The sequence below is a fragment of the Medicago sativa genome, chromosome 7 (assembly GCF_051527215.1).
Source record: "Medicago sativa cultivar Bolivia chromosome 7, Bolivia_mono, whole genome shotgun sequence".
NCBI lineage: Eukaryota > Viridiplantae > Streptophyta > Magnoliopsida > Fabales > Fabaceae > Medicago > Medicago sativa.
The window spans coordinates 84,646,507-84,756,226 of NC_140755.1; the positions used below are offsets into that span (position 1 = coordinate 84,646,507).

At 32.8% G+C, this 109,720-nt stretch overlaps 12 protein-coding genes, 2 long non-coding RNA genes and 1 other non-coding gene across 28 annotated transcripts; 6 read left to right on the top strand and 9 right to left on the bottom strand.

Moving 5' to 3' along the window:
• Positions 1-15,240: 15,240 nt before the first annotated feature.
• Positions 15,241-16,029, bottom strand: LOC146909492 (uncharacterized). The gene is made up of 2 exons (XR_015020034.1): positions 15,676-16,029; positions 15,241-15,571 (listed from the first exon to the last, which is right to left on the bottom strand). It is a non-coding gene; the product is annotated as an uncharacterized LOC146909492 (long non-coding RNA).
• Positions 16,030-16,976: 947 nt separating this feature from the next.
• On the top strand, positions 16,977-22,002 carry LOC146909493 (uncharacterized). Of its 4 annotated transcripts, XM_085726501.1 has the most exons (9): positions 16,977-17,114; positions 17,228-17,291; positions 17,847-17,910; positions 18,722-18,838; positions 19,386-19,750; positions 19,833-19,983; positions 20,101-20,376; positions 20,464-20,571; positions 21,380-22,002. In XM_085726501.1, exons 5-9 carry the CDS (start codon positions 19,386-19,388, stop codon positions 21,755-21,757), a joined length of 1,278 nt encoding a protein of 425 aa, XP_085582627.1. In that variant the 5' UTR covers positions 16,977-17,114; positions 17,228-17,291; positions 17,847-17,910; positions 18,722-18,838; the 3' UTR covers positions 21,758-22,002. The 4 variants fall into 4 exon arrangements, with proteins under 4 accessions (XP_085582627.1, XP_085582629.1, XP_085582628.1 ...); XM_085726503.1 differs by lacking the exon at positions 17,847-17,910; XM_085726502.1 differs by lacking the exons at positions 16,977-17,114; positions 17,228-17,291; positions 17,847-17,910 and adding an exon at positions 17,932-17,950.
• Positions 22,003-32,767: 10,765 nt separating this feature from the next.
• On the top strand, positions 32,768-35,705 carry LOC146909494 (uncharacterized). Its single transcript, XR_015018642.1, has 3 exons — positions 32,768-33,444; positions 34,171-34,494; positions 34,965-35,705. It is a non-coding gene; the product is annotated as an uncharacterized LOC146909494 (long non-coding RNA).
• Positions 35,706-35,873: 168 nt separating this feature from the next.
• On the bottom strand, positions 35,874-39,635 carry LOC146909495 (protein FAR1-RELATED SEQUENCE 5-like). Of its 2 annotated transcripts, none has more exons than XM_085725734.1 (4): positions 39,373-39,635; positions 36,597-38,846; positions 36,432-36,498; positions 35,874-36,314 (listed from the first exon to the last, which is right to left on the bottom strand). In XM_085725734.1, exons 2-3 carry the CDS (start codon positions 38,828-38,830, stop codon positions 36,435-36,437), a joined length of 2,298 nt encoding a protein of 765 aa, XP_085581860.1. In that variant the 5' UTR covers positions 38,831-38,846; positions 39,373-39,635; the 3' UTR covers positions 35,874-36,314; positions 36,432-36,434. The 2 variants fall into 2 exon arrangements, with proteins under 2 accessions (XP_085581860.1, XP_085581859.1); XM_085725733.1 differs by having other exon boundaries at positions 36,432-36,519; positions 39,373-39,499.
• A 4,475-nt stretch (positions 39,636-44,110) lies between these two features.
• Positions 44,111-49,110, top strand: LOC146909496 (alpha-L-arabinofuranosidase 1-like). 2 transcript variants are annotated; one of them, XM_085723961.1, is made up of 17 exons: positions 44,111-44,330; positions 44,435-44,489; positions 44,848-45,053; positions 45,145-45,266; positions 45,390-45,543; positions 45,741-45,810; positions 46,391-46,536; positions 46,618-46,663; positions 46,760-46,812; positions 46,931-47,075; positions 47,219-47,337; positions 47,462-47,533; positions 47,641-47,744; positions 47,920-47,976; positions 48,095-48,290; positions 48,444-48,587; positions 48,834-49,110. In XM_085723961.1, exons 1-17 carry the CDS (start codon positions 44,160-44,162, stop codon positions 48,927-48,929), a joined length of 1,956 nt encoding a protein of 651 aa, XP_085580087.1. In that variant the 5' UTR covers positions 44,111-44,159; the 3' UTR covers positions 48,930-49,110. The 2 variants fall into 2 exon arrangements, with proteins under 2 accessions (XP_085580087.1, XP_085580088.1); XM_085723962.1 differs by lacking the exons at positions 46,618-46,663; positions 46,760-46,812 and having other exon boundaries at positions 44,155-44,330.
• A 2,716-nt stretch (positions 49,111-51,826) lies between these two features.
• Positions 51,827-57,295, bottom strand: LOC146909497 (uncharacterized). Its single transcript, XM_085723964.1, has 3 exons — positions 56,671-57,295; positions 56,062-56,586; positions 51,827-52,340 (listed from the first exon to the last, which is right to left on the bottom strand). The coding sequence occupies exons 1-3, from the start codon at positions 56,822-56,824 to the stop codon at positions 52,006-52,008; spliced, it is 1,014 nt and encodes a 337-aa protein (XP_085580090.1). The 5' UTR covers positions 56,825-57,295; the 3' UTR covers positions 51,827-52,005.
• A 4,521-nt stretch (positions 57,296-61,816) lies between these two features.
• MC9 (metacaspase 9) lies at positions 61,817-63,773 on the bottom strand. The gene is made up of 2 exons (XM_085723965.1): positions 63,337-63,773; positions 61,817-62,609 (listed from the first exon to the last, which is right to left on the bottom strand). Exons 1-2 carry the CDS (start codon positions 63,695-63,697, stop codon positions 62,023-62,025), a joined length of 948 nt encoding a protein of 315 aa, XP_085580091.1. The 5' UTR covers positions 63,698-63,773; the 3' UTR covers positions 61,817-62,022.
• A 3,831-nt stretch (positions 63,774-67,604) lies between these two features.
• Positions 67,605-70,136, bottom strand: LOC146909499 (RmlC-type cupin). The gene is made up of 2 exons (XM_085723966.1): positions 69,480-70,136; positions 67,605-68,141 (listed from the first exon to the last, which is right to left on the bottom strand). The coding sequence occupies exons 1-2, from the start codon at positions 70,005-70,007 to the stop codon at positions 67,935-67,937; spliced, it is 735 nt and encodes a 244-aa protein (XP_085580092.1). The 5' UTR covers positions 70,008-70,136; the 3' UTR covers positions 67,605-67,934.
• A 1,283-nt stretch (positions 70,137-71,419) lies between these two features.
• On the top strand, positions 71,420-75,336 carry LOC146909500 (translocase of chloroplast 34). The gene is made up of 8 exons (XM_085723967.1): positions 71,420-71,496; positions 71,738-71,845; positions 72,294-72,401; positions 72,504-72,628; positions 72,723-72,987; positions 74,394-74,462; positions 74,564-74,725; positions 74,818-75,336. The coding sequence occupies exons 2-8, from the start codon at positions 71,747-71,749 to the stop codon at positions 74,980-74,982; spliced, it is 993 nt and encodes a 330-aa protein (XP_085580093.1). The 5' UTR covers positions 71,420-71,496; positions 71,738-71,746; the 3' UTR covers positions 74,983-75,336.
• A 4,463-nt stretch (positions 75,337-79,799) lies between these two features.
• On the top strand, positions 79,800-84,935 carry LOC146909501 (myb family transcription factor RLI1-like). 6 transcript variants are annotated; one of them, XM_085723971.1, is made up of 7 exons: positions 79,800-80,004; positions 80,179-80,406; positions 82,798-82,874; positions 82,977-83,025; positions 83,136-83,193; positions 83,289-83,358; positions 84,129-84,935. In XM_085723971.1, exons 2-7 carry the CDS (start codon positions 80,301-80,303, stop codon positions 84,501-84,503), a joined length of 735 nt encoding a protein of 244 aa, XP_085580097.1. In that variant the 5' UTR covers positions 79,800-80,004; positions 80,179-80,300; the 3' UTR covers positions 84,504-84,935. The 6 variants fall into 6 exon arrangements, with proteins under 6 accessions (XP_085580097.1, XP_085580099.1, XP_085580100.1 ...); XM_085723973.1 differs by having other exon boundaries at positions 82,977-83,019; XM_085723974.1 differs by having other exon boundaries at positions 82,977-83,013.
• A 323-nt stretch (positions 84,936-85,258) lies between these two features.
• Positions 85,259-85,339, top strand: LOC146909502 (small nucleolar RNA R12). The gene has a single exon (XR_015020826.1). It is a non-coding gene; the product is annotated as a small nucleolar RNA R12 (small nucleolar RNA).
• A 2,897-nt stretch (positions 85,340-88,236) lies between these two features.
• Positions 88,237-91,841, bottom strand: LOC146909503 (ABSCISIC ACID-INSENSITIVE 5-like protein 2). Its single transcript, XM_085723975.1, has 3 exons — positions 90,384-91,841; positions 90,214-90,285; positions 88,237-88,587 (listed from the first exon to the last, which is right to left on the bottom strand). The coding sequence occupies exons 1-3, from the start codon at positions 91,191-91,193 to the stop codon at positions 88,507-88,509; spliced, it is 963 nt and encodes a 320-aa protein (XP_085580101.1). The 5' UTR covers positions 91,194-91,841; the 3' UTR covers positions 88,237-88,506.
• Positions 91,842-93,103: 1,262 nt separating this feature from the next.
• LOC146909504 (disease resistance protein RPS2-like) lies at positions 93,104-101,526 on the bottom strand. Of its 2 annotated transcripts, none has more exons than XM_085723977.1 (6): positions 101,365-101,526; positions 97,493-99,739; positions 96,315-97,115; positions 95,105-96,179; positions 94,106-94,990; positions 93,104-94,005 (listed from the first exon to the last, which is right to left on the bottom strand). In XM_085723977.1, the coding sequence occupies exons 2-4, from the start codon at positions 98,843-98,845 to the stop codon at positions 95,784-95,786; spliced, it is 2,550 nt and encodes an 849-aa protein (XP_085580103.1). In that variant the 5' UTR covers positions 98,846-99,739; positions 101,365-101,526; the 3' UTR covers positions 93,104-94,005; positions 94,106-94,990; positions 95,105-95,783. The 2 variants fall into 2 exon arrangements, with proteins under 2 accessions (XP_085580103.1, XP_085580102.1); XM_085723976.1 differs by having other exon boundaries at positions 95,088-96,179.
• On the bottom strand, positions 93,583-95,483 carry LOC146909505 (uncharacterized). Its single transcript, XM_085729355.1, has 4 exons — positions 95,105-95,483; positions 94,790-94,990; positions 94,106-94,434; positions 93,583-94,005 (listed from the first exon to the last, which is right to left on the bottom strand). The coding sequence occupies exons 1-4, from the start codon at positions 95,481-95,483 to the stop codon at positions 93,583-93,585; spliced, it is 1,332 nt and encodes a 443-aa protein (XP_085585481.1).
• Positions 101,527-101,858: 332 nt separating the features above from the next.
• On the bottom strand, positions 101,859-109,505 carry UBA2A (UBP1-associated protein 2A). 3 transcript variants are annotated; one of them, XM_085723980.1, is made up of 2 exons: positions 107,962-109,505; positions 101,859-102,441 (listed from the first exon to the last, which is right to left on the bottom strand). In XM_085723980.1, exon 1 carries the CDS (start codon positions 109,432-109,434, stop codon positions 107,962-107,964), a length of 1,473 nt encoding a protein of 490 aa, XP_085580106.1. In that variant the 5' UTR covers positions 109,435-109,505; the 3' UTR covers positions 101,859-102,441. The 3 variants fall into 3 exon arrangements, with proteins under 3 accessions (XP_085580106.1, XP_085580105.1, XP_085580104.1); XM_085723979.1 differs by lacking the exon at positions 101,859-102,441 and adding an exon at positions 105,126-105,442; XM_085723978.1 differs by lacking the exon at positions 101,859-102,441 and adding an exon at positions 105,126-105,442 and having other exon boundaries at positions 107,951-109,505.
• Positions 109,506-109,720: the final 215 nt, after the last annotated feature.

Below are 109,720 nucleotides of genomic sequence, written 5' to 3' on the forward strand. Positions count from 1 at the left end.
ATGAAAGGCCAACGATGGAAACACATCATTGTAGAGGAGAATAGGAAAAAGAAGAAGGTGTGGAAATGTTTGAGGAAATGAACCATATTTATAGGGGAAGAGGGATAAAAAAAGGTCGGAAAGCCATCAATGCCGGTCAAAAAAAAACATGTAGAAACACGTTTTTCCACTTGACCATCGTCCAAACCGTTTGAAAACGTTATCTTTGTGGTGCAGACCACCGGCCAAAAGCTTCTGGTGCACTCCGGAATATATAATCCGAAATACACATTCCGGAAAGATACGATCATGGCGTGAACCAAAGGGAAACTTGGGACTTTGTGTATGGTGATGCATGGTTTGGATTTTAAAATCCGGATTACTTCAGCATTGGATTTTTTTTTGTGTCCTACATTCCACCAACAATTTTTGTGGTCCACAACGCCCAGATACCTCTATAAATAGGGGTCCCTGTTTTCATTACAAGTAAACTACAACGCCCAGATATCTCTGCAACATGGAATTCCCTGGCTTTGATCCGAACACCAAGCTAGCGGCAGTCTACTACAACGATTCTACCCCATCTGTTTAGGATTGCGTGTTAGTTATGTGTTGTTGAGTTAAGTTGTTGCATTATGTTTTGAATAATATATATATATATATATATATATATATATATATATATTATTTAAACTTTTATTATGTTTTAATTTACGTCAAAGATATTCATTTAATCGATAAAATAACCAAATATATGCTTTTCGGATTATGAAATCCGGATTCACCTAGGGCGTAAGTGTGTTCCGGAAAACGAAATCCGGAATACCTCAGCATATGATTCTTTTGTGTGATCCACATTGCACCAAGAGTTTATGTGGTCCACAACATCCAATGACCTCTATAAATACACCCTCTCTGGTTTTGATCTTCAATACCAGCAAAACACACAAACACACCATAGAAAACCATGCAAATTTTTGTCATCAAGCTGATGATCTTTCTCACGTGGTAGCAAATAGATAGTTCTCTATTTGACTGCGTGATGAAGATCTTCAACATGCTGTCAAAAATACAAACAAACACACCAAAGAGACCAAATTTTTGTCATTGTGCTGAGGATCTTTCTCATGTTGTTTTAAATATATAGATCTCTATATAACGGCATGATGAAGATCCTCAACACGCTGTCAAAAATATATAGATAGTCCTTGATGCCTCCTTGATAGAATGATAACTCAAAAATATCAAGAGGTTTCTATGAGTTAGATTTTGCTGCCTGCCAGATAAATATGTCATTTGGCAAGGCAACATGATCTAACTCAAAGAAATCCTCTTGAAAACACCTTGCCTTTCTTCATTGTGTTGCAGATCTAACTCCAATGAAGAGGTTCTTATGAACTCGATCATATCGGCCTGCCGATCGTAACATGTCAGTTGGCAGGCCGGCAGGATCGAGTTCAAAAGCTCCTCTTCAAACACATTCCCAAAAGATTCATCATTTATGTTATTATGGTTTTTTTAACTTTTTATTTGTCTTATGTTGCTTCTTTTTATGTTATGTACCTTTGTTCTATTTTTTTCCAAGCCATTCGCCAAGAAATGCTCGAAATAAAAGGGTCATTGTTATGTACCTTTATGGTGTCATGGTCATGGTGTCATGGTCTTCCTCCGAGGCGTCGGGGTGCTAGAGGACGCCGTGCCGATGTTGAGCCTGATGTCGAGCATCAGCCGGAGCAGCAAGAGTATATGGACTTGGAGAAAGAGCAGTCTGATGTGGAATTGCAGCATATGGAGGAGCATGAGCTTGAGAAGGAGTTGCGGGCTATGGACGAGGAAATGGAAGATGTCGAGCCACAGTGAAGACGAAAGAATAAGGATAAGGTGGTGGACCCTGAGCCACTAGATGACTATCCTGGTGGCCCACACAAGACTGACCTGCTGTGGAAGTACATTGTGCACGTGGCCAAGAAGGCTGCTGATGGCGAGGTATTTATTAATGTTAAACTCACTTTATGTACTGTTAAATCTGTCTGTTTATGTACTGTTAAATCTGTTTGTGAAGCCATGAGTTTAAACTCACTTTATTAATTTTAATTATTTGCAATGACATGGAAAATTAAAATGCATCAGCAACGGAAAGAAGATAGAAGTGATGCATGATAAAGAAACCAGACCTATCATGGATGCACGGCGGTGGAAAAAAAATTTGCTTGACACCGACCTTGGTTGGCTTCTGGATACCAGTTACAACCTGATTGACCATGGTCTGATTTGTGCCTTTATGGAGAGGTGGCACGAGGAGACTTCCAGCTTCCACCTTCCTATTGGGGAGATGACAGTCACACTTGATGATGTGGCTTGTTTGCTGCATCTCCCCATTGACGGCATGCTCCTGTCCCACGGGTCCATATCACGGGACGAGGCGGTGGAAATGATGGAGACGTACTTGGGGTCTGATACAGGTGATGGTCTTATTGAGGTCGAAAAGACCAAAGGTGCACATTGCCGATTTAGCTACTTGGAGAGGATATTCAAGGAGCGTTTGAAGGAGCAGAGGGATTTGGAAACCGAGTATGGTGTGACTTAGTAGGTGGAGAGGTTGCGGGACCAGGTTGTCCACATATATTTGTTATACTTGGTTGGGATCACGATATTCACTGACAAGAGCCAGTGGGTTGTGGATGTTGTCTACCTAAGGTACTTTAGAGACCTTGATCTTGTTGCTGGTTTTTCATGGGGAGCTGCGACACTAGCTCAATTGTATAAGGAGCTCAACAATGCTGCACGTTGGAACACCAGTCAGGTGGCAGATACCTGACTTTTTTACAGGTATAAATTAAAAACTATGTTTTATTTTTTTTTAAATGTAAGTGTACATGGTTTGTATATTTATATATGGTTATCTTTGGTGAAGGCTTGGGTGTTTCATCACTTCCAAGGTAAGGGAAGCAAGGATGTCTGGGCAGGATATAGAGAGAATCATTATCCACGCGCGATGTTTTTTTTTACCACTGTCTGGTTTAGGCACATCAGACAACTACAACAACCATCTGGATGCGCTGGATTTGACGAGGGTTGTCATGGCCCCATATGGAGAGCACCGTCAGGCACGTCCGTTTCAGCGGGTCATCCTTTACTCTGGATGGCTGAGATGCGGAGACCGCATGGTGAGATATCTGCCGGAGAGGGTGCTTCGTCAGTTTAGGTGGGTTCATACCATACCGAGACATCCCGTTGAGAGTGCACCTCCTGATGTTAATTTGGCGGAGATCACAAGCCGCTTTTCGGCGTGCACTTGATTATGCGCTGAGACCTCAAGAGTTGGGAGAGACTACAGTTCATTATGTGGAGGGAGTAGATGGATACATCGATTGGTTTTATCGCCATTCCCATCCACGCATGAGGTCATTATGCGTGAGGTCCTTGATGCGCGAGCTGCTCAGGAGGATGGAGACCTTGGGTACTTACAGCTTAGCGGAAGGATGAGCCGCATCAGAGACCACATCTATGATGTGATGAGAAGTGTTCTGGTGCCGAAAGGGACTGAGGAATGACAACATTTGGAGGATGCATTGAAAGAGGTGCATGATGGGAAAGTTTACCGTCGTCGGGGAGCTATTGAGGGTGGCAGGGGTGCCAGAGGTGGCAGGGGTGGTGACAGAGGTGGCCGTGGTACCGGTGTAGTTATTAGGAGTTGATTGTATTTTATGTAATTTTAATGTTTGAATATTTTCGATAATTATGTTATGTACCATTTGGATAATTATGTTTTATTAATGTTTGAAAATTATATTGTGTTGTTAATTTTGATGTTATAACTTGATTTTTTGGTTTGCATATGGCCAAAGGCCAACAAAATTGACTAAATCTGCTCTAAAACAAAGGCTCAGTCAAACCAGATGGATTCTGCTTCTGTACTGATGCAGTCCAGATTATAAAATCCGAACAGGATTATCACTTTTCGGATTATATAATCCGGAACCATCGTTCACCACCCCCTTTTGTTGACTTTCAACGGGGCGATTTACACTTTTCTGATTATATAACCCGGAAGTTATCTACAATTTTCGGATTATATAACCCCGAATCCATCTATTCATAACTGACATCAACATCCATCAGGGTGGATGAAGTGTCAAAATCCACGAATAAATCCGGAATTAATATTCCAGAACGTGTTCGAATTTTATAATCCTAATGACGGGTATTTTGGGAAAAAAATAGGGCGCGCGAGGAAAACCATAGGGTGGGAAAAGTAATATTCATATTACTTTTTCTATTCGATAAGTCTCTTACGTGCTCTATTTTTTTTCTTCAAAAATACCTTTCGAATTTTATAATCCGAAAACAATCGGTTTACAATAAAACTGGACAGAAGTGCATGTCTTTGTGGATGTATTATTTTATTTCAAAATATAAATTATGTAAAAGACAAATAAGGTTGAAAATATATCAAAAAATCATTATATTTATATATCATTATACCAAAAAATTGAATTTATATCATTACACATTTTACCTAATGATATATATTTCAACTAATGATATACATTTAATCTAATCCACCCTAAGATCTATACTAACATTATCAAGATTAAAGCTTTCATCCTTTTCCATCTTCGCATCATCTTTGACTTTCTTCTCAACAACTACCTTCTCTTCAGGATCAAGATTTTCAATAATGTACAAATCTTCTTCATCTCCTATCACCTCATAACTACCACTGACATCAACGGTAGTTAACTAATGTTTGGTTAGATACGCTTCCGTCGGAGTTGCATCTAGATTTCTTTCGTGATATAGTTGGTTTGCCTAACTACCGGTTTCCTTAGTTCACAGACTCACGGTAGTCTGCTTCAGTTTATTTTTGTTTATTTTCTTCTGAGGGTTTTGGCATAGTCCCCCTTCTTCTTGTATATATTTTTCCCAATTTTTGATAAGATTTTAGAGTTTGGCGGCATGGGATGGAGGTTTTCCGGCGTGCCAACCTAGTTGAAATGTCGGTGTTTCCCCTTGATGCATGTCCTCTCTCTTTGCCTAGCAAAAAAAAAACATTATGATATATATATATATATATATATATATATATATGGGTTTTGTTACAAGCCACCCTTTGGTGGTGTCTTTTATCAAGTCACACCTTAAGGTGTGATTTTCACTTTTTAGTTATAACTTTGCTAAAAGACATCTTCATAAAAGTAAGTTGGTGTCTTTTCGCAAATGCTCATAGAGTAACTTGATAAAAGACACCTTCACAAAAGGTGTCTTCTATCATAACCCTATATATATATATATATATATATATATATATATATATATATATATATATATATATATATAGGGTAATGCTAATACGCACACACCTTAATTTTAGAAGGTGTGCATTAGCATCCTACACTTATTTACTTTTGACATAAAATGCCCTTTCTCTTTTTTTAATTTCACTCTTTCTCTTGGGGATAAAAATGGAATTTCGCTTTTTTTTTTTCTCTCATCGTCTCACCTCTCCATCTTCCTCAGCAGAACACTGAGCTTGTGAAGAATGAAAAAAATGCCTTTGGTCATGAAACATCTCAGGTGTATTACCTCACGACAAAAACAATATGAAAGAAACCCCAATTCATATTATGAATTAAAAAAGAGAAATTAAATTAAAAAATTTGTTTTGTTTTTAATAGAACTAATTAAAAAAATCTGAATCTTCTTTTGATAACAGAAATCTCAGTCGGTGTGTTTTATGACTTCTCTATTGACTTCAGCTATTCCTGAAACAACATCGGTGTAGATGACGCCGAATCGGAAATCGGTGTGGCGGAGTGTGTGCATCACGATGAGGTAGAGACACTTGAAGATCTGGCAGCGAGGATTGCTCCGGGGAAGAGGATCAAAGGGAGTTCGGTTGTCTCAATTGGTGTGGCACTTCTCCAGAAAATACGAATTGCACATCGGATGCTCAGTTTACATCCATGACATATTCACGTTCTGGTTCTAACAGGTCAACCACATGAAGATTTTTTGAGAGAAAGAGTGAGAAATTACTTTAAAGGGCATATACTTATTGGCAATTAAAAAAAGAGAAAGGGCATTTTATGTCAAAAGTAAATAAGTGTAGGATGCTAATGCACACCTTCTAAAATTAAGGTGTGTGCGTATTAGCATTACCTATATATATATATATGGTTACAAAAATTAATATGAAAGAGAATTTAAAGCAAAATGCATGAGGATATTGGGTTAGTTAAGAATGCCACATGTCACATGAATAGGGTGAGAAAAACATCTCCATATATATCTTTGAGAAAAACCCTCAAATTTATATAACTAGTTTTTTTTTTTGGTTACTTTTATATAACTAGTTTGAAGCTTGCGCCCTGCACGGGAATTTTTTGTTTATATTTTTTAATACGTGTTGATAATATTTAAAATACATGTCAAAATGCATGCATATCATATCTTCGTTTATAAAGGGTATACACATATCTTTAAGGCAGGGGCGGAGACACCCCCCAACTAGCCTAGACACTAGTCCGGGTGTGACACTAGGTCATGCATTACTTTTAGCTCAGTTTTTATGTAATTCTAGTTGAGTTTGGCACAAGTTAGAAGCTACAAAGAACATATTTGATACCTGAAGGAAGCAAGAAATCATGCTCCGATTTGCTAGCATTGTAGCCCGATTTATGGACCAAATTGGAAGCATTAGCAACGTAATATATCGTAGCCTGATGGAATCTCATCGTGCTCCGATTTGATGAGCGTTTGACCAAGATTTATGCAGTTAATGAAAAATCGTACTCCGATTTTATACATCGGGCTACGATTTTGGCGAACCCAGATTTTTTATTATAAAAGCCAAGTTGTTTTCTGAGGCGAGGGTTTGAAATTTTGGAGAGAAAAACGTACTTTTGCAGTTGGATCACGGAGCCAAAGGTGGGAGACCATCAAAACTCATAGCCGGTTATCAATTTCATGTAATGGACTATCCTTTGTTGTAACACCCCGTTTTCCCAACATAAAAATTTCTTAAATAAAATCAGAGTTTAACATCTTTAACGGAATGTCACATTTCATAAAACTCTCAAACTGAATAAATAATAATTTATCCTTCAAAAAATCATTCAACATAAGTATTTCTAAATTCTGCAGCGGAATTAGTTCAACATCATAAAAATAGTCTTTGACACCAAGGCCTCATCATAAAAGTCTCATAAATAGTCTAAACATCATAATTTGTTCAATCCGACAACTTCTTTATAATTCTCATAAGAACAATACGTAAGGAATAGAAAGTAAAGACATAATCCCCATCCCGTTACATATCAGAGCACCTAAGACACACACACTTGTGAGGAGTCCACTCACGGCCGCAACTAATCTTGGTTACCTGCACGTTACCAACGTAAGGGCAACATTCAAACAGGAGGGGTGAGATTTCTCAAACAATAGTATTAAGCATATAAATCATATAAAGTACATTCAACAACTTAAACATCTTATAATTCAGTAATCATATCTAGCAACTTAAACTTCCTTAACTAGTATCATTATTCTTCCTACATTAGTCATATATTTCATATTATATCATCATATAAATATCATCACATATCTACAAATATTGGTCATAAGCATTATCATATAATCTTTTAATCATAGTATCATACATCATCTTAATCATAGACAACATCATCGTCAAACATCATCATCATAATCAAACATCATCATCAAACATAAACAACATCATCGTCAAACATCATCATCATAATCAAACATCATCATCAAACATCATAGACATCAACAACAATAATCATTTAGCATCTTATAATCATCACAACAGCATCCTAATCAAACTCATAATCGACTTCTTAATTATAATCCTAGACAACTCCATAACCGACTCGACTCTTGACTTGACAATGCGACTCAACTCGACTATGCAACTTCATCATAACAATGCAACTCTTAACAACTTTAAATCATCGTAAACTTCTTGATATGCAAATGCATGTGGTACCATTCAGGGCATCAAGCCCCCAACATATATGAGCGTAAATAGGCTCTTCAACAAGTGAGCATAAAGCTGTCGGGCCTCAAGCCCCCAACGTAGTTTGAGCATTAAGCTGCCGGGCCTCAAGCCCCCATCTTTAATGAGTATGCAGTGGACTCAATCTTCCTACAACTTGACAACTTAAACAACATCATGAACATCTATGACATCCTAACATCTTGACATCTTGACAACATAACATCTTAACAACTTGATGACTTCATAACGACTCGACGACTTAACAACTCTTATCATCATAACGTCTTAACATCTTAACATCTTAGCATCTTGACAACATATGGATCGCATAAATAATTCATGTCATATCATAATATAACAATATCAAATGATAATAAACAACATATTAAAACATCATATTCATCAATCATAAATAACTTCATATAACATCGTATTTAAACGTCGACAATAATTCACTATGTATCTTTGTAAAAACATAATAAATTATCCACAACATATTTTCATGTCAAACCAAAGCTACTGGAAAGATATCACAAATATCAACAACTTTCATGTTACAACAAAGATCAATTCAAAACAGAAACATATGAACAAAACGCAAAAACATGAAACAGAGAATGCTGACACCGTACAATTTTGCTAGGACCTCCCTGTAGTATTTTTATCATAGCTCAAATACCAAACATCATTTTCACGTCAAACCAAAGTCACTACAAAGCTAACAAAATTATCTAAAACTTTCATGTTTACGCCTAAGACCAATTCTGTACCGATCAATACCAGTTTTCATTTTAAATTCGGAAAAGTTGTGTTGAAAGTCCATAAAAATTCACTGTGACATACGTGCAGTAATTTGACCATAACTCAAGTTCTATAAATCCTTTTGACGTGAGACCAACGACATTAGAAAGCTAACATCTATACCTAAAACTTTCGCGTTTACACCTAAGACCAACTCAAAACATAAATGTGTGAAAAAGACGCAAGAACACAGAATAGAGAATGGTTTTTCGAAGACCTACTTGGAGTGTTTTTATCATAACTTAAGATTCACACAACATTTTCAAGTCACTCCAAAGCCATTAGAAAGCTAACTCAATTCTCTACAACTTTTATGTTTACACCGAAAGCTAGTTCAAAGTAGAAACGTATGAAAAAGACGCAAGAACGTGAAACAGAAAAATACTATCATTGGGCAATTTCGCTGATAGCGAAATTTTAGCTAATAGCGAAAATGTTCCAGAGAGTTTCGCTGATAGTGAATTTCTAGCGAGTTTTTCATCTACTGTTACGATTTTAACACCATTTTCACCCCAAAAACCCAATTTCTGATCCCCCAACACCCATAAACAATAGGGAACTCAATCTATGTCTATTTTACCACCTAAACATCAATTAAACACAACAATTCATGAGAATTCATACACTTTCTATAATCTTTATTGAATTAAACCTAACTTCAACTTCTCTAAAACCTACAACAATTGATTAACCTAATTCTCAAATTCTCACAAACTCTCCCCAACTTGTTAGATGTAATCTAATGATTTAACAACTTAATATTAATGCAAGATAATCTCACTCTCACCTTAGATTAATTCCTGAATCAGCAGCAGCGTTCTTCTTTTCTAAGGTCTTCTCCTCTTCTCTTGAATTTTCTCTTCTCTTCTCTTCCTTCCAAAAAGCGGTTTCCGGTAAACTCTTTCTAACCTAAACTTCTCTATTTATAATACTAAAATATTCTTCCCAAATCTATTTAGGCCCAACAACTTATTCTTCTTTCTATTTTAACCCCCTATTCCACTCACACTAATAATCCTCATATTCTAATGAATAACATTTATCTACTAAATATATATCTCTCCCACTTGATAATATTAATACACCAAATAACATATATATTTCCACATAAAATAACAAATATATTTCTGCACCAAATAACATATATATTTCCACATAAAATAACAAGTATATTTCTACACCAAATAACAAATATATTTCTACACCAAATAACATATATATTATGCTAGTAAATACCAACACATAACAAAATATCACTCAACAAAATATATTAACTAAATTATAAAAGACATTTAATCTCAATAAATCATATAAATATATAAATATATTCTAAAACTAAGTAAAATAATTAAATAAAAAGGAAGGCTTTACATTTGTCATTAGTTATTTATGCTTTAGCCATGAGTAGCTAGATCCGTTGTGACTAGGTCAAGAGATGATTTTGTATTAGCTCAAACTTATGTAACCTGAAACTCTTATCGTTTTATGAATGTTAATCTAGTTTAAAAAAAATTAACAAAATTAATCAACTTATATCCACTCTTAAAATAAATCATATACTCTTACTTGTAAATCTACTTAAAAACTAAAATTAAAAAAAAACTAAAATAACCATAAAATTCAAAACTATATCATAAACATCATGCAAACATTTTAACAAAATTAATCAACTTACATCTACTCTAAAAATGAATTATAACATGTAAATCTACTCAAAAACGAAAATAAAATAAATCTACTCAAAAACTCAAACTAAAAAAGAAAAACATTTATAACAACTAAAATGTAAGTTAATAGTACTATGATTACTTGCTTATGATTTTGTTGAATAAATTTGGTTGAGAGTAATAATGGATGAGAGAGCTTCTGTCTGGATTTGTATCAGGATCGTATCGACACTTAACTGTCGATGAAATCCTCGGCAGTTAGCTGCCGCCGGTTCTTTCATTAATCAGCAGTTAACTGCCACGGGGGTGTTCCCATCATTTACATGTGTTTTTCAGCCAATGATGATGTGTCAACAGCAAATTTCATTTAAGGATGTTTGAGATGCGGTTTTGATCAATTTTAAGACAAAAAAAATCGTTCAATCCAAAGACATTATGGTATGCACGCGATTCGGTTTTGATGACTCATTTATAAAAATTTAAATTGATCTTACTCAACTTAATGTGATTTAATTTGGATTGATTTTTTGGATTTCTACACTAGGGATTGCTAATATGGGTAAGTCTAATGGTGAACCATGTTATGCTTACTGAATTTTAATAAAACACTATTTTTCTACATTTTTTATTATAATTTTTTTTTACTAATGATGATAAAAGGTCACATTTTAACATTTTTTAGAGGTTCATATTAGACACATCTTTTAAATTACAATTATAAAAAAATCTATTAAAAAATATTATAAAGACACGATATAGCATACGTGTTGCATAAATAGTGTATTACTAGGTTCGTATCTAAAAGAAAGGGAAAATATGTGTTGTTGCATAAATAGTGTTGCAAAAATTTTAGAAACTTCACACCTATAACATGATAATAAAGAAATGGAAAATATGTGTTGTCTCTTTCAAACGCCCTTTATCTTGGATGAATAGTGTATTACTTAGTTCATCTCAAAATACAAGGTCTTTTCGAGCAAAGGGTTAATTAAGTAAATGGTCCCTATAAATATTCAGAATTTTGTTTTTAGTCCCTACAAAATAAAATCATACTTTTTAGTCCCTATAAAATTTTCTATCAACATTTTTAGTCCTTATAAAATTTTCAATCAGTATTTTTAGTCCCTATAAAATTTTTCCATCAGCATTTTTAGTCCCTAAAATGCTTAAGGAAAGTGTCACAGGGACTAAAAAGTTTGATTTTATTTTGTAGGGACTAAAAACAAAACTGTGAATATTTATAGGGACTAAAAACTTAATTAACCCTCGAGCAAATCACGGGAATTAAAAAAGTTTGTGGTAGTATTAAATCTGATTGTAATTATTGTTGTTTTTACAATTTTATTTTAGAGAGAGAAAGTTTATGTTTTCATTATATTGTATATTGTTAAGGGAAATATTAATCGGTGCCCCTGGGACACTGGTTAAGGATATGAAAAAGGAAATTATATAGTAGTTAATGTATTGAAATTGTGTAATTAATTTATAATAAAGTCAAAAACAGTTTCCTTTTATAGTAATAATTCCCTTTTATGGTATGCTTAACCAGTGCCCCGGGGGCACCGGTTAGCAGGAACCTATTGTTAATTGAAGAAAAAATGTAAAATAAATAAATAAGGGTTATTGGTAAAGAAATAATTATGTAGTTAGAAATACCAAAATGATGTTATAACAACGGACAATTTTGTTCTCTCAAAATGGTTTTATAATTAAGAATGGAAGTAGTGTAAGTTAATATCCTGTTTTTTTAATGCAAATATTAATTTTCCTAAATGTCATCATTCCCTTCCCAATATCCTGCACTAAAATATGTAAATATAAAGAAACAATTTTATTTATCCTTAAATGCAGCTAAATGAATTTGGGCATTAACTAAAAAGTATAAATAAAGAAACTATTTTTACCTCAAGAAAAATTGTTGACTAAACATGAATTTGAGCCCAATGATTTTGCCCATTTGCTCCTATAAATAAATCAAGCTTTACATTTAGACTCTCACAACACCAACACCACTTTCTCTCCCTCTCTTTCAAGGTTACTTTCTCTTACAGAGAAAAATGGCCAAAACCCTAACATTGTTTTTACTCTTTCTTCAACTAACTTATTTTACTGCATTTGCCGAAGAGGAATTTGATATTGGTGGTGGCGGCGGCGGATTTCGTATGCCTTTTATTAAGCCTCCTAGTGGTCTTAGGCCTCTTCTTCGTCATAAACCTCCTGTCAAAGATAATCCTCCTCCTATTAACCCAGCTCATGTTAACCCTCCTGCCCCTTTTAAGCCTAGCCCTGACCCTGAACTTGTTCACTATTCTAGGCCTGGACCTATTAACGCTCTTGCCCATGTTAACCCGCGCAATGTTTAACTTTGGATTCTCACTTTCGTGTTAAAATATGGTGTTCAGATCTTGAACTATCAATTTCGAACACAAAAAATGAGCTTGAGTTATCAATAGTAAAGAGTGATATTATATGTAATTGATGGTTCTTGTAAAAATTTAATATTAAATAAATAATATTTATGGTCTTTGTTTAAATAAATGTTTAATTTGACTAACTCAGTATTCTTTATTGTGTGAGTAATATGTTTGTTAATAATTATTTTAATTTTTAATTGAAATATTTAAATTGTGGTTGGAGCAAAATTGGATACTACCGAGTACTGATTCATACTTTTGTGTCCAAGGTCTATTCATAACATGGACAAAACATATTTTAAATAAGGACAAAACTTGGGTACAATTTTTTTAGCTGCTTTTCGTATGATTTTTGACTAAAAATACATTTTTTTGGATATAACAAACTCTAAGAAAATTATGCATTTGAGAAAATCATGGTAAATTTAAGTAAGAAACATACGAAAAAGCACCCAAAGAATGTTTTTTCCTTTCATTAATTCATTTAAACTTTCAATTTTTAAACTATCTCTATAGAACAAGGGAATGATTAAAGGACATTGATTTTATGACAAAACCTCACTTGTTTCTAAAAATGGATTTTTTTTTTAGCAAGTTTCTTGAAATGTATTACCTTTTTTAAGATTCCAAAATTGAACATTTATCCCCTAAAAAAAGGGCATCACATTTATATAAAACACTAGTATGAAACAAGACAAATAATAAAAAAAATAGGGTCAATCTAATATTGAGCTCTTTCAAAAATTGTTCAAAGTCCGGTCCATAACATTTTTCGTAAAAAAAGAAGTTTATTACTTTCTCTTATAGATTATGTGTTAACGACTATGTTTGTATCTCAATTTAAGAATGGAAAAGAAGTAACAACAGAGATGAATTTATAATACAGCTAACCATAACAGCACCACTACACTTACATAAACAGATATAAAGATGGCCAATTTTCAACTTATATATTTTTTTTAATATGGGAGAGGGAATAGACATCACATGGTAGACTAAACCACGTAACCGTACATGGATTGTCCAGATTAAAACTAATTTGATTGTCAATTTAATGGCATTTACTCGTCTAGCTACATGATTAATTCAATTTGCAAAAACTGATCAATTAAATAGTGTGCAGCCCTTCTATCAAAAATAAAATAAAAATAGTGTGCAGCTCCAGGCTTATAAATCATGGCCTTCTTCTATCTATAATAGACCACTTATACTATCTAAATTTTTGAAACCACCAGAATAGATGGCATCATACACTTCTTAAATCAATCACTAAGATGGCGTTTGCGTTTGTTTCAAGTTTACGAAATATAATCCATTTTCCTGGGAATACAAGGATGGAAAGGAATTTTATATGTGTTTGGTTAATATTCAAAGTAATTAGGGTGTGTTTGTTTTCAAGTTTACCAAATTCATTTCTAGGAATAATATTCCTTGGAACATAAAGATGAAAATTTTATTCCAACGTATTTAGAAAAAAGATGTTTGTTTAACACCATAATATTCCTGGAAACCATAAAAATAGGAATTATAATAGGAAATTACTCATGAATTTATTCCCATCTCCATGGGAACTTTATTCCCACCCTTTTCTTTGGGAATAAAATTTAGTAAACTTGTAACAAACATAGGCATATGTATTCCTATCGTTTTATTCCCACGAATTTACAAATATAACTTGAAAGAAACGCACCCTAATGATTTTATTCCGGCAAAATTACATAATTAGTCCCTTAACTTAATTTCATTTCATGTAACACTTTCGTCCTTTATTTTTTTTGTCACAATTTAGTCCTTTATGTTATAAAATGACAATATTTTATCATTTTTTTTATGAGAATTTTCAATGAAATTTGATTTTCTAGGCATGTATGATGAAGATTTGCGTTTCTCTACGAGTTTGATGAATTTTTTTTTTGGAGTTTTTGATTATTTTTTTTCATAAAAAAGGATAACTATGTTGTTATTTTATAACATATATGACTAAATTGTGACAAAAAATAATAATAATAATAAAGGACGAAATTGTTACCTAAAATTAAGTTAAAGAATTAATTGTGTAATTTTGCATTTTATTCCCACTATCGTATTCCAGGAATCTCCAAGTATGACGAAGCAAAGACCCTTTAAGAAAATCATATAAAACCTTGCCAACTGTTTTATTTTCCATTCCTTCAAAAAAAAAAAACTGTTTTATTTTCCATAACACACCAAATTTATTAACATCTGAAATAAATTTTCCAAAGCACACCAAATTTATTAACATCTGAAATAAAATTAAGCCTCAAGGATTGATCATAAAAGGTATTGATCATAAAAGTGATGTTTTTGTTTGGCACTAAAGAATAAGAGAGAAAGATAATTGAACAACACTAGAGGGTTTCATTAGAATGACAAAAGTTTTACGATGGAGCATAAATACTAATACTAGAAGAGTCTAAAGCAATATTACAGAAATTACAATTCGATTACATATTGTCTAACAGTAGATCATCTTGACAGAAGTCATGTGCAAGTTTGAATTCTAGCACCTCCGTCATGTTCACATTCATCCATGGCTGCACCCATATTTTGGCTTCATATATCTTCCTCTTTCCGGCATCAACTACTTCCAGGGTAATATAATATATTCTAGCTGCTGCAACCTGTTCTTTGGCTTTCAATACCTTTATCAATTCAAGAACGCCATGCTGCATAAAAGAAATAAATATATAAATTAAAAAAACTTGTAAACCCTAGCTTGAATAATTAAATATAATACGAAAGACTTATCAGAGACAAAATTGATTCATACCTGTTCGATGTTGTATTGTTCAACGGCAGAGATAGCGAATCGTTGGATTTCAGGAACATCAGTTCGAATTTCTTCAGCCGCTCTCATCATCTTGCGTCCAAAAGTCTGAATCATCTCATGTTTGCACATACCTAACTCAAAGAGACCAAAAAACAAAAGCAAAACGGTGACAAAGATTGCATGGAACTTCATCATCTTCCTTCACTGTTCTCACTCTAAAAACAAATCGCGTGCGTGTTATTGTAGGGTTTGAGATTTTAAGGTTAGCGTTGTTTTGTGCTTTAAGAGCCCGTTTGGTGCGCAGGATAAGGAGACATGATATGATTAGAATATCCCTGACTCAATCCGTTGTTTGGTGCACCAAAAGAAAAGGATAAATTTAACCTGTTTCTAATCCTATCCTACTGAACCTATGTAATTCTTATCCTTAGTTTTTGGTGGGTTAACAACCTTATAGGATATAAAACTACATACACGTGTTTTCTATTTCTTCCAAAACCCTTCTTCGACTCCCACCTGCAACATCTGTTATACTACCCCGCATGCGCAGGATAAGGAGACATGATATGATTAGAATATCCTATCCTAACTCAATCCGTTGTTTGGTGCACCAAAAGGAAAGGATAAATTTAACCTGTTTCTAATCCTATCCTCACTACTAGAAAAAAGCGATTTAGAGACGGATTTTAGGGAGGGAACACAATCCCTCACTAATAGTGACGGATTTAGGGACGGATTTTTGTATTTTTCATAAAAGTTGAGTTGCCAAACATTAGTAACGGAATTGTCTAAATATCCCTCACAAAAATTCCGTCACAAAAATTCCGTCAATAAATCCCTCACTAAATTCATTAGTTGAATGTTTGTTACGAAATTTGTCATGAACTTTATCCCTATCTAATGTATCCCTCACTAAAACCCTCACTAATATCAATTACATATCACTATCTAAGGTATCCCTCACTAAAAGTCTCACTAAATTCATTAGCCAAAACAAAATTATTTCCCCCTCATTTCTTTTCACGTTTTGGTTTCCCTCCTCTCATACTGAAATATTCCCCCTCTTTTTTTGGCTCACAAACCCCAAAATAATTATCCCACAAATTTTATACCCACAAACTCAAGATGAACTCAATACTCACAAACCCAAACACTCATCTTCAAAACTTCTCAGTCCCAAAAACTCAAGATGAATCCAAACCCTAAAATAAAATTAACCCAAAATTTTCCCCAAACGTTCATTCACTCTTCTCTCAGATGAACAAATTTTCCCAATCTACTCTCTCAAAACTGAATCACTATCTTAGAACAAATATCAAGCTCTTTCCAAATATCATATAACTGAATCGACTCAGAGAACAAATTTTCCCAATTGCAAGCTCTTTCCATTCTCAGTTCTGAATCGCAAGCTCTCTCCTTCTCAGTCCAAAATATCATCGGTCAGTTTCAGCGATTTCTTCTCTTTGTTAGGGTTTCAATTTGAAATTTCTCCCCATTCTCATCACTTCTGATTTTGAAGCTAATTTTTCTAATATATATGTTCAATTTGTAGATTCTTCTAAATTTGAAGCTGAATTTGTAGATCTTCACTAAATCTGACTCCCAAAATCATCACGGTAACCTCTCTCTCAATCTTAGAATTTATTTATTATTTTACTATTTTTTTAATATTTTTTTTTATAGTTTTTCTCTTCAGTGAAGTTAATGTTTGTGATAATTATTTTTCTGATGTTGTTTTAATTTATATATTCACTGTTATCTTTATCATGGCCATATTTGAAGTAAAGCTTGTTGAAATGAAGGGAAGGGGACCTTACATTTGGATTTTGGGTTCAAATTTTTCTGTTATATGATATGTTGTTGAAAACATTTAGAGTTATAGGGTTTGTAAATTTTAGATTATGTTATATAAATTCAGAACATTTGAGGTCAATAGGATATTCTTACAACCTTTCTTGGATGATGTTGTATGATTTTTTTACTTGTGATATTTGTTTTTATTGTTTTACATGGCTAACATTTGGAGTTATGTACTTTGCTTTTACTGTCTAAGTCATATGAAGACGATGCTCTTGAAATCTATCCTCACATCACATATTAGCATGACTGTCTTTTAGGTGCTGCTAACCGTTTTGTAGTGTTGATAGAAGTCTTGTGCTTTGTTTTTGCAGGTACTGGCTTTGTGTGCTGCTACTTCGGTTGGGGATTTTGTGCTTTTGTTTCCTCACAGTTTCTGTTAGTGTTTTCTGTCAGTTGCGTGGCCTTTTTTATTCAGGTTCTGTTTTTCTGTGGGTGTTGCGGTGCCGCCTATATACGGCACCTTGTATCGCAGTTTTGGTCTCCTTCGTTTATCTTGTGCAGGGAGCCTTAATAATATTTCTGTTTAAAAAAAAAAAAAGATGAATGATAACAAAGTTCTTAAAAAATGGACAATAGAAAAGGAGTATGTATGACTATGTGATATTTTCTGTGATATTTTGTGCAGGGAGCCTTAAAGAGTGATTAATCTTATGTGATATTTTCTATCAATTCAACAGTAAAAATGATATCTGATCTCCTCTGCCCTCTCGTAATTAAAAACCAACGTCGATGGTTTTTCTGTTCATTTCATTTGTTATTGGTATTAATATATCTAATTGTAACATAGGGAGAGTTAGTTTTCTTGGTGTTTTTGTGGGGGTAAGGGTGGGGCTGCTGCCTTCAGCCTGTGCGCATTGGCTAGGCCTGTTTTTTTCGCCTTCTGTTATTGGTATTTTGCTTCTTCTGTTAGCAGCAGTTGACAGTAGTTGTAGGAGTTGCTGTTTGCGTTTTTTCCCTGCAGTGTTTTCATGTTCAGGGCCTGTGTTATGGTTCAGTTTCGCATGATCTTTCTCTGCTTGAGAGGATTTTTGGCTGTTAATATGATTGCTGTTCAAAATAAAATATCTAATTGTAACATTATCTGTTTTAGAAAGCTATCAAAATGGTTAATTTTGACCCCTTTTCCGTATGTCTTCCGCTTTGATGCTATGAGGTACTAGACTAATGCATTAATTTTGTGATGAAGGCTATTGGAGGTGGAGCATACAAGTATACCAACCTTTTCAAAGAAATACTTGGTGTTAGTCTTGACAACGAAGATTAAAGGAATTTTCTTGTGGCAGGAGCAAATTTCTTTCTTAAGGTAAAGAGCATTAGTCATATTATTGTGTTTTTCTCTCTGACTTTGCTTCTTTTTTAGTCATATCATATTATTTTTACTTTTTCCCTTGTTTTAAAGGTAAAGAGCATTAGTTTGGCTAAACTTGACTACCTTATGTTTACAATTTGGTTCAAGCAATATGCTTAAAATTTTAATATGTAGGATATTTTCTATAGCTATAGCTGAATATTGCTGATTACTTTATTTTCCTTCTTCACCTTTCATGTTTGGTGCTACTAGCCAAGATCTAATTGAAAACTACCTTGGTCCTTTACTATTATCATAAAACAGCTGTCATTTCGTTTGAAAGTTGTGATCAAAGTTTGAAATTTAGATTTATTTATTATTTCTATTGTAAATGATGCATCAAGTAAATGTTGATTTCTGGATCAAAATACTCATACCGTCATGATAAGAAGCTTTTCTTACAAATAACAATTGAACTTTCTGACATCCGCGTTGTATGTTTTTTAGATGTGTCCAGATTTTGATGTGTTAATCAAATATGTTTTTTTATATGTATATATAGATGGCAGGAAATGATACTCTGGCGGGTGGAGGAAGAGGTACTGGTAGAGGTATCAGTAGAGGTAGGGGAGTTAGGGGTACCACACTTTCATCTGGGAGAGGTATGGCTGCCACTACTCCATCACACTCTATTGTTGGGCAAGCAACAAATCCTTCCACATCTCATACAACAACAAATACACAAGTTCCCCACTCTACTCCTAGCCCTCCCATTTCTCAATCAACAAGCTTGCCACAAATCCCATCATCTAATGCATCTGCTGCTGATCCACATGTATCATCAAATGATGTGGATTCATCTCCAAACAGTGGGAGTGAGGACCCTCTTGATGATCGTATTTGGATTCGTCCAGGACCAGAGAGCACGTATGCTTTTATTACTTTTTGTCCTTTAACTTTAAATATATCATACTCGTATCTTACAATTTCTTCAATATTGTTTTAATAGGTTTGACCCTCCTATTGCGCCTACACGTGTGATAACAAAAATTATGAAGCAAAAGTTTGATGGATGTTGGACAACGTATGGAGAACTAAAGGCTGAAGAAAAAAAAAACGGGAAACATAGTGTGATTGCAATGTGGTTTAGAGAGTTTAATGTATGAAAGTATTCATGAATATTTACGTATCTTACTAGTTATATTTATTTTTTTCATGTAGATTATTCTCAATATATTGCTTTATTCTGTTATTAACCTATATTTTTTATATTGTAGAGGAAGTTTAAGTGGCTACCTGAACTTAATGGAGAGATTAAGAAGTCATTTGACCATAAAGCCTCTCAGTTATACTCAAGTGCAATGTATAGGGTCAGAACAGGGGAAGATGATGGTGATTGGATTCCAGTTGAAATGCGTAAGAAATTGGATGAAAAATGGAGTGAGGATGAATGGAAAAGCAAGGCACAAACTAACAGCAAAAACAGAAAATCTTCTGATGCTCCACTCCACACTGGAGGGTCGATTCCAACATTTGAGATTTCTAAGAGAATAGTAAGTAATTGAATTTGAGTTTAATTGTATTTGTTAGGTTAAGCATTTTAATTTCAATTAAAATTGATTGATCCGTTTTGTTTTTAGAAAACATCTCCAGAAGTGACTCCAACATCTTGGGAAATATTTGAATACACACACAAATTGAAAGGTGATCCAAGCAAGTGGGTTTCCTCAAAATCAAAGGATATTGCTGTAAGTTATTACTTCATGACCTTATTGAACGATGAATATTTAGTCTATTTTGTTGGGATATTGCTGAAATAATTGTTCACTGATGCTAGTTGTTGGGAACTAGTTATACACTGATGCTATTTTTATGGAGGTTCTGCACTGATGCTAATTGTTAAGCAGATATGTAGCAGTCTGTAAGTGTATGTTTTAGAAGCAGATTGAGAAAAATAATTAATTGTCTTGACAAAAAGATATATCATAATGTTAGTTTGTTTGATGCTTCTGCGAAACTGATATAGGCAAGCAGTGAACACAGTATAAGTTTTTAGGATAGCATACCGGGTAAAAATCAGTAGTCTGGGCCGCTGTTAGCTGCTGTTTTCTTGCTGGTATAGCGGTCTGTGCTGGCTATTTGTGAGGCCTTCAGCTGAGTCCCTCCCCTTTTTTCCCTGCTGCCTTCGGTTCTGCCTCTTAGGGAGTTTTTGCTGAGCTAGTTTCTGTGCTGAAATGGCAGCTTCTGTTGTTACAGCACTTTGTTGTTTAGCTGGTGTGGTTCTTGGTGGCCGGTTCGGGTGTGAGGCAGGAGTATGCTGGTAGTTTATGGCTTGTATACGTCGGCCTCACAACATGTTTCTGTGGTTTTTCTTGGGGTTTTATTCTTTGTTTTGATGTCCCGTTTAAGACCAGGGGAGAATAGTTATCAAAATATTTCATATACTTACTTGGAATTATTCATGTATTCAATATTTTTTTAAAAAAAAAAGTTGTTTATGTTGACTGAATGAAGTATGAAATTATTACTTGTTAGTAAAATATTATTAATTTGCAGGATGAGTTTGAAAAAAGAATTATTGAGAGGGATTCACATGAGGAGGCACTAGGGGATGATGTTTCTAGACATGAAAGTGACAACATTATCTTCTTAGATGTTGTTGGAGGAGTAAATAAGAAGGGTCGTATATATGGTTTGGGCCCGATAGCAGGGAAATATAAGCCGTCTAGATCTTCCAGATCTGACGGCATCTTACAATCTGAATTTGAACAAATGAGGGCTGAAAACGCATCACTTAAAGAGAAATTGAAGGCTCATGAGGAGTTGATTCGTGCATCGCAGGAAGATTCACGTTTTCTTAGGGAGCAAATGACTAAATTGATGGAAATGGTTTCTCAAGGTCATCTACATCCACCTCCACCTCCATCTACTTGATATATAGATATATAATATGTATAATATATGGTTATTTTGATAGCTTGGTTGCAAAATTAGCTAATGTGCTACTTCTAGTACCATTAAAAATGTTTTAAGCATTTATTATGAACCTTATTTTGAGAGTTTCCTTATGACTCTTTATGTATTTTGAGAGTTGAACAATGGTTGTAAACTTATTGACATTTTCCTTGTGACTTTTATGGTGATGAATGTCTGTGATGGGTATGAAGACAATTTATCAAGTGTTTTTTATTGCATATTTATAATTTCCAACATGTTCTATATGGTTTAATATAGTAAATGCAGTTAAAATATTAATATAATTAATTAATGAAATCTGGTAGGAAATTGAACATAAATTTCTGTTTCAATTAGTGAGGGAATTCAGTTTCATCACAATTAGTGATGAAATATGCCTTCACAATCTGAGAGGGAAAACCAATCCGTCATTAATTAGTGACGGAAATAATGCTAAATAATGATGGAATAGTCCCTCACTATTAGAGAGGGAACAAGAATCCCTCACTAATTACTGACGGATTTGTCCAAATTTCAGCTCATTTCTGGTTCACATTTAGTGACGGATTTATATAATTAGTGAGGGATTGTATCCGTATCAATTAGGGACGGAAACCAAAATCCCTCACTGATATTTAGCAAGGCCAATATTCTTAAGGGATTACCGGTCGTCACTAAATCCGTCACTAAATTAGTTTGCGAGGGAATTCTGGTAGTTTAGTGAGGGATTTCTACCCTCTCTAAAATTGATTTTTCTAGTAGTGCCTATTGAACCTATGTAATTCTTATCCTTAGTTTTTGGTGGGTTAACAACATGATAGGATATAAAACTACATACACGTGTTTTCCATTTCTTCCAAAACCCTTCTTCGACTCCCACCTGCAACATCTGTTATACTACGCCACAATATTATTTTCCTCTGCGTTTCTTCATCAAGTTTTTTAACGATTCACTTTCTGTGAAAACCGATCTCTTCCTTTGTTTCAATATTTTCTTCCTACTCTATTTCCTGCTTTTTGTGTTTGGATTTTGTTAAGACCCAATCTTTTTCCCAATCGATTCACAGTACTATTTTCCTCTACTTTTCCCAATTTTTTTTTCTTCTTAATCTCTTGTAACAATTGTTACCATGGTGATCCACTTTTCCGGAGAAAAAAAATTAATGATTTGAAGAAGGCAAATCACAACTCTACGATCTCTTTTTTTGACCAACTCTACAGTCTCTTATGCCTTCTCCTGATTTCATTTCTTATATAATTAATCAAGAAATATTAAAAATTATTCTGTCACTTGTTTAAAAAAATAATAAAATAATAATTATTCTGTCACTATCATATCCTATCATTTATTAACCAAACATATGATATGATAGTGTTTATCCTGTCACTATCATATCATATCATATCCTTATCCAGCTCTTTATCATATCCTATCTCTATCTTATCATGCGTACCAAACAGGCCCTAACAGTGGCGGAGCTAGGATTTTTCTAGAGCCTGGGCGAAATTTTTATCCCGAATTCATATATGACATAATATATATATAGAGTCATAAATAGAAATAAAAGAGGTTCATTATTTTTTCAACAAAAGTACAATTTGAAATAAGAGAGAAGAAATATAACCTGACAATGGCGTGCTAAATAAAATTAGGAGGTAAATGCCCTTTCCGCGACCTCTTCTAGTCTTGAACGACCCCGAACCGGTATTTCTTCATCCATATTTGGCACCGGAATACCTTTAGCAACACAAAAATCTTGTACTTCAACAAAACGGTCTTCGCGGTGTGAATTAATCAAAACGTTTCACAAAACGTATTAAAACTATTTATATTATCATATAATGTATAATAACTTAGATTAATATTTTTTCCATAATTATAACATGTTTAAAGTAAATATAATAATAAAAATAGACTACATTTAGTAAAGATAGAATGTTTGACAGATTGAAAAGAAATTAACTAATAAATAACTACTCATAGCATATCTTTAAACAAAGTTCATGATCAATTAACTACATTTAGTTCACATCATAAATTTTTATGAATAAAAAAGAAGCATTAAAGTGCCAAAAATGGTATAAAAAATAATAAAAATGGTGAAGAAATAAATAAAAACAAAATTGGCTCAGCTGGATTAAATCTGGACCACTTGATGCATCAAGGGGTCCAAACTTAATCACTAAAGGGCTCATCACAGCCACAAGATCTAAATCAAAGAGTTAAAAAAAACAAGGGTGCAGAATTAAAACAGAGGGGGTGTAATAACAAGCTGCATATGGAACAAAAGAAGGTGAGGGGCCCGCAGTCAACAAGGAAGGAAGGAGGTCAACTCCTTCTTCTTCCTCTAGTTCACGTAAAACACCAACAACAACATCATTATCCCTTCAAAAATTAAAATCTCAATTCTTCACCAAATCTGACAACCTAAAATACCATTTTGCTTGGATTTTCACGCTGATCATGAATCTAAGCTTATATTTCACATTGAATGTTTGTATAGAGAGAAAAGCAGAGCCTAGGCAAAAGCAAGTAAAGCAGAAGCAGAAGCATGGAGTCGCGACTAATGGGTTGGGCTTGTTGCAAGTAAAGCAGAAGCAGAGCCTGGGCACTAGCCCAGCCTAGCTGGGGGGTGAAACCGCCCCTGGGCCCTAAGAATGTTTGTTTATAGGAGGATTTGTTAGATGACCTGTTTGTTAAGAAAGGCATGACCCACAAATAAAATCAGCCCAATTACTCGTTCGGTATGTTGCGAGATTCATTAAAATCTTTGAAATCTGCTCTTTATCCAAACAGTTTTGCTCACTTCCAAAGTAAAAGTCGAAAATGCCCCTACGCAACTTAACTTGCACCAGTGAATTCTGTACGTATGTTAAGTCACGTTACGTGACTTAACATGCGTCAGTGTATCACGAACGTGACTTAATTAGTCACGCCCAACTACAACACTAGCGCAAGTTAACTTGAGTACGTTGGGTAGAAATTGATTTTATTCTATACCAATTCATTATTATTCGAAATCATAAAATAAATGCAAAAATAAATAAATTCGAAATTAATAAAATAAATGCAAAAATATATACAAATAGTAAATAGAACTCTCATTTTATTAATATTATTCAAATATTACAATAAGCAATACAAATATTTTATTCCAATTAACTAACATACTTAATATTTATTTTGACCCTCTTTGGTATATGCCAATAGCTTTTGGTGGAAAATAGTGATTCATCCTGTTGGGGAAAACGGCATCAAGACCCCTTGGGGTAAATTTATATTCGGTTCCTTTTATACCCCCATGATGATTCTTTTTACCCACGGTAAAAAGATTTTGGGAGTAAAAGGAAGCAAATCGAAATTTACCTCAAGGGATGATGCCCTTTTCCCCAACCTAATGGACCACTACTTCCCCCAAAAGCCACCGGTATTTACTTAAGGGGGCTTAGAGACTAAAGAAGCCTAGAGACTAAAGAAGAAAATAAAAAGAAGATAAATAGGGGGGAGAGATAATGTGAGGAAAAGAGGATGGTTGGGAGGGTATTTATAGGTGGTTTAAGGTCCAAAAACATGCGAAAGACTAAAAAAACGTGTAAAAAACAATCAAAACCATTGACCACCGTCCAAGAAACGTTTGTGCTTCAGTTTTTAGCACAGGCCAACTTGCGCAAGTTAACTTGCGCACAGCTTATAAGGTGCGTGACTTAACATGCGCACAGATTATAAGGTGTGTGACTTAACTTGTGCATACCTTATAAGGTGCGTGACTTAAGTCACGCTAGTTAAGTGCGCATACCTTAGAAGAAAATTCGAATAAATATTGTGAGAGCGTGAATTCGAATAAATATTGCGACAGCGTGAATTCAAATATTGCGACAGCGTGAATTCAAATAAATATTGCGATAGCGTGAATTCGAATAAATATTGCGATATCGTGAATTCGAATAAATATTGCGATAGAGGTTTCGTTACATTACATAAACGACATGTATGTCAACAATTACATTACATTCCAGAATGTACCTTCCAACTGCAATAATTATCTTACCACTGAATGGGGCAAATTCAAACTTGCTAAGCAGCAGGACTCCAACATTCGATGAGCATCTTGAACGATGGTATTCAAGTGCCAACTAAATGAGGTCCATTCCTTAACACTTGAATATCATCGTTCAAGATGCTCATCGAATTTTGGAGTCCTGCCAATTAACAAGCTTGAATTGCCCCATCCAGTGTAAGACAATTGTTGCAGTTGGAATGGGCATTCCAACTTCAACAATTATCTTACCTCTAAAATGGGGTAAATTCAAACTTGCCAAACAACAGAACTCAAGCATTTCGCTCGACATTCATGCTTTCCTTTGAAAAGAATAAATTTTTGTTAGGCTTGATTTATATTAAGGTATTCAAGTGCCACCGAAATGAGGTCCATTCCTTGACACCTAATACCTTCATCTAAACCAGCCTAACAAGAATTTAATCTTTTCAAAGGAAAAACATGAATGCCGAGCGAAATACTTGAGTCCTCGTCGTTTGGCAAATTTGAATTACCCCATTTCAGAGGTAAGACAAATGTTGTAGTTGGAATGCACCTTGCCCTAACTAATGACGATCTTCTGGCGGAATCAAGTTGTTGATGATATCTTCAGTTGATCTCAGCAACGTCACCCGCATATCGATCCACTGGAACTTGGTGTGCTCCCAAAACATGCTCGTCATGTTTTCGTCGTTCTTTAACTCCACCCAAGTGAATGATACTCTCCCCTCGTCGAGCTTTGGACGTTTATACAGAATATTTTGCACCCTCCTAGTGTCTCTGGGGTTGACTCCATGGTAGAATTCATTCAGTTGATCCTTGCGACCTATTAACGTTACATCAAGGCACCGAACCTTCAACCTCTGAGTTTCTCCGCCGTTGAATTTTGCATGAACGTCGATCCACCCGGCCATTGCTTCAAATCTACACAATTACAAATTAAACACAATCAATGAAAAACTCATTCAAACATTTCATCAAACACTTGGAGTGCAAATTATACATAAATCCTAAAAATGATAACTACAACATAAACATGCAAAGATCAAAATAATTAAGCAATATTACTCATTTGCATGTAACATTGTATCATATATTGCAAAAAACAAAATAACCAAAAATTAAACAAACCCTAAATCTAAAAAAATCTAATCTAAGTGTAAAAAATCTAACATAATCATGCAAACATCTAAACATCATAAGAATTAAGCACTATAAGTCATTTGCATGTAGCATTCTATCATTTCTTGCAAAAAAAAAAAAAAATTTAACAAAACAATAAACCTAAAAAATCCTAGATTAAGTGAATTTTTTTATCATACCAACATAGTTTAAGTGAAAGCTTACTTGTTGTTGTTGTTGTTGTAGTGTTATTTGATTTGAAGTTGAAGGAATTTTGGAGTTTGGTAATTTGAAAGAAAATTGAGATTTGTGTGTGTTGTTTGATGAAAATGAGGCAGAATGTGGTTCTGTCTGGCTAATAACAGCACGCTAGTCACGCTGCGCAACTTAAGTCACGTTAACATTACAACTAGCGTAAGTTAACTTACGTAACACATGTTAACATGCGTAGGGGTATATTTGTATTTTACTTTGGGAGTGAGCAAAACTGTTTGGGTAAAGAGCAGAATTCAAAATCTTTTTTCATTTTACAACCAATATCATTATGCAAAGTTCTTTATAAAATTATATCCTAAGTGTTTGTTAATAAACGGAAGAGGTTGTTACTGAAATGTATATCACAATGCAATCTACTTTAGTTTTGTGGAAAATATATCTTTTCTCGACAATGATGTCTTGGTTGCATCCGAAATCCTACATATATGAAGTGTTATATGCAAAGGAAGAAGGGGAAGTGGCTTTTAAGATTGATATCAACAAAGCATATGATATGATGAATTTGTATTTTGTTCGAAACATGATGAGGCAAAAATAGATCCCTAATAAAATAAAAATATTTTTCTTTTTAAAAGAGCAATCATGTATTTAAATTGAAAAGAAGATCCGTAAACATAAAAAATACAACTTCAAGTGAACATATTTACCAACGTTCTAGTTTGTTATATTCCTTAGTTATTACAAAGGCAAAAAAAAGTTTATCATGTTTTTTTAGTGAATAATTATAATGCTTGTTGTTAGAGCTATGCTATTTTATACGGCAAGTATGAGCCAAAAATTACAATAAGTGTTCTAATAAAAATAAGAAGAAGAAAAATGTTATATTGTGTTTTTATTTGTAAATATTTAGTCCAATATGTTGAGGGAAGTTGGTCTGAATTGGAGGAAGAAGAGAGGGTATTGAGGACGGATCGACTTAAATAAGGACCATCGGCATGCAAACACGAGCTTGTACCACTTATTCATATCTACAGACTTAAAATTAAAAGTATGTCATTTCTATATATTCACTTTTAACATGCAGTGTGTGTATGTATTGGGTCCCAAATTTTGGAGAGCTGCTAAATATCCCGAATTGGTTCTTCTTGAAATTTCACGAGCGTATATGCCTTTGTTTTTTATTTTTTGGTAGTGTTATATGACTTTGATTTGAGAACGTGGAGTCATGTTATTATCATTTTAAATAATTAATAAAAAGAAAATAAGCAAACTGCTTTGTCAATATAACTCCTGAATTTGTGGAAATCGGCCGGTAGTGGTGCTAACAAGTTAATTACACTGGTTCGGGATAATTCGGGATGATTTCCATTCGCGATTAATAGCATTTTTCCAATTTTTTTTTAGAGTAGTGCTATTCCCAGCGACAAAAAATGTCTCGAGAATTTCACGACGTGTGTGCACCATTGGATCTTGTTTTTTTATTGAAATACATGGGTGGGTGGATTGGTATAATTATAATAGGAAGAGCGTGTTTAATTTAATAAGTAATGTTTCCTCATGGTTTGGTGGAGAGAACGTGGGCCAGGGATAGTAAAAAGCCTATTAACACTGTTCGTGATCTAGTCGGGATAAATTGTCTCGCGATATAAATCATTTCCCATTTTGTTAATCCCAACTCTGTAAAGTTGTTTGCATCCCTCGTGGACGGTCGAGAAAGATGGGGTTCAAGGAGAAATGGGTGAATTTGATGGTATCTGATTACAAAATCCTAGTAGTGCCTACGATAGGGGACCCTCTAAATTATAACATATATTTCTAATAGGATTGAATGTGAATATCATACCTTTTAGTATTATAGACAAACCGACTCGGGGCAAGAATAACAAAACCCATAGCGCAGAGAATTTTAAAGGTCCAATTTCGTGGATCTAATTTTTAGTAGTTGTTAATAAAATAAAGTAAATTTTTCCCTCAAAAAAGAAAGAATAAAGTAAATTTTACCTTATACCCAACAATTATACCCCTACCCCAGCAAACCATAAAAAATACCAATTTTAACCCTTTCCAAACCACTTTCATTCACCTCATCAAATTTTCTTTACAATTGCTGTCTCCACTCAACTTTTCTAATCCATGATGCACAAGCCCGCTAACAGTTTGGATATAATCCATGACGGCGAGAGGCAGGCAGAGTTCTCATTAGGGTTACTACAAAGCTTCCTTCCAACTTGCACTTGGCCGTAGTTTTTTTTTTTAATTAGGTTACATTTCTTGTTTAGTAAAATAAACTCATCAGAATTCATTGTTGTATGTTTTCCGAATTTTTTATGAGGTTCTATCAAGATGCAGATGGCCAATAGTTATGTCAAATGATTAGGTGAAATTGATGTTTCTATATGCACAAGAAGACATGTACGTGTAGCTTAATCCAGTGAATTTGATTATTATTTTTTTGAGTGGTGACAATAGCTGTATTATTTTTTTTTAAAACGAGGTATTTTTCAACAGAAGCTTATTATTTGGGGAGATTATTCATATATGCTTATTAGAATATTTTTTTGACAGATGCTTATAAAAAATTATTAGTATTGACAGATCGGTGAATTTTATGTTGCTAGTTGTGAATCACATTTCACCACACCTTTGAATTTAGTTAGAGGCATCTTTTGTCCATTTTACATATTTTTTGTGGAGATGAAATATCATCCAGATTTAATTTGCCAAGAAATGATTTAATTTGTGAGCAAATGGCAGAACCTTTGTAAGGTTAGGTGTTGAATAAGGAGGAAGTTGAGCTAAAAAAATCATTACATTATTATTAGCATTGATTGAGTCTGTAATTAATATTGTGAGAATGGTTAAGGTAGATGAGATCATATGATAATTAATAAGAATTAAACTTAATCCATTAGATTTATATAAAATGAAGGGGTGAGCATAGCTCAGTTGGTAGGGACATTGCATAATTTATGCAGGGGCCGGGGTTCGAACCCCGGACACCCCACTTCTCCACAATTAATTGTGTGAGCTCCAGCCACTAGGCTACTAGACCAAAAAAAAAAAAAAGGATGCGGAGTAACTCTTTAGAGTTACTCTTGGAGTCAATACTAGTATGGATACCCGTGCCAAGCACGGGCTAGAATTCAACCATACTTAAGTGAAAAAATGTTCTATGTATCAAGTGTAAGTTACATTTCAACATTGAATAAAAGAGTGGAGGTTGGATAACATATAAGTTGGAAGACTCATATACTTAATACCTTAAATATTCGGTGAAAATGTAATATCATTCTCACTTGGATGATTGCTCTAGCTCCAATGGATCGATCCACACCACCGTGAGTTCCCCCATAAATTCCAACGGTCGTAACAAAACTCAGTTCGACTTTGTAGCGGGAGAGCGAGTGGGAGAGTTGTTATTGTGTCAAATGTGAGTAAAAGTTCAACATTGAATTCAAGAGTAGATATTGAGCAACATAATATATCTAATGTCTTAAGATTTAGGGTGAAGATGTGGTGCCAATATCAATCACTTATGTGGTTTCTTTTAGTCTAAAGTGATGATTAAACTAAATGTATGATCCCCGGTAGTAAGAAAATTATGATTTTTTTTAAAGTTTTTAGATGTGATGTATTTCATTCAAATAATTCTTAATTCATTCTTTCAAACATTAATTTTAAATGAAACATGAATTAAATTTGTATGAATAAAAGCTCTCGCCAATTTGAGATTTTGAATGAGTCGCTTATACACATTACTCATTTATCTTTCAATAATAATACTTAATAAGAATATAATTTCTTCAACAAATGAGTTCCACAAATAACTATATTGTTATATTCCAACAACACTTATTTATTTTAAAATAATTTATTTAAATAGATCTGTATAAAAGTGAAGAGAGTCGTTTCTTAAACATTATTCTCTATTAGGCCCACCACTGTTTATTATGGTGTTAGCCCTATGGCTTTAAAGCTAAAGGCGTCCTAGTAATCTTAAGTTAAGTCGGGAGGTTAGTAAAGTTTGACCATTAACTGTTCCACCTTGAATCAAACTCATGTTCTCCATAATAATTCGTCGATGATGGAGCTGATTGACCACATGAACAAAATTTCTTGTTTTATTTATTTAATTTTTTAATTTAACATCGTGGTGATTTTGTTTGAATCTACAACAATTACTAATCAACATTTATTTATCCTCTAAAAAAATTAACATTTATTTATTCAATATTGGTATTAGCATTTTCTTTCTATTTTCATAGACTCCTAAAACATACAACACTCATGACATTCATATTTAAAAATGGTTTTTATAATATATTGTTTCCATTTTTTTTTGGAGAGAATATCAATATCCTTTCCATTTATATAAATTAGAGCAATTAGAAAAATATACTCATGAGATATTTTGTATTTTTTCTCTCAAGTACTCCAGCGGTTAAATTCACACAATGAGGGGTATAAGTTTGAACATTGACACATGTATATCAATATCAAAGGAGCTTCCAACCGAGTTGCAATTATAGGACTGTAAAATTTATTTGAGCATTAATATGAATTATGAAATTAGAATTATTTGAAATATTTTTACTAAAAAAACATTGATTGTAATGTGATTGAACTCAAGTGGTTAGTGAGTTCCAAATTAATCAGGAAACCCGAGTTTATTTTTAAGTAGAACAATCTTTCGATCAAACTCCGGTATACAAAGAGTCCTTTCCAACAAAAATATTTTTTTTCACAAAGAAAAAAATTCCTATTTTGAGAGATAAAAAATTAATTACTTCACAAATGTTTATAATTTAAATTTAATTTCAATTGAATACCGGTATTAATCATATTTATGTGGTTAAAGGTCACTGCATGAAATATATTAACAATATAAATATAAATTCCATATTAATAAAAAATGGGAATACAATCTTGGTTTAATTTCAAAGTAACTTTTTAAAAATTAGCAACAAATTTGCTTAATATTTTTTTTTGTAGCAATTCTCATGGTCCAAGACAAAAAAAATGTAAATTATAATTAGTGATGATGATGCTATGAATAAGAAACTTATATAATAAGCTGAAAAAATTTAATGTATATAGTATAATATTTAAGGCTTTAGTAAAAAAATTAAGACATTTTTTTACAAAAGTTTAAGGCATTGTTGTATACTTAGAAATATTTTATCACAAATTAATTTTAGCATATGTGGTCATATCAATGAACAAAGTTCATTTGATTAAATGTCATAATATTTTCAAATGAAATTCAAGATGATAAAAACAACAATTGGGACAAAGACTATCACAGAAATGAATAGAAAAGACTGCGTTGGCTCTTTTTTTGGATTCGATTTATGTCCCTAATTTTTTATTGCGTTAGATTTAAGTCCCCTACTTTTTTTTCTCCATAAAAATTTTTTTTATCTTAAAAAAACTTGTTAGTGTAGATCCTTAAAATGTCAATTATTTTCTATTTTTAATTTGCAAAATGTCTTTTTTTTAGGGAATTAGCAAAATGTCTTGAATACTATTTAAAATGAAAGACATAAGCTTTTATTGATTATCATAGTTTAAAGGTTATATATTTAATTAAGAAAAAAGATATCCTATAAAACAAGAGTTTAATTATGGTGCACTGACTGTGTAAAGCAAGATTACACAGTCATCCAATAGGAATGTGCCACATCATTTACTCATAAGTTGTGTTATTTAATTTATAAAAAAAATCCTAAAATTAATTTTGCTATTTTTCCTTCGTGCCTCAACATCAGCTCCCCTTCATTCTCGCCGCAACCACTCTACAACTCTCTGTTGCATCCTTATGCAGTGCCACCGTTCCACTTTCAGGTCTTGACGGGCAACGCAAATTGAATGGCCACGACACCAAATCACAGATTGGGCCTCCTCCATAGAGGTAAACTACATATTGCATTTGTTCTTCTTCAATTTTGATTTCCTTCGGTTTCAAATTTTAGATTAACATCCTCTTCGATTTTGACTCTCTTTGAACCAATTTTCTTCCCCTTAATGTGTTCTCTTTGATCTACTGTGATTTAAATTAGTTTATGAGTTTAATTTTAGGAAGTATTTATGGAGTGGAATGTTGAAGTTCATTATTTGACACTAGCATTCTCTTTAAAGTATATATTACTAAACTATCTTCTTTGTTTTGTTTATTGGGTGATTATTTAATATTGGAAATGAGATGGATGGAGTGCAACCAAAACGATACCATGTGTTAACTTATGAATTTGAAGAAGAGGATTTGGTTATGGTTAGAGATAATCCATGGCAGTAAGTTCAAACTTTGAACCCTGTCTCTAAAGAACAACAACACATTATGTACTATAATCTGCTTTGTTCACAAATATTCTTTGCTTTTATTGGATGCGTATGATTGTTCTTATCCACTGTTAGATGCTCTCTAGAGCGAGACTCAAAAGTGTGGTTTTTAATTAGCTGGTCATGAGTTAGAAATCTTACTCTAGTTAATTAATTAGTGAATGGTGTTATTGTACAAGTTCTACTGATCATGCCACGTAATAGCATGCAACTGATAAACTAGAATCAAATGCAACCATTAGCTTGAATCATCTTGGGCATGTGTTTTTGGTTTGTTTTGTGTAACCTTTCTTGTTCCAAAAGGACCTTTCCAACTTTATGATTAATATTAAATTATATAGCAATGTTATAATTCTATCCATTTTTCATAATGTATAGAATATAGATGACTCTCAAACTATTTAAAACCATTATCAATAAACTACTCACAAACATTTTAGAGGAACCCTGATCTAAGCTTTTCTCTAGATAGACACCTAAAAACTTATAAATGCTTTTCAAGTAAAAGAAACAAATAATTGTCTCAATTGAAACTACTAAACAGAAGCCCCATAGATTGAAATGTAATAGAGTATTGTACTTATAAATGAAAGAATCCAACTAAACAACCTAAAATTAGTAGACAAAACAATACTCTTTCATTCTTTCTGTTGTTAAGTAACTCAAGTAATATTACAGAATCTATAACTACATTTGAATATGGTGGACCAAATCAAGGTGATGTCTTGGTATTGGAGTTTGTGTAGAATGAAAAATGCTTCTTGCCTTCACTATGAATGGTGTTGGAACTCAAGGGAGTGTCTTTTGATGTAATTTTGGGCTTATCATGGTGGAGGGTTGTAGCTGTTGTTTTGCTGATTGGTGTGTCAATTCATTGCAAGCCGTTGTGATTTATTGTCGTGGCTGTTTTGGTTCTATCACAGGGCCATCAGTTGACTTGTTTTTGTGGGATTTTGCTAGTTTGTAGGAGTTGAATGTTAGTGGGGGTTCTTTGGTTTCGAGGTATGTCCGCTTATATACGGAACCTTTCTCTATCTATGCAGCTTGTGCATCTTGTACGAGCTTGCTTTCAATAATATTTGCTATTTTTTTGAAAAAAAAAACTGCATTTCAAAAATTCTTGGCATTTTACTTATATTATTTTTCCTTGGTAACATAAGTCCACAAATTGAACAACAGATTTTGTCAAATAGCATACTTTTGATTCTCCTGTGTGGTTGAGATGAAAGTCTTGCTACCATTCATTGAACAAGTGGAAAAGCCATATGTTTTCTATAAACTAATTATGGCCTTTTGATAGAAAAAAGAAGGCACCGTATGTTTTCTTTAGTGTGTGACTGTGAATTAAATGACCGTTGGAAATGCATAAACTGATCAATTTGGTGTGACAAGTTTTGCTTTGAATCGTGTCTAGTTTATGTTCTTTTCAATTTCTGTCAATCTTATTTATCTCTATTTTCCTTTATGTCCAGCATGAGGAGTCAAGTTCATGTTCATCTAGACTATCGGGGAAAGGAAAATGACATTTTAGTAATGAGGTTAGTGCTGCAGCTAGACATTCTCCTCAGGGAAGAAGGGTGTGAAAAATGACGGTTAAGTGGTGTTGGACCCTATAACATTGGCTACAGACGACCAACTTTGCGAAATGGATAGGCTACGGACTGATGCTGCAGTTACCTCTACCATTTTTAGTTGTGTCAGTATTGACAATATTCATGCAAACAATAAAGGACTTGATGCTGGAAGTTCAGACGATATTGAGTAAGGCAGAAAGTTTTGCATACTAAAGAAAAAAGATATACAATCATGCAATTGAGATTATTATACATTCTTGAAAGTTTGCTGAAGAAGAGAAGAAAACACATGTGTAGACAGAGCAAAGGATTATCATTGGTAGCTATGGACATTGGACATATTTACTCAACCTTTTATAGTGTACTTCGACCCCAAATTTGAATATGAAATTGAAGATAATGAAGATCTAGAGAAGTTTGAGACTTCAACTGATGCACCTCCCATCTAGACAATTGTTGACCACCATTTTTTTTATCAACTTGTCATTGTATCATATAAAATGTTATGTGTTTGAAAATGAAACCATGTACTTTATTGTTTTCCCAACTGTTTAGAATGACTTTCATATTGTAAATATAAAATTGGTGTACTTTTGAATTGTTTCCAGATTGTGAAAATAAAGGTGATATATTTTTGAATTGTGTTCTTCATTCTAATGCATTTACCATATTGCTTTTAAATTATGCCTAAGTAATCAATAATACTTCCTCATATACTTCTAAATTTATCAAAACTAATTCTCAATAGCCAATGAACTTGCCAAGATACACATCATAGAGCAATTGCTTATACAACTTTACTATAAATGGTCACAAATAGTATCAGAATTGATGATATATCAGTGTTATTTCTTCTTGTAGCAGCAATAACATTCAACAAACAACAACTCCTTATATTAAAGTAAAATGTTAAAAGAGGAAGCAAAAGATAGCCTAAAAAGAAAAACAATAAAAGCAACTGCGAACTAGCTGAAACTAAAATAGTATCTCCTACAAATCAAATATCAAAACCGAACAGATCCCCTCCTAGTAAACACAATCTGAAAAGTTGCAAAATCAGACCCGCACAGCCGCACCAAAGGTACAAAAGCTGGGAAATTCCCACCAGAAAAATAGATGGAAATTCACACCAGGACTGCATCCAAAACCTGAAATCACGCCAGAAGTGCATCCAAAGCCTAGAATCACATCAGAGAAATCCACCACCTTTGACTTCGGCAAAATTATCCCTTATTGGCAAAAACAGGTCTGCAACAAACCAATACTAGGAATTAACACTAGAAGAACATGATCTTGTAACAATAATATATTTAGGATCAAAATAATAATTGTATAGCATTGCCAGTAAAACAATAACAACAATACCTCTTAATCAACCAAACTAGAAGCTTTAACATTGGAATTTGAAAGTTGACCATTGATGATATCACACCTAAAAGACATTGGTTTGTAACTGAATAAACTTGGCATGGTAAAATGAAAAATTCAAATTAACTGCACATTTACTTGTAACATTTAATTTTAAGATACCTTCCATGTTTTAAACTTGGACATCTACGTTTGTTGTGGCCTTTTCCATTGCAATAACTACAACTGGTTGAATTTTTCTTGTGCAATTCCAAACTGCCTTTCATTCGTAAAGTGCGTGGACGACCTTTAGGGACCGCACGTGGAGGATCACACAAGTTTATGGTCTGGTCATCGGAGACTTTAGGCATAACTTCAAATGTCGATTTATCAAACTCTTCATTTGGTTCTTCAAGATCCAATTGATCAAGTTTTGTGATTGCCTTCCGTAAAGCTTGAATTGCAATATCATGATGCTTTTCTGATCGTGAACCTCTTTCAGATAGTTCAAGAGACTCAACCATAATACTATTAAATAATGAAGTACTTGAAGCTCTGTTTCTGCCTTCCTCGAGGTCTTCAATTGCAATTCCTTTACTTTTTTCTTTCTTAGCATTTATGGTCCATCGGCTTAGAACATATTGAGAAGGGAGAGAATAGACATTTTCCTTTATGAATACGTTTAATACATGTCTACAGAGAATTCCCACAAACTCAAACATGCGACAACTACATTTTGCTTCTTTTGAAATGATCTGAAAAGTCACATGATAGTTAGGTTTTTCTTTGTAAATTTCATGAATTTTGTATGTGGAAACTTCATCAAAAAACTTAACTTTCTCTGCAATAAATATTTGGGACCCAACCAACTCATCCTGAAATATCATGAACACTTTTCTTGTATAAATTTTTGAAGCCTCTTCTTCCATGGGATATAAAGTACGCAGAAGTGGTTTTGAATTCCTTGTCTTGACATTCTTCTCTCTTTCCTTGTTATAACGTGCGTCAAGAGCCTTCTCATACTGTATCACAAACTTGCTCAATGGAGTACTTGAATTCAAAAATCCCTTAAAAAATTTATTCATACTTTCACTCCTTTGGGTGGTGGACATTCCAGCACAAAAACTCTGACGTACATAAGAAGGAACCCATTTTCCTCGAATGGTGTAGATCTTCTTTAGCCATTTGTTATCTTGCAACTCGTACTTATCTATCATTGCTCCCCAATCAGAATCAAAGTCATCAGAAGTGATAGTTTGGTGAATGCACTTGTGAAATTGATTTTTAAACTCGCTATGTTCATGATAGATTTGGTTCAAGTACTCTGGAACTTTCTTCTCAATATGCCACATACAATAATGATGATTCACCTCTGGAAAAACCTTTGCAACTGCATTAGAAATAGAAGTGTCTTGATCAGTGATAATAGTTTTAGGACTAACTCCATCCATTGCTTCTAACCAAGTACGTAGCAACCAAACAAAACTCTCTTCAGTTTCATCCCATAACAGAGCACAACCAAAAAGTATAGATTGTTGGTGATGATTAACTCCAGTGAATGGAACAAAGGGCATTAGGTATTTATTTGTTAAGTATGTTGGATCAAAAGTCACCACATCACCAAAATATTTGTAAGCCATTCTAGACCTTGAATCAACCCAAAAGCAATTTGCTAATTTACCTTCTGCGTCCATTTGAAATGCATAAAAAAACCCAGGATTCTTCAACTGACAATTCTTAAAGTACGATAACATCAAGTGAGCATCTCCATTTTCTAATTGTTTTTGTCTCTTTACACTTAAATAATTAATAACATCTTGTTGGCTAAATCCAACATTATCAACACCACCACTCTCAGTACATAACACTGATGCTATTTTACTAGGGCCTATACCAGAATCATGAAGCACATCAATAAGTTTTTTTTGCACTGGGGTTTTCTTTCTATGTACTCGAAGATGCTGTGAACTTCTTGGGGAAAATAGTACATGATTATGGTCTCTTACAAATCGAGAAACAATCCACCCATCTTCATTTTTCTTGATGTACAACATTGACTTGCATCCTACCCTTGTTTGATCGTGTACTTTAAGACTACCATTTTCTTTTTTCAAATTTTTTTTGGATCTAAAACCCTCCTTTGAACAAAGAATCTCTTGACCAATCACAACACCATTCGTTCTTGATTTAGTAACACGACCCATGCGAAAACTAAAACCTTTTTTCTTGGCGTACCTTACGTAGTAATCCTTTACATCTTCAATTGATGCAAACTCCATTCCTTCAAAGGGCTCTAAGGGGAGCTCTGATGGCGGTCTATCATTGAGAGAATCTGCATCAATAGCATTTGCAAGTACATCATCTGAGCCATTCATGGTGGTATGTTCATGCATATCTGTCATTTCTTGATCAGTCATTGTAGCACCCACAATCCTGTTATGTAGATGTATGATGAAATCAATATATCAGCATATATATAAGTAAAAAAGTGGTTTCACTTGAAAATATATAAGTAAAAAAGTGGTTTCACTTGAAAAGCAAGAAAATAAAAATCTACAATAATATGCTATTATAAAGGCTTGTTATACTTGCACAGAAGAAACATGACTAGTAATGCTACCCACGACAACCAGCAAACTAAAGATTGGAGGTTATATATATCATTAAGAAAGCATTCGATCTAAATTACTATAACAATTATAAAATGAAAAAACCATAATAATAGAGGTGCATGGGATGGCTACGATTATGTACATGAAAAATTCTAAATATTATCACTTCAAATATCTAAAAGCTTATCAGGAATAGATGTACAAACAACTTAAACAAGTATAACAATGAAAAAGACCATAATAGATGAGTAACTGTGAAGAACTGAGTGATGGGAATTTGATACGTGGATATGATTAACCAAAAAACAAAGATTGTGAATAGAGTGGAGATTAGCTATATTCCATACCTTCAATAAGAAACGGAAGGATGCAACAGAGAGTTGCAGATTCGGTTGTCGAGAATCAAGTACAGAGCGGTTGTGAAAATGAAGGAGAACAGGGTAACTGATGTTGAGGCACGAAAGGAAAAATAGCAAAATTAATTTTAGGATTTTTTTTATAAATTAAATAACACAACTTATGAGTAAATGATGTGGCACATTCCTATTGGATGACTGTGTAATCTTGCTTTACACAGTCAGTGCACCATAATTAAACTCATAAAACAAATGCTTTTTTAATGTCAAATGTTAGTAATTAGTTGTTAGATTTTTTTTTCTTTCCCGAAACAAAATTAATTGTTTTCTTCTTAATCCAATTTTATACCACAAACCTATAACATCATGGAAAAACACATTCAAACAAAACCAGTAAATACATTGAATTAGACAATTGATATAACATTAAATTCTTGCATGGTTTTGCATCTTTTGTAGAAAAATAAAAGAAAAAAATGTCATGTCAACATGCTATGTTATGGTTGAAAGTTAAGTGGAAAAACATACAATTTGCTTTTTATAAGAATTATATTTGTTGGAAAAAAAATTATATTTAGCTTATTGTTAAAAAAATATGTGTACGATTAAAACCTTTCATGATTTTGTTAAATCTAATTGGTCAAAAATTAAGACAAAGGGTGGATGAATCCATTTGATTGGTTGAGAAATCAAACAATGATAATAATTTGATGGTTGTCATTGAAACATGTTTTTTTTTTTGAGGGGGCAAAGTGCCATTGAAAGATATTAATAAGAAATCAAAAATTCATTTAGTTTTGTCATTATAAGACTTTTACAACTTTCCACTTATAAATAAGGTAATTAATAAAAATATTAATGCAGTTTTAAAGCATATGTGAGTATTAATTTTAATAACAGAATGAACGATGGATACAAAAATATGACGTTGAATAAAACATAATATTTTTTCACTTAAAAAACATAATAATTTAATAATCTTTAATTAGGATATTAATTTTAAAAATAGTATAAAGTCATTTAAATATTTAATTAGGATGAAGGAAATAAAATATAAATGATTGTATGGTTTACTATTTTTTCGAAAATGCATTTAAAATTTTAGGGTAGCACCTTGCTCCCTTTTAGTTAAAGAAAAAGGAACTTTTTGACTCAAAAAACAAAAATCAAAGGTGCCATAAAATCGATTTTCTATTATGTATCGATTTTCTATTATGTATTTCTTATCTTTTTCACTCCAAAGTTATCGATTCAATCAATTTTTTGAAAATAGGATGCATTTCTTCTCGTTTATTGAATGGTTTCCATCTCAAGCATAAAGTAGCAAAAAAAAATCAAAAACCAAAATAACATATAAAAGAGCAAGATATTAAAAGTAAAATAACAACATAAGAAACATAAGAAAAATTAAACAAAAAAGAATAGATGGATAGAAAAAGTTGTGAGTATTGAGGGATTAAAATAAAACAAAAGGGGGATGAAAGTGATTATATTTGAACGTGGTAATAGAAATCCTTAGTATATATTCTAATTTATATGTGATGCATTTCTTCTTTTTTGTTGATTAGCTTCCAAGTCCAAAATAAAGATCCGAACAAAAACAAAGAACATATAAACACCAAAAAAAATTGAAAAGAGAATATGAATAAGAAACATCAACCTAAGAAATCACATAAAAAGGAACATAACAATAAGAAATGTTAAATAAACAATAAAACAATAAAAAATAAAAAAATAAAACAAAAAGATAATGAGGTTGAAAGCAATGATTTTTTATGGGAGGGAGAGGTAGATGAAAATAATAAAAAATCAAATTGTCTATATATAGGGAAAAAAATCATATCATGATCAATTTTGATTGGTTGGTGAAAAATAAGTGAGTCATGATTCAATTTTGATTGGCTAATAGAAAATGAATGGGTCAATATCCATTTTGATTGGTTGATGGAAAAACATTAAATGAAATGGGGAGTATGAAGATGACACGTGTACTTTTGCTCAAAGATGTAAGCTTTTGTATTATATAAAGATATCTCTCCTCATAAAAAAAATAGAATGATGCATTTTTCTACATGGTTAAATTTCTTGTTGTTAACTACTAATTGTGCTTTCTCAAAAAAAAAAAACACTACTAATTGTGAATTCAAGTCCCGTGCTTGTCATTTTTGTTTTATTCGTTATTTTATCTTATTATAATGGAAAATAAAACATTGCACTCTGCCACTGAACCATTGCGACCCTTGTGCTAAATTTTTGATGTAATACAAATATAATTGTTGCGAAATATGAAATTCAAAAAGGGTGCATATGGGTTTCCGTTTCTCTATACATGGAGTCATTTTTAAGGCAGAGACAACGAAATTCATATTTGTGTGAACGTATTTTTTGTCAAAAATATTTCTAAGTCATTTCTTATGAAATTATTAACTTAATTATATCATTTGAGCATAAGTTTTTAGGGCCTCCAAAGGGTCTAATGACCCAAATTCTTGCATATACCAATTTTTAAGAGTCCAAATTCTCGCACATAACAATTCCAACGTGAGGGTCTAAAATTAAAACATGACCTCCAAAATATTAAAGATGACCCTAATTACGGAGACACTTGGTAAGAGAGCATGATGAGAGGTTTGATTACCTTCATTACCGTCTAGCCAATTATGTTTTCATTCTATGATTAACCGTCTCATGGGAATATCTTCCATTTGACCTAACAAAACGATTCAACTCATCACATTCCATTCAAAAACAGGATCCAATCAAATAATTCATCAATAATTAGTTGTTAAGAATAGTTGATCATAATTATGGAAATAATAATTTTTACGTAATTGATTGTTTGAAGAGATGATTAGATGACTTTGTAAAAAAAAAATTAAAAATATTAGTGCATCTATTTTGTCATGCAAAAGTTTATTGATCATATTATTTTTTGAGATAATTTAGAAACTAATACAGCAAAATGCTACAATGAAAATATACTATTAAAGAATCATGATTTAAATTTATAAGGTTACTGGATATCCATTCATCCCTTCAAAAATTATAGGTTGATTGTGCAATGACATGATAGAATTGTACAATTATCCATGCATCTCACACTTGCTATATAATAATCTCCCCTTTAAGTGTGAGTAATCAATACATTCATCTCGGTAAATGTTCCCTCTTAAATGGAAGTTTTTTCATTCATGTATACTTACACGACAATAGTCATTGCATCAACGGGATACATGTTTGGCCACATTGTCAAAAAGACTTTTGATATAAGGAGTCGATCGAACCTTTCGTTAAACTATCGGCTCTGATACCACTGTTGGTTTATAGGGAGATCCTGAGGGTATAATCCACATGAGATCAATTAGAATAATCACACAAGTGAGTTAGACACCTCATCTTTACCCAAATCCTTAAGATATTGGGTTTCCGGAATCTCTCACTTATAAGAGATGATTAAATGACTTTGTAAAAAAAAAAATATTAGTGCATCGTGTTTGATGCACTAAAGAGATAGGATAAAATAAACTATTTTTCTATCCAATTATGACTTGCCTTTGTAATTTTTATCCAGAGTATTATTAGCTGAGTTTAAAACTACCCTAACATGATTAAAAATTCATTCCTTACTTATTACCATGATATTCTTCCGTTTTTAAAATATTGTCATTCCTTACTTATTTATAATTAATTACATGCCATATTTAAATTATTTAATTAATTACAAGAGTAATTTTCTCATTTAATTATAATAAAATAATGATATCCTTTTTAATTTTATCTTTTGTATGAAGTATTTAATTTACAACTTAATCATTCTTTATTTAATTAAATAAGCAAATTTTCGAATATCTATACCTTTATGTAAAAAATACTAAATTTTGGTGTAACATTTTTCTTTATTTTGTTAACCATTTTCTTCCTCCTTTCTATTTTATTCTTCAAACTTCTATTATTTTTATCGATAAAAACGGAAAAGTGTAGTTGATCACCTCAAGTTGGGATTATCCAAAAAAAAATTGCTGTAGTTTTTTTATACAAAGAAAAACAATTGCTGTAGTTGATAAACTTCAAGTTGGAATTATCCAATTTTTCATAAACAAAGAATGTAGGTAGTAAGAGTTTTAAACTAGAACTAGAAAATAAATTAAATTAATGAATGGTTTTAAATTTTAATAATTTGATTTGTAAAAAGTGTAGTTGATCACCTCAAGTTGGGATTATCCAAAAAAAAATTGCTGTAGTTTTTTTATACAAAGAAAAAAAAATTGCTGTAGTTGATATACTTCAAGTTGGGATTATCCATTTTTTCATAAACAAAGAATGTAGGTAGTAAGAGTTTTAAACTAGAACTAGAAAATAAATTAAATTAATGAATGTTTTTAAATTTTAATAATTTGATTTGTAAAAAGTGTAGTTGATCACCTCAGGTTGGGCTGTAGTTTTTTATACAAAGAAAAACAGTTGCTGTAGTTGATATACTTCAAGTTGGGATTATCCAATTTTTCATAAACAAAGAATGTAGGTAGTAAGAGTTTTAAACTAGAACTAGAATATAAATTAAATTAAGGAATGTTTTTAATAATTTGATTTGTAAATAGTAAATAGGGTACTACAGCTAAAGTATAGGTTATGTTGTTAACAACTGATCATTATCCTTATCTCACTAAAAAAAAAAAAAAAAAACTCATCATCCTTATCATCATCTTCAATTGTCTCTTTGTTCCTCTATAAATATAAGTCATAAGTGAAATGATTGCTCAAAATATTAGCTTAGCACAATGTCTTTCTCACATTGGTTTACTGCTTTTCTTTTCTCTTTGATTGTGTGTTTGGTCATTTCTGAATGCCACGCTGATGTTAATGCTAATGCTAGCCATATATCAAAATTAGTGATTGATGCAGGTACTAGAAGGCCTATTCCAGACACATTCTTTGGAGCATTTTTTGAGGTAAATTATAATATGTTTTGATTACTGTAAAGATTACTTAATTAGTTATTTGGTTAGTGAGATGACAACTTATTATTTATTGATTCAATACATATTTTTTCCAGGAGATTAATCATGCCGGAGCTGGGGGATTGTGGGCAGAACTTGTGGATAATAGAGGTATATATTGATTGTCACTTATTAAAAAAATCATCATTAATTAACTCACCCAACACTAATTTTGATGAATTAGAGATATGTTTCATACATTTCCTTTGTAAATTAGTTTATCTCACTAATTTTGTGCCACTTTTTATGCATGAGATATTACCTGCTCTGAGTCTTTTTCTCCTTGCTTAAAAACTCTCTTTGGTGGATTGAGGTCTAACTAAGGACAAATTCGTGATGGTTACATAAATCTCATAACATTGCACTATTTATTTATTTTTTTATGTCGTTTTACGATCTCAATAAGATTAACTCTAAAAAATTTCGGTAGTGATTTAATTATTTTTATTATTCTAAATTATTGTTTCAGGTTTTGAAGCAGGAGGTTCCAGTGTTTCATCAAATATCAATCCATGGACAATCATTGGAGATAATCCATCATCGATTATCGTATCAACTGATCGTTCCTCTTGTTTTGAGCGTAATAAGGTTGCTTTACGTTTAGATGTTCTTTGTCAAGGACAATCATGTCCACTTGGTGGTGTTGGTATCTCCAATCCTGGATTTTGGGGCATGGTGAGTATTAATATTCTAACATTTTGTTTTGTATATATGACAAAAAAATTAATGTCATTTATAACTAATGTTTCTAATATTTTACTAACAGAACATTGAGCAAGGGAAAAAGTATAAAGTAGTGTTCTATGTTAGATCACTTGGTCCTATTAATTTACAAGTTTCATTTATCGGGTCTGATGATGGTGTAAAATTGGCTTCAACAAACATAAGGTGATAATTTCATTTTTAATTAATTTTTTAAGCTACATTGTATATTTTTAATTTTTGTCATCAAACAAATTGAGTTATTGTAACTAAAATTAACTAATTGAGTTATCAATTAATCGATGTCAGGGCTTTTGGAGTTAATGTTACAAAGTGGAATAGGATGGAGACAATTCTTGAAGCTAATGGTACAAATCATAATTCAAGTCTACAAATAACAACAAGCAATAAAGGGGTAGTATGGTTAGATCAAGTGTCAGCTATGCCCTTGGATACATATAAGGTATGGTATTTTTATTTTTATTTTGTGGTTAAGATATTTTATAAATAAGGATTGTTTTTCCCTTCAAAAAAATAAAAATAAGGATTGTATTTATTTTTTTTATTTTAACAAATTGGCAATGTAATTATTTTAATTTATATTTTTGGGAAAATTCTTTTAAATGGACTTGCTTCATTAATCAATATATTTTGGCACAGGGTCATGGTTTTCGAAGCGACCTTTATCAAAAGGTGGCAGATCTGAAGCCAAAATTTTTAAGATTCCCAGGTAGGGTACAATAATAAGTTAAAATTGTTAATTAACGTTGATTTGGATGATATCTCCTATTCTAGCAATATCTTTTTTAACATTTATTCATTTATGGAGTAAAAGTTATATGAGACTCGCCATTTTATATGGGGTCTTTTTTCAGTATGGTAGGATCTACATAATATTTTTTTGAAGAAGGATCTACATAATTTTTAGTCAATAAAAAGATATTTTTAAGAAATGTATGTTAGGCAATATTGCCGAAAAAAAACTACATGCCTTTTTTTGACAAAAAAAAAAAAACTGCATGCCTTGTTTCTTAGGCAATACTATTAAATTTAAAATAATTATATTCTTACTATTCAATTTCAATACTTAGTTCACATTTGTTTTTCAAAAAAAAAAATGCAGAGTTCATATTGTTAAATTATGAGTCGGAAAACATAACACACAAAAATCACGCATAAGTTTTGTTAATTTCTTTTACAATCTCATGCAAAAATTCATGCATTTTTATTATAGGTGGGGAAGTTTGATATCCATCTATATTATAAAAAAAATTATGTAAACCTAACAGAATTTTTTTTTTTTGTTATAGGTGGTTGTTATGTAGAAGGAGCTTATCTGAGAAATGCTTTTAGGTGGAAAGATACAGTTGGACCATGGGAAGAGAGACCTGGCCACTTTAATGACATATGGAATTATTGGACTGATGATGGATTTGGTTATTTTGAGGGGCTTCAAGTAATTTTATTTCCTTTCTAAAATATTAAATATTATCCTTATGAAAATGAAAAATCTAAGTCTTTTTGTTTATTGAAACAGCTATCAGAGGATCTTGGTGCATTCCCAGTGTGGGTGTTTAACAATGGTATTGTTCTCCCTTAAAAATCCATTATAAAGTCTAGTCCCAAGTTATTTATTTTTCTTTCTTTTTAATTGCTAATTTATCTATTGTCTCTTATAGGTATTAGCCATCATGATGAAGTTAATACGTCTGATATATCACCATTTGTGCAAGTATACTTTTCTTCACAGTATTTTTCATTTTTTCTATAGAAATTATTTTTTATTCTTCAACAGTATTTATAATTTTATTTATTAATTATTATTTACACTTTCGATCATTAATTAATAGGAAGCCCTAGATGGTATTGAGTTTGCTAGAGGTTCTTCCACATCACGATGGGGTTCTCTAAGAGCTTCCATGGGACATCCTGAGCCATTTGATTTGAGATTTGTTGCCATTGGAAATGAAGACTGTGATAAATATAACTATCTAGGTATAATTTTATTTTTTTTTAAGTTAATTAGGAAGACAAATTATTTTTTTTTATATGTATATTCTATTAAAAAAAAATTGATAAGTGTGTTGATTGAGCAATAAACTCTAGTTTGATAATTTGTATTTTTTTTTATTGACTAGGAAACTACCTGAAGTTCTATGAAGCTATAAAATACGCTTATCCTGATATTCAAATTATCTCAAATTGTGACGGTTCCAAACATCAACTAGATCACCCGGCAAATCTTTATGATTTTCATGTAATACTCATATTTTTTAATTATTTTTGTTTCCAATTTTAAAAGTTATTAGTTTTGTATTTCAGTTTAAGCCACTTACATGTTATATATCCTTGTCAATAATACTTTTTATTTTTATTATTAGATTTATACAGATTCTAAGGACATGTTTTCCAAATATACCAAATTCGATAACGCACCAAGGTCCGGTCCAAAGGTTTGATTAAAAATTATTATTACTTTTAAATTTATTTATTTATAGAAATAAAATTTTCTTGATAGATGAATTTGCTCAAGGTTTATTAATTGCTACTATATATACAGGCATTTGTTAGTGAGTATGCTGTTTGGAAGGAAGATGCTGGTGCTGGAAGCCTTTATGCAGCTGTTGCTGAAGCTGCTTTCCTTATTGGGCTTGAAAAGAATAGGTTTGGAATAGCAATAACTATAGTTATATATAATTTATAAAATTATAACTATAGTTATAGTTATAGCTATAGCTTTTCATAAAATTTAATTTATAAGGTTTAATTTTATGAATTAGTGTGTGTTATTTTGAGCTAAGTTTTAATCATCTTTCAATTTTTATATTTTTTTCTACAGTGATATCGTTAGCATGGTCGCATATGCACCACTCTTTTTGAACACAAACGACAGAAAGTAATTTTCCAATGCTTTACCATTTATTCTTATTTATCATTTATATATGTATTTTTATTTTATTTTATGTGAAATGAAAGATATAGATGATTATTTAATCTATTTTCTATAAATATAGGTGGATACCAGATGCAATTGTTTTTAACTCTTATCAGAATTATGGAACTCCAAGTTATTGGCTACAACAACTCTTTATTGAATCTAGTGGAGCAACCTTGCTTAATTCAACTCTTCAAAATTCTTCTAGCTCAATTGTTGCATCCGCAGTTGAGTATAAAAATTCTCAAGATGGGAAGAATTATCTAAGAGTAAAGGTAATAACTCGATTTTTTTTTTTTTTTATCAAAAGTGAATGTTGATTTAAATCTTGAAAAATGTTTATTCTTTTCTTGCTGTAAATTTAGGCAAATGCTAAGAATGAAGATAATAACTCAATTAGTTAACTTTGAAATTATTGACTTTTACAGGTAGTCAACTTTGGAAATGCCACTGAGAACTTCATGATTTCAATAAATGGCTTAAATTCAACTGTGCAATCGTCTAATTCATCAATGGTGGTGCTTACGTCCTCCAATAAAATGGATGAGAATTCCTTCTCGGAGCCAAATAAGGTTACAAATTTTTTTCATCACAGAATATTATCAAAGTTTTGCTTTTAAATTTGATTCCTCCTTCGAACATGATGATTTTCATCCTTTTTGAAATATGTAGTTTGTCATATGTACCCATTGAAATATGTTAGTATTTGTGACGAGGACTAAAAATTATTTTTTAAGGATAGAGACGAAAAGCTTATTTAACCATGTAAACTTTGATTGTGTTAAAACTAAATATATGATTATTTGATGTATATACAGATTGTGCCCCAAAGAACTGCACTTGGAAATGTAAGCAATGACATGGGTGTTGGACTTCCTCCTTATTCAGTTACATCATTTGATCTATCAATCTAAAATACGATGGTTGGATGTTGTTTTGTTTTTTGAAAGAATTGCGTAATGTTGTTTTTATTGTTGTTGAAAGAAGGGTGTAATGTTGCTTAGAGTCGAAATAGGGAGAAGTGTATACATTTCTCGGTTCAAGAAATGTATATATTTTTATTGCATAAATAAATTATTTCTCCTTTTTTTATAATATTTATATTTTTAGATTCTACATTTTTATTTGGAATCAAATTCATGATCTCCGAATTGTGTGTGGGTTTTATCTGTTTATCACTTTGACTAAAAAATATTCAACATAAAATTATGGTACTTTTAAAGGAAAATATGTTTACCTATTCCATGCCCTCCTCTCTCTGTATTTTGTTTATAAGCAATAAAGGATTTTATTGATGACGGAAGAATTAAGAACTCAAGTACAAAATGGAGTCAAGCCAAAAAGAGCCATGTTCTAAGTAAACCCAACTTTGGTTATAGCTAAAAAAAAAAAAATTCTCAATCTCGTCAAAAATAAAATTATCCACCTAAGCCTTGGTCTTATGAACTTGAAACCAATATCCTTTTTATTCAATTTCTTTTCTAGCCATAGCCAAAGATGGCATTGATTTAAGGCATTCCTTCAAGCTATCTCTCGGTTTAACCTGGAAGGTCTAACTTTCTACTGATAGCCAAAGATGGCTTTGGCGGAGAAAAATAGAAATACCAAATATTTCTACCTTTTCTACCTTATTGCATGAGTTAAAACAAGAAATAAAGCCTGTTTTGTTTTCAAGATAAGAGAGATATGATAAGGCAAATTATTGTATTTTATCCCAAATTCAATATTTTATCAGTCAAGCAAAATATGATATTTTTTCATCTTATCCTATGATCTCTAGTATTTCTTATTATTGGGTGGAGCTAAGTTAGAAACTATCATGATAACAAGAAATTGTAAATAAGTAAATAAATAAATAAATAAACTACCATGATTAAGTAAGAAAATGATTTCATCATTTGCTAATGAAATCATAAGTTAAAAATATGAGGAGGGATATTCCGACTTCAAGAATAGTTTAATAGAGTTACTCTTCCATTCTAATTTAATCTAACGATTTTAAGCTTGATTTTAATTGTTAGTCATGTGACCCTATGATACCATTCCTCCTAATACATAAATATGTTACTGAACTTCTCTCATTGTCAGGAAACTTGAATGTAAGGTAGAAATAAAGTTTTAAGAGTAAGTGTTGTGCTCAATATAATAAGAGAGTTGTTAGATATAATGTATGTGCATTCACGGGTTTATGTATATCTATATTAAAAACTATATTAGATTATTATAGATTAACTGTATTTAAAAAAAGGATTTAATCTTATAATATTATCATACATACATACATACATACATACATACATATACACATATACACATATACACACACACATATATAAAACTTAGTTTGAAATATAGAAGGATTAATTCTTATTTTGAATCTTATAATATTGAGTGAATCTTATTTTGGTCGCTATAAACTAAAAAAGTTTTGATTGCATCGATGTAATATTAGATTTTCCTATTTGTGGTTCCTTAATTTTTGTTCTTGTGAATGTTTTGAATGTGGCATGTTGATGGAATGGCGCCTCAGGAAATTTTATTCATCTCACCGCTTTCATGTTTCTTCAGGAGTGTCTTCAGTTTTCACTTCTTTAATTAATGCTTGTAATGTAGTTTCCGGCGTCACGACTCTTACATGGCAGTTTGTATTGCAATGAGTGCTTCACTCTCTAGAGATGGAGATTGAACTCGGATCGTCGCCTCAACGGTGTTATGGTGTGGCATGGGAAACATCTTTATGCGGCCCCACGGTGGGGTCAAATATTCTTGCTAAGAATTGTATGATGCAGCTTGTAGGCTATGTGTCGTTACCAAGATTTGAGGTTTAGCATTTATAGGGTAGAAAGTGCATATCCTAGGGTTTGTTCCGAGCTAACCATATATATAATGGTGGAGGTTAGATTGACGCTTCTATCATGTTTGGTAAACCCAAAAAAAGAGCTTTTAGCTTATAAGCTCATTTGACAAAAAAAAACTCTGTTTGGTAACACAAAAGCTCTGTTTGGTACAACGAGCTTATAGCTTATTTAAGGAGCTTATAAGCTATTTTTCAGAAGCTACTTCAAGTAGCTTTTGAGCTTATAGCTTTTAGCTTCTCATTTTTTCTTCCATATTTACCCTTATTATTCAAAGCAAAAGCTATCAGCTAATTTTACCAAACACTTCAACTAGCTTATCAGCTAAAAGCTATCAGCTAGCTTATCAGCTATCAGCTCATTTTACCAAACAGAGCCGTTATATCCTGAGCCCTCTTACTCGGAGAGTAGTTGACACATTCCATACTTGTGTCTATCTTGTTCTGCTCCCAACATTCGAGTATGGCGCGCATGTACCTGTTACCTTCTCACTTGGTATTTTTATGTCTTGGTTATATGACTCCCTAATGGGTTTTTGGGCCTATTGGGTGAAAGGCAAAGCAAATGTCAATCCATATATGTGTGTATATATATAGGGTTATGATAGAATACACCTTTTATGAAGGTGTCTTTTATCAAGTTACTCTATGAGCATTTGCGAAAAGACACCAACTTACTTTTATGAAGGTGTCTTTTAGCAAAGTTATAACTAAAAAGTGAAAATCACACCTTAAGGTGTGACTTGTTAAAAGACACCACCAAAGGGTGGCTTTTAACAAAACCCATATATATATATATATATATATATATATATATATATATATATATATATATATATATATATATATATATATATATATATATATATATATATATATATATATATATATATAAGTTTATTATTTTCTAATTATTAAACTCAACAATATGTTAAATTTTAACTAAATTATTATTTCCTCTCAAAAAGTAGATTAGTATTTGTGAATAAATAAATTGATTGTACATTATGTTGAACGAATAACCAGCTAAATCCAATGTAATTTGTTAGACAAATACACAAGTATAAGGGAGAGATAACATAAAAAACAACAACAATCAAGCAAAAAAGAACAAAATAACGTTGACCATGTATAGTTCAGAAGCAGAGTCTTCTCTTACAGGACTCAAATGGCAAAGTATTCAAGCATCCTAATTCTCTAACAATCTCTTCAATTAAATCCCTGCATATACAATCCTGCAAAGCTAATCCTATTCTTCCAAGCTCTCTATTTTCTCCCCAAGCAACATCCCTACACACTTCATCTACACTTCTCTTCATGCCCTTGCTACTCCACATAACTGAACGATCTTCATCGTTGACTTTCTTACTAACCAACTCGTTTGTCATTCTCTCGTGCATATATAATGTGCTGTTGATTTCTTCCTCTCCTGGCTTCTTCAGTAACTGCTGCTTCTGTTGTTGCATTCGTGCTGTGCATATAACAAAGCCATTAGACATCAGTTTTATTTTTTGAAATAGAGAAACAAAGTTTTATAAGCTAGAAGTGGAAGGAATACTTCAACTCATATTAAAAGTATGTTTAGTTTTCTTAAGAAAATGCCATGTTATATACTCCCTCCGTTTCTTTTTATAAAGCAATTTCTTTTTAGATTCATTCAATTAATGATGTATGTAGTTCATAATATGGACCACATACATCATTAATTGAATGAATCTAAAAAGTAAAATTTGCTTATAAAAAAACGGAGGAGTAGACATTTGTTTGAAATTTTATCAACACTATTTTTTTAGTTTTATCATTCAAATTTCTAGGAAAATGGACAACCCTAACAATTAAGAGCTCAATTGAACATAAGTCAGCAAAATTTGACCAACTTCAGTCAAGATTTGAACTTAGGCTCGCCCAATTGATTCTCTTTTAATTAAAGTTCATTAACCACTTGAGTTCAATCACTTAGTTATCAACACATCTTTAATGGTCTGTTTGTTTGAGAAGAAATAGAGACGAGAGAGATGCGAAGAGAGAAGCAATTTCTTTCGTTTGGCGAGAAGAGAGATAGAGTAGAAAGACTAAAATGTTGTGGGGCCCGCGCTTTTTCTTTTCTTCTCATGCATGCGAAGAAAGACGAGAGAGATATGTGAAAGTTGGATATTTCCTAAGCTGCCCTTCTCTCTCTCTCTTTCATGTTAACAAGGTCATTGGCAAAATAACATCATTGTACTTATACAAATTAAATATAGTATCTTATATAAGTTATATTTTGAAAAAATAATAATTAAACTAATACATGTTCACACCAAAAATAATTAATTGAGTTGATCTAGTTTATAAATCTAATACAAATAAAATCAAGTAATCAATTAGTTAAATTAATTCTTGAAAAAAAGTTAAATTAAAATGGGATGTGCTTTTAATTCAAGGGTATTATTGTACTTTCAAAAATAAACAACACTTCTATCTCTTCAATTTCTCTCTTCTTTATCTTATACCAAACAACCCATCAAATCTACTCTATTTCTCACCTTTTTCTCTCTTCACAACTTCTCTCTTACCTATTTCTCTCTTCACAACTTCTCTTTTATACCAAACACACCCTAAATATTCTAGATAATGCAAATGAGAAAAGATACTTATTAACATAAATAATGATACAAGATAAAAGTGTAAGCGTTTAAGCATGTCGTTATATCACTTTTTTTTAAATTCCACCATCCATGCGAGAACCCTTATGGTATTCCATAGCTTTGAACCATATTTTTGGTCGGAAGGTAATCCATGTAACCTAATTTTAGCTCGAGTGAAAATGTAATTTTACATTTTTTTCTCATTAAAATTCATCCACTCCTCTAGTTGAACTAAACACAAATCGTTTCACTACCAAAAAATATATATACACTACCAAATAAAAAAAAACACAAATCGTTTTAAAATTCATCCCTTTTTCCCTTTCCCTACATTATAAATTTTTTCTCCTTTCATGAGTTCCGTTGAACCAAATAGACTTAGGTTGAATATGACACTAATTTTGTGTACACCATTGTTGGTACCAGGGACCCACCCAACAACTAATTTTGGTATTGATTTAGTTGTACTTGTACTTAGAATTCTTCATTTTACTTAAATAAAAGTAATGGACATTTATTATATGTTCTACGCTATGACTGCAGATAGCCTCAATAATGATAAACTGTTTCCTTATATAAACACAATAAGAGAAGACAACGTCTTCATCAGGCCACCACACGCATGAATTAACCTGCAGAAATGAAGTACCTGCGCGAGCAAGTAACAAGGCTCTTATTTGTTGGGAGGAGGGAGTGGTTTGGTGGGGTAAAAATTTTAACAAATCCCTGAAAAAGTGCGTTTCTGCATGACTAGGGGCAGGTAATAAAGTTCCAAAGGGTGGTGTGTATTTCTTTCTCTTCCCTCCTTTTCCTTTTGAAACATCTTTTGACTGTCTCATATCATAATTCATAGCTAGCATGAGGCATAGTCCTTTCTTATAGTACAAAATAGTGGTCCAAGATCCATCCACCAAAGTACCATGATTTATTAGTTTATATTATTATCGTTTTGGACCAGAGCAAAACGGTCATTAGTTAGCTTCTCTTTAATTCCGGTTCTATAGTATAGGGAAACTAATGATATATCATATATACACATTTTCTTTTTTCTTTTTTTGTCAAGATATATCCACTAATCATGATATGTTAATAAAATTGAATAGACGGTTAATTCAATTCAAGGTCAAAATTTATGGTTAATTCAACTATATGATTAACCAAAATTTTATAATTGTCTGTGATTTAAATCAATTATACATTCAATTGGATTAACCACAATTTTACATGTGATTAACCAGATGTTTTAGGGAAAAACGGATGTAAAAAAATATTTTTGTAGTGATAATAGTTGGGAAGAGGAAATTAATCATAGTTAAATTAGGTTCTGGATGAATGAGCTAAGGGGAAATTATCGTCAATATCTGTAAATTAATCACTGTTAAATTAGGTGCAAGATGATTGCATAACCAACAGGAATTAAGTTGTCTGCCACTATATGATGGCCATGATGTTGTGGAATAGAAGTTATGATTTAAAATTTGGCATCCTAAAAAAAATGGAAAAATGGATAGAGGCAGCATGTGCTCTTTGATAGAAAATCATTGTGTCTCCTGTAAGGAAATTCATATACATCATCTCATCAAGTTAATTGCAAACTTATATTTTACTAGCTTAGAGATTGTAAATGTTTTTTCATAGGAATGATAGTCGTCTTAGTTAACAGATTGTGTATATTTTAGATTTTGGGTTTGATATTTAAATGAAGAACAAAAATCTGCTTTAAAATCTAGACCATTCAACTTAATCTAACAACTAAAATGCATGTAATTATCGGTTATCCAAATCCCAAAAAATACAAGAGTAGTACATGTCAACTTCCACATTAATTTTTAATAGTAACTTACTAACCATTTATTCAATTATGTACTCCAAAATAAAATTAGGAAGCAAATTAATCCAAAACATAAAAAGGGAGTTTATCTGTACCCCATTTCCCCCTACTTTTAGTCATTTCGCACCTAACTCTTAAAGCAAATTCAAAAAAGAAAAATACTGGTGGAAGTTCATAATATAAGCTCCAAAAAAAAAAGAAAAAAAAAGAAGATCAAAGCAACCTAAATAGTTAATCAGTTCATCTAATGATCTATCAATAATACTAAGAGACAAAATCCTATTTCTAATGATCTATCATCAAATCAAGTTTTGATTGCTACATAAAATTTTATTCAAAAAAAAAAAATTACTACCTAAAACGTAAACTCTGTTCCTTGCTAGTAAAACATAAAACTTGCAAGTATACTATATGAACGAAGTAAACAACTTCATATTTGTGATTGTGATGTTTCCATGCAAAGAATGTTAAAATCATGCAATTTACACATTGGAAAATTCATAGCATGCATTCAATATTTTAGCAAATTTAAATCATTCAATATTTTAGGTGCATGTTTAGTGTTAAGGCACGGAGCCACCGTGATTTTGCAAAAATTAGGGTTCACCTGATCTCAATAAACTCACCGTGTCCGTGATATCAAACATAAACATTGACACTAATTGGAATAATCACGAATTGAAATCAAATTAGTAAGCAAAAAAAGAAAGTGATTATGAAGATCGAAGACTTACAATGTGAATGGCGACCGGAGTGACAATTTGGACTGAGTGGCGAACGAGTGAAGTCGTCAAGAACAGACACAGGACTCGGCAGTTGTTGGTCACCGTTAACCACCGAACACTTCACCTCACAAACCGTATGCTTAACCACCGCCGGCGACGTCGACGGAACGAGTTCAGGAGTCCTCACTGAATCTATGATTTTCTTCAGCACCTTAAGATCCTCGTCGCATCTCTGCAACGCTCCAAGCAGCTTCTGTCTCTTCTCCACAACTGACTCCGGTGAAGCCGGAAGCGATTCCAGTCCCATCAGCCTCGCTACTAACGCTGGTGTTTCACGAACATTCTCCGATGACTTCCTTGGACTCGAACGGCGAATCTCCGCCGGTAAAGTCGGACTCCTCGGAACCTCGCGTGATAATTTCGAATTTCGTACGGTTGAAACCTCATCACTACTCTTCTTCTCATTCGTTTTTTCTGGTGGCAAATTAGCGGTGGCGGTGGCGGTGGAAACTTGATTCTTGGACTGTTTCCTACCTGAAAACGAGGACAAAAAAGGAATACTCAAATTAAATTTTCTAATAAATCAAATAACTAACGAAAATGAGAAACGAAACGAACCGAAGGTGAGGAAACGGCGGTGGCGACGGGAATGGGAAGTGGAAATGAGGTGGAGAATGCCGGACATGCAGCCAATTGTCTTGACGTGAATTTTGTCCGGCGTCGTTTCTCGCCGTGAAGACGACGGCGACACCGCGCTGCTTTGTCTCTTCATTTTCTCTCTTATGAAAGTGAGTTTTGGTGGTGAGTGGTGTAATAAAGAGTATAACGGTTACCACGCTGAAGAAAGAATAAGGTAGTAGTAAAATTAAAGTAAAGTAAATTGCACGTGGTGTGTTAATTATCATGGTTCGGTTTTCTTTTCTCTTTTCATCATCTTTCTTATTCTTTTTCTGTTATTATAAAAGAAAAAGAAAAAAAATGGAAATGGTAATAATGGTAAATTTGCAATAATTAATTAGGTAATTTATTTTAATTTTGGTTGAGTTTCGTGTTTAGAAGTGGTTATTGCTAGTGATTAGTGAAGTAAGTAAGGGAGTGAGGTTTGTTGAAGTTGCACGGGATCTCAATGACTGTCCCGGCAAAGAAGGAAAAAAGTAGGAGGGGGTGTACTCGTTAAAAGGAAAATAAAATAATGACTTGATAAGATATGAGCATCCAAATATGCATGAAGCTCATTATGAATAGTGAAGTCAAGTCCAAAATGTATTGTGTATATGCTTTAAATTTTCATGTGTTTCAACCCTACCAAATCTAGGAAGTAAGAAACAAATCAATTAAATTGGTTCGGTTATTTTCTATGTTCTTGTCCAAACCAACAATCAAATCTGATTTATATTGGTTTAAGTATGATCAATTTCACATAATTCAAAAGAAAATTGGCATGGTTTAGCTTTGCTTAAATGCATGCTTGGTTTGTGTTTGTGTGAACCAATGTCGCGGTAGAGGAACATTGGACTTCTCTTCGACGTTTAGCCGGCGGAACTTTTTCCATCAGAGAATCATTTGTATACTTCTGATTCGTTGAACCTTATTTGTTGCTTCTTTACGCTATTCCTTTCTCCGGATACATAAACCAAACATTTTGGAGAACTTGACATTATTTAATACATCGGAGTTGTCGAAGTGTAGAGTAGAGTCAACTTATATTTCACCGAACACAGAGATATGCCTTGTTGAATCTTGTTGTGTAGGTGCTTCCTTAGCTTTCAGATGCACTAGTCAATTAGAGCTTATTTAACTCGACCTGCACACTTAACAAGCAACTAGCATATAAATTGTTCTCATGTTTTGTTATCATTAAAATATTGGTGGATTCTAGGGTGAGGGTTCAATTAAGTCACTTCGTGGAGCACCTAAAAAGTACCGTGTGATTTAAAGAGCGGTTCAGATTTGTCGATATTAAAAATGAGAGCATCAACAAATTTCCACACACAATCCAGCATTTTCTCTTCCCTGTCATCTCCAACCCACCAAATTCCGTCAAAGATTCTTGCTGCAAATCAAAACTTGAGACAAAATAATCTAACCCCCATGTGGGTCCTCTCAAATTTAGTGTTTAGATGAAGGAAATAGAATTATTGGTTAATTAGCATAAACAACATTAGCCACACCATGGGTGATGAAAATTAATTAAGCATATGGTTGCTTCTTTGTTATGTTTTTCATGGCATCACAGATCGATTAGAGTTTAAAATTGAATCAATTTCTTAAACCATATATTGAATCAATTTATATACTACTCTTAAACACGCAAATAAAAGTCAAAAGGGCAGAAGAACCATTTTATATGATTCTTGTGTATTGGTCCCAATCTAGAAGAGAACCTCACTAGTTCTTATTCTTTTGAAGTTAATTGTTTGCAAAATTATTTTTTCATATATTTTAGATTTTCAGCGAGCAACTTTTGCAGATTTTAGCATGTTGGAGAAGAAGCAAACGCAGAAGAGACAGAGATAGAATTGTATGTGGAGATATTGTTGTTCTCAATTATAATATCAACTAATCACAACCGCTGATGAAATCTAACAGTACTTTTTAAGTCTTTCCACCTGAGGACTTAGTTGGTCCCTCACCCTAGAATCCACCCAATAAAAGATATCATCTCAATGTATATTTGAAGGAAAATTAGAAAGGGAACTACCAAATTACAAAAGGGGGAAAATGTGAGATCCAAAATCACACGATATACTTTGAGTGACAAAATTGCAATTGAGGGGAAAAAAATGAAATATACACATGTACACATATTTATTTACTGATATTGATTTGGTTAGTGATGTAACAGGTCGATTTTGTTCTGTTTATTGGATGGGAAAATTTTGAACCAATAAAAAACAATTTTTGCAATCTCTTCTCAAGAAATCTTAAACAAACCGACAAAGAATGAATTGGTTTGGTTGTACTCAAAAGGGTTGACATGTTATAAGAGTATTTCTATCCACACTCTTTTTTAGTAAAAAAATACTCTTTTTTGATCATTTATTCTTTTGTTGATTAAAATTAAAATTAATATAAGTCTTACACTTTGAAAATAGAACCATGAGACTTACATTGATTTTATCGATAAAAGAGTGAATGTTAGAAAAAATGTTGAAAATGTAGCATTGTTCGCATTTCTCTTTTTCTTTTTCTTTTTAAAAAAATCATTCTAAAAAATCTTTAGAAAAATACACTTTTTTTTCAAATAATTGAGTTTTATACTGTTAAAACAAATACAAAATCTAAAATGAAAAAAAATTATTTGTAATTTGTAAGAACCAAATTATAGTTCCAAGAATATCTACTTTATATTAATATTTTAGGTGGATTCTGAAAGGGTGAGGACCAACTAAGTCTCACCGGTGGAGCACTTAAAAAGTACTGTTAGATTTCATCAGCGGTTGTGATTAGTTGATATTATAATTGAGAACAACAATACATCTCCACATACAATTCTATCTCTGTCTCTTCTGCGTTTGCTTCTTCTCCAACATGCTAAAATCTGCAAAAGTTGCTCGCTGAAAATCTAAAATATATGAAAAAATAATTTTGCAAACAATTAACTTCAAAAGAATAAGAACTAGTGAGGTTCTCTTCTAGATTGGGACCAATACACAAGAATCATATAAAATGGTTCTTCTGCCCTTTTGACTTTTATTTGCGTGTTTAAGAGTAGTATATAAATTGATTCAATATATGGTTTAAGAAATTGATTCAATTTTAAACTCTAATCGATCTGTGATGCCATGAAAAACATAACAAAGAAGCAACCATATGCTTAATTAATTTTCATCACCCATGGTGTGGCTAATGTTGTTTATGCTAATTAACCAATAATTCTATTTCCTTCATCTAAACACTAAATTTGAGAGGACCCACATGGGGGTTAGATTATTTTGTCTCAAGTTTTGATTTGCAGCAAGAATCTTTGACGGAATTTGGTGGGTTGGAGATGACAGGGAAGAGAAAATGCTGGATTGTGTGTGGAAATTTGTTGATGCTCTCATTTTTAATATCGACAAATCTGAACCGCTCTTTAAATCACACGGTACTTTTTTAGGTGCTTCCACCGGTGAGGACTTAATCGAACCCTCACCCTAGAATCCACCCTTTTATTGAGGTGACGCCCATCTATCATAGGCAACATGAAATATTAAAAACCCGCAAAAATTTAAACTCGTGTCTAGGAATTTAATTTGCTCTCTAGTGTACGAGTGTATTTTTTTTAATTATTTAAACTCGTGTCTAGGAATTTAATTTGCTCTCTAGTGTACGAGCGTATTTTTTTTAATTTAAAGAAAAGTTGTGTTGGCTATGAGAGTTGGACGTCGCATCAATAAATGACCAATACTTCAACATAAATTTAAGAGAAAACAAGTGTAAACAAATGGGGTAAAAATCGCTCAAACAAAACCACACAATTGTAATCAGAGGATGTCAAAAAAATTGTGATTGGAGGAGGTGTGCTAGGATCTTTGGTGCCTATAGGTAGATGTTTTATTTTTTAAGAAATCAAAATAAAATATTTTACTACCAGCTAGCTATCCTCCCAATACAAGGTGTGTCAGAGAAAAGAGGTACACCAAAGTATTAACATAACGAACCAATACTGGACCAATCTCCACACTTGCAAAAGGATTTTGGCACCAATTATAAAAAGTATAATGAAAAACAACAAATTTATGCAATCCTATAAAATTTGGCCTCAGCATGCGGGCTGAAAAAATACACATTTTTTTCAAAACAAATTATTTTATTTTAAAAAATACATTTTTCATAAGTTTTTTATATGTACTAAATGACCTCAAAATGGGGCTACGGAACTACTCACCCCAGGCCAGGCTTAGGAGTTTGAAACTATTTTGGCAGCCCTACTAATATGAGGAGATGCTTTATTTTCTTTTTTAAATTCAGGACGTTATACCATGTTTCTAAAAATAAATTTTAGTGTTTGGTCAAAAAAAAAATTAAGTGCAACTGAAATGTTATATTATCATCTATTATTCTATTTTTTTTAAATCAGAAATATGTACAAAAACCTCTTAAAAAAAGAGAAATATATACAAAAACATATACCTAATTCCCTGGAAAATCCCCTTGGAAAGATCCCTAAATCACTGCATTCATTCAAGTCATAAAGGCACATTTATATTAAAGTCCTAACTTCATAAAAGAAAGAACGTGATTAGATTGGCAAGCAAAACAACCTTAGTATTATAGACGTTGACAAGGAAAAATATGACAACTTTAGCAAATGTCACAAATAAAAGTTGCATATAATGAATGTATATGGGACAAGATAAAGACTTACTAGCAAACGATGTTATGAATGTATATGGGACAAGATAAAGACTTACTAGCAAACGATGTTTTCTTTTGGAGGGGGTATTAGCAAACGATGTTGACACATCAAAATTTCAAAAGCCAAAATAAAATAAAATTGGCAGATCATGATAATGAAAGTGACTCCATTAAGTATATAAATATTTTTTTTCCAACTCTATTTATTATGAATGTGAAACTCCTTTACTTTTTTCTCTCACAGTTAACAGGTCTTAATAATCTGTAATTTGAGATAGAAATGAGTAAATCCAGCCAATGATTATTTAATCTACGGATCAAACTCAACTATGAAGTACTATCCAAACTTTCAATCTTAATATTAACCACTTGTATCCAAATTTTCAATCTGTAATTAGTTAAGATAAATTATTTATGTGAATAATTTTTGGTTCATGAATTAAAATTTCCTTCCATTTATTTTATATAAAATTCATACAACAATACAATTTTTTTTTTTGAAGAGACCATACAACAATACAATTATGAACAACATAATGATTAATGACACACAATAGTTCAATTTGATTTCAGCTTCACTTCACACACATCAAATTCTTCACTCAGATTAACATTTCACAAATCTGAATTCTAACATTGCAACAAAAAGACATCATCGGCATTCTCATCACTACAATAAAGACAAGGATGTTGCACAAATCCTTGTCCTTTTAGAACATCCCTAGCCTTTACCACAACCTGTCTATTACTTAATTTCCCTTTATTTTCCTTCAACACAATCTGAACAGCATTGCTAAATGCACCATAAGCCTTTCCATTACTCATATTTGGACTCATATCTGCAGAAGTCTCATCAGATTGACAACCACTCAACAGAATCCCATCATCAGGTTTCAACAGAACTCCTTCTTCAAGATCGCGTGACGTAAGCCGAAACCTCAAACTTGCATCCGAGCCGAAAAACTCAAGGAGATGAGTTCCAATGTCTGTTGTGTTTATGTTTGTTAGTGATGAGACGTGTTGAAATATTGAGTCATAGGGAATAGTCTTTGGTCTATGATCACTTAGTTTCAATGTGCCATTTTTGTCATCAAACGAGGATGGTCCAATTTGTTCTTTTTCTTTGTCGATTAGGCCACCACTATGACATGAATCCGAGAGAATTGTTAGGCTTGCTCCTTTTGGAATCCGATTCACTAGTTGCCTGAAGTCCAAATCTATATGGTATATGACAATGATAGAAATAAAAGAATCAGTTTTATGCATAGTTTCTAATTCTATATGGTATTTGGGTTGTCACATAGTTCAAATATCTAAGAAAATTCTATAGTTCACACAGACTACTCTGCAATTTTAAATGTGATTTTTTCATATGAACTTGAGCTTGTAACATCATAAACAATTTTGCTTGTTCAAAAGAACATCATTAACAATTTTGTTGAATGCTGGACATATACTAATAGATTTTTTTGGTAAGATCAACATAGGTGAACATTATAGCATCACAAAAAAAAAAGTGAATCTTATTGCATAGTTAAAACTATGGGGAACTACATTAACATACTGTTTTGGGCATATTTTTTGTGATCAATCTAATTTTTAAGTCAGTCAATTTAATTGTTTCATAAATTGACAATTTTTAATTAAAAAAAGTATAGACATCTTAAATTAACCAAATGTAGGACCACACAATTTAGTCATTAAAATTAACCAAATTCCAAAATGATTAAAAAAAAATCCTCAATCACATTATTTATGAACTTAAAATGATTGATTTGAAAGGACTAACGTGATCGATGATTTTTTATTTCAATGATTATTTTGAAATTTCGTTAATTTTACCACCAAATCGTCTTGATCGGTTGATCCCTACAATTTTGTAACTAAATTGGTGATTCAATTATCAACAACATAAGCTACATCAAAAGGGAAGTTGATACAAACCAGTGATAAGATTGAAGTCGCAAGGCACAATAGCTTCTTCATGACGAAAAGGATGTCCATGTATCTTGGAAGGAATCCTAGTTCCATGTCCACTATAATGAAAATAAAGCACATCCCCTCCTTCAGCTTGATCAACCATTCTTGATAATGCTTGTTTAATGTTAGCACCAGTTGGCATAGTAGATGAAGAGCTTTTAGGTTCATCAGTGAGAAGCTGAATATTGGCATGATCAAACCCAAAACGCTTCACCAATGTGTCCTTCATGGCCAACACATCATTTATGCAACCACGCAATTCATTGGGAGTGTTTGGATAATTGCATCCTACCAAAACTGCTAGCCTCTTGTTTTTTCCTTCCATTGCAGTTTGCAATCACTTCAAATATTTTAACTCTTAAACAAGTTTATCAAAAGAATTATGAATAAGCTTCAAGTCTATTGGATCATTTATTTAGGGTCTTTTTTATATAGTTATTTGGGGTGGCAATTACATTCCTTGTGGATTTTCCTTAAGCAACCTTATGGGACATTTTATTGGCTTTCAAGCTATGGAACTTCTATTTTTGGGATATTAAATTAGGACTTGAAATTGTTGCTTGTGAGGCATAATTGTAGGTGAACTAAATTTGGTTTTTTGTATGACTCATCCGTTTAAAGTAACTTGTGAATGTTTGAATGTGATCTTATTGGGTAAATGTGATGTTAAATTGATACAGTTTTATTGCATTACTCTTATGATCTACTAATAGCAAGTCTTGGAGGTCTCATCCAAGTCCAAAGCAATATTGAAAGAGTCCTTCACGTTTGAAAAAATACATTAATTCAGCTAAAGATAAGGTGTATTTACCAATATTTTAAGTTGGCTAGGGTATCTTTGGTGTGATATAAGCTTTTTGTAAATTTATTTTCTATTTTTAAAGCTTTATATAGAAAATATGGTCACTGTTTCTTGCGCAATCAAAATCTTGTAAAAAAAGAAAACGTGTTATGATTCGAAAGGGGTTCAAGCCAAGAGGATAAATGGTTAAAAGTTCATTTATTGCTTTGTGAGTTGGCCAGGCCAGGGTGAAAAGAATTTGGTTCTTTGAAGATAATATTGTTGTGTTCGATTTCAGAATTCATAGCATTTGTCTTTTTATTTTGTATTCAATTATTCATCACAAATCCAGGGACTTGTAGTTCTGGCCCTAGAAACAGTCTTTGCGTGCAAGTAAAACACCAAGTAGTTCTTTTCTTGCAAGTGATAGGCATTGCACATGCTCCCTCGTTCAAAACTCTTTTGGCAAAGGCAAATAAGTACTCCATGTATTATGAAGTATCCCATTATTTAAGTTTGACCATTTTCCAGATTATTCCTTTAAAAAAATTCTTTTTGATTAGGACATTTATGTTGCATTATATTTCCATCGTTATCCTATTTAATTAACCAGTTCCATTAAAAATGCATTTGTGTAATTTTAATATTGAACTCATAAATATGCTAGATTCATCTCCTTAGTTTATTTTTCTCTTTACTTCTTTAATTCTAAATTCCCAAATTCAAAAAACCTAATTTTTCGAAACATTGTTTTCATTTAGGAGTAATGGTTCGATTCATTCAACCCAAAACAGTGGATCGTTTATACCTAGTTGTAGGCTTGATGAACGAACACCTAAATTTTGTTGTTGAACAAAAGTTGTGGTTCATATAGTCACAAAAATGTAATATAAAGGACAATGGTGCAATAGTAGCATAACTTATATGATAATCGTGCAAACAAAATATAACATATATGACTAATGCTGGAAAAAAAAAATCCGAGAAATGTATTAAACTTAAAGACCACAAATATAATTTTGCTATAAAGTACAAAAGTGGGCAATGGCACAAGGAAAGCCAAATCCACAAGGTGTAACACAAGACCACAATTACATTGCAAATTAAAGCAAAGCAATGTAACAACCTCAAAACCACAACAGCAGTATCCAAAAAATACCAGCTCCAGCACATATGTGATGTATCTGTACTGCCTCTGAAACTACTCGTTCAAGTTTAAAATTACACTCTAACTTGTAATCCTCCAGTCAAATTCGTAATTTTTTTTTATCAAGTCTAATTCGTGTTTGAAATCACAATAATGTGAAAATAGTTTGATTTGATTTCAAAATCTATTTAAAATTCACTATAAAAAAAGTATTTGAATTGATTTTTAAATTAATGTCAAGTTCAGAACTTGTACTAAATAAATGAAAAACAATTATCTAACAGCACATCTGCAACTTATCCGAAGCGGTTTTAAAGTCAAATCATATCGATTTTGTGACTTTCCAAAAAAGAATTTCATGAATGAATAAAATCTAAAAAATAGGGTGGAAATATGGTTCAAAACATTCTCTCTTCCTTGGAAGAGAAGAAAGAAATTCTATGACATGCAAAATATAAGATTCACTATAATAAACATTGATTCATATAAAATAAAACGCTAGAAGTTTTTTTCGGTAATAATCTAAACACGAGAAGCTGGTCTTTTAATCTTATACTTGCTGAATTATTTTTTATACATTCAAAGAAATCTATACAAATAAAAGAAGAAATCATTAAAAAAAAAAAAAAAAAGGGGACAACCTATTACTATGAAACTTTCACCACGGCGAAGTTCATGAAAAGATCAAACCCTTTGAGGTCTAATATAAAAAGGGTCCTAGCTTGCTAAGTTTATTTCAGTTTGGGCATACAACAACAGTCTAAAACGGCAAATTTTCAAGCTAATCAATCAGGCTAACGGGATATTTTCATGCATAATTGAATAAAATACAATAAGATAAGTAAATAGCTAAGATGGTATATTCTGCAGACTATTTAAACTCAGTCTCCAATGAAGAAATAAAATAGAAGATAAGAATTGTACGCTATAAATTAGTATTGATAGTCACCAACGACATTTCATTCACTGATGAGTATGAGTAATGATAACAGATATTCACATAATGGCCAACATCCAAATGCGTATGGAATTTGATCAAAATTACAACTGAGCAACAAAATATTACTCATGCTTTGGAATAGTGTATATAGCCAGCCACTCTCAATTTGGGACTGTTTGCAAAGAGATCCCAAAACTTAAATGGGTCTTTCTAACTTGTGCTCTAAGGCCATGTGATAAAGAATCTAAAAGTAAAAAATTTACATTGAAAATAACAATTTTAAACTTTTAAAGAATTGAAGGTGCGAAATTGAATACAATATTTTAACTAAAGTTTCTTAATGTGTGTCATTAGGGCACATGTTAGCATTTGTCACCTTAAAATTACTATGTTAAAGTGAATAATGGAAGTGTTACTTAACTAAATCTGACAGGAAGTCACATTTCTATGCACTCTTAGACAGTTATGTTTTTGTGTGTGAGAACTGGGAAGTTACTGAACCAATCCAAAATGCAACACAAAAAATTATATTTTCATTGTGAGGATGTTATGTTTTTATGTGTTGTGACTTGCGAGGTTATTCTATGATATTAGTAAGGTGACTACAGTTAATAGGCAACTATCTTAGTGTGCAGTTGTTGGGGGAAAACCCTGTGATACTGATAGTCAGTGTTATGTTAAAATTTGGCCTATAAACTATATTTATTAGAAAATAAATTCAGAATTCTGTGTGTTTGTTTCTACAGTCAAACAAAATATAAAAAGACCATTTATACCAAACCTTAAAAAATAAACTGATTTTTAAATATGCAAAAGAAAAAGGCATGTAAATTAATTGAAAGACCTGTGCAAGACAAGAGCCACCAAAAGAACTCCTCAGTAGTTCATGAGCAAACTTCTGGGTTTGCAGGTGTTGATGGTGGCGAGGCTGGTGACTGTTGCAGTTTTGATTGCTGGCGAATGATGCAAAATGACTGAGACTGCTGTGATGAGAACAGAGTTGTCTCTGATAATGGTGCATAAGCATCAATTGTAATTGCCTCAATTGATACGAATGAAAATGTCTTTCACCTGCTCTTTTTCTTCTTGAAAAGAGATTCAATGGGTACCATATCTTTAAAAATAGTCGGGATATGCAAATTACTGCAAAAGGCCTGTATTTACAAGCATCTGTATAGACCAGAGTGGGAAAAAACAGCATCTGCTTTTGTGTAGCAGAGGTGCTGTTGTTTCTACACCTCAACTTATAATCACTAGCCTTCCAATTTATTTATTTTTTTAATTACAATAGCTAAAGTATATTAAAAGGTAAATAAATCCTAAATTCAAATCACGTAAATAGGCAACGCAGATTAGGTCACACATTTTCAGAGTTTAACAAGGGTAACTTAAAAAAAATCACGTTGCCTCTTTACAATCAGTACAAGTTCAGGAACTATGAATAATTTTTTCCCTTCCTTCCTTTAATAGACTAAGGCATAAACTGTACCCCCTTTCATTCCGTCTTTCTTTTTGTACCCTATAAAATGCTCATACTGAGTTTGCAACTAAGCTCTGTACATTATTATATAGACATCTAAAAGGTAAAACTTTCTCATTCTGTGTGCCAACAAAATCATAATAATATTAAGACTCAGAAACATCTTAGATTTCATCAAGAGGAATGTGATGGGGAAACCTATAAAGAGAACAACTTAAAGATCTTTCCAAACATTAAAGTCCGTACTTGAGGCATTATAGTTTATGATACTATCTTGGCATCCTATAAAGTAAGCACTCCGAACCGGATCTATGTTCACTAAAGCATGTGCAGTATGAGCAGGGCTAGCAGCAACAACAACCTCATCTCTGCCAATGGTCACCTCAGCATAGCCAATATCAGTTACCTCGCTGTTTTCCACCTGCAAACAGATTACTGTGAACTCAAGATTTTGACAACTTTATTTAAATCCAACAACAAAAAGATTCTTCATTTCATTGGGATTGTAATTTTGGAGCTTTGAAACTTTTGAGTACCCAAATTTTGCCTACAGACCGCATAAGCTAATCATTTTGAGAAGTACTAATTTAGCTATTTACTCTACAGTAAAAAGTCGCGAGAAAAATATAGCTAACATTTAATCAAATTAATTTCCAAAAAACTTAAGTTGATATTTAGTATGTACATGTGTGGTTGGGTTTTCCGTTGAGAACCCCGTAGCTTATTTTAACACAGCAAGACTAACTCTTGTTCAGTTGTTTGGTTTTCGGTTGGTGACATTTTGCAAACCACATCATTGCCTTCAAACTCGGTTTAAAATGGAAACAAAGGGAAGGTTGCTATGCAAAATGAAGTTGGGTCAAATATAAGTTTGCAAACTAGGCTTTGTCTGATGTGCACAAATATATTAGTCTCGCACCATGCACAAGTTTGTTTTCTACCGTTAGGTCAATAAGTCACAACATATCACATTTGATCCAATGGCAATACTTATTGATCCAATGGTGGAAACAAACAAGTTCGTGCATGGTGCAAGACTTTGTCTCACTTGTGCACCATAAAATTGGTTTGCAAAATATAATCCAAACATTTTTAGTGTTTGCTTGATCGTAGGTTTTCTCAAAGACTAGTCCATAGAGCGTAATTTTCATCTTGCTGGCTTTACTCATAAGTGTCACATTAATAGATCCTAGTTACAGGTAGCAGTTTAGTGGAGTCTGCATCCTTCTAAGAATGATGTCATGAGTTAGCATCACTTTATATCATTGGGTCATGCGCACAAGTTAAGGAGTTAAACATCCAGCAGGACCAAACACTTTTTCAGTAATAACTATAGTATACCTGGTATAACATCAAACACAATTATCAAACAGTGAGTTAAAATAACACCACAAGTCAACAAGTTAAAATCAACAACCTAACATAATAGTTAAGGACTAACTCTTTCAAAGCAAGAAATTGAAAGAACCCTTCGTTAAGGATTTGGCTCATATAAATCAAGTAGTTAAACTGAAAAATCAATGACCGATATGTCAACATGGTTGATCGTCGGTTATGCATGTGCATATAATAGTAGTAACTATCAATTATACATCAATGGTTGATATCATGCGGTTTACACTCCAAATTGAATAAGAGGAACCAAATGTTAATTCGAACATTCATCAATAACCAATATAACTAGCATTTTATCTTTCAAAACCATGTTTGAATTGGCAATGAACCAAATTAATTTAAGAGAGAGGAAAGGAAAGCATACCCTAAACTTGATAGCAGCACCCCAAAGAACAAAAGTCTCATTACAATCATGATGTCTATGATTTCCTCTCAACTTCCCAGGCCGAATTTCACCGAGATGAAGAGAAGCACAAGTAACAGCTCCACCTGAAATGCTGGAAGAAAGTGCGAGAGCAATAGGATCAAGAATCCAACCACGATTATCCTTGGCAATAGGAGAAGGAAAGCGGGAAGAGAATCTTCGAAGATTAGCTCTAACGTCGTCGTTTGGGGAAGAGAGAGGGAGTGGATGAGAAGAGCGATATGAACGGAGAGAGATCCAAGCGAGGAAGAGGAAGATGGAGAGGACGAAAGGGAGAGAGTGAGGTCTTTGAAGGAATGAGGTGACGAGGGAGGGGCGGATCCGTTGAAACATGGCGGAAGTGGAGGAGGAGGAGGATGGTGGTATGGTGATTTGGATTGGTCTTCGCGGTGTTGCGCCGGTTGTTGATGACATTGCGTTGCTGCTACTGGTGGTGGTAGTGGTGGTTCTCTCTGGTTGCACTCTCATCTCTGATTTCCAATAGTGTATTCTTTACTCTTTCATTATCTGTTTTTTGTTTTGGTAGTAGTTTTTGTTTCTTTCTTTTTCATGATAATTTTGTTTAATAGGTGCATCTTTCTTCGTGATTTTAAAATTGGGATGTGTAAACTCGACGGACCATTTACATGTCTCGATGGTTAAGTTTGTATGTGTAAATTTTTTGTATATTGTTGTTAGATTGATCGTGACTATTATTTTCGTAAATGAAAGGTAAATACATTTTAGATTTTATAAACTAAAAATAAAAAAACATACTATGGATTTTTTTTTTTAAGAAAACACACTATGGATTTTAAAATATAAACATTCTAAACATTTTGAAAAAAATGAAGATCGCGAGAGGTGTTGGGAAGGGTAAGAATTTTACTTTCTAAAATGATGTATTTTAACATCTTTGAAAATGAATTGAGATGAATTTTTAAATTTAGAGAATTTAAACGACACTTAAAAATTATGAATTTCAAAATCATTCATTCTTGTAATTTTTTCAAATGACATCTAATATCTAAGAATTTAAAATTTGTTTCTTCTTAATTTTTTTTAAAAATTTTGCAAGTTGGTCCCCAAAATTTTCAAGGCGACACCTATAAATTTAAAAATGTAAATTGGCCCCTAATTTTTTTTAAAAAAACTACAAATTATTCCCTCAAACTTTTTGAGATTGACCCATACTTTTCAAATTTAGCCCAAATAAATTAAAATTTATAAAGCCCAAAAATATATCAATGAAGTTTTTTATTACTTTATTCAAACAAAAATATTTAGAAATGAAGACAATATAACCGAATCATTTGAATTGCTTATATTCTTAATGCTTAAAAAAATTATCCATCCAAACACACTCTTACACTTTGTTTGATAAAAATAAGTTATAAGCTCACCGATAAGCTACCTTCAAAAAACATCAAATCGGACTCTTAAGAATTATAAGTATGTTAGATCAATAAGCTAGGCCGATTTGAGGCAAAATTGAGTGAAATTTTATAACAAAACACAACAAAATAAACATATAGTTAGTCACAGTAGAAAAGAGTCACATGCTTCTTTTGACGTTAATACAAATATAAATAAATAAAATCATTTAGCAGTAATTTAAAAACGTAATGAATAAAATTTAATTAATTTTTATTTAATTTTTTTACGATAAATGTTAGTAGTATGTTAATTGTTTTTTTAGGCACTACCAAAAAAAATTGTTTTTTTTAGGAATATGTTAATTGTTTTGAAATTTGATTAATTAACCAAATACTCAAGTTAATTAATTTCACCAAATAAATAATTATTTAAAAAATATTGATTAATTTTTTCTTTGAAAAAAGTAATTTTGGGTGGGGGAGAAAGAAGGCAATAAGACTGTCTATATCGAAACAGTATACTCTGATAGGATAAGGTGGAGGGTTAAGGGCGGTTCTTCCCATCTCTCTCTATCTATCTATCTATCGTCGCTTCCCTTCCGGTAACCATTTCTTCCCAATTCATCAACCGTTGTCTTTCTTCACTTTCACTTCTTATTTTCTTCCCAATTTTATTTTATTTATATAATCATCTTCACTTCACTATTTTCCACCATTTTACTTCTCTCAACCACTATTGTTAGTAATTGTTTCTCTTAATTCTTGTTCATTATACTAATTATTAGGTTTCAATAGAATATGCACTAATTAATTTTTTTTTGTTTGTTCTGTTTGTGGAATTAGTGGAACATTATGGCATCTCAACAAGTTCGTGATTGGTCTGGAATCAATACGTTTGCTCCTGCTACACAAACCAAATTGCTTGAACTTTTGGGAAAACTCAAACAAGAGGTTATTTTTTTATTCATAGAACAAATTTTCATGTTTCTAGTTTTGTTAAAGGGTTTAAGAAACTGTCTGCAATTTTGATTATGGTCGCGAGTCACGCTTTTTGATGTCTCTGTCAGACCACAACTTCAATTATAGGCGAATTATTACGCATTTGACTGCAATTTTTCGTAATACCAACTATGGTTTTAAATTGGGGGTGATGTATTGTGGCAAAATGTTGAGACCTAAAATCCTGTATGTTGGTTGTTGTTGCAATTGGAGTTGCGGACTGCAATTTGAAATCATGATACCAACTTTCGCAATGCAACCAATCACGATTAAAAACCTTGGTTTTGTTTTACTTTTAATTTTACTGTTGTCTCAATGTTTTTAACAAGAATTTGTATTTAAAAGATGGGTTTTTTTTGTTTCCGCTTTGGGAACTTGGTGCATGTTTCGTCTGGCATAGGATGTGAACTCCTTGACCATACTTGTGATGGGGAAAGGCGGGGTTGGAAAGTCTTCAACTGTGAACTCTATCATTGGGGAAAGAGTGGTGACGATTAGTCCCTTTCAGGTATGTCATGAATTGGTACTTTCCTGTGATGGTTTGCAGGGTGGTGGTTTTTAATTTGATATGTTTGCTTGTGTTGTAAAAAACTATTTTTATCTTGAATAGTCGGAAGGGCCAAGACCTGTTATGGTGTCGCGAGCAAGGGCTGGTTTTACATTGAACATTATCGATACTCCTGGTCTTATTGAAGGGGGGTACATCAATGATATGGCACTTGATATCATAAAACGGTATGCTTTTATGTCTGGCATGTAACACGCGCGTGAATCTTTTATTTTTTTTGGGTACTGATATTGTTTTTTCTCTTTACCCTTTTTCTTGTAGCTTCCTTCTGGACAAGACCATAGATGTTCTGCTTTACGTGGACCGGTTAGATGCATATCGAGTAGACAACTTGGATAAGTTGGTTGCAAAAGCTATTACCGACAGTTTTGGCAAAGGAATATGGAACAAGGCTATAGTAGCACTCACACATGCCCAGTTCTCTCCACCAGATGCATTGGCTTATGATGAATTCTTCTCAAAAAGATCTGAGTCTCTATTACAAATTATAAAATCAGGTGCATCCTTAAAGAAGGATGATGTTCAGGTATTTGTCTATCTAACATCTATCCTATCCTTGAAAAATACATCTCAGTTTTGAAAGTTAAAACTGTCAAGGCACCGGAATCGAAGTATTTGGATTTTAAGTTCCTGGATTTTATGATCCATGAACGGGAATACATTGGTTGGCCACTTGGTTGATTATATATATATATATATATATATATATATATATATATATATATATATATATATCCCAAATGCACTCAACCTTATAGGGATATGTTTTCCTAGGACACTTGGCCAATTTATATAATACACCCCTGATGAAATGGGGCAGTTTTTGAACCCATACCGGATTATCCGGCCGGACCTGGTTAACCAATGAATTGGTCCAGTGGCCAGTCTGCTTTTGTAAAAAGTGGATTTGAAACTGTTGAACTGGTTCAATTTATTTGAGAGTTTGTTCTGATAGAGTAAATAAAGATTCATGCCTTGGCTGCTGCATTGGTAGGGTGTTGTTCACCCCTTGAAATTCAGAATTTATTAAAAAATTGGCAATTATAAGAATTGAACCAGGGCGATCATAAAATGTGATGGACTCCCATCACCAAGTCATTTATGGATCTCTGTTTCTTAGTATGGATTTGTCTTCTATTGTATGTTATCCATAGCATCTAGTTACTAACTAATTTGTATTGAGTTGTTGTATATGTCATGAATCAATTCAATGATGTCAGAAAGATCATTTAATAGTTTCCTTTCCTTCTAGTTTTACTTATATATTCATAACAATTTGTTTTCCCATACATTGCATCATTTATTGATCTGGTGTACATATATATGTATGAATAAATTCCAGTTCAACTTCGATTCACCACATTTCATCCTCAATCTTTGACCTTTCCCTCTACTTATGCGGATGTTGTTCAGTTTTAGAAAAATTGGTACCAAAACCTAGATATTCAATGAGAAAAATTCCCATTGTGCTAGTTCATAACTGTATTTCTTCCTGCTACTAGCCTTCTTTATTACTCTACTCGTTGATCTCTCCGTAAAGAGTAGCAGCCTTTTGGTTCTCTGTTGAATGTTGGGTGAATACAAACACAGCATTCTTGCATTCTCATGGGCTGTTCTTTCAGTCTAAACTAAGTTATGACACACGGTTTCATTTAGGGTATTTGTTTATGGATGTTCTGTGGGTTTGTAGAGCATCGTGCGATTGTGAAAATTACTTTATTTGTGAATGGTTAATTTATTATATGTTTATTACTTGCTTTAAAAGTAGGGTTCTGTCCAGGTTCTCTCTTTTTTTTTGAGAGGTTCTCTCTTGTTTATCTTTTGTTTCAATTTAATGTTGATGTTAATAATTATTATTTGTTGCTTGTCACAAACATTGTGTGTGTGACTCATAATTTTCATGCTGGTATTTTGCCTTTTTCTTAACCCTAGGCTTCTGCCATTCCTGTTGTCTTGATCGAGAACAGTGGGAGGTGCAACAAAAATGAAACTGATGAAAAGGTTGGAGATTTGCTTCATGGCATTCACATTTCCTTATATCCTCTTCTATCAACCCATTTATCTTGCTTAATCTGATTGAGAAAATGTGTGCATGGTGACAGGTTCTTCCAAATGGGATTGCTTGGATTCCTCACCTAGTCCAAACAATCACAGAAATTGCATTGAACAAAAGTGAGTCTATTTTTGTTGACAAGAATTTGATTGAAGGACCGAATCCAAATCAGAGAGGAAAAATATGGATTCCTGTCATATTTGCTCTACAGGTAAGCTTTTGAACTTTGAGGCATATCTTGTTTTCCCTTTATAAACGTCAGGAGATTCTTCCTTTTGTTTATTTTATTCTTCCTCTCTGCAGTTCTTGGTTTTCATGAAGCCTATAGAAGCACTGATCAAGAACGATATTGCTAATGAGAAAAAGCCCTCTTGGGAGACACGTGATGTCGGTGTTCAGAAAGAAACGCGTGAAGGTGGTCAGAAAGATACGCGTAAAGAGAAGCGTGGTGCAGGTTTTCGGAGATGAGATGATCTGTATTAGTTGTGCATGTCTGCCTTCTCGTGAAAATCTGTGAAGCTTTAGCCATCACTGCTGACACATCCTTTTTGTATCTGTTTTGTTGAATTTAGTTGGTGTTTTCATGTACTGCAATCCCTATTAGCGTGCGGCATAGGAATTTGTCTGTGATTTAGAGGATGACTTGTTTTATGTGAATTCAGTTTGATAGGATTTGATGTATTAAGCTAGCACTAGATGCAGCTACTATCATTGTTTGTTTAAATATCCTTTAACTATTAAAACCATCCCCAAGTTTGATTCTTCAAGGATTTATGGGTCTTCATTGGAATCTATCTGTGAAATGAAATTTCAGTTGCTTTATATTTTGAATGGTGATTATAGAACTCTGCTGTATTACTAAACGAGGTTAATCCATGGACCATGGCCTCTTGGATTGTTAATATGCATCAAAAGAAGCTTTAACTTCTTTTGAGGGCATGCTGAAATCACATCTTAGTGAGGATAATGTTTTGCTAACCCAACAATATGTCTAGTGTGATTTCTTTAATATTATTTTCCTCGCCACAACCATTGCAAGACCCGCCTGGCGTAGGTGGTGTTAGTCACACATAACATGTAACATAATTATTGCTTACACAGCTACATGCACATTATCTTATACCTTGACATTCTGGCCTCCCAGCTTGTAGAGACCATGCAAAATAAGGTCTTGCGCTGTCTCGTCGCTATTTACTTTCAAACCATCACAACAAGAGGCTTTGGAGCATTTAGACGTCAGTCTTTCATATCCACTGAATATAATTTTTATGATCAATGTTTCGGTGCTGTGCAAACATTGAAATGGCATGGTCGATGGTTATTTCCAAAGTATGTAGTTATTTATTTGACGTTCCATCCTCCTAGACTACGTTAGTTTAGTTCTTAAACACCATATATCTAGGAATTAAGAAATAATGTATCGTTGTCTGGTCTCATAAATCTTGGTTTAAAAGAGACTGCAAGTCTATGATGAAGAACAACCAAAATTGACATAGAGAATGCCGTCAACTTATTACACGTAACATGCAACCTCCACAGCCTGGAATTAGACACTATTTAGAATAATAGATAGAGAAATGACATATGTACAACCATTTTGGTGACAACTTTGGCTCTGTTTGGTAAAAACAAAGAATAGCTTATAAGTTAGCGATAGCTTATAGTTGATAGCCGATGACCGATAGCTTATAGCGGATAGGCGATAGGCGATGACTTATAGCCGATAAGCTAATTAAAGTGTTTGGTAAAATTAGCGGTTCAACTAGCCGATAAATATAAAATGACATAAAAGGACATTCATGATTCGTAATAAAATCTATTTAACTAATAGTATTTTAGATATTTGAAAAATTCTTGTTTTTTTAAAAAAATTGGTAATTTAAGTATTTATATATTATTAAATTAGTTTCTTTTTTTCCTAAAATTTTATTTTGAATTATTTTTCATTTCAGTTTTTATACTTTATAAAAAATTTAAGTGTAAAGTTTTATTTTAAATCAAAATACAAAATAATATACCCATAAGATTAAAAAAAAAAGTGCTGAAGGAAAAAAACAAAGATGCGTATATATATATTGAAGGGACAAGTTGTATATATATACAACGATAACATTTTTTTTTAGAAAAAGAAATTGCTATAAAAAAAATCGTATATTAATTTGAAGTACCCACTCGATGTTGTACGTTAAGGTAATAGCATCATTTTGTTTTAAATTATATAAGTAATATTATTATTATTAAGGGTAAAAGTGGATTTTAATTAAAATAATAAGGGTAAAACTGAATTAAAAGTGAGACGCTATAAGCTCAAACGCTACTTGAAGTAGCTTCGAAAAATAGCTTATAAGCTCGAAATAAGCTATAAGCTCGTTGTAAAAAAGCGTTACCAAAAAGAGCTTTTTTTGTCGACGAGCTTATAAGCTATCACTATAAGCTATAAGCTCTTTTTTGGGTGTTACCAAACGGACCCTCTATCTTTTATTCTCATTGTGTTTTTATCTTCTCCTCATCTTCTTTTTATTATTTTTGTCCCAAAAGAAGAGAGAAGAAAATGTTGTCTCAAAAGTTACTATGTGTATGTTTGATTCCACTTTTAGAGGGGTCAAACTTGATGCTAAAGACAGGATTTGTAACTTTAAATTATATGTCTTCAAAGTGACATTATAAACTCTACTAAGTTGTCGACGAGTTTTTTTCCGTACGAGCTTATAAGTTATCATCTATAAGCTATAAGCTCTTTTGGGTGTTACCAAACGTACCCTCTATCTTTTATTCTCGTTGTGTTTTTATCTTCTCTTCATCTTCTTTTTATTATTTTTGTCCCAAAAGAAGAGAGAAGAAAATGTTGTCTCAAAAGTTACTATGTGTATGTTTGATTCCACTTTTAGAGGAGTCAAACTTGATGCTAAAGACAAGATTTGTAACTTTAAATTATGAGTAATGATATTTTGACATCCATTTGATGACAACTTTGTTGACAACCTTGTTTTTCTCACTTCTTATTGGTCAAAAACAATGGAGAGAGAAAAAGGAAGAGAGAGGATAACAACATCATGTGAGTATGAGAGAGAAAGTTGTCAAAAGTTGTCAAAAAGTGGTTGTCAAAATATCATTTCTCTTAAATTATATGTCTTCAAAGTGACATTATGAACTCTACTAAGTTGTCCATTCCATTTTTTACGATGGGAAAGTAAACATTTTCTACATCATGCAGCTTGACACCAAAATGAGTTACTCTTAATAAGACTTGAAAAAACCAACCCTTACAAACGACATCTTTCCTTACAAAACCAAGACTTTACCGAACATACACAAGTAAATGACTCTTGAACCATACACAAGTTTTCTTTTAGATACACAGGTTTATTTTTTATTATTGGATTCATAAATTACATCATATTTTATGTAACGATAAAAATTATTGATCCAATTATTAAAATAACTTTATGCATGATACAAGACTTATCTTCATTTTTGCACTATAAATTTGACCCAAAACTAAATGAAGTATTTTGAAGTTTAATTTAGGGGAGAAATATGAATACATTTGTTTTATGGTTATTTAAATAAAAATAAACTATTGATTTGGTCTCTATACTATCATTCTCTCACCAATTTAATTCATAAACTATAAAAATGTACCCCATGAACTATTTTTTATTTAAATTAATCCCTCATTTTCTTTAATAATAATAGATAGAATGATAATTCAGTAGACTATCTTAATAGATTAAAAATAGTTTAGAGCCTACTTAGAGCATCTCGAATGACAAAGTTGTAAGGAACTCAAATTTGGTTCCATAACCACTCTTCATCACCTCGTTTATTTTTACGTTTGAAACAATGCAAGCACGCGTTCATTCGTATCCTACAATTTCTAACTTTTGTATTTTCATGTTAGACCAACATTAAAACGCGATAAATTGACCCCAAACGTTGTTCCAAACACATACTCAATGGCTCTCACGATGCGACATCACATATATTGCTCCAATGATAAAAAAAAATTAAGATATTTTGTGAAACTCACACTTTAAATGATTTTTTTATCTGCAACTTTTAACTTGAGAAAATAAACCAACTTAAAATTTAATGATGCAATAACTTATTTAAGTTACTTCAAGCATTTCTTTAATACACACTGCCACATTAAAGCATCTCTAAAGGACATAATCTAAGTAATCCACTTATCTCTAATTTAGTAGGCTCTGTTGTAACCAAAAAATATTTATACAATCCAAGATATTTTTACTTCAATGGTGCATATTTAAGCAATTCATAAGATGCAATAGCTTAATTAATTCTTTTGTTGGTCGATTACAAGAACAATTAATTTTACATTCGTATGGAACGGTAGCTTAGGTACTATGTATTTTTTTATGGAACCTTGATTGCCATGTGGAATTGTGGATATACTCCAACGAAAACAAAAATTATGTAATGGTTGCATAGTGTTTGAAACTCATTGACGAAACTCTTGTTAAAGATTCTCTTATGGTTCCTCCAATGATGAAAAGAAAAAATGAAAATTCATTTAGATATATTCATTAAAGATGCTCTTACGGTCTGTTTGGTATGACATAATTTTGAACTTATAACTTATGTCATATAAGCTTATTTGACATAAACTATAAGCTCAAAATTATAAATTTATAGCTTATTGAAGATGCTCTGTTTGTTAAGAATAGTGTTTTTTGATAAACTTATCAAAGTAACTTATTGCTTAAAATTTATAATTTATCATTTTTTATCTAAATTTAATCCCTGTAGTCTAAATTGAAAATAATTAAATTCATTAAATATATCACTTTTATGTCATTTCATATTTACAAGTTAATTCAACCTCTAATTATATTAAACAATATAAATTCGTTGCGAACTTAACTCAATCGGAGAGATAATGTATAATATATGCAATGCTCGGCGTTCAAACCCCGAAAAAAAATACAAATTCAATCTACAAAACAATCTTATTGTTATTCTCTATAAATTTATTTGATGTAAGCTAACTTATAACTATTTACTATTTTTTATAGGCTAAATATAAATTTATGATTTCTCTCAAAATAAATAAAAAACGAAAAAGATGCTCTAATGTAGAGAGATGAGAATCTTTCGAGCCTTGAGAATGAGGGAGAGGTAAACGGCATTCGTCGTGACATACAAACTTTTTCCAAATAAAAACCCAAAAAGTACGAACGACACGTGACAAACGCGTGGGACCCTCCACCATTGTTAACGACACCTTCCAATTAAAACGCCGCCGTCCGTTCATTTCAACGCTCATTTTCTCTCTCTAAATTTCAATCATTTCCTCAATCACAAAAAAAAAAAAAAAAACTCATTGTTTCTTTCACAAACACCACTAATCCTCAATCTCATTACACTTTCCCGAGAAAATCAAATCCCTATTTTCTCTCTCTCTCTCTTTCTCTTTCCGGCAAAATTCGAAACCAGATTCTGAATGCTTCAATTTTAAGCTTCTCGCTGGTAAATTTTAGAATTTGTGTTCATCAATTGACCTAGAAACTTTCCATTTGACTTGGATGAATTTAATTTAATTTGATGATTTTGATTTTATTTTGATTTTTTTATTGTTGAGAAATTTAGCTTAAATTGAAATTTAATTAATTGTTGTGTTTTTTTGTTGTGGATTGTTGTTAGTGTGAGTATGTATCATGCAAAGAAGTTTCCGGAGGAGACGATGATGCTACATAAATCTCAAGGCGGTGGTGGTGGTGAACAGTTTGCAAATGGTGGGGGTTTGAATGGATCTGCTGTGAAAAATGTTCAACCTGCTGGAGGTGGTGGGAAGCAGCGTTTGCGTTGGACGTCCGATCTTCATGACCGTTTTGTCGATGCTATTACGCAGCTTGGTGGACCAGATAGTGGGTATTTCTTTTCATAATTGAGATTAAGATGTGTTGTTTTTGGAGTGAAAATGTTTCTTTTTGATTGTGTTTAGGTTTTAGAAGTTAGGAGGAGTGTGGAGGGAAAGGGCTTTTTGGATGGAAGAGTTAGTGTATATTTATATTATGGTGGGCATGTCAGAATCACGATGTCACACATGATTTTGCAGAAGCTACAAAGTTTAACTGTTGGAAAATCACAGTGGGTCACTGTGATTCTAACATACCTACAATGATACTAAACATAGGCTAAACCTTCTAAATTGGGAGAACCTAGAAAAAAGCACAGCACAGGAGGAGGATGACTTTGGAGGGTTTTAAAAATTCTCTTGAAATCTAAACCCTTTCTGGTATCCTAAACCCTCCCTTCCCCCTCGCCTTCCAAACAAGTCTAAACCCTTTTTAGCATGTTCTAGCAATTTGCAACAACATGAAAAATGAAATGCTTTACGGGAATTGCTAGTCATATTATTAAATAAGTAATGCATGCGTAAGGGTCATTAGTTTAAAATGATAAAGGTGCTTATTTTGTTTTGTTGAAAGCTGTGATCAATTTATTCCTGCAAGACTGTAACTACATGGGTATTTGCACATTTTGTTACTTGCATTCCAAGGTTTGAGTTGTGCACCAATTGACAATACAATGTTGGAGTGTATGGGTTGAGTTCAATTTAGTGTCGCCATTAAATATGAGAGTTAATGTTGGATTGAGTTCAATTTTGTGTGGCCATTAAATATGAGAGTTAATGCTACTTTTTGAATCATACCTTATATGATTCGGTAAATAGTGCTTTTTTGTACTTGTAATATGGGGTCAATCGAGTTTTAGTCCTTGCAATTTCTTTTTGATTCCACTACTAATGTTTTAATTTCTTCCAGTTTTAGTCCTTGTTAGAATCTGACCTTCCAAAAATGCTGATTTGGCATGCTGATGTGGCTTTATTAATGAAATGTGGTATTTTGTAATTACTAAGTCAGCAAAATGAATTTAACTATAACGAAAAACTGAATTTATCTAAAAAACCAAATGAAAGTACATATTCTGTGGACCCTAAATTGTATTCACAGCAGCTGTTATCAAAATTGCACGATTTGTGAAATAGCCTAGATTGAATCTCGTGATGGGTCAGGTGAAGATTCTCAAGAGAAGCAAGAATTTGAGTCCCGATACGTGACGAAGAGGGAGGAATGTTACCATTTGGTCTTGGGATCCACCGATCGGCTTGGTCCGGTCCCTCAAACGGTAAAGAAGCAGTTTAGGGTACAAGAATTGACGAGGGAGTTCCACACAAGACCAATTTCTGTTGCGTCCTCACTGTCGAGTTATGTACCTATTCCAGAATTTCTCGGGAGGAGAACAGTTGCCGTCAGTGGTGATTCGTAGCGGTTTCTTTGTTTGATTAGTTGATTAATTCTGTTTTGTGGAATATCTATGTTTATGATGATGTTTGATTGCGTGATACACGAAGAAGGTTTTGTTTGCTCGCATGGTCCCGATGATGATGGGCTTCTTTGCTCTTATTTAGAGATGGTCATTGAGTGCAGGGTAACTAAGAATGTTATGGAAGAAACTTGTAGGCAAAAGAAGAGTGCTAAGCTTGTTGGGTTGTTCAAGATTTAGCTTTCAGTTTATGAAAGGGAGAAAGGGCTTTGTTTTAGTTGGTTTTTAGGTTTCCTATATAAACTCTTTTTTTTTTTTGTTATTTTCAAAATTCACTTTGCTGAATAAGTAATTGACAAAATACCACTTTTCATTAAAATACCACATTTCATTAATAATGCAACATCAACATTTCTATAAGGTCCGATTTCAACAAGGACAAGGGCTAAAAGTGGAAGAAGCTTAAATGTTAGGGCTGGCTGGAATCAAAAAGAAAATATAGAGGCTTGAAACACTATTAACCCTATATGAAATGACTTTGAAGTTTTAGTTTGCATGAAATTCAGTTTACCATTTAAAACCTTCATAATGACTCTGAAGATTTATTGAGATATGATATCTGCACAACCATTTTGGGACAACCTTTTTTCCCTCATCTTTTGAGATAAAAACAATAAAGAGAAAGATGGAGAGAGAGAGAGAGAGAGAGAGAGAGAGAGAGAGAGAGATTTGTCCCATAAGTTGTCCAAAATGGTTGTACAAATATCATTTCTCTTTCAATAAAGACTTCCATTTTTTATTCCTTAACTACTTTTCTCTGGGCACCAGTTAGCAGAACCTTTTTTTAATATTTTAGTGGATGGTTTTACTTGATGTATAATCATTGATGGAAGGGGCCACACTTTTTCTTACCTTTTCTGTTTTTGCTTTTACCAGATGACAATAGTTTAGCTAATTTCCTAGACCTTTTTAATTTTAAATTATTCATGACAGGAGCAACACCGAAAGGTGTTTTGAGAGTGATGGGTGTGCCTGGACTGACCATTTATCATGTTAAAAGCCATTTACAGGTATCAATATGTGGTCTAATTATTCTTTTGTGTATGTGCTACAATATTTTACTAATTTTACATGGATTCTAATTTTTTCCTATTATATATCACTACATGTAGAAGTATCGCCTGGCGAAGTACTTGCCTGAATCACCAGGTGATGGTAAAGGTGCCTTGTTTTTTCTTGCGCTTCGTAGTTCCTAAAAAGTTATGAGAAATGTCATGCTGTTTTGATTTCACATTTTCAGTTGACTCAAGAGTTCTTTTTTGGACTTTCAGATTCTAAAGATGAGAAAAGGAATTCTGGAGACAGCATTTCTGGCGCTGATTCTTCCCCGTGGGTGTCTTAGTTGTTTTCCGAAGATAATTTGTAACTCCTTCACTTTGACGCCTCTACCTCTAACATTTTAATAAAACAATCGTGCCCTGCAGGGGATTGCAAATCAATGACGCACTACGAATGCAGATGGAGGTTCAAAAACGTCTGCATGAACAGCTTGAGGTTTGTTACCTAGCTATGCTATCAGTATAAATAAGGAGGATTAGTGTTTACTCTTTGTGTATCAAATAAATCATAATCATCAATCATATCTATTAGTTAACAATCCAAAGTCTTCATTTTTCTCTTTATGTAAAACCCATAACTTCAACAATGATTAAACTTGGATGCTATGCCCAACCATCTTTTATTTATCATCTGTGAGTGTTAACTAATAGTTAAAACATGAGTCATTTTTCATTTTGTTTATTGATATAAATTACAACTTGTTTGTTGCATGTATCTTGAAGAAAATAACTGATTAAGCATCCATATGGCTGATTTGAGTGATTGATTTAAGTTTTAACTTACCGCAAAACTTCAAATGTTTCTATTGTAATTTGAAGAGCGATCATTACATTAATGGTTCAACTATTAATTTCAAGTTAAATTTCTTCACGGACCATTATTTTAGATGAAACTACATTGCAATTGAACAGAAGTGCTTAACAATTTTTTTGCCTGCAATTTTTATATAATTCTTTTAAATACGTAGATTGTGTCTGTTTGATCTGAGAGTCATGCATCTTGTGTCCTGGGTAATCCATCACTTATCTATTAAATAAGCCTTCTGACAATGAAGAATTATAATTAGCTTCTAATTTGCCTCGGACTCAGGATTTAAGTGTGATAATAAGATGATTACTGTTTGTTAAATTTTATAGTATTGTGCTTCTATGAGTGAGCATTTCTGGTAATGGTAAAGCCGTGCATTTACTTCCTTGATATTCCAGGTTCAAAAGCAATTACAAATGAGAATTGAAGCCCAGGGTAAATACTTGCAGAAGATCATAGAGGAACAGCAGAAACTAGGTAGTACCTTGGCAGCATCGGAAACACTTCCGCTGTCCCATGATAAGCAAAACCAGCCCCTATCAGAGCCTTCTGGGTCTAGTGATGCCCTTGCAGGCACTTTTTCTCCCCATAAAAAACAGAGAATTGATGAAGGTTCAAAGGATGGCTTCACTGCATCCCAAGTTACAAGAAAGACTGCTCAGAAGAATGATTGTGATGTTGGTCCTTTGGATCCAAACTTGTATGAAGACGATGCTGGCTATGGATTTGATTTGGAAACAGAAAATGACGACGGCAATGAGAGTGAGCAGTAAGAATTAGTTTCTGTTTGTAGGTCAACATGTGTCTTATTGTAATATCTAGTAGAAAATACAATCCTGTTTTTGTAAATTATATATTCCATGCAATCCATTTGTATATATTAATGTAGAAGTAGATGCATTCTTCTCTCCTGTCGTGAGAGTGGTAAACACCCGCACTCTCGGTCAACAGAAATGCATTGACATGCATTGTACATGTGGTGATGAATGCTGGGAGTTAGTTGCACACTTGTCATCATTTATTATGTTCGGTTTGTTTTTGTCTTCCATGTCAATATCAAGCTTGTCAATTAGTGACGGCATTGTTTGATCTTTGTAGTCAACTTGTGGTATATAACTTGGTGATTGTTGTAGTCCAAGATATTAACAAGTTTCACTTTACATCAATTTCGTGATACTATAAAGTTAGACATTGTGTTACTGTTATGTTAGATGTTGTTTGGCTTATACTCAGAGTCGTGTTAATATGGGCTGCCTTCCTTTATATGACATAATCATATTTTAAGCCTCCCGATCCAAATAAGAGATACCATTTAACACATTTTATGTTTGATACTTTTTCTATATTCTTACTATGTCTACTTGAAAAGAAAAGGAGCAAGGGTTGTAAAATAATTTAATTTACTAATACTCTTTAAAAGGAAAGGTTTGTGTTAGACAGGTGAAAGCTAGTTGAATCTCTGTCATGGACTATTTATAACCATTTCAATACCAGGACACGTTTCTCCTCCCTCATTTATGATATATGATGCTGAATTCGATAAAAAATTCAATTGGATTCCCATTGATATTTTTATCTGTGAGATTATAACCAGCTACATCTTACAACATCAATTAGGTGACAGACTTATTTGGAAGCTGGAAAAGTGGTTGTTATTCCGTTCGTAGTGTTGAGAACAGTGGGTAACTCTAATCGAAGACGGCAGGGGTATTGGAGCGGCATATGAAAGCTAAAAACGCCTCCAAAAGTCAAGATTTTGGTATGGAGAATTTGTAGAGGATAATTTCCTACCCGAGTTAAACTGAACAGCAAGAGGTGTCACATGTACTTGTGTGTTGCGTAATGAGGCAAATGAGGACAGCTACCGTCTTTTTTTTTTCCAATGTTCGACAGCGGTCAACATGTGGCAATCAAGTGGACTTTGGAGAAGCCTTAATCCTTTGGTACAACAATAACACATTTCTGGAAGATCTAATATTTGCATTTTTGCAGCACGGTAGCAGCAATCAAGTGGAGAACTTAGCCACTATTCTTTGAAGTTTGTGAAAGAGCAGAAATCTCCGGATTTGGCAAGAAACTACAGAAACGAACATCAGTATTTTGGAGAGAGCAAAGCACTTATTAGAGGATTGGCGTTACACGAACAGAACTCAAACTACACACGCTTCTGGTACACTTTATAGCAGGAGCAACAATATCATGTCAATGGTACAACAGAACAGCCGAACAGCAGAGCAAAAATAGCGAAAACCTGCAAGTGGGAGGCTAAAATGTTATGTGGATGATTCCTTCTCAACATCCCGCAACAGAGTTGGGATAGGTATGTGTATTCGAGATGAAGAAGAATGGTATGTGCTGTCCAAAACTCTATGGATTACTCCCTTATGTTTTGTGAAAGTTGGCAAAGCTTTGGGACCATATCACACTATGTTGTGGATTAATGACTTACAATTAACGAATGTCGACTTCGAAGTGGACTCAAAGGAAGTCGTTGATTATTATGTTAGGAATAGAGGTGATATTACCAAATTTAGTTTAACTTATTAGGAGACAAGTGAATGAGGTCGTCCAGGCTTTAACACATATAGTCACATCTCGTGTACCACATTGTATTACCGACTTGATATCTAATGAAATGCTATAAGCACATTTCGCCGTCTCTAAAAAACAAAACTTGCTTCATATTCATTTATACATTTATATAAGTTTGTTTTTCCCCCAAATTTTCATATATTCACTTAACGTGTGATCTAATTATTCGTTTATCTTGTTTAAGAATAACCGACATATTTACATTTTAAAAATAATATGAATTTAGCCGATTTAATTGACGAGTGATATTTAAACAACTAAAATATGACAACTTTTGGGACATCATATAAATATACACATAAAGTAAATGTTTATTTAATTAAAAGAGAAAAGAAAAAAATTAATATTACATTTTAGACAACTTATAAGCTGTCAAAATAACTTTTCTCAATCTACTTAGCTTGGGAAATATGTGGTTGATGCTTTAAATATAGTAAAAGGCAAGTGTTCACCAAATTCAAAACAAACCTAGGAGTAGATGCAAACGAGAAAGGAAATAATATGAAAAAGATGAAAGTTTTGGTCTCATATATCGTTGAAGTGCAAGTACACATCTCATTCTGAAGTTGATCTTTACTTTTTGTAAGCCGTATTTGACTATTGAACGTTCACTCGAAACTTCTAAATTGTGTATTTTTATTATTATTCTAAATGCCTTTGAGTGATCGATTACTTGAAAATTTTCAAGAATGATTTTTTGTACACTATGAACACTTGTTGATATTTTATGTGAGAATTGAGAAACCTTAATCTTGGAACTTGTTTTACAGAGTTGTCTTCTGAATATGATATCACGCTTCTTTAACAAGTACTATCTTCTATTTAATTATGTGAAAGTATCTCTTATGTAGTGACACATTATGTTACTCCTTTTAATAAATGTCTGGACTATGAGGTGTTAGTTATGGACTTATCTATTATCAAGAATTTGAAAGAAAGTTAAAAAGCTTAGAAGTTAAAGTCTTCTTTCCTAGAACAAGTCCTAGAAAAACCAGCTAAATACAACATTGTGATCATCCATACCACTTTGAGGGTACCTTCCAAGTTTTGACTTGCCCCCACCAATTTTGAGTTCCTACATTAAGGTTACTGATAGCTTTTTCTTGTCTTAAACATTCATTCCACTAGCACAGACAAAATCCTATACGTTCAACAATAATAAGGCAAGCACAATTTGCGTGGCCTTTTTTAAATGAAAATCTAGTTACACAAAACGTTGGAAGATAAAAATTTAAATGCAACATATATACATATTTTACACGATCAAATATTATGTATGAAACTTAATTTTTTGTCTCACTGAACAACCAATAAAACTTAACAGCAATGAGCAATGGAAATTTACAATCACGAATAGAGAGGTTAACTAATTTAGCCAAAGGTTTGTTTATTCGTCAAACTTTTTTTTGGCCAAGGTTTAATTATTATATCTTTTTCATCAATGCAAATAGACCAATTTTACTTTTAATCTGTTTTTTAGTCCCTAAAACGTAAAAAAGTTTGGCATTTGATCCATATTGTTTTGACTTTAGTCTCTAATATTTATTCATGTTGGTAATCCCAATAGTATATAGAGTTTATAGGCCATATTAGTACCAAAAATAGTTTAGTGCCAAATAACAGTCTGTAATATTAATTTCAACAAGAACAAACAGTTTGGTACCAAAAACATAATTTCATTTAGTTCAAGGAGTAAAACAAGTTCAAAACTAAAATCAAAAGCTGATAACTTTTCATGGATGAAAAAGTTATTTAAGTCTTTTGCAAAAATACCATCGGACATGTGCAGCACTTGTTTTAGCAGACAAAAAGCATTCCTCATGAAGTTAGTTTAAACCAAAAAAGTTTTGCTAGTCACAGACAGTTTTTAGTTGCACTCGCATTCGCACCACACAGACAACAGGACCCCCAAAATGGTAATAAAGCCATAATGTGTTCCGTTCAAAATTACACTGATGCATATATATAGTGCTGGGTAAACTGAAAGTCTGGCTTATAAAATGTACATACAGGAAAACACTTTCGAAGAGGGTATATGCCAGCGATAATTAACCGTAGCATTCCCCAGAAGAAAAATAGCTTTCCAGTTGTTGGATACTTGAGCGTTCAAATATATGTAGCAAATGCTAAAGAACTGCTGGAGCGCTTGGAAATTTTGCTAGGAACTCATTTGCAATAAAGTCTTCAAAGGGGAGCTGAGCTAGTTCTGCGAAGCTGATGCTTAGGGTCTGGTGGTGGCATACTTGGCAATACTCTCTCTATCTCCTGCATGAAAGATTCACTAGAGAGTTAATATGAGAAGAGATAAATCATCTAGATTCATACCAAATCACTTTTTAGAGATCAGCACAAAAGCTGAGTTATTCCTAATTGAATTACTTAAGGTTGCAGACATAGATAGTTCTGGCGCACAGTTTAAATCTTACAAATTTAAATCATTCTAGAACAGTACTATTAAAAAAGTCGACATAAATCAGAGATAAATGATCAAGGTTATTACTACTGATAGCTTATTTTATTCAATGTGAGTTTATGTTTTCTATATTAGCATCAAATCTTAGAGAATTGACTTGAAATTTTGTCACCAAGACAAACTGCACACTACTGTTAAACAGATCATAAAGCAAAAAGGTAGTCCATAGTCCAGCTAGGTTTAACCATCAAAATCACCACATCATTTTTATTATATAGATGTTTTCAGAAATGGAATGAAGGAAGCTCAAACTCTATTCTCATGTTTGCCTCTTTGTCATCTAGACCACAAATTCTCAACAAAACAAAAAAAGTCATCATCACAACTCTTGATTTGAAACATTAAAGTAACCTTTGAAGTCATGGAGGACAGAGTGTTAATAATAATACCCTCCAAAACAATATTCAGGAAAGGATAAATATTAATGGCATGTCAAGATCCAATCAACTAACAAAAGCTTGTGATAGGTATATTATATTTCCAGCTTTAGAAAAACAAAGTCAGAAATCACCATTAAACAAGAGTACTTTCTATCAAATGGAGGAAATGTTCAAAAATCTGCGGCTCTTTTAGTGGCAACACAAGAAATTAGGCACAGAGATTAAGTCCCAATTTTGAAATAATGAAAACTTAACAATGTATGAAGTAGGACAGGATTGAACAGAAGGAAAACAGAGAGTCTGATAAGACTAAAAGCAGCTCAGCAATCTAATGGTATGGGTTTCAATGGTATAATAACTAACCAGGGGGAAAGATCAAATGAAAGCTATGCAGGATAAACATAAAAATCTGTCGTTCATGTAGTGTATGATCATAATTACATGTCTCAATAAAAGCTAAATGGTTAGTATAGATGCATTTGCAATTTCTAAGCCAGATTATCTCATAAACTTTCGTGTAAAGATCCATTTCCGGTTAAAGCCAAAAACCTTCTATATGATTTAACAAAATTGACAGGAAACTCAAATACTTTGATTCGCTTCTTTCCAAACTGACTTCCATGGTTAGCATGGTTGCAAAAGCCAAACAAGCAACATCAAAATGGCAGCTACTAATATCAAATGATGAAATTTTGTTTCACACTGAAAATATTTGTTTAATAATTTTTGTAGATACTCCACACAAAGCTTAATAAGCAAAATAGAGATTCATGTTAAGGTGAAAAACTTCAAGAAAGAATAAAGGAATAATAACGCTAACTGAAACGGTAAACCAGTTATTGAATCATATTTTTGAAAGTTCAACCAGTGTAAACATTCTATTTCTTAAGCAAGCACCGGCCAGTTGAAGTCCTCATTAACTAACATTTCAACCACTCATTGCCTTCACAAGATGGTAGAAAAAAACTAACCAACAAATGTCACACCAGACAAAGGAATAAAGTATAGATGCAAACTGGCAATGAAAATGAAACATACATGTAATCTTTTAAGCCTTTCATTCTCTTCTTCTAAATGTGACACTTTGATCTCCAGCTCTTGCGTGTAAGCCTGTTCGTTGACACCACACACACAAATATATGTCATTGCTCTAACCATTAACAAAAACAATGACTACAAATGACAAACATCATACAAAAAAATATAACCTGTTTTCTAGCCCGCGACCGAGCTGCAGATTCCCTATTTTTAATCATCCTCTTCTGCCTCCTCTCCACAGTTTTCTCAACCACAACACCAGAGGCAACCCTTTTCCTACCTTGAGTTTGTGTATCTGATGAAGTAGCCATTAAAGAAGACGGTGACAAACTCACCATTGCTTCAGTGTATCCTGCATCCAAAACAGGCTGTTGAACCACATGACCAGTCATATAACCTGCAAAACCAGTCATCATATTATTCTGATGATTTTGATGCTGATGTTGTTGTTGTGGTTGCTGCACTGAAGGGACTTGGTACTGCATCCAATGACCATGCTGGGATGTATTTTGTTGCTGCTGTTGAGAATCAACCCTTCCTGACATAGCATTATCCTCACTAGGAAATGATTCAGTGGCCACACCAGCTTTCATCAAGAAATCCTCCAGAGTCATCTCACCAAGTGTAGCTGTTCTCCTATCCTGAGTAGCACTCTTCTTCTGTTGCATATCTCTCCAAACCTCATCAATAGTTTTCTTACTAAGATCACCAGAAAGTGTCAATGGATTCATAGATGACCCAGAAGCCAGTTGACCATGCTGCATGTAACCATCACTGGTTCCAGAATCCAACCCAGAACCTTGAGCAGCTTCAGATGTCCACAAACTCTTCAGCAACTCATCTAGATTCATGCTTCCTAAGGGTTTCCCTAAATTTCCAAGCTGATTTTGAACCTCATCAAATGTGAGATTGTACAAAGATCCTTCCCTAGCCAAAGTTCCAGTCTTTTGTTCTTGGATTGCTCCTCCATGAGATCCCATTTTCAAAAACCACAAAATCACCCCTACAACCCTATATGCTTAATTTCATTTCCCAAAAAAAAAAACCCAAAAACCCAGAACTCAACTGCAACAATCTAAGACAAAAACCCAGATGAAAAAAGAGTTTTTTCAGTGATTTTTACATCCAAATGAACAAACTTTACACTAAATTTGAAACTATAGAAACAAAAACAAACCAATTTGTCTTGGATTTTTGAGATGTGGTAAGAGTAACTCTAAGACACAATTTCACAAACACAAAGCATGCTTTGAAAAATGGGGTGAGTGAAATTTGGTTCTAGAAGAATAAACAAAGGTGGGTAGGATCAGATATCAAAGAAAATTATAGAAAATGATATATAAAATGATGAAAAAACAGAAACTTTAAGATTAATACTGTTATAATTTATGACATGTCATCATTACTATAATAACAACAACTATGAAACAAAGAACAAAAACCTAAGACTAAGATTGAAAGTGAAAAAGAAACATTTTTGGTCTAAGAAACATTCTCTGAACTAACATTGCTTAAAATGAAAAGAAGAATTTAGAAAAAAGAATAAATAAATTGATTAATTTAGGAAAGTGTTAAGAATAGACTGTTCTGACTTTCTAACTTAAAACAAAAATACAAAAGCAAAATCTGAAGGGTACTATACTTTGTTTCACCTACTTAAGGATCTAAATCTGAATCTTAAAACCTTTCAAAAAGAAAATTTTCATTGGAGTGGGGACATAACCACGCCAAACGAGGGACAAATATTAATTTTTTTTAAAAAGGTTAATGTATTTTATTATTATTTGTATACCTCATTTTATTATTATTTGGTAAGTAGGTTATTGATTAGATTCACTCATATTATATGCGGAGAAACGAGAATCTGGGATTACTAGTTTATTTTACACATATTATTAGATGAGTATGTAAAATAATTGGTATCCTACTAATTAAACTCAATAATAGTTACTCCCTCCGTTTTTAAATATAAAAAGTCACTTTTTAGGTTCATTCATTTAATGGTGTATGTGGTTTATAATGGTGTATGTGGTTCATAATACGAACCACATACACCATTAAATGAATGAACACAAAAGTGACTTTTCGTTTATATTTAAAAACGGAGGAGTAATGGAATATAATCCATATTTTATATTTTTATCTTTTTTTCTTTTACGAGCTTAAAGATAGACTCCCATAAAAATAGTTTAGACTTTAGAGTTATTCACTTACAAATTTCACAATCAAGTGAAAATTTTAACATCTAATCTAAGTACGTGAGTTTGAAAAAACTACACGGAAACCGTGAAGATTATTGGATGCACAAGCCATACATTGTCCCCAACACTTCGTTTTTTATAACGAGTCCAAGTGTCTAACCGTGAAACACACACTAAATATTAAAAGGTATATAATTGCTAGTATGAACTTGTGTCCCAACATTTTAAATGTCACTCTAATATTAATAAATATAGATTTTTATAACAGTATCCTTTTTTTTATTTCTTTTTCTATTCAATATAGATTTTTTATATTTCATTACAAAGTGGTAATATTAATATTAATAAGGGCCCAAGTTAACATTAACATTTCTCGGTTAATAAATACTCCCTTCGTTTCAAAATGAGTGTCGCTTTACCCAAAAAAATTGTTTCAAAATGAGTGTCGCTTTCAGCTTTCAATGCAATAATAACTTTTTCTTTTCAATTGTACCCTCCAATTAATACTATGCACACTACTTCTAAAGTATTATTACCTTTAAAATTAACCAATAGTTAATAAGGATAATTTGGTAAAATAACCATTCTTTCTCTTAATCATTGCATTTCTTAATATGTGTGTAAACACCTAAAACGACACTAATTTTGAAACGGAGGGAGTAATAAACTTAGAAAAAAATGCATCTAGAAATTTGCAATGATCCCATTTTCAGTACAAAGAAAGTTTCTCGAACTCGAACACAAGGATGAAAAAATGAATGAATAAAAAGACATAGGTGGGCTTGTCAAAAAAAGAAAAAGAAAAGACATTGGTGGGAGGAAAGGAAAGAAGGAGAAAGTTGTAATAATCCATACCTCACTCACACCAACACTTAATAATTTATTGTGTCCTTGTATCACCTTGTATCACCAACACTCCAGGTCAAATTTCATAAAGACCTGGAGTGTATAAGATTCCTTCGTCCCAAAAGGTCTTCATCTTTGGGCAGTCATTGATGGTTATCCACCAGCATTGTGGCATCTCAACATAGCAAGGAAAAGAGCTTTGACTGAAACATTTGAGGCTAGGAAGCTTTTTTAGTTCAATTGTCCACAAACTTGGGAATATGATCTTGTTAGCCTTGTGTTGTTGTGTTTCAGCATGATTACAATTATTCCCAATTATCTCCTATATCTTCTCGCATTCAGACACAGAAATCATACCCAATTTTGGAAGACTTGTGGCTATTGAAACATCCGGAAACACATATTCCAAATCACTGCACTGCTTGATGGTTATCATTGCTAAACACTCAAATCCAATAACCTGACCATGATTTTTCCAAATGTGCTTCAGTTTTGGAAGAGAAAACAATTCTAAGTCCTCTAGTTCACACTGCAGCATGCTATCATTTAATTCAAATATCTCTTCTAAACACTCACATTCTCCCACTGTGAGATGCTTCACATGTGAGAATGATTGCATCATGTTGGATGGGATGCAATTCAATAGATTGTGACAGTTTACAATGCCAAGCCTTGTTACTCTTTTGATGTAGCCAAGAAGCTCTTCATCCATATCTCTAAATGTCTCTAATTTTTGCAACTCCACCTACACAAGATACAACATATATAATAAAATTGACGTAATCTAAATTTTAAAATTAATTGAGTATTTCGAGGTGGAAGACCTCATGTGTATTTGTTTGTACCTTGTATTTCTCTGAATTACGAAGATAATATATTGTCAAATTTAGGTCTCCAAGTGTTTGCATATAATTCCAATCCCACAGAAATTGATCAAGGTTGGGTGTGTCTACCATAACATTTCCATGGGGAAAGGTTGTCATATTTGAAGGCTCTTTAATTGATGACATCATGATATTGTAGTCGTACGCTCCTGAACAAAAACACTTGAGCTCTGGTACTTTACGAAGCACTAATTCCTTTAACTGTGGAAATGAAATCTGAACCTTATCATTGTTATTGAATTCCTTGTCCTCTTCAACAGTGCATAAATGGATATCATAGTCATAATCTCCTGAATAAAAACATTTCAGCTTTGGAAGATTAACAAGTGACAATTCCTCCAGCTTAGGAAATAAAATCTTCACTTTGTTGCCTTCTTTTATATTTTCATCTTCCTTTGTAATTATCTCATCCATCATGTTGCAAGACTCAACTTTGTAGTTTTTGAAGTTGCACAAGGATTTTGGCCATGGATATAGAGAGCAAACTCTTCAAATTATGGCAACAATAAACACTAATATCTTTTAGATTTTGGAAGCTTACAACCTTGGTAATATTATGTTTCCATATGTGACACAATTTTGACAAACGGTTCAAATTCAACTCCTGCAGTTGATAATGAATGGTACCATCGTATTCTTTTCTACCTTCTCCTCCTGACCCAAACACCTCGACTAGTGAATCACAATCACTTAAAGTGAGTTCTCTGACATGTTGAAGCATATGTATCTCAGGTACAAGTACCAACAATTTATGAAATTCTTTGATGCTTATTTTTGAGTTTTCTATGAAGTATCCCTCGTTATGTTGTTTGGTCCAATTCAACATCTCCAATCCTTGTGATGCACCTGTAAAACAAATATGGTTATCGAAATGATCACTTTGAGTGCTACAATTATTAATTATTGAACATATATGTGGACAGTCGAGAAAGTAATAATTTACTTGTGGGCAACTTATACTTTGAGAGATGAGACTTGCAAATGATTTAAACCCCCGTATAACGGAATTTATGTCTTTCTTCTGTATATAGTTGCTGCTGAGTGATTTAATCTTTACGGTGAGATCCTCAAGCATAGGGGTATAAGAATCACCTCTTGAAAACACTTCCAATTTAGGACAATCTTCAATACACACTATTTTCAATGATGGAAAATCAAGATTATAGTGACCTTGGAAGAAGGCCTTAAGGTTGGGTAGCTCTTTAAGAAGTAGATGCTGCAATGCACGGAACATGATTTTATCATTAGTTGCTTCTATGTCTTCTTGATTAGATATTATTTCTTCCATGTTTTCACATTCTCGTACTTCTAGCTTCTGAAGTTTCTCAAGACTACTCATGGTTGAATGAGAGAACAAGATGTTGATTCTGTTGCATTCTTCGATGAGCAAAGAAGTTAAGTTTGGAAACAAGGCCTCATCTATGAGTGGGTGATGTCTTAAGCTTACATGATCTCCCACAAACTCATCCTACCAAATAATATTAAAAAAAATCAATTTGCTAATGTTGTAGTACTAAATATTTCATTCCTCACTTATGCTATCTATATATCCAAGTAAAACAGTAAAATAACAACTATGAGTTTCTTTAACTATATGCATATTAAATCTCTTTTTCTGAAGAACTTTGAATCTGCATGTTCAAGAAAATATTATCAAATATCTATAGTGACAAATTATCATGAATTGTTGTTTATCCCAAGATTCATATGTCCCAAGAAAGCAAATTCTCACAAGATTTGGCAGATTACTTAAATGAAGAGATTCTAGTAGAGCAAAAGAGTTTATCATGTCTTCCCTCCTTTCTCTTGTAGCCATTAGGGTCTTTAACTTGTCACACTTTTCAATTTTGATTGTTTTCATGTGTGATAGAATGGTGAAATTGCATTTTTCTTCAAGAAAAAGTAATACATCCAGCAAATCACATTTTACTATGCATAGATCTTCTAGAGTAGGCATGTGAATTTTTCCTTTCTTGTTCTTCATTTCAAAAATTGAAGGTATATGATCATGAATTTCTTGTGTTACTGATGCTTCCTGCAAACATAGAAAATATTATAACTTATAAGGTAAGAGACTTCTCAAAACTTTTTTGGATAATGATATTAGTATTATATATAGAAGACTATAGTATAGTTGTGGAAAATATATAAAATTAATAAGATTCCATACCTTACTATTTTTGTTACTTGGGTTTACTTGATGAATAAATTTGGGTATAAATGGCATACATCTAGAGGACCAACTAGAAGACATTGAGTTGTTTTCTTTGAAACTTTGAAACCCAGCATCTTTTGAGTTTGTAGAATTTGTGGTATTAAGTTTGTCATGTTTTGCATCAGATTTGGTTGGTATGAAATACATCTCCAAGATAGGACAATCCTCAATATCAAATTTCTTCAAGGATGGACATTCTAACCAAAGTGAATCTGAACAAATACTCACAAGCTTTGGAAGCTTTGAAAGTGATAAACAATCAAGTTTATTGAAGATAATAGTTGCCACATGCCCTTTATTTTGATCTTCTTCATCTCTACTCCATTCAATTATATTCTCAATCAACGCACAAGATTTAACTTCCAGTTTCTCAAGATTTGTGATTTCTCTTGCAATGACAGAAGTGAATACATGTTTTAAAGAGTCACAATCCGAGATTGTTAGAAATCTCAAATTTTGGAAGCCTTTGACACGGTGTGGAACAATACCCCACACATATGATAGATTATTGAGGTCTGATATCTCAATTTTTGTTAGTTTAGGAAACAACAAATCTAGAGCTTGCCCACTACATTTCAAATATCCTTCCAAGTCAAACACCACCTCTATGGAAGAACAATCTTTTAACAATATTGTTTCCAATTTTGAAAATTGTTTCATCCAATTGGACGAAAACAACTTGGCAATGATATGTGAGGGTCTGTGATTTTGTGGTTCAGAATGGAATCTTGTTATTTCTGTGGCAACACTCAATTCCTGAAAAATGTGTAACAAATGTAATTAATATTAATCAACTGATAGAATAAAATAATTCAGTCACATAAGCTTAGCTCAGCTTGGCAGCGACATTGCATAATATATGTAGAGTTGGAGTTCGAACGCCAAACACCCCCATTTATTCACCATAGAAAGGTAAATTTCTACTTATCTAAAAAAATGAACCAAATAATTCAACCGTAGAATGTATAATCGCAATTATCACGCGTGAAATACACATTAATCTTATAAAAAAGATAAAATTATAAAACTATACACACACACAACCAGAAGTGTGGTAAATGGATGAGGAATTTCACACAATAATAATATTAATAATAATAACAATCACAACAACTAAAAACATATTAACTTACTTGATTGAGCGCATTCAAATCCACAGCATTGTTAAAGCCAATAAAGCTTGGAAGGTCTATAAATTCCAATTTCACCAAATATGAGAAGTCAATCATCATTCCCTTCACTTCATGGTGATTAGGTGTATAACAAATCTCTTTCAAATTTTGAAGATTTTTCAAAGACAATGAATGGATTTGTAGAAAGTCATTGCAATGAACAGTGCAATCTATCATATACACCAAATCAGGACAAGAATCAACACTTAATTCTTTCAAGTACGGGCAATCACGAAAAAGTTGGCTCACAATATTTTTCAAGTCTTTCACCTTTCTGATTGTGAGGATTTCACATTTCTTAAACAATTGTGAGATCATCAATAAGCTATTAATAGATTGATAATCTATAGCACTGACTTGCAATAAAGTTGACTCCAAGTATGAAGATCTGTGAAAATTAGAGTATGGATCCACATAAACCCAAAACTTTTGCAGGTTGTAGAAGACCAAATCCTTGACTAAAATTTCAGTCCCCCTAAATTTAATTTCAACAACCTTTAGCTGGCTAGATATCTTTTTCAACTCGTTGACTGCAGCTTCATTTTTCTTCCAAGGAAAATTGTCCATTCTAAAGTAAAGTTCTTCCAACCGAGACAATCTTATAAAGACATCCTCAGAAATTCCAGAAAGCTCATTGCAATCTGTCAAATCCAATAATCTTATATTGTCTAGATTTCCTATTTCAATTGGAAGTTCTTTAATAGTAGAGTGTGCAAAACTCAGGACTTCTAGTTGTTTAAGTTCCTTTCCAATTATAGATATATCTCCAACATCACAGTATTCCACTTGCAATGTGTGGAGATTGAGTGAAGCTTGGGATAGATATGGCAGTTTTGGAATGCACAAATTTTTCATGGATAAAACTCTAAGTGCACTCATGCCTTGGAAGAAAAGTTCAGGCCAAAACATTGGTTCCTTACTTTTTGAACTTACTTGTAAAAGTTTAAGCGCCGGACAATGTAAGCCATTTTCTAACTCTTTAGTATCGTCCAAAATAAGTGATATTGCCTTGATCTCGTTCAGTTTCTCTTCTTTTAGACTCTTAAAGGTGTACTGAACCATACATTTATCTTCTTCATTTTTAAATGCTATAGATATAACAACATTACGCACTATATCATGCATCTTCACACACCCTGGAACATTGCTGTCCAACAACAAGAACTTTCTCCTCAAGTCTTCCACCAATGTATGCACTCGGTTTCTTGCTTTCCATGACACATTAATGAATTTGAACAATCCAAAGCCAAAAGCATGATACAATAAACTTTCAATAGGAATGTCAAAGTCTTTTGGAAATAATCCACAAAGCATAAGCAAGAGCTTATGTTCTTTACTGCCCAAAAACTTTAAACTAAGCTCAATCCGGGGGTAGACAAGTTGACCAACATCCGAGGCGGAAGATGATTGAACGTCGCTTAATTGTCTAAGTGCATCCTCCCATGCAGACTTACCTTCATTACTCGGTGCTTTTCCAATTGTCGCAATTGCAAGGGGCAAACCACCACACTCCTTTGCAACCTCTCTTGCTATTGGATTGATATCATTTCAATCTACAACTTCCCCTGATAGCTCTCGAAACAGATACCAAGCTTCATCCTCTGACAACGCAGATACTTGAAAATTGAGTTTGCATCCCATATTTTGGCATACTTTTTCATCTCGCGATGTGAGCAATATTTTGCAATATTTCTCATCATAGAGCAACTTTTGCAACTGATTTTCAATATTGCTCAAATATCCAACCTTAAGGATGATTTTCAACTCTATTTGAGCAAAAATATTGCTCAAATATTGCTCAAAATAGAGTTGATTTAATATTCATGTGCTAAATAATTTGCAACTTTTGCAACATCCCATGAATAATTAATGATTTTGCAACATCCCATGAATAATTAATGATTAGCAACTTTTGCAACATCCCATGAATAATTAATGATTTGCAACTTGAATATTTTTGCTATATTCAACTCTATTTTCATCAGAGAGCAACTTTTGCAACTGATTTTCAATTGTTGTCACATCATAGAGCCATTTTTGCACATTAGGTGCAATTTCATACCCTTTCCTTCTTTCAGTGCCCACCCTTGTTTGCAATGCTTGTTTTATCATTTTCAACTTCTCGAGTTCTTCCTCCAAATTTGTTGTGATTTTTTTGTGTTGTGTCAAATATTTGAAATGCCTCATGGTAAGACAATCCATCTTTCTCTACGTGAAATAAACGTGTACCGAAAGGAAAAATAGTTTATTAGAAATCTTACTAGAGCTAATAAAATGCATGAATGTAAAAACCTGAACTATAAATTCAAATTCCTTTTTGTCTATAAAATGAGACTTCATTTCATTATTTTATCTACAGAATGAGATCAATCCTTTCTAGTAATCATTCATACCTTAATATCAATTTTAAATATTCATATAGGATTTACATGAAAAAATAATTGCGATATGTGTATGTGTGTGAGCGAGAGGTGGGATCAATCGGAAGAGTTACCCTAAGAGTTTCACTCATTCAATAATTAACATCTTACCACATAATTTGATATACCATTTATATATAGGTATGCATATTTAAACAATTAAATCAGATTTTTATAGAAAAATGATAAAAGTGTAAATAAGATAGTTTAAATGAATGGTAAAATAGGATGGAAAAAACGCTACTTCAACTTTCAGTATTCTTTTTTTTTACTCGTGTTTAAAGAGAGTGAAAATGGACAATAACTTACTCGTGTTTCCATTTTTTTTTTTATAAAATTGTTACTCAAGTTACACGAATTTATGTGATTAGTTAAAGAAAATAAGTTATTTATTTTTACGTACGTAAAGTCGTTTATGAAAAAATAAAAAAACAAAAGACTGAAGGGGCATAAACATAACCCAGTAGAATAAAAAAGAAAAGAAAAAGTCAGTTATTTTTTTAAGTAAATAATGATAAATTCTAAATGAAATAGTTTAAAAGAAAAATAATATAGAAAAACGGAAAGGCTAAACCAAAATTTGGTATCCTCTATATAGATTTAAAAAAAAACAATTGATTGTATTTTTTGTGGTGAAATTTTATTTGATTGGATATAGAAAAGTAGAATTTAAAAAAATTGAAAGGAAAAAGAAAATTACACGATAAACCCGGTCTTCCCTATATAATAGATGTAGCTAAAAACAATAATTAATACAATAAAAAGTTACAGAAAATATTATCTAAAGAAACTGTTTAGGAGAGTCTTGATATATATAAAGACGTGGATAGATAGTATAAAACTATTTGTCTTGATATATATAAAGACGTGGATAGATAGTATAAAATTATTAATATTAAAAAATAAAAATAAAAAATAAAAAAAGATAATGCAAATTCTATAGAGATTTACCAACATCTGTAGTCACTAGCTTTCTTGAGTGCAAACACAGTTAAGAATGTAGGTTAATTGAAGGTTGTAAGGCTTGATGATAAAATTTATATTTCATTTCAAGATCATCAATCAAATACAACAGTTTCATGTATCGTTTTATTTTTCTGAGTGTTCAGATTCCCTCCATTTTTCCTATATGCACTTCTTATTTTGTAAATTTGTTTTAACAAAATACTAATAGGTTTACTACACACATGTGAAAAGTAAATCTAAATATAAAAGATACAACGAAAATTGATATTGTACATCAATCTTTAAATTTCATAAACTCGTTTAACATCTCTTTTTTCCCAACACATCACTAACATGTCACATCAATCTCTCTACTCATTTCTCTCTCAAGTCCTAGAATGGATATAAAAGTCTATATATGAAACATTTTCCAGAAAAATAATAGCATATATAAGTGGAAATACTTACCAGGGCCTCAGAGAATGCTAAAATACACAATTGCCTTTTACTGAATAAGAGATATTGATAAGCTTTTCCAAGAGTAAAACATAGGTGAAGAAAAACACTTATGTTATGTGGGAAACTTGGTTTAAATACTGTAAACAATGGAATGGAAAAACATAGGTGAAGAAGACTAAATTGGAATGGAATGATAATATATATAATGGTTCTAGGATTCCTCAACCAACAAAGAAGTAACTTATCGTCCAAGAAAGAATTTATTTTTATCAAAAAGAAGGAAAAATAAAAGAACTTGTTCTCTTTACGTTTGAGAAGAAAAAAGTTATTCTGAATTCATTCAATAACACACTCAAGCAAGCAATCTTTATGAATACAAAACCAACACACATACCAAAACAATGCTCATAATTTCCAGTTTTTATTATTAAATCTGAGATGTATAGTATAGATGAGAAACAAATTGATGAAAGCATCCTTATTAGTTGAAGTCAAGAAAAGTATATAAAATATCAAAAGAAAGATTAATATAGAGATTTACAGATTCTATACAACCATTAAAAATGAAATGCGTGGAAAGAAAAGAATACAATTCTTTTTCCTTAAAAACCAAAGACAAGCTGAGAGCAAATGAAGGTTAAAGGATATGCTTTGCACTGTTAATAAAAAATATGATACTAGTCTGTTTTTTTTCTTTTTCCAAGTGCAATTACACAGAAAATAGAACAAAGCAAAGGTAAAGATTGGCAAACCGCTATTTCAAACCGAACAAGAGCAAAAAAAATGACCAGCAAAGAAAAATAGCTCCACATTCCAAAATCTAAAGCACTACCAATTCTGAGCATTAATCTGTTAGCTCCATAATGGCAGCAACAATGTCTCCATTGGCAGCTTTGAGAGCTTTAACAGCTCTTGATCTTGGCACACCAGCTTGAGTCACCACCAACTCAATATCCTTAAGGATTCTAGCTTCACTTCCGCATTGGTCAAATTAGGAGCCTCGAGTTTGTACCTTTGAGCTCAAGTCTTCGATCTTAGCTTCCCCAAATATAATGTAGGTGTCAGAAGTTGGGCTCTTGAAAACATCTGGTTTTGTGATGACGAACAAGAACCGACGATCAAAAAGAAAGCAAAAATTCAATTTAGACGAATTCTAAATATCAATACAACAGGTAAAATACTTGAAAGAAAGGAATTTAAAAAATACCGACAAATATCTGTAAGTGACCATTTGAAATTCAATTTTGATGTAGACAAGATCATGGACATGGTAGTGTTTAGGAAAGATTTTGCACATGCTGATAATCCTGCGGTGACTTTTCACAAAGTTAATTGATTTTAAAACTATAAGTATGCTTCTAATAATGTAAATATATATAATTTACATTAAAATTCAATAGAATGTTTTCTTTTCTCTACATTACTTATCACAAAAATTTCATATATTCCCGGTAATAATTTAGAGATTATGATAAAACAATTGGGTTCTGAAGTTAGAATAGATTATAGGTCAGTGTGCATTGTTAAGCTAGAATGCAATGGCATCTATACATAGAGAAGCCTTTCATATAAACTATTACAGCCTTGGTATAAAGGACAACTCGTGTGCCTCATAAGTTATAACAGATTCTTAATAAATCACCAAACTGTTTTTGCTGTCTCTAATTAGAGGAGTTGTCATAAAAATCTCAAACAATTGCAGAATTTATGAAGGTAAATGATTTAGATGAGTCAAGAAAGAAAACATCACAGAATTGTTTGTTAAAAAAAGTAAATAGGCAAAAATAATCGAAATTGTAAATATCCCCTCAAATTAGAGAAAAGGCAATCCCTCAAATTGTTAGACATTAGTCAATTTGCCTCATCCTTTAGTTAAATAATATGTTTGGGTAACATGAATTAATGGCAAGGAATTGGATGAGACATGTTAGGGATTATCGTATGTTTGTTGTGTTGGTGGTGTATCAGCTGTTGCATTTGATATATTCAGTTATGCAGAGGTTTGTATGTTAACTATACGATACGAGGCTCGTATGCAGGAGTTATTGAAGAGTTTCATGGAACAAGGTTCCTGCTAGTTGTATGCTTGTGGTACTCAATTTATGTGCAAAAAGCTTTACATTGCAAGAGTAGTAAAAAACCTTCCTTTGGTTGACCCTTCACTGTGTGGATATGGGTTATATGTGCTTAATGTGACGATCACTGGTCATTTGTATGACAAAATTGGAAGCACTTGGACAACATAAATAAAAAAGGGCATGAATTGAATTGTGTTGGTGTTGATTGTTTCAAGTTATTTTTCATTGTATGATTGCAGCTGCAATAAAATAAAATTGCAAGAAAAATTGATTATCACAAGGACCAATTTGTTTGATTATTGTCAAAATTGAGGGGAAAAACGAAACGAAAAAATAACACGAGGAAAAGGTGATGTGTCAAAATAACATGACCGATTGTAGGAAAAAAGGAAAGAAATTGAAATATTTATTGGAAGAACAATTTTGGTATAACATCAGCCCTGAGAACAAGTAGAATAGTATGTAACAGCACTCTGCTGCTAACAATCCCTTCTAAAATTCTCTTCTAACTTACCAACTTCTAAATATAACGTACAAAAGGATAACTCGATGAAAAGACAACATGACTGTGTAAAGGGGATTGAGTTCCATAAGAGATGGAGCACCACATGAAAATATTTAAAATAACATGGTACTGCAAGTATTTGTTGTACTGCAAGTATTTGTTTACAACCATGCCATATCAAACGATGAAATCAAAAACTAAAAATGAGCCAAGGATCAACTAAAAGGCACTCAATAATCCTCAACTCAAACAAAGATGTTACCTCAACCTGTCAATCCTCCCTTGGTGCATTCAAACTTAAATTTCTAAATAGAGAAAAATGAGAATTGTCACAGACAACATAAGTAGCAATACAAGAGCATAAACTATCATTCCCGAGGGAGCTTTGGAATTTTGATTTCTACGCACACATCGGTTGCTTAAATCAACAACCAAACGAAGAATCTGGCAAAGATTTTTTCTTCAGTAACAAGACAACCACTAAGTATGCCAGCATGCTTTTCAACTAAGACAACAAATGAGGAGAAGAAATTAGACAGAATATACTGCAACTTACTTGCCTTCCAGTCTGCAAAAGCCACATGTTTATTCGAAGATAACCAGCTACTAAAAGTCCATTGTTATTATCACACTGAGCTGACTTCATCTTTTTACTTAAGAAGCAGTGTTTAATTTATGCGATAAACCAAACTTAAATGACAAAATTTGATTTCTTGTAATAAAATAAACATACAATAGTGAGGAAATTTGGAAAGAAACCAAATTATCCAAAAGGGTGAAAACCTTGTTGAATTCAGAAACATTTTGAACCAAACTGCTTCGGAACTGCTTCAGCAATAAATATGCAAATGTAATGTAAATGACCAAAATGAAAGTAACAATTCAAAACCCTTACAAATCCATTTAAAATATATTATTCAATGCAGGTGACTAATTGGACCTTTGATAAAAGAAATACCAGAGGAACACAGACAAATTGGCAAATTGGCTTGTAACCAATTTTAATCATAGGGGTGATAGGCATTAGAAATGGGACTTAGCATATTATGCACATCACCGTATTTCAAAAATATACCAAAAGTCATGTAAGAATTAAACTGAAGGATAAAAAACAAGGGAAAACCGCAATCAACAACATAAAATAGGGTCAGCCAGTTCTTAAAAACCAAGCTTTCAACGCACAATGGTCCACACAAACATAAAATTCAAAATATAATTTGTTCAGTTCCCAAACTCAACAGTGGTTCAAATAAAACTAGTTCAGAAAACTACTAAAAACAGTACCATAGGTTTTTGGAAGATAAACTAAAAGTCAAAATAATACAATAGTTTTAAATAAAAGAAAGGGTGATAAAGTAAGCGGCGAAAACAGAACACTGTTTGACAATTTTCTGATCATTGTACTACGTTAAATTTCATTATAAATACGCCAATTGCATCAGCTCCTTAAACTTGAGAAGAATCACCAGGCCAGTAATAAAAGACTGATGCACTTATGTAGAATCTGCAAAATGAATAAAGAAGCATGAAAAACAATTCAAGTTGAAAACAGAAATGAAGGGTCCAAAATAAAAAATCATGAAAAACAATTTAAGTTGAAAACAAAAAGGAAGGGTGTCTAAAACCAAGGTTTGCAAAATTGGTTGAGAATTATCAGAAATCAAACACCAAGCAGGGCCAGCCCAGTGTATTAAGAGGCCTAAAGCAAAAAAAATTAACAAGGCCTTTTTAAAATAATTCTTTTTAACAAAATAGTTCTAAAAAATATTAAAAATAAATAAGATTTTTGGAGTCCAAGACTTGAACCCGTGGCAAAGAATATTTGAAGCCTTTTCAATAACCAATTAAACCATGCAACTGTCTATAACTCTTTTTGCCATGTTATATATTTATAACCAAATTAAAAAAAAAAAAATAGGCCTTTTTTGACCCAAAAATTGAGGCCTAAAGCCCTTGCTTGGCCCTTGGCCCGGCCCTGACGCCAAGCTCATAACGATTTGACAATTGAAAAAATTGAGAAATATCAAAGTAGTGATACAAAATGTTTATACAAAAACTTCAGAAAATATATGCTGCTTATTATCCAAAAACATGAAAAGACCACTAACCAATAAAATGTGGCGCAATAAAAGGTATGAGGTAGTAGGAAGAAAACAAGGGAAAACATTATCCAAAAATTGGTTAAAGAGAAGATATAATCCATATATTGGTTACAGAAAAAATATTATCCTAAGCATGATTCCAATTTTATGAATGAGTGAAACATGATGAGTTATTCAACGTGCATGTATGCAAGAACATAATAGGTTCATCAAATTTAGTGCAAACAAAAATAATAAAAAATCTTAACAAAATCAATGCAAAATCAAATTGAGACAACAAAAAACATTTTAACAGAGAGACTTCCAAAAATTACTCCATCATATGTGATAATTTTCAATGATTCACTGCTTCACTTCGTCTCAGAATTTAAGTCACAAATATAACCCAAATCCCCTCTACTCTGATGACATTGACAAACATCAATTCATAGAGGATTAGACATAGACCTCCTATGGAAGAGCGTACTGAACCATATACAACAACTCCTCTAAAATATCAACACTGGTTCTCATTGTCAACATCCAAAACATACCCAAAAAGTTGCCAACATTTTGTTGTTACACTTACAGTCACTATTTTAAAATTTTAATCAAGCTAAAGTAATAAAGCTTGTCTAGTTTATTATTCATGCATGTTCCTTTGAAAATAAAGCTATGCGTGGAAAGGTAGGTACACAGATATAAACTCAGAAAAGTTCCAAATACTTAAATATATATACATATATATGAACACAGATATACATTGTTATGCAATGTGTTATAAATCACAATATGTGTGAAGTGGTTAATTAATTTTCAATCACTAACAGTAATCAAAGAGTACCAAACAAAGAAAAACCCTAAACTATTTTTTGGCTGAGCATGACTATTGAGTTAGGGGGTGAAAGATTAAGCAAGTGTGTTCCAAACAGAGCATAGGAACTCTATCATACACTAAACTAACAAAGATCATAATGGAGAAATCAGGACACAAGAAATAATGGCAAAGGGGGAACTAAATCAACATAAAAAGACAAATCAAGGAACATGCTTGTTTTGTCAAAAATTAAACGGTAAGGATTAGGTTGAACAACATCCTGATTACTTCTATTTCTGCTTATGGTAATATTCATTATAGTTAATCACAGTTAATTCTATCCGTGCGTCTGCACGGATACATACACTAGCTAGCTTACACCCCTTAAAGTTAGATATTAGGATTAGACCAACAAAAGACTAGCTTGCTTTAGCTTTCTCCAAAAAATAGACCAAAAAAAGACTAGCTTGCTCCAAAAAGCTTCTCTATTTCTCATCACAAGTCAAAAACATACTCCCTCCGTGTTTTATTACTCCCTCCGTCTCTAAATAATAGTCGTTTATGCACGGGTATTAAGGAAATGATTAATTGTGTTGATTTTGATGGTAAAATTAGTATCATTTACTAAAACACCCTTATTAATTGTAGTTAGTGGAGTAGTTAAGTTGGATGAAATTCAATAAATAAGGGTATAATAATGGAAAAAAATAATAAATGCCGCATTGGTATTCTAAAGTGACAATTATTTTGAGAAAAAGAAAAAATGATAAAGAGACAATTATTGTGAGACGGAGGGAGTATATGTCCACTTTAGAAAAAAAATATTTGTGTTTTATTATGTCACTTTACAATATCCAATGAAACATTAATGATTCCTTACTTGTCATAACATTTACTATTTAGTACTCTCTATTCTTTCAATTCTTTCAATCTCTCTTCCGCATGTCATTAATGAGATAATTTTGTAAAACCACTCATAATTTTTCTTCACAATACAAAATTAACTACATTTCTTAATATGCGTGAGAATGGAGTGACTTATACGCTAACAGGAATGGGGCAAATCAATATTCAAGGGAAAAATGTAAATATTATCATTATCAATTCAACATACCTGCAACCCACCTAATGATAAGGTGCGGCTCCACCATATTGCCCTCTTCCAGAACCACCCTGTCCAAGCTGCTGGTTCGGATATAGCACCTGCAATCCAGCCTGTGGTACAGCATTCCCATATGCTCCCATTACGGTTGGACTTATGGTAGGCTGAGCACTGTATCCACTCTGAACTCCATGACCAGCAGCAGGAACACCAGGAGTAACCGCACTACTTGCTCCAAGACTCCCCAATAAATTACCCAGCCCCAACGTAGCACCCTGAGAAGCAAGCAACGCCGTCAGCGCCTGTCCAAGTGCAGGAGTCAGCGCAGGGTTCAGCCCCTGTGCAGCAGAAGCACTAGCAGCCGCCTGATTGTACCCGGCTACTGGTCCTGCCGGTGCCATTAAGTGCCCTGGTTGGCTAACTGCAACACTACTTCCACCAATAAATCCAACATTATCATGTCTCTGAAACTGCGTCCTCTGACTCAATGGATTCAATTGGTTCAAATGATTCACTGAATTCACATGTTGCTGCTGCTGCTGTGGCTGATGCTGTATCTTCGTCGGCTTAGGACCATCTATCGCCTTTTGACAATGCAAAATATGCCCTTCAAACTCCTTATGAGGCTCCTCCAACGCCCTTCTCGCACTCTCAGCACTCTTATACACAAACAAACAAAACCCTTTCGGCTTCCCCGTCACCTTATCAAGCCCTAACGGCCCTTCCTCAATCTCTCCAAATCTCGAAAAAAAACCAAACAGCTTCTGTGCATCCAAATCAGCTCCAACATTACTAATATAAATCTTCCTCTGCGTATACTCCGAACCCGGCACCACCAACGGCGCCACCGCCGCTGCAACCACCGGAGTTTGCTGCACCGGTCCAATAGACGCCAGCTGACACGCCGTCATCCTATTCCCAATCTTCTTCTGCGGCTCCTTCAACGCATTCCTCGCTCCACTCCTTCTCTTAAACAAAATAAATCCATAACCCTTAGATTTCCCTGAAACCTTATCCGTAACAGCTTTACAATCCTCAATTTCACCGTACTGCGAAAACGCGTTAATCAACGTTGCTGAAGTAGTATCCCATCCCAAACCATGAACAAAGATTTTTCTATGGGAAGCATCACCATCAGCAATCTTCCGAATCCGATCCGCAACATCACGATGCTTCGAAGCCGCTTCGCAAAGAAGACTCGAGATCTGTTCTTTCGTGAAAGGTTCTAGAAGCTTCTGGATCGGTTCATCGTCTTCTTCTACTTGAATTTGTTGTTCTTCTTCTTCCTCCTCTTCTTCCTCCTCTTCCTCCTCCTCTACTTCCTCTTCAACTTCTTCGTATTCAACTTCTTCTTCAACCTCTTCGTATTCTTCGCCGGGGATGTATGGTTCCGGTTCGGGTTCGGGTACCGGTTCCGGTTTAGGCTCCGGTTGATGTTGTTTGAGCGGTGGTTCTTCTTGTTGAGAAGCTTTAACGAGTTTTCTCTTTCTCACCATGATTGATCGAGTGAAGTGAAGGTTGATACTAGGGTTTTCAGATTGGGAATGAATCAATCACGTTTAAGAATGTGTTTTTGCGAAGGTATATATTTTTCTTTTGGATCAAAAAACTATCACATTTTTTTTTTTACCAAAAGAAATCACATTTTTTTAGCCGGATTTTTTTACGGTTGCTCTTTTTCATGCACAAATCATGTTTTTTAGGGTGTGAAATTCACGTGCTTTTGACCAAGTGAAATTCACGTGCTAAAGTTAAACAACTTTGGGAACATTCTAAAAAAAA

What these genes read in the sequence shown, in the direction of transcription:
- LOC146909493 (XM_085726501.1), top strand. Translation starts at nt 19,386, where the DNA reads ATGGCAGGAAATGATACTCTGGCGGGTGGAGGAAGAGGTACTGGTAGA. An exon ending in TGTGGTTTAGAGAGTTTAAT is followed by an intron (nt 19,984 to 20,100) that starts GTATGAAAGTAT and finishes TTTATATTGTAG; the next exon opens with AGGAAGTTTAAGTGGCTACC. An exon ending in TTGAGATTTCTAAGAGAATA is followed by an intron (nt 20,377 to 20,463) that starts GTAAGTAATTGA and finishes TTTTGTTTTTAG; the next exon opens with AAAACATCTCCAGAAGTGAC.
- LOC146909495 (XM_085725733.1), bottom strand. Translation starts at nt 38,830, where the DNA reads ATGACTGATCAAGAAATGACAGATATGCATGAACATACCACCATGAAT. An exon ending in CCAAGTTTAAAACATGGAAG is followed by an intron (nt 36,520 to 36,596) that starts GTATCTTAAAAT and finishes AAGTTTATTCAG; the next exon opens with TTACAAACCAATGTCTTTTA.
- LOC146909496 (XM_085723961.1), top strand. Translation starts at nt 44,160, where the DNA reads ATGTCTTTCTCACATTGGTTTACTGCTTTTCTTTTCTCTTTGATTGTG. An exon ending in AAAATTTTTAAGATTCCCAG is followed by an intron (nt 45,811 to 46,390) that starts GTAGGGTACAAT and finishes TTTTTGTTATAG; the next exon opens with GTGGTTGTTATGTAGAAGGA. An exon ending in TTGAACACAAACGACAGAAA is followed by an intron (nt 47,977 to 48,094) that starts GTAATTTTCCAA and finishes CTATAAATATAG; the next exon opens with GTGGATACCAGATGCAATTG.
- LOC146909497 (XM_085723964.1), bottom strand. Translation starts at nt 56,824, where the DNA reads ATGAAGAGACAAAGCAGCGCGGTGTCGCCGTCGTCTTCACGGCGAGAA. An exon ending in CCGCCGTTTCCTCACCTTCG is followed by an intron (nt 56,587 to 56,670) that starts GTTCGTTTCGTT and finishes CCTCGTTTTCAG; the next exon opens with GTAGGAAACAGTCCAAGAAT. An exon ending in CTCCGGTCGCCATTCACATT is followed by an intron (nt 52,341 to 56,061) that starts GTAAGTCTTCGA and finishes TTATATGCACAG; the next exon opens with CACGAATGCAACAACAGAAG.
- MC9 (XM_085723965.1), bottom strand. Translation starts at nt 63,697, where the DNA reads ATGGAAGGAAAAAACAAGAGGCTAGCAGTTTTGGTAGGATGCAATTAT. An exon ending in CGACTTCAATCTTATCACTG is followed by an intron (nt 62,610 to 63,336) that starts GTTTGTATCAAC and finishes TATACCATATAG; the next exon opens with ATTTGGACTTCAGGCAACTA.
- LOC146909499 (XM_085723966.1), bottom strand. Translation starts at nt 70,007, where the DNA reads ATGAGAGTGCAACCAGAGAGAACCACCACTACCACCACCAGTAGCAGC. An exon ending in GTGCTGCTATCAAGTTTAGG is followed by an intron (nt 68,142 to 69,479) that starts GTATGCTTTCCT and finishes ATCTGTTTGCAG; the next exon opens with GTGGAAAACAGCGAGGTAAC.
- LOC146909500 (XM_085723967.1), top strand. Translation starts at nt 71,747, where the DNA reads ATGGCATCTCAACAAGTTCGTGATTGGTCTGGAATCAATACGTTTGCT. An exon ending in TAAAGAAGGATGATGTTCAG is followed by an intron (nt 72,988 to 74,393) that starts GTATTTGTCTAT and finishes TCTTAACCCTAG; the next exon opens with GCTTCTGCCATTCCTGTTGT. An exon ending in CTGTCATATTTGCTCTACAG is followed by an intron (nt 74,726 to 74,817) that starts GTAAGCTTTTGA and finishes TCCTCTCTGCAG; the next exon opens with TTCTTGGTTTTCATGAAGCC.
- LOC146909501 (XM_085723968.1), top strand. Translation starts at nt 80,186, where the DNA reads ATGTATCATGCAAAGAAGTTTCCGGAGGAGACGATGATGCTACATAAA. An exon ending in GCAGCTTGGTGGACCAGATA is followed by an intron (nt 80,403 to 82,797) that starts GTGGGTATTTCT and finishes TATTCATGACAG; the next exon opens with GAGCAACACCGAAAGGTGTT. An exon ending in ATGTTAAAAGCCATTTACAG is followed by an intron (nt 82,875 to 82,976) that starts GTATCAATATGT and finishes CACTACATGTAG; the next exon opens with AAGTATCGCCTGGCGAAGTA.
- LOC146909503 (XM_085723975.1), bottom strand. Translation starts at nt 91,193, where the DNA reads ATGGGATCTCATGGAGGAGCAATCCAAGAACAAAAGACTGGAACTTTG. An exon ending in GGTCGCGGGCTAGAAAACAG is followed by an intron (nt 90,286 to 90,383) that starts GTTATATTTTTT and finishes GTCAACGAACAG; the next exon opens with GCTTACACGCAAGAGCTGGA. An exon ending in AAAGGCTTAAAAGATTACAT is followed by an intron (nt 88,588 to 90,213) that starts GTATGTTTCATT and finishes TCTTTCATGCAG; the next exon opens with GAGATAGAGAGAGTATTGCC.
- LOC146909505 (XM_085729355.1), bottom strand. Translation starts at nt 95,483, where the DNA reads ATGAGTAGTCTTGAGAAACTTCAGAAGCTAGAAGTACGAGAATGTGAA. An exon ending in TGCAAGTCTCATCTCTCAAA is followed by an intron (nt 94,991 to 95,104) that starts GTATAAGTTGCC and finishes TTTGTTTTACAG; the next exon opens with GTGCATCACAAGGATTGGAG. An exon ending in GTTTGGGTCAGGAGGAGAAG is followed by an intron (nt 94,435 to 94,789) that starts GTAGAAAAGAAT and finishes GTTTTTATTCAG; the next exon opens with GAGATTATGACTATGATATC.
- LOC146909504 (XM_085723977.1), bottom strand. Translation starts at nt 98,845, where the DNA reads ATGCTTTGTGGATTATTTCCAAAAGACTTTGACATTCCTATTGAAAGT. An exon ending in ATTTGAATGCGCTCAATCAA is followed by an intron (nt 97,116 to 97,492) that starts GTAAGTTAATAT and finishes CACATTTTTCAG; the next exon opens with GAATTGAGTGTTGCCACAGA. An exon ending in CAAGTAACAAAAATAGTAAG is followed by an intron (nt 96,180 to 96,314) that starts GTATGGAATCTT and finishes CTATGTTTGCAG; the next exon opens with GAAGCATCAGTAACACAAGA.
- UBA2A (XM_085723980.1), bottom strand. Translation starts at nt 109,434, where the DNA reads ATGGTGAGAAAGAGAAAACTCGTTAAAGCTTCTCAACAAGAAGAACCA.